This window comes from Triticum aestivum, chromosome 3B (genome assembly GCF_018294505.1).
Source record: "Triticum aestivum cultivar Chinese Spring chromosome 3B, IWGSC CS RefSeq v2.1, whole genome shotgun sequence".
In the NCBI taxonomy this organism is placed as follows: Eukaryota; Viridiplantae; Streptophyta; class Magnoliopsida; order Poales; family Poaceae; genus Triticum; species Triticum aestivum.
Window position 1 is genome coordinate 717,708,992 of NC_057801.1, and position 144,179 is coordinate 717,853,170.

Sequence of the window (144,179 nt, forward strand, 5' to 3'; positions counted from 1 at the left end):
ATGCATGACAGCATGAGCACCCGAGCCGTTCCTCGTTCATCGGTGGCAAAGGCACCGGTGGACAAAAGGGTCGCCAATATTTTGGCTACCTCGGGCAAGATCCAAACAGCCCCTCCCAACAGATTCAAATCCCTCGTTCACCGTGGAATTTTGACATGTGTTGTTTTCATGGACTAGCAAGATGCCCGTGCATTGCACGGAACATCAAGATGCATTTTTTTACAAACTCCCGCATGCATGCAAGGGATAATTAATGTCCTCCTTTGCTAGTACCACGAGGCAAACACCATTAATATTGCATCGATTAGTGTTAGTGGCCTTGTATATCTGCAAATTGTAATTTTGATAGTGGCCCCTTGTATATAAAAATGGAGGGAGAAATATGAGAGATAAGGTGAGGAGGAGTGGGGCGTGGTGCCGTGGTGGTGACTGGTGGTCAGACTGGGTGGAGGCATGGGGATGGATGGCGCATTATGTCTAGGTTTGTATCTCTCTCACACACACCCACGTAGGTGGGGGACTTGCACGAAGAGAAGAGGTGCACGCACGGCGCACGTACTCCCGTCTATTTCCCAACCACATCTGCGCGGGTACACGGTGGAGCTCATTTCTGTACGAAAAAGGCAGCCCACGTGGTAATTTGGCACGTGTGCTAGTTGTCCACTTGGTGGAGGGAGGATCGTCTACCACGGGTGAACAAACAAATTGCGACTTGACGCGTTATGTTAAATTAAAATAAGAGGCAAACCATGTGGGGCCTACCTTAGAGGCAAGGCTCTATACACTGGAGTACTTTTGATGTGTCCCATCAACTCACAGAACAAGGAGAAACTTGCTTAGTACGCCGTCTCCCCCGCCCACGGGCGCGGTGGCTCGCAGGATGAGGTGAAGCTGGAGTACTATTGTACGCCTTTACACCCGCTCCCTCGCCCACGCGCGCGGTGGCTCGCAGCACGAGGAGAAAATTTTACTACTCCCTCCGTTTACTCCTCGTCCCTACTACGTACTTTGGTTAGTACTCCCTCTATTTACTTATAAAAGGCCACTATAAAAAAATACATTTTGCATCTATACAAGGCCACAAATAGTAATCGAGACAAAAGTTACTACTCCCTCCTTTCCAGTTTTTGGCTCAATTTCAAAATCTCTCCAACCAAGGTAGACGGTGAGTGGTCGAATTAATTTCGTAGTTTGCACAGTACGCTCGTTTTTCTCAAGAAGTTATGTTTACCGAGGCATTAATTAGAACGAATGCATGAATGACCACTAAATTTCCATGAACTTGTACATGCATTGGTTAGTTTCCTCTTGACACTGCTTGCGTCGGGTGATCTAACGCACCTCGAAATCCAACATGTAATGGTACTACTACTAGTATAGTACTAGAATTGAGACTTATCAAACGGAAAAACGAATGTTTTTTAGATGAGCCCTATAAACCCTAGTGGGTACGTACTCCGTAAAAATAGATTTTTCCAAAACTAAGTCGCTCCCTTTCATGAGTTCTGTAGTATACTCCTCGGTCGACGCTCCCTTTCCTGAATTCTGTACTTCCTGTCGCCGACATGTGGGACATATAGCAACCGGGTCGACGTGTCAAGCACCAAATAACAGTGCAGAACAGCAAGGGGACACACCCCACTCGTACCGGCCCAGTGTTAATAATGAGCAAAGAGACGTCAAATCACAATGCCGCACCTTCCCAGACGGACGAAGCAACCATTATTTCACACTTCGGTTTGACATCATCTCAAACCACATACTAGTATTGCTTCTGCCTCAAGAGGGACACGCGCATCGCCTTGGTACATCATGACACGTGGGACCGCATGACAGGCCATGCTCCCCCGCCGATCGCTGGGTAAAATCACCTCATTTTTACTATACTTCCTCCAGATCGGTTTACTACATGGCATGCACGTCGTTCTAGGTTGAGAATTTAACTAGCTATATATGTGTGTGTGTGTGTGTGTGTGTGTGTGTGTGTGTGATGAGCAATATGCTAGCCTTTTAAAAAATGTATACTTTTGTACAGTAGTACTCCTCTATTGATGGATTGCTCCATGGAGCAAAAATTGAAATTTTAAAAAAAGGTGGTACATATAGAGAGCGCTCGTCGCCAAATTATGCATATAGTACTATTAAAAAAGCTAGTACGTGCTTAATTGGGGTGCTAAATTCTATTAAAGAAATACTAGTACTAGTATGTACATACTGAAGAGTTAAAGTAACGAGAAGAAACATAACATAGTTCTGCTGGGGGCTCAGCACAACACACCCCTCAAATTAAACTAAGCACACCTGAAATTAAACTATGCAACTAATCCGGTAGACACTGCATTAGAAGTTTAGAACCGCCATGAGCAACCACACTGGCACCTTACTCAGAGTCCTCGTCCACATCCTCGACTTCGTCCTTGTCCCTCTTCCTCTTGGCCGATACTTCTTTGCTTGAACCGCCAACTTGGTTGTTGCTCTTCATCCAACCCTTGTAGATATTGAAACAAAGGTAGCCATCCATTGCAGGGATGTGGTCTATATCTAGCACATTCCGCTGCCATGCATGATGATGAAACGTGTAATGAGGTTTGCTACGTCTCGAGCTTGCGTTGGTTTTCCCCGAAGAGGAGAGGATGATGCAGCACAGTAGCGTAAGTATTTCCCTCAGTTTCTGAGAACCAAGGTATCAATCCAGTAGGAGGTCACGCGCAAGTCCCTCGTACCTGCACAACACGATAGCAACTCGCAACCAACGCTTAGGGGTTGTCAATCCCTTCACGGTCACTTACGAGAGTGAGATCTGATAGAGATAATATTTTTGGTATTTTTGATAGATAGATGCAAAGTAATAAGTAAAGGCAAAGTAAAAACAAAGCAAGTAAATAAAGTGATATAGATTGATATGATGAGAATAGACCCGGGGGCCATAGGTTTCACTAGTGGCTTCTCTCAAGAGCATAAGTATTCTACGGTGGGTGAACAAATTACTGTTGAGCAATTGACAGAATTGAGCATAGTTATGAGTATATCTAGGCAATGATCATGTATATAGGCATCACGTCCAAGACAAGTAGATCGAAACGATTCTGCATCTACTACTATTACTCCACTCATCGACCGCTATCCAGCATGCATCTAGAGTATTAAGTAAAAACAGAGTAACACCTTAAGCAAGATGACATGATGTAGAGGGATAAATTCTTGCAATATGATAAAAAAACCATCTTGTTATCCTTGAGGGCAACAATACAATACGTGCCTTGCAACTCTTTCTGTCATTGAGTAAGGACACCGCAAGATTGAACCCAAAGCCATGCACTTCTCCCATTGCAAGAACTACCAATCTAGTTGGCCAAACCAAACAGATAATTCAAAGAGATTTGCAAAGATAACTCAATCATACATAAAAGAATTCAGAGAAGAATCAAATATTTTCCATAGATAATACTAGATCATAAACCCACAATTCATCGGTCTCAACAAACACACCGCAAAAAGAAGATTACATCGAATAGATCTCCACAAGAGAGGGGGAGAACATTGTATTGAGATCCAAAAAGAGAGAAGAAGCCATCTAGCTACTAGCTATGGACCCGAAGCTCTGAAGTAAACTACTCACACTTCATCGGAGGGGCCATGGTGATGATGTAGAAGCCCTCCGTGGTGGATGCCCCCTCCGGCGGAGCTCCGAAACAGGCCCCAAGATGGGATCTCCTGGACACAGAAGGTTGCGACGGTGGAATTAGGTTTTTTGGCTCCTCTGGATCATACGGGGATATGTAGGTATATATAGGAGGAAGGAGTACGTCGGTGGAGCTCCAAGGGGCCCATGAGGTAGGGGGCGCGCCCCGGAGGGAGGGGCGCGCCCTCCACCCTCGTGACCGCCTCGTGGCTTTCTTGACGGAGGGTCCAAGTCGCCTGGATCTTATCTGATGAGAAAATCACATTCCCGAAGGTTGCATTCCGTTTGGACTCCGTTCGATATTCTGTTTCTTCGAAATACTAAAAAAGGCAAAAAATAGCAATTCTGGGCTGGGCCTCCGGTTAATAGGTTAGTCCCAAAAATACTATGAAAGTGGAAAATAAAGCCCATTATAGTCCAAAACAGTAGATAAAGTAGCATGGAGCAATCAAAAATTTTAGATACGTTGGAGACGTATCAAGCATCCCCAAGCTTAATTCCTGCTCATCCTCGAGTAGGTAAATGATAAAAAAGATTTTTTGATGCGGAGTGATACTTTGGCATAATTTCAATGTAAAACTTCTTAATTATGATATGAATATTCAGATCCGAAAGATTCAAGACAAAAGTTCATATTGACACAAAAATAATAATACTTCAAGCATACTAATCAAAGTAATCATGTCTTCTCAAAATAACATGGCAAAAGAAGGTTCATCCCTACAAAATCATATAGTTAGGCTATGCTTCATTTTCGTCACACAAAGATGTTCCCAACTTCTATACCCCCGATGACAAGCCAAGCAATTGTTTCATACTTAAATAATCTCAAACGTTTTCAACCTTCACGCAATACATGAGCGTGAGCCATGGATATAGCACTATGGGTGGAATAGAATATGATGATGGGGATTGTGTGGAGAAGACAAAAAAGGAGAAGGTCTCACATCAACTAGGCGTATCAATGGACTATGGAGATGCCCATCAATAGATGTCAATGTGAGCGAGTAGGGATTGCCATGCAACGGATGCACTAGAGCTATGAATGCTCAACAAAAGAAAACTAGTGGGTGTGCATCCAACTTGCTTGCTCACGAAGACCTAGGGCATTTGAGGAAGCCCATCGTAGGAATATACAAGCCAAGTTCTATAATGAAAAATTCCCACTAGTATAAAAAGACAACTTATGAGACTCACTACATGAAAAACTAGGTGCTACTTTGAAGCACAATATATGAGACTCAGTACATGAAGAACAAGGTGCTACTTTGAAGCACAAGTGTGGAAAAAGAGATAGTAGCATTGCCCTTTTTTTTGGGCCTTTCTTTTTTTTTGGCCTTTCCTTTTTTTTGGGCCTTTCTTTTTTTTGGCCTTTTTTTTGGGCAATGATCTAATAATGATGATCATCACACTTTCATTACAACATATGAATTACAACTCGAAACTAGAACAAGATATGACTCTATATGAATGCCTCCGGCGGTGTACCGGGATGGTGCAATGAATCAAGAGTGACATGTATGAAAAATAATGCATGGTGGCTTTGCCACAAATACGATGTCAACTACAAGATCATGCAATGGCAATATGACAAAAGTAATGCATGTCACGATGATGGTGGTGGAAGTTGCATGGCAATATATCTCGGAATGGCTATGGAAATGCCATAATAGGTAGGTATGGTGGCTGTTTTGAGGAAGATATAAGGAGTTTTATGTGTGATAGAGCGTATCGTATCACGGGGTTTGGATGCACCGGCGAAGTTTGCACCAACTCTCAAGGTGAGAAAGGGCAATGCACGGTACCGAAGAGGCTAGCAAAGGCGGAAAGGTGAGAGTGCGTATAATCCATGGACTCAACATTAGTCAAAAGAACTCATATACTTATTGCAAAAATTTATAAGTCATAAAAAATTCAAATACTACGCGCATGCTCCTAGGGGGATAGATTGGTAGGAAAAGACCATCGCTCGTCCCCGACCGCCACTCATAAGGATGCACAAGCCAGGTACACTTCATGTTTCAAATTTGTTACATAACTTTAACCATACGTGCATGCTACGGGATTTGCTAACTTCAACACAAGCATTCTTTGAATTCATAATCACCCAACTAGCACGACTTTGATATTATCACCTCCATATCTCAAAACAATTATCAAGCATCAAACTTATCTTAGTGTTCAACGCACTCAAAAGAAAGTTTCACACATCTTGAATACCAAGTATATTAACATTAAGCAAATTACCATGCTATTAAAGACTCTCAAAATAATCTAAGTGAAGCATGAGAGATCAAGTTTCTTTAAAACAAATCCACCACCGTGCTCAAAAATATCTAAGTGAAGCACTAGAGCAAAAATTATCACGCTCAAAAGAATATAAGTGAATCACTATGAGCAAAACTATCAAGCTCAAAAGATATAAGTGAAGCACATAGAGTATTCTAGAAAATTTCAATTCATGAATGGCTCTCTCAAAAGGTGTGTACAGAAAGGATGATCGTGGTAGACTAACAAGCAAAGACACAAATAATACAAGACGCTCCAAGCAAAACACATATCATGTTGGTGAATAAAAATATAGCTCCAAGTAAATTACCGATGGAAGTGGACGAAAGAGGGGATGCCTTCCGGGGCATCCCCAAGCTTTGACTTTTTGGTGTCCTTGGATTATCTTGGGGGTGCCAAGGGCATACCCAAGCTTAGGCTCTTGCCACTCCTTGTTCCATAATCCATCAAAAGAATTCACCCAAAACTTGAAAACTTCACAACACAAAACTCAACAGAAATCTCGTGAGCTCCGTTAGAGAAAGAAAACAAAAGACTACTTCAAGGTACTGTAATGAACTCATTCTTTATTTATATTGGTGTTAAACCTACTGTATTCCAACTTCTCTATGGTTTATAAACTAATTTACTAGCCATAGATTCATCAAAACAAGCAAACAACACACGAAAAACAGAATCTGTCAAAAACAGAACAGTCTGTAGTAATATGTAACTAATGCAAACTTCTGGAATTCTAAAAATTCTACCAAAATAGGAAGTCCTGGACAATATGTTTATTGATCATCAGCAAAAAGAATCAACGCAAAAGCACTCTCCAGTAAAAATGGCAGCTAATCTCGTGAGCGCTAAGGTTTATGTTTTTCAGCAGAATCAAATCAACTATCATCGTAGGTTATCCTATAGGTCCTACTTGGCACAAACACTAATTAAAACATAAAACCACATCCAAACAGAAGGTAGATGGATTATTTATTCCTAAACATAATAAAAAACAAAAAACACAAAATAAAATTGGGTAGCCTCCCAACAAGCGCTATCGTTTAACGCCCCTAGCAAGGCATTGATAATTTTAATGATGCTCACAAGAAAGACAACAATTGAAGCGCAAAGAGAGCATCATGAAACAAGTGACAAACACATCTAAGTACAACATACTTCCTATGCATAGGCATATTATAAGCAAACAAATTTGCAAGGCAAACAAAAACTAGCATATGCAAGGAATGAGAAAGAGACGATAGCAATCTCAACATGATGAGAGGTAATTTAGTAACATGAAACTTTCTACAACCATATTTTCCTCTCTCATAATAATTACATGTAGGATCATAAGCAAATTCAACAAAATAGCTATCACATAACATATTCTCAACACGATCCACATGCATGCAAAGTTGACACTCTTCCAAGATAGTGGGATTAACATTAACTAAAGTCATGACCTCTCCAAACCACCTTTTATCAAAAAGTTCATAAGATTGAATATTCTCCAAATATGTGGGATCTAAAGTTGACACTCTTCCAAACCCACTTTCAATATTATTGCAAACAATATTATCAATCTCATATTCATCATGGGGATTAAATAAATTTTCAAGATCAAAAAAGAATCACCCCAATCATGATCATTGCAACAAGTAGTAGTCATAGCAAAACTAGCATCCCCAAGCTTAGGGTTTTGCATATTATTAGCATAATTTACATTAAACGAATTTATCATAAAATCATTCCAATTATGCTTTTTATTTAAAGATCTATCATGAAGCACTTCATCACAATTTTCAGATCTATGGGTTTTAGGAAAAAGCTTATAAAGATAATCTAGTGCATCCAAATCACTAGGAATTGGTTCATCATAATTGAATCTCTTAAAGATTGGCAAGCGGATCGGGATCCATAGACTTTTAGCAAGCAAAAAGAAGGCACAAGCAAACATAAGATCAAACGGAAGAAGGGCGAATAAAACGACAAGGGTGAAGTGGGGGAGAGGAAAACGAGAGGCAAATGGCAAATAATGTAATGCGAGAGATAGGGATTGTGATGGGTACTTGGTATGTTGACTTTTGCGTAAGCCTCCCCAGCAACGGCGCTAGAAATTCTTCTTGCTACGTCTCGAGCTTGTGTTGGTTTTCCCCGAAGAGGAGAGGATGATGCAGCACAGTGGCGTAAGTATTTCCCTCAGTTTTTGAGAACCAAGGTATCAATCCAGTAGGAGGTCACACGCAAGTCCCTCGTACCTGCACAATACGATAGCAACTCGCAACCAACGCTTAGGGGTTGTCAATCCCTTCACGGTCACTTACGAGAGTGAGATCTGATAGAGATAATATTTTTGGTATTTTTGATAGATAGATGCAAAGTAATAAGTAAAGGCAAAGTAAAAACAAAGCAAGTAAATAAAGTGATATAGATTGATATGATGAGAATAGACCCGGGGGCCATAGGTTTCACTAGTGGCTTCTCTCAAGAGCATAAGTATTCTACGGTGGGTGAACAAATTACTGTTGAGCAATTGACAGAATTGAGCATAGTTATGAGTATATCTAGGCAATGATCATGTATATAGGCATCACGTCCGAGACAAGTAGATCGAAATGATTCTGCATCTACTACTATTACTCCACTCATCGGCCGCTATCCAGCATGCATCTAGAGTATTAAGTAAAAACAGAGTAACACCTTAAGCAAGATGACATGATGTAGAGGGATAAATTCTTGCAATATGATAAAAAAACCATCTTGTTATCCTTGATGGCAACAATACAATACGTGCCTTGCAACTCTTTCTGTCACTGAGTAAGGACACCGCAAGATTGAACCCAAAGCCATGCACTTCTCCCATTGCAAGAACTACCAATCTAGTTGGCCAAACCAAATGGATAATTCGAAGAGACTTGCAAAGATAACTCAATCATACATAAAAGAATTCAGAGAAGAATCAAATATTTTCCGTAGATAATACTGGATCATAAACCCACAATTCATCGGTCTCAACAAACACACCGCAAAAAGAAGATTACATCGAATAGATCTCCACAAGAGAGGGGGAGAACATTGTATTGAGATCCAAAAAGAGAGAAGAAGCCATCTAGCTACTAGCTATGGACCCGAAGGTCTGAAGTAAACTACTCACACTTCATCGGAGGGGCCGTTGTGATGATGTAGAAGCCCTCCGTGGTGGATGCCCCCTCCGACGGAGCTCCGGAATAGGCCCCAAGATGGGATCTCGTGGATACAGAAGGTTGCGGCGGTGGAATTAGGTTTTTTTGGCTCCTCTGGATCATACGGGGATATGTAGGTATATATAGGAGGAAGGAGTACGTCGGTGGAGCTCCGAGGGGCCCACGAGGTAGGGGAGCGCGCCCTCCACCCTCGTGACCGCCTCGTGGCTTTCTTGACGGAGGGTCCAAGTCTCCTGGATCTTATCTGATGAGAAAATCACGTTCCCGAAGGTTTCATTCCGTTTGGACTCCGTTTGATATTCTGTTTCTTCGAAATACTGAAAAAGGCAAAAAAATAGCAATTCTGGGCTGGGCCTCCGGTTAATAGGTTAGTCCCAAAAACAATATAAAAGTGGAAAATAAAGCCCATTATAGTCCAAAACAGTAGATAAAGTAGCATGGAGCAATCAAAAATTATAGATACGTTGGAGACGTATCAAGGTTTCTCCAGTTTGCGGTTTGAAGGGGTGAACCATGGCTCCTGCCAGGGTCAGCATTGAGGGCTGACGAGAGGGCACCAGCCAATTCTTCTGGAGGTCGAAGGGGTTGCCTACAACGAGGCCTATCCGACGCAGGACTTCTTTGTCGTTCTTAAAGTCTACAGTAACGAATTTGACTGTTTTGTCCTCGAGCAAGTTCTTAAAATCCTGGCACTCAACGTCGGCATGGCATATGTGGTAGACCAAGCAAACATTATGTACGCAAACCTGGATCACGGCGGGTTTCTTCCTCTCTTCGTCCTTTAGATCCTTCTCTCGTCCCACGACTATGGTGTACTCAACATCTAGCCCAGCGACCCACTCATCATGTGAGTTTTTGAACATGCGTCTGAAGAAAGAAAGGCATCCTTTCACCATCGCGGAAGTACGGGTGTAGATGACGTTGAACTCATCGCCGGTAATGGTTCTAACCATGTACTCACTGCCGATCAGGGAGATTTGGGACGCCATGGATTTGGGAGGAGGGTTAGGATTAGTGCAACTGCCGTAATGTGAATGGACGGGACGACTAGGAGTGAACCGCCGTAGTATTAAAGGACGTGCGGGAAAGAGTAGGAGCGAACTGCCAACGTGCAAACGGCAGGGTAGTGGCTTTCCATTCTCCCATGATACGGGCTTCCGAGAGCCCTTGGATCTGAGATCGAACGGTTGCATGGCGTGATTCTAGACCTATGGGTGAATATCCTATCCTGGAGGGTTATTCTTAAAATTTTCAATAACTTAGCATGCAACCATTTGATCTCAGATCCAAGGGCTGCCAGCAGCCCATATCATGGCCGCGCTTACCACGACCGTCGCGTCGCTTGCGTGGTCGCGCCCTTGGAGATTTAACACGGTGTGTTAGGCTATCTGATGTTGGCATGTCATACATAGTCATCACTTAGTCACTCATACTACAACAAGGTTGGCTGTAAGTGTATTTTTTTACCCCTCTCTATCTCTTTCTTCGTACTCCCTCCGTCCCATAATATAAGAACGTTTTTGACACTAGCTAGTGTAGTGTCAAAAACGTTCTTATATAATGGGACACATGGAGTACTAGTATTTATTGCATTTGCCAAGGAGTAACCTCTTCCAATGAAATGGTGTTGCTAAGTTTGCTTCATTTAATTAGCTATAGACTCAAAATTGTCTTTTCACCTAGGTACACGCACTTAGCACCGTTTCTTCCTTGGGTCACCAAACCAGTCTCTCTCTTCTTGATTAACTTGCCACATCAGACTTTATGCCTATGTGGCAAGCTTAAGCACCTGTAGGAGCAAGTAAGTACAATAGTGCGCTTTGCCGCTTTACATGGAATTTTTGCATATGTGGAGGAAAGAGAGGCAAGGAAAAAGTGGAGAAGTGGGCTCTCATGCAAGAGCCAGCCTCTACTACTACATGGTGGAGCATTGGGAGAGGCACCTGTATGGAGGTGGTCAGGAATCGGGAGACTCATGCCGGTCATAGCGCCGCAGTTAAAATGATAATGTCAAGTCAAATCACGGGCCCCACCTGTCCAACAGTAACTCGCTGTCAAATCAAACAGCCCTACATTTGTAGCAGCCTACTCCCTCGTCTTCTCACGTCTCTGTCGAACTGACTAGGCGGAACCGCCCTGCCTACTGTGCAGGAAAAGCCCTGCCCTCGACTTTTAAATACAACTACTCCCTCCGTCGGATGCTTTTGGTTGAAGGTATCATATGAATGGATTGGGACCATTCAATTTTTTTGGGATTGAACCATTCAATTCATGTGTTTGGCTGAATATTTTTTTTCGAGAGTACGCCTAGGCGTACCTTAGCTTTATAGAAGGCGTGTTTGCTGAATATAAGAGATGAGCTAATTATTTAAGACGGGACCACCAGTCATGCTCGCATAGTCATGCATGCAAAGGGTGGCCATTTGATTCGACCGGTTTGGTTGGGTGGAATGGTTCAGCATCTTCAAGGCATATTCTCTTTTTTTGACTCGAACCATTCATGTGCTTTATAACCAAACATGTCTATTTTCTGAACGATCCCAACCCATTCATGACCACCATAACCAAACGCACGTCATCTTACGAAAACCAAATAATCCCACAATACTAAGGCGCGGTGCATTAACTTCTACCTTGTTTCTTGTTTCTTCACATATCAACCAATAAGAATCCAATGATATACTTTTTGTGACATAGTAACTCATATTTAGTTAGTCAAATGAATGACCTAGAACTACGTGCAGGCCCTATAAACCGAGACGCCTAAAAATAAAAAACCAAGATGGAGAGGGTAGTTCAGCATGTATCTTTTTAGATCAATATAGTCGAGATTCACCAAGGAGCAAAACCAAGTGGTAGTCTGCTCCTGTCATGTTGGCGTAGCAACTCAAGTAGGGTCAGTCCGCACACGAAATAGCAACACACTTAACAGGACCCCTTTGGTAGACATGTGGCTCATCCACCGTCTTGTTCCATGTTGACGTATAATGTGTTGCCTAATCTCTTCCATCATATCGGTCTTTTGGTTGCATTTGCTAGAGCATGCACTTCTACATTCCATGTGCGATGCACCAAATTACAGTTCGGAGCAGCGGTTGGAATTGGAGGCACCCCGGTCGTAGCGCCGCAGTAGTAGAAAATGAGCGATGAGGGGTCAAATCACAAAGCCCCAGTTTTCCGGCATTAAGCTAGACAGACGAAGCAACCATCATTTCACTCTAGCGCGCAGGAGCATAAAGATAAGAGAAAACAATGATGCGTGCGGCAGCTACCTAGGGCACCCTAGGGTAGGGGTCTCCACTACAGATCCTTTTTTTGAAAGCGCCTCCACTACAAATCGGCTTCTCCCTCATCCTCTTGAAGAAAACCAATGATGAGTGTGGCGGTAGGGTTTTTAGGAGTACTACGGCGTGCGGGGCCACGTCGTAGTAAACGAGTTCGAGTCGATGCCTTAAATATGTGCGGGCCGCTTGGTTTTACGGGAACGAGGCAGCATTTTTGGTTCGGGGAGATATAGCACGTACAAAAAATTGTGGACGTAGGTTCAACTGAAAGGCAATGATGCATGGGCCCTGCATTTTGATATACCCGGGGCCGCGTGAAATTTGCTACTCTACTCAAAACTAGTAAGGTACACATGTATTGAACGCATGAGATTTCGAAACCAAATTATGAATAAATACACACTATAGCATGTAAAGCTTTGAGTCATATATGCATGATGTAGATGTTCGTTTAGTTCTTATAGTTCATCTCCGACGTGCTTGTGTTTTGAGGTTTGTGCATTATGCTTAAGTTCAACCATGGAGTCTTCTAAATTGTACATGTGGCAGATCTGGTGGAATGTTGATGATATCCAACGGCCAATAGTGCTCGGATTTGCTCATTTCTGCACTGTCGGGTTAGCTTCATCTAGCGACCATCTTTCAAAGTTATTGGCACACTATATAGTTCTTGTGCCATAGTTGCATGTTTTGGAAAAAAGCTACTAGTGAGTTGTACTATCTATTTAGGAATAGAAGATGCATACGTGGAAGTTGTAGGGAAAGAGATGACATGGAGCATCTCAATTCCTATGAGTAGGGATTGGAAAAGAGATGTCATTTGGTTCACATCATAGCAACTTTTCTATTGAATCTAGAGATGACATGTATCTCAACTCCTATGAGGGGGGATTAGTAAAGAGATGTAATTTGGTTCATATCATAGGAACTTTTCTATTGAATATACGCTAATGTTTATTTTCCTTTGAAATTAAGGGAGTATAGGAATCCATTCATATGAACCAAGTGGCTCTAAAGCTATAGAAATGATATCATGTTTATTTCCTTTGAGATGTAGAGTATATGAATCTATTCCTATGAACCAATTGGCTCTAAAGGAAAAAAATCCTATAAAAATCATATCATATAGAGTTTCCTATGATATTCCTCGACACTAAAGGATGGTTGAAATTGATGCGGGTGATACGATGGTCTTTCTTTGTAGACTCCTCACCCATCTTTATAGTTACCTATCGAAGGACTTGGTTCTAAGAGGAAACGGGGGAAAGTAGTAATATGTGTCACTGTTTAAATAACTGTATTTCATATTTGCGCAAACAGGGATGTCTGTCTCCATATCGTTTCGGGATCTCTGTCTCCGTATCGTTTCTATCCGCGCAATCAAAAGCACACACCTCAGTTTTAGTACAACTGCGCAAAATGAGATGGCTATCCCTCATTGCCGTCGTCTAACCTCCCGTCTTCAAGGTATCCCTACATTGGTAGTAACTAAGGTAGAATGACCAACGCAATCTAAAAGAAGTTGATTCATATGTTTTACTTCCTGATTGCAGTGCAGGGACGAGTGAAAACAACTGCATCCTAGTCCGGAATGCACTTTCTACCAGTTCATCCATGGACCAAGGACTAGCTGGCACAGCTGCACGGCAGTTTTTTGGACAGGTGTGTGGACAAGAGGCATTGTGATCTGCTTATTTCTGCAAATAGCGGTGCTTAAATTTAGTGGAATGCACAAGCATTTCAGCTGGTCAGTACACTGCATGGTTCAGTTCAGCATTACAGCTGAGACCACAATTATAATTGGTTATTCTGGAATGAGAGAACCTAACCCTGGATGGTGGCAACAAGAAAAAACCAGAGTGAACTCCAAGAAATTTAAGCCTGCCGGGAGGCCCTTTGCTCAGAGAAACCTTGCTTGTTTTTTCTTGATTTGTAAACCTTCTCACAACTTTGTCTTTTGCTGTGAACTAGTATATGTTTGTTATGTTCTATGAATCATTGAGATGTATAAAATTGCTTAACTTATGCTTTTCAAGATTTTTATGAAGATGAGTTTAATTGTGAGTGTTCCACATGAGCGCTGGACTAGCGTGTGAACGTTTGGAATTTATTACATTGTGGCCTCAATTAACTGCATGAACCACTGTAACAAGATACATAGTAGTTGCTTATATGTCAGACAGCAGATTGTTGATTGTTAGCTGGTCGATAGCCTAGTGTTGAAGCAAGTTGAGCCAATGTGCCGTGTTTTGCACAACTGCTTGCAAGTGGGGTAGCACCAACAGTGTTTACAAGTACTTATGTATACGTCGGCGCACGGTTCTCGAACGAGTGCTCTATTTCATGAAAACACACACTGCTCGTATGATAAACCGTGATAACTTATGTCTTACCATGCCATATTCATGAAAAAACTAGTGAGGACGCATCTGTTTCGGCAACAATTATGATGGTTCTCACATGATTCACGGGCACACAAAAGTAGCAGCAGTTTCCATAGACGGATTCAAACAGAGCACTAGCCCCAGAGGGGTCGATAACAGGCAAGGTTCGGATAATTAGACACAATCCAAACTACTATTAAACACTAGCTGGGGCAACTATTTCATGCCTCAATCTAATTTGGGCTAGACACAAGACGGACCTTGCCATGAACATGATCGAGGATGTCCCGCAACAGCTCAATCCTGTGAACCTTCATGAAGACAACCTTGTGGCCTTGCCACTGATAAACTTGTTTGTGGAGGCATGCCACGTCATCTTCCTGCGTAAGCTTGACAAGAACAGTATGCCTCACAAACGAAGGAGTAGCTTTGAACTTCTTGTGCTTCAGTACACCCTGGACAACACGCGTGACAACAGTGAGGCTGGAATACAACTTTTCATTGGTATAACCACAAATGGCTTCCAGGATCCAACAGCCTAAGAACTCTGTTTTCCCAGTGCGTATATTCATGTCGTCCGCCTCATAGCGAGTGACATGCACAACCACACAATCCTTGTCTGCATCAGGGCTCTAATTGAAACACAAACAAATTCTGAATTACTTTTCAGTATAAGAACCACAATTTACTTAAACCACTATGTATAGCATGGCATCGAAGCTAATAAAATTTTGCATTATTAATCACCACATACTTCCTTTTCTAAAAAAAATCACCAGATACTTAGATGAAAAACCACAATCGAGATCGGCAAAGAAGGAAATCACCTTGGGCAGCTCAGCGGGGTGGTGGGGACACATCCTCGGAGGGGGAAAACTGCTCCTGCAGTGCCATGGGGGCTGTAACCTCAAACGGGGCATTGACCATCTCACTAGTGGCCGTGAGCGTATCTGGGGTCGGCTCGGTGGTTGCCTCCATCTTCTTGGAGCTCTCTGTCTCGTGGGGATCAGCCTCCCGCGTCTGCTCCAATATCGGCAGATCTTTGCCTGGTTCTCCTTGGTCCATCATGAAATTGACGAATACTAGGAGACCACTGAAAGGAAAACACAATCGCAATGACAATGAAACGAAAAAGAGAGTGAGGATCGGTTACTGATTTGCAAAAGTTCTTTTTCTTTCTCTGAACGAAAATATACCAACATCACGGATCCGCTTACCTTCCTTTCGTTGGGAGAGAAGAACAATGGCAGATGCGAGTGTTGTCTTGAAGACGGTGAGGGAGAAGGGGATTCAGCAAGGAGTGAAATGATGGTTGCTTCGTCCGTCAAACTTAGACTGTGGGGAGGTGGGGTTTTGTGATACGACGGCTCGTTACTGCCGCGCTATGACTGGGGTGACTCTCCACCTGCATACTCCCTGCTAATTTGGTGGATGGCATTTGGGCCCGCGTGCTACATGGCCCGCTGTCGGTGAACAAAAGTATAACGGCATTCAGTAGAGGGAGACGTTTCAATGACCTAGGAGGAGCCAGAAGCGGTAGAGTGTCTCCACTGTACTAGTAGTAATTGTTTTTGTGGGTAGTTGTAGAGTGTCTCCACTGTACTAGTAGTAATTGTTTCTCTGGGCCCAAGACAAAACAGCCAATCCACACTAGTAAATAGTAAAATCAATTCAAAAGGTGCTACCCACACCCAGCACACCCCCCCCCACACACACACGCACACACAAAAAACCTGGGTGCTCTTCTTCCTCCTTGCTCCCACCCACCTCACGTCAGCTCGCTCCACTCGTACCCCCAAATTCCTCACCTCACTCCTACAGAAAACCCCAGCTCCCCTTCTTCCTCACTCCTACAGAAAACCCCCAGCTCCCCTTCTTTTTCGCTCGCACTACAACTAGGCTCGTCATTTGTTACTCTGCTCAAATCTGTGAGCGCGACGCGAGGCCCTCGAGGAAAATGGAGTCGGCTGACCCCAGCACCAAGAAGATGAGGCTCCCGCCAGCGGTGATGCCTGTTGTAGATCCTGCACCCGGCAGCGCAGGGAGAAGCGACAACCCCGCCCTCACCGGATCCCAAGAACCCGTAGAATCTCGGGTGGACCGCATCAGCGATCTCCCGGATGCCGTCCTTGCGGAGATCATCTCGCTTCTCCCCACCAAGGATTGTTGCCGCACCCAAGTCCTCTCAATTCGGTGGCGCCCTCTATGGCGCGCCGTGCCCCTTAATCTCGACTGTCGTCAGCTATCTCTCTTCAATGATTTTTAAATCCCCAGAGCCATCATCTCCTCCCACCAGGGCTCCGTTCAAAGCCTCTGCATCCCGTCGTGCTACCTGAGCAAGCATACCATGCCCTGCATGGTGGACGCCTGGCTGAAATCCCCTGAATTCACAGAACTACAGCTGCTTGAGTTCTACTATTCCCCTGGAAATCACATACCACATACAGAACGCCGTGAACTTGTGCCCTCAGCATCGATGTCCATCTCGCGGTTTTCCTCCTCTCTCCACACTGCCACCTTTGCGTTGTGCTACCTTCCAGACAATCTGGTACTAAACCTTCGACTCCCATTTCTCAAGAAACTTTCACTTGTGCGGGTTCGTATATCGGAGACCTCATTGCACAGCATCATCCACTCCAGTTGCCCTGCACTGGAGTGCTTGGTGCTTGTTTTCACAGTGAGAATCGGTTGTCTCCAAATAAAGTCGCCTAACCTTGTAAGAATTGGAATTTCTTTTGACGGAAGGCAGCTCATCATCCAAGATGCCCCTTCACTTCAAAGGTTGATCCTTGATTCTAGTTATTCACCGTTGCAAATAACCGTCCTCTCTGCGCCTAAACTGGAGACCTTGGGTGTAATACATGACCTGTGTGCTCATTTCAATATGGTGTTTGGCTCCACAGTTCTTCAGGTACTTTATATTATCATCTACACTTGTAACCATATGCTGCATTTTAAATTTCTGCGCATAATTTATATATCATCTTGGAGTACACATTTTGTACTAATATTATGTTCTATGATCAATGAAGAGTTTCTCCATGGATGGCCTATCAATGGTGCTGGATTCTGTCAAGATCTTATATATCCAAATGAATAGTTTTGATCTGAACAAGATTATTGGCTTGCTACAATGCTTTCCATGTCTGTAGAAGTTGTATATTAAGGTGATAATTTCACGCACATTGGAAGCCCGCATATAGTGTACTAGAATTAACCATTCAGCTGTTGCTCTTTCGACACTCTTCTTTTAGACCTTAACTGTTTTCAATTTTCATGTCTATTTAGGCAACAGGACAGGGTAAGAAAGTTATAACCAATCGGTGGATTCGTAAGCATCGGGCTTTTCTCACTTCTCATGAGATTCGATTGAAGACAATAACGCTAGAACGATATGTAGCCAACCGTGCAAACACAAGATTTGTCACATTCTTCCCGCTGAATGTGAGGTTACTATTGTCCATCAGGCTTAAGTTTATCAGCAGCATGGTTTTGATGGATGGGTATGTCGAAGAGCAAAAAAAGGAGTTTCAGGTGGGCAAAAGAGCTTCTGAAAGTGCCGGGCTTCTATTTACAACATATTGTGGTCATAATCTAGTAAATTTTACGATCTAGGATGTTTATTCTATGGACCTGACCGATCCATTTTACTGTGACTGCCGAAAACAGTGCTGGAGTTAGATGTTGTTGCCCTTTTCAATTTGGGTTTTTTTGTAAACCTGATGAACAATCAACCCTCGTGCTTTTGTATAGTTTGTAAGCTGGAGTTAGATGTTCCTGCCCTTTTCAACTCGGTTGTGACTGTCATATTTTCTTTGAAACAAGGCAAATTGCTTGCCATTTGTTTAATTTAGAGTGAAATATTGTAACAAATCACAACCAAGGGAAATAACATCACTCACGCCGGCTGCTTGAGCTCACTGTGCATTACAGAAGCCAAGTGACTAGCCCCCACCACCCCCACCAGTCAACCCTCGTACTCCCCTCCGCCTGCGATTGGACCGGCGCATCTTCAATGGCTCCTGTTTGTTCCGTCCGAGGCCTCGCCGTCGTCCTCCGCCTTGCGGCCTTGGTTCGCTCGCGGTGCATGGTGCGCCGCCCTCTTGCATTGTCAACGTCGTCAACAACCGAGAGGAACAAGGAGATGACTGTACGTGGAGAGGATGATAGTAGGGACCCACCAGTGTCATGGAAGTACGCAAGCAAGTGCCTCTATAGTACAAGCCCAAAAATATGGTTCCTCCTAATGGTTGGACATCTGGGGCTCACGCCATCGTCAACATAGTCTATAAACGAGAGAATTACACTACGAGCGGCTGACACCAGGGACCCAGCAAGTCGCGCAGTTTTTTTAGGAACAAGCAAATTTTTTTTGAGACAATGAGGAACAAGCAGTTGTTATTTATACTAGTTTTAGCGACGGATCAAGGTAACAATGGGGCTGTGCGGGGGCTGTGGCCCGTCTAGCCAGGGTTTTATTTATGTTTACCACATCATGAGCCCAGTTGTGTCTTTTCCTTGCTGAAAATGGCTAGTCCAGTTCTATTTTTTTTAAAGAAATACCCAAACAAGGCCTACTTGCTTTATCGGCCCTGCTGGGCTGCAAATGTTTCAAGACAAGGAGAGTTTCATTCGGTTTGCCCAGAAATAGCCTGTACATTTTTAAAATACATCAAACCGGGAATTAGTTTCATTTTTTTCATTACAAGATCTTAAATTCCATTGATTTTTATGCGTGGACAATTATTTTGATTTTATATTTATATAAATTATTTTTCAAATTAGTTTGAATGTGAATCTATATTTCTGGATTAAAAATAGTTGACCGCACCGAAATATGCAAAATTTCGTATACTTTTTAACCGTGGCCACAATATGGGGTGTAATGCTAACAAAAAGAAGATGGGCTCCAAAAAAATCTTAAGAATTAGCAAATGGGTTGTACATTATTAGAAATGGGCTGTATGCTGTTTTCCACAGATTTGAGGCTGACTTGTGCGCCTACTACAGGTTGATGCGTATGCTTTCATAAAAAAAAGGTTGACGCACATGCAACGCCTTGTCAACTTAGTCAACACACGAGAGCAGTGACTGTTGGATATCCATCCAACGGCTGTCGTGCTTCTTCAATCTCTGCTCATGCTCCAGCCGCTCAAACAAGCATCGGCGGGACTGCCTGCTCCCTCCTCCCGCGGCCGGCTATGCTGCCGCGCAGGCCTCACGGCCCCACCGTACTCCCATCGCTGGCCTAGCCATCGCTCTACTCATCCACACATGCTGTTATTCTCCGGCGACGGCAGACGAACCAGTAAACCCTCGTACTCCTCCGCGTGGAAAACAACTGCCGAGTATTCCCTGGCTTCGTGTCGTTCCCTTCCTAGGCCTCGCCGTTGTCCACTGCCCTGGTGCTCTCGGCGCGACCTGGTCAACATGGTCAATGAATGACATCCATCGGAAGTGGACTGTACGTGGAGAGGCTGACAGTTGGGTCCACGGCAGCACGCAAGGAAATGCCTCCTTATTACGTGCAAAATAATGATTCCTCCACCTGACAGCTAGGACCCACAGGAAGGGCCTCTGTATTTCACGAAAAAAATGTTCCCCCGCTGACAGGTCGGACCCACCAGCTATATCTTCGCACGCAAGGAAGTGACTCCTTATTACGCCCAAAAAATGATTACCCCCTGCTAGCTGGGACCCACCATAATGTTGGGCTGACTTGTGGGCCTACTAAGTTGACGGGGACGGAGGGCTTTGTCAACTTAGTCAATACTCCAGTGACCGTATGATGTCCATCCAACGGCCATACGGCTTCTTCAACCTCTGGTCTTCTTGCTCCAGCCGCCCAAAGCAGCGCCGGTCGTGCCGCCTACTCCTGCCTCCCGTGGCCGGCTGTGCTACCGCCTGCTCCTGCCTCCCGTGGCCCGGCTCCGCGTAGTCCCCTTCCTAGGCCTCGCCATCGTTCACCGTTGTGGTGCTCTCGGCGCGGCATGGTCAATGTGGTCAACGACCGACTTCCATCGGACGAGTATTGTACGTGGAGAGGCTAACAGCTGGGTCCACGGAAGCCGCAAGGAAGTGCCTCCTTATTATGCGGAAAATAATTATTCCTCGACCTGACAGCGGGGACCCACCGGACAGGCCACCGTATTTCATGAAAAAACGTTCCCCCCGCTGTCAGCTCGGACCCACCGGAAGTGCCTCCTTATTACGCATAAAAAATGAATACTCCCCCAGCTAGCTGGGACCCACCTTGGTGGGAGGCTGTCCTGTGGGCCTACTAAGTTGACGGGAACGAAGGGCTTTGTCAACTTAGTCAATATGAACGATTCTAGCTCCAGTGACCGTACGATGTCCATCCAACGGCCGTAGTGCTTCTTCAACCTCTGGTCTAATTGCTCCAGCCGACCAAAGCAGCGTCGGTCATGCCGCATGCTCCTGCCTCCCATGGCCGGCTGTGCTGCCGCGGAGGCCTCACCGCCCCCTACTATTTCCACGACTGGTCAGGCCCTGCGGCGACAGCAGCCTCACACCACAGCCGAACCAGTGAACACTCGTACTCCTCTCCACGCGGGCTTCCACTGCCGCGTCTTCCCCGGCTCCGCGTCGTCCCCTTCCTAGGCCTCATCATCGTCCACCACCGTGGTGCTCTCCGCGCGGCGTGGTCAACTGGTCAAGGAACGACTTCCATCGGAAGAGTACTGTACGTGAAGAGGCTGACAGCTGGGTCCACGGCCACAACCCTGTTTTTTTGTGATTTGCCAATTAAGTCACTTTGTCAGGCCTGTTGGGCTGCAAATCTTTCAAGACAAGGAGAGCTTTTCATTCGGCTGGCCGAGAAAATGGCCCATCAATAATGAGAAATGGGCTGTACATTTTTAAAACACATCAAACCGGCAATTAGTTTCAAATATATTTTTTTCATTTCAAGATTTTAAATTACAGGATTTTATATTGATATACATTTATTTTTAAAATCAGTTTGAATGTGAGTCGAAATTTCGGGATTAAAAACAATTCGGACCGCACCGAAATATGCAAAATTTCGTATAAGTTTTTAACCGTGGCCACAATATGGGCTGTAATGCTAACAAAAAGAATATGGGCTCCAAAAAAACCTTAAGAATAAGAAAATTGGGCTGTAAATTGTTAAAAATAATGGCAGATGGGTTGTATGCTGTTTTCCACAGATTTGAGGCTTTCCTAAAAAAGGTTGATGCACAAGCAGTGACTGTTGGATGGCCATCCAACGGCCGTCGTGCTTCTTCAATCTCTGCTCTTCCTGCTCCAGCTGCTCAAACAAGCGCCGGCGGGACTTCCTGCTCCCTCCTCCCCGCGGCCGGCTGTGCTGCCGCGCAGGCCTCACCGCCCCACCGTACTCCCATCGCTGGCCTAGCCATCCCTCTACTCACCCACACCTGCTGTTATTCTCTGGCGACGGTAGACGAACCAGTAAACCCTCGTTCAGTCGTACTCCCCTCTACGCGGGAAACAACTGCGGAGTCTTCCTTGCCTCTGTGTCGTTCCCTTCCTAGGCTTCGCCGTCGTCCACCGCCCTGGTGCTCTCGGCGCGGCCTGGTCAACATGGTCAACGACTGACATTCATCTGAAGTGGACTGTACGTGCAGAGGCCGACAGCTGGGTCCATGGCCGCACGCAAGGAAATGCCTCCTTATTACACGCAAAATAATGATTCCTCCACCTGACATCGGGGACCTACCGAAAGGGCCTCAGTATTTCACGAAAAAAACGTTACTGCCACTGACAGCTCGGACCCACCAGCTATATCTTCGCACGCAAGGAAGTGCCTCCTTATTACGCACAAAAAAATGAATACTCCCCCTGTTAGTTGGGACCCAGTATAGTGGCAGGCTGACTTGTGGGCCTACTAAGTTGACGGGGACGGAGGGCTTTGTCAACTTAGTTAATATGCACGATTCTAGCTCCAGTGACCGTATGATGTCCATCCAACGGCCGTAGTGCTTCTTCAACCTCTGGTCTTCTTTCTCCAGCCGCCCAAACCAGCGTCGGTCATGCCTCGTGCTCCTGCCTCCCGTGGCCGGCTGCGATGCGGTGGAGGCCTCACCGCCCCCTACTACTCCCACCGCTGGCAAGGCCATCCCTCTACTCACCAACACCCCCTATTATTCTGCAGCGATGGCAGCCTCACACCATAGCGAACCAGTGAACCCTCATACTCCTCTACGCGTGGGCATCCGTTGTCGCGTCTTCCCCAGCTCCGTGTGGTCCCCTTCCTAGGCCTCACCGTCGTCCACCGCCCTGGTGCTCTCGGCGCGGCATGGTCAACATGGTCAAGGAATGGCTTCCATCGGACGTGGACTATACGTGGAGAGGCTGACAGCTGGGTCCACGGCCACAACAAGGAAGTGCCTCCTTATTACGCGCAAAATAATTATTCCTCCACCTGACAGCGGGGACCCACCGGACGTACCACCATATTTCGCGAAAAAAACGTTTCCCCCCTGACTGCTGGGACCCACAAGCTACAGCTTCGCATGCAAGGAAGTGCGTCCGGGCAAAAAAAATGATTCGCCCCCCTGACTGCTGGGACCCACCAGCTACATCTTTGCACGCAAGGAAGTTCCTGACAGTCGGGACCCACCTGGTCGAAGCGTACGTAGCATTGTCATTCTGGTCACGAACGTGTACGTACATACTGGTCGATGTAGAGGCGCGCACGTGTCGTAGATGTAGAGGCGAGCACGTGTCGTAGTAGAGGCGTGCACGTAGCATGTACACGTACGTACAGCGGCGAGGGTGCAAGAAAGAAAATACGGCCACGTACGTACATATGGGCAGGGTCTCGAACGCCTACTCGCGCATACGTACATGGCTGGGTCGGAACGGAGAAACAGCGTCGTCGTCGTCTTCATGGGGAGCCAACCGGCTGGGTCAGAACGGAATGCGTGGTCGTGTTCATCGGGAGGGCTTGGACGGAACAGGCGATGGAAACAATGCCTGGCATACCGCACAACGGAGGAAACGGCCTTGTGTTCGATCGGCCATGTTCGAAACGGGGTCCTGTTGATCGGGAGGGGCTTGGCGTACCGCAAAACGGAGGAAACGGACCTCCTACGGTCGAAACGGGGGTCCTGTTGATCGGGAGGGGTGTGGCATACCGCAAAACGGACGAAATGGACTTGTGTTGGAGCGCTATGGTCGAAACGGGGGTCCTGTTCATCGGGAGGGGTGTGGCGTACCGCAAAACGGACGATACAGATTGTGTTGGAGCGCTACGGTCGAAACGGGGGGAAGGGGTGTGGCGTACCGCAAAACAGGACTCCATGGGATACTGTTCATCTCCACCGTCGACCTCCTCCAGCCTCCACGAGCTACCGTCGACCTCCTCCAGCCTCCACGGGCTCCTGTTCATCCAGCCTCCACCGCGCGCTACTCCACCGGCTACTGTTCAACCACCCCTCCACGGGCACCCCTCCACCATCTACTGTTCATCCAGCCCTCCACACCACGGGTACCTGTTCAACCACCCCTCCACGGCCACCCCTCCACCGTCTACTGTTCATCCAGCCCTCCACACCATGGGTTCCTGTTCATCCAGAGGCAACACAATCGCTCACTGTTCATTCAACCCCCCCCCCCCCCGCAACGCTCAATATTCATCCCAGAGGCAGCATCGATCGGCTTCAGTTAGCAGCAGTAGCGAAGGAATCGCTCCATCGGGTTTAGTTAACAGCCATCGATCGATCGCTCGGGTTTAGTAACGCGTAGCCTACAGTGCAATCGCTCGGGTTCAGTTAGAGCCCAACGCCTCGCTCGGCTTCAGTTAGAGCCAACGCCTCGCACACATGCGCGTACGTATGAGAGAAACGCGCATCGCTCCGCCCCCGACCTCCCACCGTAACCGGCAACTCCCCGAAATTTTCCTCCCCCTCGCTTCTACCATGGTTTTTTCCGTCATGGACGGCCAAAAGAATGTCATGCAGCTCCGTCTCCGGCCCGCCTAGGACAAAAAGCCCATTTTTGTCATGATTTTTTGTCATAGAAGTAGGAGCCCACCACATCTATGATGATACCGGGTTTTGTCACAATTATCGTCATAGAAGTGTCATATGTATGACAGGAAAAAAATCGTTCGGCCCAAAATGTCACGGATGTGTCTTTTTTGTAGTGGATGCTAATATCTATAATATGTTGTGACTGCAGATGGAGCTGCCGCCGTGGAGACCCTTTGGGCGGAACTTGCCCGAGTCAAGGAACAAGCCAAAAGAAGTGATGCGGCCGCCCTAAAGGCGGCCGAAGAGTTAAAAGCCGAACAGGCTGCTCATCGCCAGAGCAAAGATAAAATAGCCAAGATGGTTGTTGAGCTGAAAGATGCCGCCGATCGATATGAGCTCCTTGAAAAGGAAAACCAAGAGAAAGCGGCTGACCTAAAGAAGGCCTTGGAAGCAGCCAAGGAAACTCGCTCTGAGATCAAGGCAGCAAGGGAGGAGCTTCGTCAAGCCGGAGATATCACGGCTGGAATGCCCTTTCTGTTGCGAACGAAGTTCGGAGATCCGAAGTATGCCCCTCTGGATCAATTATGGAGTGTTGCGGACGCATACTTGGATTTGGCAAAGAGTGCTACTGATGCGACTGAATATTTCAAAGATCAGAAAGATCATGAGGTGGAAAGGTTGTTCTGGTCGCAGTTTAGTGCTCCAAAGCGTCCGCTGCTGTTAAATGAACAATGGGCCGGGTGGGCCGAGCTCCATAGGTTGTCCAGGCTTGCCATGAGGTCTGTCGTGGATCATCTTTGGCCGAAGAGACCAAGGTCGGACAATTATTTTGGCCTAGTGCAACGATTCCTTCGTGTTGTGCCACATATCGACGCTGTAAAGAGGTTGGCATGCATAAAGGGTGTGCGGATGGCTCTTGCCCGTGTTAAAACATATTGGGCAGGGATGGAGGCCACCGCTATTGCAACCCGGGGTCCGGCCGGAGGCCAGGACCCGGCCGAGCACTATTTTGAAGAAGTCCTAGAAGGCGCCCATTTAACAAAGGCTCAGTGCTCGAAGAGTACTGATACGTCTCCAACGTATCTATAATTTGTTATTGTTCAATGCTATTATATTACCCTTTTTGGATGATTATGGGCTTTATTTTACACATTATTATCATTTTTGGGACTAACCTACTAACCGGAGGCCCAGCCCGTATTGCTGTTTTTTTGCCTATTTCAGTATTTCAAAGAAAAGGAATATCAAACGGAGTCCAAACGGAATGAAACCTTCGGGAGCGTGATTTTTGGAACGAACGTGATCCAGACGACTTGGAGTGCAAGTCAAGAAGCAGCCGAGGTGGCCACGAGAGGATAGGGCGCACCCCCCTGTCTCGTGGGCCCCTCGGGCGGCCACCAACGTACTTCTTCCTCCTATATAAGCCTACGTACCCCAAAAACATCCAGGGAGCACCCAAAACACAATTTCCACCGCCGTAACCTTCTGTATCCGCGAGATCCCATCTTGGAGCCTTCGCCGGTGCTCTGCCGGAGGGGGAATCGACCATGGAGGGCTTTTACATCAACAACATAGCCCTTCTGATGAGTTGTGAGTAGTTTACCACAGACCTTCAGGTCCATAGTTATTAGCTAGATGGCTTCTTCTCTCTTTTTGGATCTCAATACAATGTTCTCCCCCTCTCTTGTGGAGATCTATTCGATGTAAACTCTTTTTGCGGTGTGTTTGTCGAGATCCGATGAATTGTGGGTTTATGATCAAGTTTATCTATGAGAAATATTTGGATCTCCTCTGAATTCTTTTATGTATGATTGAGTTATCTTTGCAAGTTTCTTCGAATTATCAGTTTGGTTTGGCCTACTAGATTGATCTTTCTTGCCATGGGAGAAGTTCTTAGCTTTGGGTTCAATCTTGCGGTGTCCTTACCCAGTGACAGAAAGGGTTGCAAGGCACGTATTATATTGTTGCCATCGAGGATAAAAAGATGGGGTTTATATCGTATTGCATGAGTTTATCCCTCTACATCATGTCATCTTGCTTAATGCGTTACTCTGTTCTTTGTGAACTTAATACTCTAGATGCAGGCAGGAGTCGGTCGATGTATGGAGTAATAGTAGTAGATGCAGGCAGGAGTCGGTCTACTTGTCACGGACATGATGCCTATATACGTGCTCATTCCTAGATAATCTCATAATTATTCGCTTTTCTATCAATTGCTCGACAGTAATTTGTTCACCCACCGTAATACTTATGCTATCTTGAGAGAAGCCTCTAGTGAAACCTATGGCCCCCGGGTCTATCTTTTATCTTATTTGCTTTCAATCTACTTTTATTTGCATCTTTACTTTTTGCATCTATATTATAAAATACCAAAAATATATTTATCTTATCATACTATCTCTATTAGATCTCACTTCCGCAAGTGGCCGTGAAGGGATTGACAACCCCTTTATTGCGTTGGTTGCGAGTTCTTTGTTTGTTTGTGTAGGTGCGTGGGACTTTTGAGGAGCCTCCTACTGGATTGATACCTTGGTTCTAAAAAACTGAGGGAAATACTTACGCTACTATTGTTGCATCACCCTTTCCTCTTCAAGGAAAACCAACGCAAGCTCAAGACCTAGCAAGAAGGATTTCTGGCGCCATTGCCGGGGAGGTCTTCGCTCAAGTCAAGACATACCAAGTACCCATCACAAACTCATCTCCCTCGCATTTACATTATTTGCCATTTGCCTCTCGTTTTCCTCTCCCCCACTTCACCTTTGCCGTTTTATTTTCCCTATCTTTCCCAATCTTCTCCTCCTCTCTTTTTCGTTTGCCTTCCCGTCGCCATGGCCGAATCAAAAATAACTAAGGGTTTTCTCCCGGGTTCTAGTGCCTTGGATAACCCCTCTATCCTCTCTAAGCTCATAAATAATGATGCTATGGAAAGACCCACCGGGGTCACCAATGAGAGCTTAAATAATTTTGATGAGGATGACTCCGGAATTTTTCGCTATTTGCTTGATGAGTCTTTAAAAGATGCTTGGGATAGGTTATTAAGTATTCGGGCTAGCTATGTTCCACAATATCAAATTGAAGTTTACTTCAAAAGTTTCTATGTTGGCTTGCCCGCTTCTTTCAAACAAGTTCTAGATTCTATTTTTGAAGAAGGTTTTCTTGAAGGGGATTCTATACATACCTATGAAAAAATGAAAACCATATTTGGGCACCCTATGAATGATAAGGTTGAATCAACTACTCTCTTGTGCTTTTATCAAAATGAAATTATCAAAGAGATGAAGTCTAGCTTAGAGGCAAATTTCCGTAACGTGCTTAATCTTACTTCATCCATTAATGGCAATGTGCTTACCCTGAATAGAAGAATGAATGACATAGAAAGAAGATCCTCTTTTTCCTTTCCAAGTGCCAAAGATGGCACTACTTAGATCTATCTTCGCTTTTATGCCTAGCTAGGGGCGTTAAACGATAGCCTAGTTGGGAGGCAACCCAATTTTCTTTGTGTTTTTTGTTTTTGTTCCTGTTTAGTAATAAATTTTGTATCTACCTTCTGTTTAGATGTGTTTTTATCTTTTAATTAGTGTTTGTGCCAAGTAGAACCTATAGGATAATCTATGATGATAGTTGATTTGATTCTGCTGAGAAACAGAAACTTTGCGCTCACGATAAAAAATTCAATAAATCACAGAAACGTACTTTTGCATTGATTCTTTTTGCTGCTGATCAATAAACAAATTTTCCAGTACGTCCTATTAGGATTTTTAGAGTTCCAGAAGTTTCCGTTAGTTACAGATTGCTATAGATTGTTCTGTTTTTGACAGATTCTGTTTTTCGTGTGTTGTTTGCTTATTTTGATGCATCTATGGCTAGTATGTAAGGGTATGAACCATAGAGAACTTGGAATACAGTAGGTTTAACACCAAAATAAATAAAGAATGACTTCATTAAAGTACCTTATGTGGTGGTTTTGTTTTCTTTCACTAACGGAGCTTATAAGATTTCCTGTTGAGTTTTGTGTTGTGAAGTTTTCAAATTTTGGGTAAAGCTTTAATGGACTATGGAATAAGGAGTGGCAAGAGCCTAAGCTTGGGGATGCCCATGGCACCCCAAGATATTCAAAGATAGCCAAAAGTCTAAGCTTGGGGATGCCCCGGGAAGGCATCCCCTCTTTCGTCTTCGTTCATTGGTAACTTTACTTGGAGCTATATTTTTATTTGCCACATGATATGTGTTTTGCTTGGAGTGTCGTGTATTATTTTAGTATTTTCTTTTTAGTTTACCACAATCATCCTTGTTGTGCACACCTTTTGGGGGAAGCCCACTTGATTAGAATTTGCTAGAATACTCTATGTGCTTCACTTATATCTTTTGAGATTGATAGTTTTTGCTCTAGTGCTTCACTTATATTTTTTTAGAGCATGGTGGTAACTTAATTTTGAAGAAATTGCTAGTCTCTCATGCTTCACTTATATTATTTTGAGAGTCTTTGAACAGCATGGTATTTGCTATGGTTATAAATTTGGTCCTAGAATGATGATCATCCAAGTTGGGTATAATAAAAACTACCATATGAAGTGAATTGGATGCTATGATTAATTTGTTGCTTGATAATTGTTTTGAGATAGGTAGTAATGTTAGGGTCATGCTAGTGGATAATTATGAAACTGAGAAATACTTTTGTTGAAGTTAGCAAGTCCCGTAGCATGCACGTATGGTAAAAGTTGTTTGACCAATTTGTTGCATGAGGTGCTCTTTTGATTTTCTTCCTTATGAGTGGCAGTCGGGGACGAGCGATGGTCTTTTCCTACCAATCTATCCCTCTTGGGGCATGCGTAGTAGTACTTTGCTTCGAGGGCTAAGTAGACTTTTGCAATAAGTATATGAGTTCTTTATGACTAATGTGAGTCCATGGATATACGCACACTCATCCTTCCACTTTGCTAGCCTCTCTTATTACTACGCAACTCTCGCCGGTATTGAACCCATTATTTACCTTCCTCAAAACAGCCACCATACCTACCTATTATGGCATTTTCATAGCCATTCCGAGATATATTTCCATGCAACTTTCCACCGTTCCGTTTATTATGACACGTTTCATCATTGTCATATTGCTCTTTCCATGATCATGTAGTTGACATCGTATTTGTGGCAAGGCCACCTTCATAATTGTCATACATGTCGTTCTTGGTTCATTGCATATCCCGGTACATCGCCGGAGGCATTCATATAGAGTCATATCTTGTTATAGCTTTGAGTTGTAAATCCATAAAAGTGTGATGATCTTCATTATTAGAGCATTGTCTCGGTGAGGAAAGGATGATGAAGACTATGATTCCCCCACAAGTCGGGATGAGACTTCGGACTTTACAAAAAGAAAAAAAAGAGAAAAAGAAAAGAAAAAAGAGAAAGGCCAAAAAAAGAAAGGTCAAAGAAAAAAGAAAAAGAAAAAGAATAAAATGAGAGAAAAAGAGAGAAGGGACAATGCTACTATCTCTTTTTCCACATTTGTGCTTCAAAGTAGCACCATGATCTTCATGATAGAGAGTCTCCTATGTTGTCACTTTCGTATACTAGTGGGAATTTTTCATTATAGAACTTGGCTTGTATATTCCAATGATGGGCTTCCTCAAAATGCCCTAGGTCTTCATGAGCAAGCGAGTTGGATGCACACTCACTTAGTTCTTTTTGTTGAGCTTTCATATATTTATAGCTCTAGTGCATCCGTTGCATGGCAATCCCTACTCACTCACATTGATATCTATTGATGGGCATCTCCATAGCCCGTTGATACGCCTAGTTGATGTGAGACTATCTTCTCCCTCTTTTTGTCCTCACAACCACCATCTTTTACCACCTTAGTGCTATGTCGATGGCTTACGCTCATGTATTGCGTAAGAGTTGAAAAAGCTGAAGCGCGTTAAAAAGTATGAAACAATTGCTCGGCTCGTCATCGGGGTTGTGCATGATGGGAGTATTTTGTGTAATGAAAAGGAAGCATGGCCTAACTATATGATTTTGTAGGGATAAGCTTTCTTTGGCTATGCTATTTTGATAGGACATGATTATTTGTTAGTATGCTTTGAAGCATTATTATTTTTATGTTTTATAAGCTTTTATCTTGAATCATTTGGATCTGAACATTCATGCCACAATAAAGAAAATTACATTGAGAATTATGCTAGGTAGCATTCCACATCAAAAATTTTGTTTTTATCATTTACCTACTCGAGGACGAGTAGGAATTAAGCTTGGGGATGCTTGATACGTCTCCAACGTATCTATAATTTTTGATTGTTCCATGCTATTATATTACCCCTTTTGGATGATTATGGGATTTATTTTACACATTGTTATCATTTTTTGGACTAACCTACTAACCGGAGGCCCAACCCATATTGCTGTTTTTTTGCCTATTTCAGTATTTCGAAGAAAAGGAATATCAAACGGAGTCCAAATGGAATGAAACCTTTGGGAGCGTGATTTTTGGAACGAACGTGATCCAGAAGACTTGGAGTGCAAGTCAAGAAGCAGCCGAGGCGGCCACGAGAGGGTAGGGCGCGCCCCCCTGTCTCATGGGCCCCTCGGGCGGCCACCGACGTACTTCTTCCTCCTATATAAGCCTACGTACCCCGAAAACATCCAGGGAGCACCCGAAACACAATTTCCACCGCCGTAACCTTCTGTATCCGCGAGATCCCATCTTGGAGCCTTCGCCGGCGCTCTGCCGAAGGGGGAATCGACCACGGAGGGCTTCTACATCAACACCATAGCCCTTCCGATGAGTTGTGAGTAGTTTACCACAGACCTTTGGGTCCATTGTTATTAGCTATATGGCTTCTTCTCTCTTTTTGGATCTCAATACAATGTTCTCCCCCTCTCTTGTGGAGATCTATTCGATGTAAACTCTTTTTGCGGTGTGTTTGTCGAGATCCGATGAATTGTGGGTTTATGATCAAGTTTATCTATGAGAAATATTTGAATCTCCTCTGAATTCTTTTATGTATGATTGAGTTATCTTTGCAAGTCTCTTCAAATTATCAGTTTGGTTTGGCCTACTAGATTGATCTTTCTTGCCATGGGAGAAGTGCTTAGCTTTGGGTTCAATCTTGCGGTGTCCTTACCTAGTGATAGAAAGGGTTGAAAGGCACGTATTGTATTGTTGCCATTGAGGATAAAAAGATGGGGTTTATATCATATTGCATGAGTTTATCCCTCTACATCATGTCATCTTGCTTAATGCGTTACTCTGTTCTTTGTGAACTTAATACTCTAGATGCAGGCTGGAGTCGGTCGATGTGTGGAGTAATAGTAGTAGATGCAGGCAGGAGTCGGTCTACTTGTCACGGACGTGATGCCTATATACATGATCATGCCTAGATAATATCATAATTATTCGCTTTTCTATCAATTGCTCGACAGTAATTTGTTCACCCACCGTAATACTTATGCTATCTTGAGAGAAGCCTCTAGTGAAACCTATGGCCCCCGGGTCTATCTTTTATCTTATTTTCTTTCAATCTACTTTTATTTGCATCTTTACTTTTTGCATCTATATTATAAAATACCAAAAATATATTTATCTTATCATACTATCTCTATTAGATCTCACTTTTCCAAGTGGCCTTGAAGGGATTGACAACCCCTTTATTGCGTTGGTTGCGAGTTCTTTGTTTGTTTGTGTAGGTGTGTGGGACTTTTGAGGATCCTCCTACTGGATTGGTACCTTGGTTCTCAAAAACTGAGGGAACTACTTACGCTACTATTGTTGCATCACCCTTTCCTCTTCAAGGAAAACCAACGCAAGCTCAAGATGTAGCAAGTACCATGTTCGAGTGACATGTATCTGAATTGTAAAAACAATGCTATTTTGATTATAAAGGTTGTGTTTATACTTTTGCCCGAAAGTATTATGGTGCCTCCTGTGCGGCCGTTTATGTATGTATATAACCTGAAAGTTTGCAGTTGTCGGCTTCAGCCCCCACGCATGTAATGCGGGGGTGTTCGGAAAAGTGCATAAGCACATTTGATCCAATGTCTTGGTCCATTAAGGAGGTGATAGCGCGGCGAACAAGGCAATCAGACTATATAGCTTTAACACTTTCACGTAGCCATAGGAGTTTGACGGTGGGGCTACTATATAGCCCCCGGTACTTCTGCGTTCATCCGAATTCGGTGCACGTACATACATGACCGGGAAACCGGTCCTTCATTAATGCGGAGGAATCGCGAAGATATTCTGCTAATTCATCGAGTGGTTGACCGGTCTCGCGCTTTATCATGACAGTCAGTTTTTGGCTTTCTCTACTGAGGTGATCATCCAGATGAACCAGGGCACAATCGCAGTAGTTCTCCCGGTGCCACCTTAGCCGATAGAGCGGAACGTCAGGTAGCAAAACACGGGAGCCGGCAAACCCAACTATTGACCACCAAAGACATGATTCGGAGCTGATGCATATAAGGCCAAACTCGCGACGCCGAACACTCCCTAAGGTATTCGGACTTTACTACATATACTGGGCTGAGTAACGCCCTCGACAATGAGCCTTGAATTTCTAGGTATATGCATTAGTCTAGTGTGACGAAATGCCAATAACGCCAGCATCCCTCTCGGTTGTGTTAAGTGCCCGGAGGGTGTGGAGCAACAAGAGACATTAAAAAGGTTTACACAGGGTCTTAATCTAAAAAGAAACCTTTGAGCGGGGCCCTGCTGCACGTCTGCGCCTTTGTCTCCGTTGTGCCGTATCCTGGAAGGGTGTAGCATGATGATCATCTGTAAAAAAAGAGAAAACCCAGGTGAAAGACTTCGTGCGAAAAGTTGGTTATTCTTAATGAACCATGAAAATGCAATCTATTATTGTATTAATAGGGTCAAGCCAAACTATGGGCCTTTTTACATGCAGGCAACCCCTAGCACCATCTATGGGGGTATATCCATCGACCCAAGCTCAGGTTTATCTGGGTGCTACAACTAGTGGTGCGCCGGACTCATCTAACCGTGTCCGCGGTCTTGACGACCGATCATTTATTCTGGTTGGAGAGGTCGTTCAGTGTTCGGCTTCTAGAGCCGCCACATGTTCTTCCGCATGTAAGGAACACTCTATATTTCTGCTAACTATAATGACGTCACGTGGACCAGGCATCTTAAGTTTAAGATAAGCGTAGTGCGGTACTGCGTTGAAACGAGCGAAGGTCGTTCTTCCGAGTAGTGCGTGATAGCCACTTCGGAATGGAGCGATGTCGAAGATTAATTCTTCGCTTCGGAAGTTGTCGGGAGAACCGAATACAACCTCTAGTACTAGAGAGCCCGTGCAGCGGGCCTCTACGCCTGGTATTACTCCTTTGAAGGTAGTATTACTTTGGCTGATTCTTGACGGGTCTATTCCCATTTTGCGGACAGTGTCCTAATGTATCAGATTGAGACTACTGCCGCCGTACATAAGGACTCGGGTGAGATGGTATCCGTCAATTATTTGGTCGAGCACCAGAGCAGCCGATCCTCCATGCCGAATACTAGTCGGATGATCCCTGCGATCAAAAGTGATCGGGCAGGCCGACCAAGGGTTGAACTTGGGGGCAATGGGCTCTACAATGTATATGTCTCGGAGTGCGCGCTTGCGCCTCCTCTTTGGTATGTGAGTTGCTTAAATCATGTTCACTGTTTTGACCTCTGGTGGGAATTTTTTCTGTATCCGAGTGTTCGGCTGGCGAGGCTCATCCTCATCTTCACTTGGCGTCTCCCTCCCCTTGTGTTCGGTGTTTAGTTTGCTAGCCTGCTTGAAGACCCAGCATTATCTGTTGGTGTGATTTGCAGGTTTTTCGGGGGTGCCATGAATTTGACATAATTTGTCTAGAATCTTGTTTAGGCTGGACGGTACATCTCTGCTGCCTTTAAATGGTCTTTTCTGTTGACTGGGTCGAGAGCCCCTGAATCCGGCGTTTACCGCCATGTTGTCTGGGTTGTCTTCATTATTTCGACGCTTGTTTCTATTGCGTCACGGTTTCCCGTTGCCATCCCTGACTTCGGATGTGCCTGGGTCGCTGGTGCCGCTACGGGCCAACCAACTATCCTCGCCCGTGCAAAAGCGGGTCATAAGGCTTGTTAGGGCTGCCATTGTCCCCGGTTTTTCCTGGCCGAGGTGTCTGGCGAGCCATTCGTTCCGGACACTGTGTTTGAAAGCCGCTAAGGCTTCGGCGTCCGGGCAGTCGACGATTTGATTCTTCTTGGTGAGAAATCTGTTCCACAGCTTACGGGCTGACTCTCTGGGTTGTTGAATTATGTGACTTAAATCGTCTGCATCCGGAGGTCGGACATAGGTCCCTTGGAAATTAGCCCTAAAAGCATCCTCAAGTTCTTCCCAACTGCCAATTGAGTTTTCGGGGAGGCTTTTCAACTAGTGTCGAGATGGTCCCTTCAACTTGAGGGGCAGGTATTTGATGGCGTGGAGATCATCTCTGCGAGCCATGTGGATGTGAAGGATAAAGTCCTCAATCCAGACCCCGGGGTCTGTCGTTCCGTCGTATGCCTCTATGTTCAGGGTTTGAATCCCTCTGGAAATTCATGATCCAGCACCTCGTCGGTGAAGCACAGGGGGTGCGTGGCACCCCTGTATTTGGATGTGTCATGGCATTCTTCTGACGGTTGTAGTGTTCGGTATTGATTCCGAGCTTTTATTCGATCAGTATAGTCATTTGGACGGTCATGATCCTATGCCGGAGCACGCTTCCTAGATCCATAGATGGACCTGGTCATACCGGCTTTTTTGTCCAGGTGCTCGCGTAAATCGTGCGCTGACTTGTGTGCGGCGTCATTAGCCGCCCTGTCGCGGCCACGAGGTGGTCGGTCCGGCTGATCGGCCATTTTATTTTTCGGCTAAATGGGATCTATAGCTTCATCGTCGAATTCGGGTAGCAGCTTGCGCTTTGGGTAGCTCTTTGTGTGGTGATCGCCGCCGTATTTTTCATCAGTGTCGATCACTTTGTTCCATCTGCGGTTGAGCGTATCCTGCGCGGCCTTAAGCCTTTGCTTCTGCTTCTTCAAGCTCCTCGCGGTGGCAATAAGCCTTCTATGGAGGTTCTCTTGTTCCAAGTGCCTTTCCGGGATGATGTGTGCATCGTCGTCCCGACTGTTCTCCTCTCCGGAGACAGGTTGATGAGTTTTACCCTCGGCATCGCCGTGATCGGACAGCGGCTCCGGATTATGTTCGTCGTCCCCTGGCTCATCCTGCTCCATCACTGGGTCCACGGGGTCGTCGTTTCCTTTGGAGTCGACCAGCGTATTATTTCTTCTTGCGCTGTTATCGTTGTTTTTATTGTGGCGGGATTTAGAGCGGCGCCTACGTCGTCGCTTTGGTTGCTTCTCGAGGGGATTATCCTCCGTTGCATCCTTCCGTTCCTCGCCGTTGTTTTCTTTGGGTGTATCCACCATGTATATATCATATGATGAGGTGGCTGTCCAGCGCCCCGTGGGCGGTGGTTCCTGTTCATCTCCAGCATCGTCGTTCATACCGTCGATGTCTTCGGAGTCGAAGTCAAGCGTGTCGGTTAAGTCATCGACAGTGGCTACCAAGTGGGTGGTGAGTGGGAAACGAATTTCTTCGTCGTCCGCTTCCCACTCGAGCCGGACATAGTTCGGCCAAGAGTCTCCTGATAGGGAGAGAGATTTCAGTGAATTTAGCACATCGCCCAAGGGTGAGTGCTGAAGGATATCCGCAAAGGTAAACTCCATGATCGGTTCCTACTCAAATTCGATAGGCACAGACGCGCGTGGTTCGGAACCTATGGCCGGAGACGAGTCCGAGGGTCCGATGACACAGATCTATTTGGAGGTGAAGTCTGTGTTCGGCTCTAGCGCCGATGAGTGTGCGTCCTCCGTGGCAGGGTCCATCCACCCGCCCTAGGATGGCACGATCTGCTCCGGATTAAAAGCCGGGGCAGCCATAAGTGTGATCTCCTGAACACCGTCCGATGGCAGATCTAAGTCATGCTCATCGTCACCGTTCGGCGCACCTGCCATGGGCTCGAATCCGTCGAAGATCAAATCTCCGCGGATGTCGGCGGTGTAGTTCAGGCTTCCAAACCTGACCTAATGGCGAGGGGCGTAGCTATCGATCTGCTCTAGATGGCCAAGCGAGTTGGCCCGCAGTATGAAGCCGCCAAATACGAAGATCTGACCGAGGAGAAGAACCTCACCCCGGATCGCATCGTTGCAGATGATTGAAGGAGCCATCAAGCCTTATCGTGACGGCACAATGGAACTCTCAATGAAAGCACCAATGTCGGTGTCAAAACCGGCGGATCTCGGGTAGGGGGTCCCGAACTGTGCGTCTAAGGCTAATGGTAACAGGAGGCAGGGGACACAATGTTTACCCAGGTTTGAACCCTCTCAATGGAGGTAATACCCTACTTCCTGCTTGATTAATCTTGATGATATGAGTATTACAAGAGTTGATCTACCACGAGATCATACAGGCTAAACCCTAGAAGCTAGCCTATGATTATTATTGTTCTTGTCCTATAGACTAAACCCTCCGGTTTATATAAACACCGAAGGGGGCTAGGGTTACACAGAGACGGTTACAGAGAAAGAGATCTACATATCTGAATTGCCAAGCTTGCCTTCCACGCAAAGGAGAGTCCCACCCGGACACGGGACGAAGTCTTCAATCTTGTATCTTCATAGTCCAACAGTCCGGCCAAAGTATATAGTCCGGCTGTCCGAGGACCCCCTAATCCAGGACTCCCTCACCCGCCGCCAAGGAGCAGCGCCGCCACCACGTCCGCCGCCGGCCACCACGCCGGGTCACCGGACCACCGCCAAGCCGAGTGACACCGCCGCTGCCCCCTGCCCCGGGCCAGGAGGACGCGACGGCAGGGGAGAGGATGAAGGGGCGAGGCCGAGAGCAGAGGCGCGGGGGCTGCCCCGGCCGCCTCTCGGGGAGGCGACACGAGGGCGGAAGGAGGGGCGGGGAAGGAAGGGCGGGGGAAGGGGGCGGATTCGGGCCGCGCGCCGGCAAGGGCGATCGGATCCCGCCGGAGACGGGCAGGGGAAGGCGGCGGCGAGGGTTTCAGGGGCGGGAGCGGGTCGAGGGTAGGGTTTACTGTTACCTGTCCAGCCTCTCTTCACAATATTATCTTTATGTCAAAATACTATTCTTAAAAGCTAACCACATAAAAAGAAGTTTAATTTTAAGAGGTATTTTGATATACCATAAATTCCTAAAAGGACATTTTACTTGAGCCATCTTTAACACTAGATAAAAGGATCCGACAGAAAAACACCAGATTTATTCATCTTCCAAACTAGTCTTGGCCATGGGCAACCCTGCCCAAACGGCCCGACCCGACCCGACGCTGCTCCCGGGCTGGGCCCGGGCCTAGATTTTGAGCCTGAAGGCCGAGCCCGGGCTCATCTTTTTCATGTTTTTTGAAGGGTCGGCCCGGCCGGCCCAAAGCCCGATGGGCTTTTACTCGTTCGGGCTGGGCTTGGGCTCAGAAAACAGGCCCGATGACCGGGCCGGGCCAGGCCCGGCCCTGGGTTTTTTGCATCGGGTTTGGCTAGGCCCGGCCCGAAGCCCGGCCCGGCATGGCCAGGTATATTCTAAACGCCGTTCTCTTCATTCAAGACTACGTACTTCTACTTCTCTACACAAACTAACGAAATATGATGAGTAATTGAGTATAGCAATGAAGGAATCAGGAGTTCAGGACCCAATGTTGGAAAGGACAAGATCACAAGATCCAAGTTCTCAACTCGAACTAAAATCTGCAGCCTTGCAGGCAGGGGTATTCACGTTCCCTCGTCGATCCCGCCACTAGAACAACGCGACAGAGCCAGCGGCGAGGTGTCCCTGTGGATCCCGAGTTTGTTGCTGGAGCTGGACGGCACGCTGAATTGGTTACCTGAAGACTGCTGAACCGACGACCCCGACCCTGGGATGTAGCTGCTGCTGAAGCTCCTGACCTGCCATTCCAGGACGTAGCTAGGCCTCATGGTGCTGTCCACGTCCGTCGGTCATCTCGATGTCTTCCGTGAGCATGGCCACGACCTTGGACATCGCTGGGCGTCGCTGGGGCAGGCCCATCGTGCAAAGAAGAGCAACGTTAATGAGTCGTGCAGCCTCTTCCTCGTCGAATTCAGCGACTTTACTGTCTAACAATTCGAGTGTCCGATGGCTTTCTTGCAGATGCCAGGCCTGCAAGTTGTGATAAGGTTTGATTTCGTCAGTGTACTAAACTAAGTGAAGTAGATGGTTATCATGAGAAGCTTACACAACCAAGAAGATACTTCTCATCTTCCTCGAGACAGTCATCGAAGTTCCGGCGTACAGCGATGATCTCCAGTGCCACGACGCCAAATGCAAAAACATCGGCCTTTTCCGTCAGGTGTCCCATCATCGCGTACTCAGGTGCGAGATAGCCACTAAAACCAGAGAAAACGGTGAGCGTCTGATTGATTTTCTGTTATCAAGGTGCATGGAATGATTAAGATGGACAACAAATGTTCTTACAGCGTCCCAGCGACTCCGGTGTTGAGATGTGTCATGCTGTCCTTATAATGCCTGGACAGCCCGAAGTCGGAGATCTTAGGGTTGAGATCGGCGTCGAGCAAGACATTGCTGGCTTTGATGTCCCTGTGCACTATTCTCATGCTGGACTCTTCATGAAGATATGCTAGACCTCTTGCAATGCCTACACATATCTCAAAGCGTGTCCTCCAATCCAGGTTCAAATCTATCTTGCCTGCATTTTCACCGAAGATTTAGATACTTGGAAGGGTACTTGCTTTTCATGGCACCAAGGAAGAAAGTTGAGGTGGACAATAAAAACAAAAGGTATACCAAGGATTGCTTGGTTGAGGCTCCCTTGTTCCAGGTACTCATAGACCAAAAGTGGCGTCTTACTGTCGATGCAACAACCGTGCAACTTCACGAGGTTTCGGTGCTGTACCGTAGATATGGTTGCAATTTCTGTCATGAACTCCTTTTTCCCTTGATGAGATGTAGAAGACAGCTGCTTTACAGCTACCATTCTCCCATCAAGTAGCTTACCCTGTACACAAAAGATACAACCCATGATTTCCCCATTACAAATAGATACAACCCATGATTTCAGCATGAAAGAAGTACATTATGTTTAGGTAGATTGCGAATAGCAACGATCTACACAATGAAATGCGGAACTGCTTAATCTTGCTGGAAATGTAACCGACCTTGTAAACCAGTCCATATCCCCCTCTTCCGAGAATATTAGCAGGACTAAAACTGTCTGTAGCAGACTTTATTTCACCATAACTGAAGACGTTAGGCCTTCCAACTATACTGAACAGCTCTGCAAATGCCACACCAGGGAAAAAGATGAGGATGCACCTGTCAGTTTCTCCCCATGATTACCACATCAATTTTACTGTTTGTGTTACCTTCCATTTCCATCTCTAACTTCCTTCTTTTCTGTCTCCAAACAAAGGCCCAGGCGAGTGCTAGAAAGCCTAATACTGCAACACAGACTACAACTCCGACAACCAAACCTATTTTGCTGGTTTTGCTTTTCTGTGGACCAGGAACCCCTTCACCGTTGCTACCTACAGTAGGAGTAAGATAATAAAAAGCAGACTGTTGTAATATGAATTATTTATGTAAATTGAATAGCAACTAGCACAAGTAACAGTACCATAAGAAGATACGCTTAATGCTGAGATTGATGGCCCGTAGAACCCTTGGATAGGAATGCAACAAGTTCCCTTTCCAGCCCAAAAGAGATGAATATCAATGAAATTATTCGTTACTTCAACAATGTACTGCTTTTGAACAACAGTATAAGATCTTCCATTTGTTAATATATTCAAGAATATATTCACCTGGACGTATATATTATCATTTGTTAAAAAAAATGAGAATCACTGCAAAATATTATCATTTGTTAATATATTCAAGAATAAACCACCTGGACGTATATATTGAAAATCCTCTTTCCCAGACTTATCCATGTCTGGTCGTCTGGGAAATAGATCTCTGCAAACTGCAGTACAACGTTGTACATGCCATTCTTGAGCCCAATGCCATAGTATCTCAATGAAGAGGGTGACATTCTGGCTGTCTGAAATAGTTCAGAATCAAGAGTGTTGGTAAACCGGCGAGAAGTGTATACTATGTAACTCTCATTCATGGAATCCATAGGTCTCCCGATGTTGCTAACACCCCATCTCGTTGAGTTTGTAACGTAGTATGATGCAAGTTGAAGACTGGCATCATCAGGTTCATAAATGGAGTTGTCTGAGGCTCTGATGGGTCTCGAACCACCAGAGTCCACCGCAAAGGAGGAATCTACAAATTAGAAGAAATAAAGAAGTGATACCGAGATTCTAGTGATGCCCAGAACAGATACTGCTAAGAATTAAGAGATAAGGACTCACAAGATGGAGAACCAAAACATGGAGTATCTCGCTGAAGACAATTTAGTCCTGAAGGCAAAATACTAGGAACAAAATAGACCATTAAATCACATGGTGAATATAAGTTTTTCATAGATACGAGGGGCAACTAAATGAAGCAATGAAAAAAAAAACTGTTGTTTGAGTTATCTATCACAAAGTTGTTCCACACCAAATTCCTAAAAGAAATACCATTCAGACTGTTAGGTCACAAACTGCCATGTTCATGAAAGTTTCTGGTTTCACAGTACAAATTGAAAATAGCAGACATGTATTGATTTTGTTTTTTGCGGGAAAAGACATGTATTGATTTGTCTGCCTTCTAAATGGGAATTAGAAGAGAAAAACCTACACTTGCAAATTATTATTGTTAACCCAAGAAGGGTATCTTCCTAAGAGTATATTGTATGACAGGTCACTGCAAAGACAGATGGAAGACATGTTGATCAAAAGGAGGAAGAAAAAATAAAAGACCAAATCACATCCAACCTGCAATTGCGACTAGCAGATATACATGATGTCAGTATGAAAGAGGAAAATCAAATTAAAACGAAGGAAGTAAACAGCTCACATAGTAGTAAGTGAAGGGCTAATCATGTCTGGTAGGCTGCCAGAGAAGTTATTGCTCCCAAGAAATCTGATTCATCTGAATTTTAGTTTGGGGAAAATGAAAATACTACTTCAAACAGGACTGCTAAAAAAACTAGATTATATACAGATATCCTTACAGGAAATTGAGGCGATTAAGGTTCAGAAGGGCTGGAGAAACTTTGCCTGTGATGATGTTAAAACTCAAGTCCCTGCCTCACCCAGAATGTACAAAGAGCTTTTAGCACAAACATACTTTACTCTCAGCTATACAGTAGATTCCAAACAGTTCCCCAATAATATTAAACTCATAATTTTCATCGAACTTACAGAGAATAGAGTTTAACAAATTTCGAGAAGTCCACTGAATCAAGACTGTCAGATATCCTGGAGTTTCTGAGAACTCTGCAGGAAGAGAAAAAAAACGGTTAAGGACTATCGCACAAATGCGAAGACATAGAAAGTTGTGAAGTGCAAACTGACAAAAGGTTGTTAAGAGCAAATTATCACCGTACAGAGTACTCAGCGATGTCATGTTAACCACAAAAGCCAACAAAGACACCTCTCCCATTAAATCACCTATTCGCCTTCACAATATAAAACTTAGTAAACAACAAGCCTGATTTTTGCACTAAGTGCATAACAGGTGTCACTAATCTAAAGTAGGAAGAACCTACAAATTTTTCAAGTTGACAAGATTAGAAAAACTTGCAGGAATGGGACCGTCAAAGTAATTTCCATGGAGTCTCCTGCATTGACACACACATCTAATTAGCTGAGAAACGAATCAATTCCTTTACAAATTTGAAAGCGGGCTCCCAAAAACTGTAACTTCAGTCCTATCATGAACATCGTAAACATATGTGGATCATTCCATGGCTCAATTTCATAATTTTCATCAACAAATTCTTCATATGATATCTTACAGGTCCGTCAAATTTGATAAGCTTCCGATGTAATCAGGTATCTTCCCAGTAAACTCGTTATCTGATGCCCATCTGGATAGATAAAAGCGAAGTTAATACGCTGATTGTGACTTATTGACTTTATAACAGATCAGAAAGTATGATAAGAGAATTCACAGGGTTTTCAGGTTCTTAAGTTTGGAAAAGGTAGATGGTAGCTCTCCACTTAAACCACAACTATCGATATACCTGAAATTGAAAGAGAGAAATGGTTATGCTGAGTTTGTGAAAAATATGAGATGATTGAATATTTGTGTTGTATTGATCAGACCCTTGTGTATGGTATATATAGGAGTACAAGAGGGGTAGAGACTTGAAGTACAAGACAAGTTACATGTGGTTTAAACTAATTCTATCTCTATCTCTTTATCTCTAACTTAAACCCAATTATATTTCTAACATTCCCCCTCAGTCGCAGCGGGAGTGTAGCGGACGATTACGACTGAATTTGAAGTCTTGCTCTTTTGTCGTCTTCTCCGCTGCGCCATCATCCACTGCGTCTCTGATGGGTTGGCAGTTAGGGCGGTGACTGTGTCCCCTTCTGGTGCCTTCCTGCCTTCTCCTCTATTCCCTCCCGCAGTCACAGCGGGAGTGTCGTGAACGCAAGTGACGAGGCGGACGCTGTTGACTGGAGTTGTTGCCGATGAGTTGCTGTAGACGTAGCCATTAATGTCGAGGTAGCCGATCATGGTGATGTAGCCGTGGTCGAGGTAGTCGTGGTCGATGGTGTGGTCGTCGTGGATGATGAAGCCGCACAAAACCGGACGCGCAAAAAAATGCGCTATGACGGAGCTGCAGACGTGGACGATACACCTTGCTGATGTCAGAGGGTGCCGTCGGCGATGAGTCCACCTATTTTGCCAAGACCGGAGGAAGCCCATCGAGCACACATCGGTTTTGCCAGAACCGTGTGGCCGTGTAGGGTCGTCACTGTAGTGACGCCGTGTCGATGCAGTCGTGCCGTCGTGGATGACGCAATCGATGCCGTCGTCGTGACGCGGTCGATGCCGTCGTCGAGGTCACGTCTTGCAGAAAAGTCTGTCAGAGGACGCTAGGTGTCCATCTTATGGACGAGGCGGCAGCAACGGTGTGTTGATGAAGATGTTGGTGAAGACCACGTTGATGAAGACCTTGACGATGAAGTGTCGGCGATGGCGTCGCGGTGGCGTGTCGACGATCATGCATCACTTGAAGGCGTCCCTCCATGGCGACGAAGTGTCGACGGCCTGTCGTGCCGAAGAAGTATGTTGCTCGTAACCTGGCGTAGTCGTACAGCTTCATGTTGATTTTGTAGCTCACTCGCTGGAGGAGTCGGCCGCTCCAGGTGCGGTAGGTTGATGTAGATAGCTCCCGATGCAGTGAAGTCAGATCGCTCGATGCAGACGTAAGGTCGATGCAGTGGCGCGGGCTGCAGATCGGTCGAAGTAGAGGTGGCATACGCGGCAGGAGGAGGCACGTGCCGGAGTCCAGGTTTTGCTGCATGCGTCTCCTCGTACGAGATTGGTTTGCGTGGCCATGTGCATGATTCATGGATGGATATGTGCGCATGCAAGCTTGCTTTGCATGGGCGTACCTACGCATGGCTGGACGAACCTTTGGTGAAGCTTGATGTCGAGGGGCAAGGTGATGTGGCGTTGATGAAGATCGGATCACATGCCTGTTGGAGGAGCCGGCGTCCGCTGTTCTGGGTCGCGCTCGCACGATGGCGTCCACGCCTGTGCGCGTGGCCCAATTGGGGAAGGCACCGTGCCGCTCGTAATAGATCGATCCATGGCGTTGTTGATGTCGTAGCCGAGGGATCGATCCGCTGCTCATCGGCGGGTGTGCGCTACCTCCGGCACATGGCTCGGAGCAGCTGCACGTGGTTGCCGGCTTGAAGTTGTGCGAGAGTTGGCACCGGGCCGACGAAGCACCGATTTCTGCTGAAGATTTTCGCTGAATAATGGGCTAGATCAATAGGTTTATTTGGAGGCTAAAAGGAATTGATCGAAACTAGTTAAGGAATTGATCTATTGCTTGTGAACTCGAAAACTGGATCTAAAACTACGTGACCGATCTAATATTTGATTGATCGGGTGCCGCGCCCCCGGGAGAGATTAATCTCCCCGGGGGTGGCGAGCTGCGGAAGTGGTGGAAGGTCCTAGGATCGGCGTCGTTGGACAAACCGCTCTGATACCATGTAGAAGTGCATGCTCTAGCCAATGCAATCAAAAGACCGATCTGATGGAAGAGGCTAGGCAACACATTATACGTCAACACTCCCCCTCACATGTGGCTCTCTCAGGCCTAAACGTGGACCGAAAGTGGGCTGCAATTTAATTGTGCCAGCCGGGTCTTGAACTCAAGACCTCTTGGCTCTGATACCATGTGAAAAATATGAGATGATTGAATATTTGTGTTGTATTGATCAGACCCTTGTGTAGGGTATATATAGGAGTACAAGAGGGGTAGAGACTTGGAGTACAAGACAAGTTACATGTGGTTTAAACTAATTCTATCTCTATCTCTTTATCTCTAACTTAAACCCAATTATATTTCTAACAGAGTTCTGGTACATGGGTCTTACAAGGAAAATTAGGTCAAGCAGAACCAAGACATAATAGTTGCTCAAGTTTGGTCAGGTTTTCTACTACTGGGAGTGGACTGACGAACTTATTTGCGCTAATGCCCCTGAAACACAAGGAAATGGAGTTTCAGAAAATACAAAAATGGTGGAACAATTGGTACTTGAAAAATCAGGTGCTTGATTTATGCAGCCTACACTTTTGTTTTACTTTGTGGTAACTTCCAGAAACAAAAAGATTTTGAGCATCATCAAAATAAAATGAACCAACAGATCGACAAGCTCCACATGGCTACAATATTTTTGTGCTGGATTTGAGTTGCCACAATAAAAAGAGGTATATTATCTTACAGTGCAACGAGATTCTTGAGGTTACCCAGCTCCTTCGGTAAAACTCCAGTTAACGCATTGATTACCAAAGATCTTGTAATTTTAAGAGAAAACAGGGCAAGTTATGCACTACACGAGATACCACGTAATAGTACTACCATTTACATTTAAATGCTTCAGAGAAACACAAACCGGAATTCTTACAGATACTGCAACCGAGTGAGCTTTCCAAGAAACGCTGGCAAAGATCCAGTCAAGTAATTCTGCGCTAAATCCCTGAAAGCGCGTCAGATAATCAATGTAAAACTAATGTTTCCAAATTTGCATATGCAAAAACACTTATTGGCTAGCAGGCATCAGCATTTAATTCGTATAGGCTTTGTAAAGTAAAAGCAATTAGAACAACCACGCTACCAAGGGATATGTAACATAAATGTTACCGCATGAACTGTAAAAGTAGCAGGAACCTGTTTGAGTTAAACGGCATGTTTCTAGCTATTGGAAAAGTATATCGATTGAAAATAGCATGCAAATAAAGGAAAGGACATCTGAAAACCAAACAGATCTACTGAAAGAGGCATAACTAAGCAACAGAGGAACTGTATGTATAAAACATGAATACTCTGTTTGCACCATTCTGACCTATAGTTGTAAGACCAGAACAAATAGTCTATAAAAGTCTACTGTACAGTCTGTACTTCCTCTCTTGCCTGCTTATGGCATGCAAAAGACACTATCTAAGGCAACTGTAGCTTGTAATTACGAGCTCCATGGTGGAAATAGTTCATACAGGTTTGTCAGGTAAGTCAGATTTTGCAGTTCCGCAGGAATCTGACCAACCACATTTAGTGTATATACTTTCCTGCGTGAACAAATGGAAGAACAATAAGTAATATGGTAACATCTTGAAAGCATCGACTAGGACGACAACATGCAACTATATTCATACAAAGCACGAACTGTTATTGGATCATATCCACTTTTTACATCAAGTTTGTCAAAGCAATATATACTCCCTCCGTTCCTAAATATTTGTCTTTCTAGAGATATCAACAAGTGACTACATACGAAGCAAAATGAGTGAATCTTCACTCTAAAATATGTCTATATACATCCGTATGTAGTCACTTGTCTAAAGCTCTAGAAAGACAAATATTTAGAAACGGAGGGAGTAGATCATAAATAAATTCTAATACGCGGTTCTTGTTTTTTTAGACGCGAAAACAGTAGGATATCATCCTACTGTACAATTTTATTAGGCTATAGAATGTGGGATTGTCTTATATGGATTGCTAGAAAAATCTCGAACATTGCTTGTTGACGGTAGACACTTCAATCTAACAATGAAGTAAGCCTCCCTATAAGTGCCATTGATGGGTGGTATGAGAATCTTTTGGTCTTACTATTTTTAGACAAGGAACTGCATTTGTCTGATACAGGTCATTGGCTTACAGCAGTAGTGCACTCATTGAGGCCCGAGCTACAAAATGTCAGCTCTAACTGTACTACCACCAACTACAATTCAAGCTGAAATATAACATTTTTATAGCAAACTTGGGCTAACTTTCAACTTGCAAACTGAGGGTTTCCTGCAAGGTCCAACCAGTACCCCAGAGCGAACATGCATCTTACATCTTGGTGATGTGGCAAACTGTGCTGATGTTGTAGGAGCAGTCGCACTTTTATGGCCGGATTGAAGTTTGGGTTATTATCTATGTCTGTGTTGTCGATGGCCGCACCGCCGCAAGGCTCGCCACTGATGTTCCACGCCTCGGATGCCCGCAGGCCCCACCGCCAGAAGATGGCGTTCAGCGGGGCCACTGCGCTTGCACAATTGAAGCGTGTTTTAAGAGGAACATAATGAAATATATAGGTACTACTCCCTCCGTTTCTAAATATAAGTCTTTGTAGAGATTCCATTATAAACTACATATGAATGTATATAGATGCATTTTAAGTGTGAATTCATTCATTTTGCTCCATATGTAGTCCACCTAGTAAAATCTCTATAAAGACTTACATTTAGGAACGGAGGGAGTACTATAAAATTCATTGTACTTGTGCCCACTGCCACGCACCTTCAGACGGATCTGTCTGCGCTTGCCGCTGAGCTCGAGCAGACATGGCGATAGCAGCACAAGGCCGATCAAGCAACAAGACGGCGAGACCAGCAGCTCATGTCGTCGCCTCATCGTTCTTGCTTCCCTTTCCCTCTCTGTCGCCTGACTGGGATTGATAGTGAAGGATGCCTTGCTACTACTCTCAAAGGGGGTACATTGACCAGGCTACAGCTATCATTTTGTCAACGAAGGGAAGATACTCCTAGTTAAGCCCCGCTTGGCATTTTTGTATAATTCTCCACATAGTTACACGCGCATATTCTAGCGTGCGCAGAGAGAATACCAGCGAATGAAAACACCCGTGTGTTCATCGCTTGGTGGAAGAAACCTCCATGACAGAAAAATGGCCTTCACTTTCAGTTGGCCGAGATTTCAGAACAGAGCACCTGGGACTACAAGAAACTCAGATAAAAATCCATCAAATTGGCACACGTACCAGCAAAAATCCAATGAGAAAGGTGTCGCGTTATTCACCTCGATGACGAGGCCGTCCTCTCGGCCGCCGCTCACCCGCCATATAGCTCGTCGGTGAGGCGCATGTCGGCGGCGGTGGGCGTCACACTAAGAAGCGCAGAGCGCCGGGGAGCGCTGCTTGCGCAGCTGGGGCGACAAGGGGCGTCACCGGACAGGACGAGGAGCGCTGCCCGACGAGGAGATGTTGCGCCGCCGGTCGGAAGGCCGCCGCCATGGGCGTCCTTTTCTCGAGTAAATTGCAAAAAACCATCACAATTAAGACCCTAATTCAAAAAACCACCGCCTTTCATTTTTCTTTTAAAAAACCATCAACATTGTGTTAATAGTTTTCATAAAACACTGACAGACCGATTAGAACGTTTTAAGTGGAAATCTGATGACTGAGACCCGCTGTCAGGTGTCACTTGTCTCGGGGCGAGACGGCAGCCGTCACGCGCCGTTAGAACATTTGGCAAAAAAAATATTGCTCCTTCTTCTACCTACCGTCGTCGCCGCCGCCACAAGAGCTCAGCACGCGCACCGCCGCCGTAGAGCGCGCCCTCTACCTCGCCGAAGAACCACCGTGTCGGGGTCCTATTTCTCCTTCCCCGCGGCTCCCGCCTGTGCAGATCCGCGCTCGCACCCTCCGCGTGCATGCCATCGCTTATGCCGGCTCGGCAGACCACCTCGTCACCGGCGCGAATCCTCCAGCACCGGTCGTCAGCGCCGCCACCTCCAGCTCCCCCCGCACGCTTCCCGTCCTGCTTCTCCCGTGACGTGCTCCATGCCACGCTCGCCGCCGGCTGCGGTCCGAGCTGCGCGCCCGGACAGCAGCCTCTCCAGCCGCGCTCGCCGCCAGGGGATGGAACGAGACGCGCGCGCCGGACAGCCTGCCGCGGACCACCACCTCCAGCTCCTCCCCCCGCGCTTGCCCTCCTCCTCCCGTCTCCTACTACAGGCCATGCTCACTGCCCGCCGCGGGCCACCAAGCTGGAGCAGCAGGTCCTCCCGACCACACCGGACACTATTCTACTCGGTTGGTTGCTTGGCCACGTTGGCGCGGGAACGCTTCTCGCTCCTGGTCGCTACATGCTCAGTTCCGGAGAGGCGGAGAGCTGCAGGCCGCTCCACCAATGGCAGCATCTTGCCAAGTGCACACTGCGCACACAAGGTGTTCGAGAGAATGCGAGAGAGAGAGAGAGAGAGAGAGAAGAGTGTGTGTGCACGTTGACAAGCGGGCCCTACGCCCAGTTTAACGGCCCAGTCAAACAAGGTCAAGTTTTGTTGCCAGGTCCGCACTGACAATGGGTCCCATCTGTCAGATCCGGCAGCCGAATGGTCACGAACTGACAGTTGAGGAAGTCCGAGCTAAACTAGAAGCACTTGCGGGAAATCTAGGAGACTGGAGCAAAGCAACATTCAGCAGTGTTCGAGGTGAGATCCGAACGCTAAAAAAGGAGCTAGAGAGGTTGCGTGGCAGCCCAAACAGGTCTGGACCGAGTCATGTAGAGGTCAAGATCAATGATAGGCTGATCGAGCTATATCTAAGGGAAGAACTCATGTGGAGACAGCGGTCCAGAGTGCAATGGTTATCGGGGGGAGATCGCAATACCCACTTCTTCCACCTTCGGGCGTCCATGCGCAGGCGGAAAAATTTGATTAAGGCTCTTCAAAAACCGGACGGTTAGGTTACTGAAGATGTGACAGAGATGCAGCAGCTAGCACGGGAGTATTATAAGCTCCTGTATACCTCAGAAGGAATTCAAGGCGTGGACGAAGTTCTACAACATGTCCCAGTGAAGGTTACAGCCGCCATGAATGAGCAGCTTCTTGCACCATATGATGAGAAGGAAGTTAAAACAACGCTCTTTCAAATGTTTCCCACCAAGGCCCCTAGTCCGGATGGCTTCCCAGCGCACTTCTTTCAGCGACACTGGGATGTTTGTGGTACAGCGGTAACTAAGGCAGTTCTGGGCATTGTTCGAGGGGAGGAGAGCCCGGCTTGCTTGAATGATACTATGCTGGTCCTTATACCCAAGGTATCAAATCCTACTATGTTGTCTCAATTTCGTCCCATAGCTTTATGTAATGTGTTCTACAAAATTGCTTCGAAAGTTCTTGCAAACCGTCTTAAGGTTATCTTGCCGGAGATCATATCAGAAGAGCAGTCGGCCTTTGTTCCAGGACGGCTCATTACAGACAATATAATCTCAGCTTACGAGTGTTTGCACTTCATGAAGCGAAACAAATCCAAGGATAACATTTTTTATGCTCTCAAGCTCGACATGATGAAAGCTTATGATAGAGTGGAATGGGGGTATCTTAAAGCAATTATGGAGAAGCTAGGTTTTGTAGCACCTTAGGTTTCAGTAATCATGAATATGGTGAGCTCAGTTTCCTTCTCAGTAATGTTTATGGAAGCAAGTTAGAAGAATTTAATCCCACACGTGGAATCCGTCAGGGAGATCCCATCTCTCCATATCTTTTCTTGTTGGCAGCAGAGGGCCTTTCGTGCCTGTTAAACTCACACAATCAGTCATCCCAACTTTGCGGCATTAAGGTGGCACCGACGGCTCCGGAGGTGAACCATCTTTTGTTCGCGGATGATAGCTTGCTGTTTTTCAGGGCAAGTATTAATGGAGCCGAGAAGGTATCAAACCTGTTGGATACATATTGTATGGCCTCAGGGCAGAGAATTAACAAGGAAAAGTCATCTATATTCTTTAGTAAGAAAACCCCACAGATTGTGAAGGATGCAATCAAAGGTTATCTTCAAGTGCCTAATGAGTCCTTGAGTGACAGATACCTAGGGATGCCGACAGATGTTGGGCATTCGAAAAAAGGCACTTTCAAGTACTTGAGTGACCGTGTCTGGGATAAAGTAAAGGGATGGATGAGCAAGTGTCTGTCAACGGGAGGTAAGGAGGTTCTCATAAAATCAGTAGCTCAAGCTATCCCGGTATACTCGATGTCTTGTTTCAAACTCCCACGTGGTTTGTGTGATCACATCAAGTCAATTATACGCAAGTTTTGGTGGGGATGCAAGTAAGGGGAACGAAAACCAGCTTGGGTCTCATGGGAGGTGATGACACGGCCTAAATACCTGGGGGGTCTCGGATTTAGGGACTTGGAATTATTCAATCTTGCATTGTTGGCACGGCAAGCATGGAGGTTGCTTCAAGAGCCCTCAACGCTTAGTGCAAGAATCCTTAAGGCCTCATATTTTCCACAAGGTTTAGTTCTGGAGGCTGAACTTGGTACTCGGCCATCCCAAATATGGAGGGCTATTCTTGATGGTCGGGATATGCTCAAGCAAGGTTTAATACGCAGGATCGGTAACGGCCAAAGCACAAGTATTTGGGATGATAACTGGATCCCCAAAGAAACAACGCCAAGGCCAATAACCTCGCTCATTCCAAATCCTCCTGAGAGGGTTTCGGATCTGTTACAGCCAGCTAATGCCTCCTAGAATGTGGGACTGGTTCGCACTATATTTTTACCCATTGATGCAGAGGCGATCTTGTGGATTCCGGTATGTACTAGAAACACTGAAGATTTCTGGGCGTGGGCACCGGACAGCAAAGGCAGATTCTCAGTGAGCTCAGCGTATAAATTTATGATCAAAACAAAACTTCAGCGAGAGAGTTGGCTAGAGGGACGGAGTGGGACATCCAACGAACAAGCTGAAGGAAAATCCTGGACATCACTTTGGAACTTGACAGTGCCATCAAAAGTGAAAGTATTTATGTGGAGGCTAGCAAGGCATTCACTTCCAACCACGGATGTTCTACGACGAAACATGGCCGTCCAAGATGCATGTCCCCTGTGCGGCTGCAAGGACTCATGGAGGCATGCGCTCCTTTCATGTACCATGCCACGCTGTATTTGGGCTCTCTCAGACGATCAACTTGTGGCGCAGATGACTTCCAATGAAGAAACAAACGCCAAGCACTGGATGTTCGAGATGCATGCTACACTAAGCCATGACCTGTTCACGAGAATGGTGGTAACATTATGGTCAGTTTGTATGTTCGGCGGAAAGCAATCCATGAGGCAATATTTCAGAGCCCGGTACAAACCATCACCTTTGTGGATTCCTACTTACATGAGCTGCAACAGCTACAGAAGCCGACTGTGCGGCCTTCTGGGGTCGGCCGATCTCCTCGACCAACAGAGGAAAGATGGCTAGCGCCGTCCCAAGACTGCATGAAGATGAATGTTGATGGTGCAATCGCTCGCCACAGAAGAGGAGGAGCAATTTCGGCAATATGTAGAGACAGTCAAGGACTTTACCTTGGGTCCTCATCGATGGTGTATCCTGGTGTGACTGCCCCAGTGATGCTCGAGACATTCGCCTGCAGGGAAGCTCTATCACTAGCAGAGGATCTTAATTTGCATAAGATCACGGTGGCGTGTGACAGTCAGGGAGTGATTGACGACATCAACAAGGGGACAGGAGGACCCCATGCTGCTATAGTACATGAAATAATAGGTCGTAAAAGTGGTTTTCAGTTTTGTAATTTCATTCATGAGCGTAGAAACTATAACTTTGAGGCTCATAAGCTCGCCAAGTTCTCTTGTAACCTGCAATTAGGTAGACATGTGTGGTTGGGAACTCTCATGACCCAACAGTTGTACCTATGAATATTGTTTTGGAATAAAAAGCTTGGCGAGTTCTTCTCAAAAAAAAATCTGTCAGATCCGGCGTCAATACACATTTAGTGACCGATAGTGTTTTCTGAAAACTGTCAGCACAATATTGGCGGTTTTTTGAAAAAAAAATCGAAAGGTAGTGGTTTTTTTAATTAGAGTCTCCAATTGTGGTGGTTTTTTTTGCAATTTACTCCCTTTTCTCCGCTCTCGTCTTTTTTAGGGGTGGTCCGCCCTCGTCGTTCTTGGAGCAGAACAGGCCGACATTCTACAGACAGCCCAAAAACAGCGGCCTTTTTCTTCCCACACCAATCCGTAGCGACTTATCCGTGAGTGTAGTATCTTTATTTTTTCCAAGGTTGTAAATAAATTACACCAGGATTTCAGTAATTCTATACTAGTCCGGACCAAAATCAACCCTACCAAATTTTAATCATGACCATAATATTGCTCTTGCTGGTTACCAGTTTTTTTATATGTCTATAATCCATAGCTAACTCTACTTGATTTTCTATTTGACAACTAAAACCATAGCAAAAATGTTGGCTAGTCAAATTTTCAATGAAATTTTCTTGGGCTCAAATCAAACATATTCATACAATGCAAACATGGCCCGGGAAAATGTGGCAACATAATGTGCCATTCAAAAGAAAACACATTTGTCAGCATTGGCATCCACTGAGTACAATCTGGTATTTATCACAAGGTCTATTTTTTATACCTTTACTAATCCAGAAGTATGGATTTTGTTCTCCAACTTTAAAATCTGATTAATTGCATCATAAACTTTTAAAATCAAACATATGTGACCCCAATCGGTTTTTGAGTTGGCATGTCATGATTTTGACAGAAACTGACACGTGGGATCCACGATGTTTCCAAAATTGCCACATCGTCTACTTCTCTCTCATTCTTTCTCTTTTTTTCTATAGTAGGCATTTCATCAAGCACTTTGTGTGCTTTTTTTTGGGAGTACCTAGAACTCATCTAGATGAGATATAATTTGGTCTCATTTACTTTGAAAACAAGAACATATACAACCCACGTCAGCACACACGCATCTTATAGCATCACATCCAATGGCTATAAAGGTGAATGAGACCAAATTAGATCTCATCTAGATGAGTTCTAGCAAAACTGTTTTTTTTTGCTCATATGCTAGCCTCCTACATGCCTTGCAAGTTCTAGCATTAACCCACCCTTGTTGCTCTGAGCTAGTTCGAGAGTTGATGAGGCCCTCCGCTTCAACGGGCAAAGACAAGATTAAAAAATGCGACCATTGATGGTGTCACAATGTTTCCGCTGCTTGACTTGTGGCTAGGGGCAGATCTAGGGGGTGCCATGGCACCCCTCTAAAAGTGCAAGCTAGCTTATACTATGCATTATACACTAATTCTCGAACACCTTCATGCTATTTGAAGACTATTTGTTAGAATTATAATGATATGTAGGTCAAACTGTAATATCTGGCACCCCGGTGCTATGTCCCTTGGTCCGCCCTGCCTATGCCAGAGTGGTCAGGAGCTCCACAACCTGATCGAGTCCATGCTCTCTAACGATGATTCGATCGATGGAGTGGACGAGCACGTCGACCTTCACATGGACGGCCCTGCTACTCCAATGGTTCCTACCCGAGCAACACCACCATGACAAACTTAGGCATGTTGTGCACGACGACCACCGGAACTGCGCCACCACAACAAACTTGCGGGTGTGGGACTCAACTCATCTGGGCGCCAAGTTTCGACATGGACAGCGCAAAAACATGGGCGTGCATGATGTTTGGGTAGCCACCAGCAACGTCATGCGCATTGGAGGGCGTCGTCACGGTGGCCGCCCCACACCTTAGGTATGCTTATAAAAATAAATCAGTTTTTTAAGCACAAGTGCGTATTTACAGAAACAAGAACCGATGCTTTTTTATCTTGTGCATAAGACTCACACCTCCAAACTTTGACACGACCTTCCATAGTACCCCCTCTGCTAGTGGTTCGAATCGACAACAGAACAATGAATGAATGTGGCGGTCCCCAGACGACAAGTGTGATTAGAATTGAACTGCAAAAACGTCTTATATTTTAGCACAGAGGTAGTATTGGGCAGCTCCACCAATTATTTCACAAAACATATATTATTTACTGCTACCCTTCCAGCCTCTCTTCACAAGATTATCTTTCGTCAAAACACTATTCTTAAATAAAAACTTTAATTGTAAGAGGTATTTTGATATACCGGAAATTTCTAAAGGACATTTTACTCGAGCCATCTTTAACACTAGACACAAGGATCTGACAGATTAACAGCAGATTTATTCAGATTCCAAATGCCTTTCTCTTCATTCAACGGTAACGTTCTTCTCTACACAAACTAACGAAATATGATAATCCCTCCGTTCACTTTTGTAAGTCATTTCAGACAACTGAAAATAGGCTACTTTGCACGCTGTCTGAAATTCTTCAGCGCCTTATAAAAGTGAACAGAGGGAGTAGTATAGCAATGAAGGAATCAAGAGTTCAGGACCCAATGTTGGAAAGGACAAGATCCAGGTTCTCAACTCGAACTAAAATCTGCAGCCTTGCAGGCACGGGCATTCACGCTCCCTCGTCGATCCCGCCACTAGAACAAGGCGACAGAGCCAGCGGCGAGGTGTCCCTGTGGATCCAGGCCGGTTTCTTGCTCGAGCTGGACGGCGCACTGACCTCGCTGCCCGTGGACTGCTGAACCGACGACCCCGACCCTGAGAAGAAGCTGCTGCTCAAGCTCCTGAGCTGCCATTCAGGGACGTAGTTAGGCCTCATGGTCGTATCCACGTCGGCCATCTCGACGTCTTCCGTGAGCATGGACACGACCTTGGACATCGGTGGGCGTTGCTGAGGCAGGCCCATCGTGCAAAGAAGAGCGACATTGATGAGTCGCGCAGCCTCTTCGTCGTGGAATTTGGCAAGTTTATTGTCTAGCAGTTCAAGTGTCCGTTGGCTCTCATGCAGATGCCAGGCCTGCGAGTTGTGGTGAGGTTAATCTCCTTAGTATGCTGAGCTGTACAGAGTGAAGTAGATGGTTTATTTTGAGGTCTTGGAAAGCTTACACGTCCAAGAAGATACTTCTCATCTTCCTCTAGGCTGTCATCGAAGTTCCGGCGTCCCGTGATGATCTCCAGTGCCACGACGCCAAATGCGAAAACGTCCACCTTTTCCGTCAGGTTTCCCATCATGGCGTACTCGGGTGCGAGATAACCACTAAAACCAGAGAATACAGTGAGTGTCTGATTGATTTTCCGTATCAAGGTGCATGGATTGATTAATATGCACAACAAATGTTCTTACAGCCTATCGCAAACAAAACAAAAAATAGTTCTTACAGCGTGCCAGCAACTCAGGTGTTGAGATGCGTCATGCTGTCCTTATAATGCCTGGCCAGCCCGAAGTCGGAGATCTTAGGGTTGAGATCAGCATCGAGCAAGACATTGCTGGCTTTGATGTCCCTGTGCACTATTCGCATGCTTGACTCCTCATGGAGGTATGCTAGACCTCTTGCAATGCCTACGTATATCTCAAAGCGTGTCCTCCAATCTAGGTTCAAGTCTGTCTTGCCTGCATTTTCACCAAATGTTTAGACACTTGGAAGGATACTTACTTTTCATGGCACCGAGGAAAAATTTGAGGTGGAGAACAAAAAGGTATACCAAAGATTGCTTGATCGAGGCTCCCCTTTCCCAGGTACTCATAGACCAAAAGTGGAGTCTTACTGTCGATGCAACAACCGTGCAACTTCACAAGGTTTCGGTGCTGCACCGCAGATATGGTTGCAATTTCTGTCATGAACTCCTTTTTCCCTTGATGAGATGTAGAAGACAGCTGCTTTACAGCTATCATTCTCCCATCAAGTAGCTTACCCTGTACACAGAAGATACAACTCATGATTTCGGCATGAAACGAGTACAATATGTTTAGTAGATTGCGAATAGCAACAATCAATTGCGAATAGAAACTCATGATTTCCTTGTATCAAAAGATACAATGAAATGTAGAGCTGCTTAATCTTGTTGGTAATGTAACCAACCTTGTACACAATTCCATATCCCCCGCTTCCGAGAATGTTACTAGGACTAAAACTGTCCGTAGCAGATTTTATTTCACCGTAACTATAGATGTTAGGCCTTCCAACTATACTGAACAGCTCTGCAAAAAGAATCACGTGTCAATTTCTCCCCATAATTAGCACATCAATTTTACTGTTTGTGTTACCTTCCATTTCCACCTCTAACCTCCTCCTTTTCTATCTCCAAACAAAGACCCCGGCGAGTGCTAGAAACCCTAAAACTGCAACAGAGACTACAACTCCAACAACCAAACCTGTTCTATTGGTACTGCTGTTTTTCTGTGGACCAGGATCCCCTTCGCCGTTGCTACCTACAGTAGGAATAAGATAATAGAAAGTGGAATGCTGTAATATGAGTTATTTATGTAAATAACTGAGTAACGAGTAGCACAACAGTACCATAAGAGGATACGCTTATTGCTGAGATCAATGGCCCGTAGAACCCTTGGTTAGGAATACAACAAGTGCCCTTTCCAGCCCAAAAGAGATGAATGTCAAGAAAATTATTCGTTACTTCAACAATATACTGTCTTTCAACAACAGTGTAAGATTTTCCATTTGTTTGTTTCTTTATATCGAAATCTGTTTCTTTAAGATCCCCCTGCACGATGAAAGTAGGTAAAAGATATTAAAATCTACAGAGAAAAATGGGATATTCTAGAATCGGTTTAGTACATAAAACAAATGAGAATCATTGCAAAATATTATCATTTGCTGATATATTCAATAATAAGCCACCTGGATATATATATTAAAAATCCTCTTTCCCACGCTTTTCCATGTCTGATCACCTGGGAAAAAGATCTCTGCAAATTGAAGTACAACTTTGTACATGCCATTCTTGAGCCCAATGCCGTAGTATCTCAATGAAGATGGTGACATTCTGGCTGTCTGAAATAGTTCAGAATCAAGTGTGTTGGTAAACCGGCGAGAAGTGTCTATTATGTAACTCCCATTGGGGGAATCCACGAATTTCCCGATGTTGCTAAGACCCCATCTCGTTGAGTTTGTAACGTAGTATGATGCACCTTGAAGACTGGCATCATCAGGTTCGTAAATAGAGTTGTCTGAGCCTCTGATGGGTCTCTTACCACCAGAGTCTACCGCAAAGGAAGAATCTACAGATTAGGACAAATAAATAAGTGATACAGATTTTAGTGATGCCCAGAGCAGATACTGCTAAGAATTGAGAGATAAGGACTCACGAGATGGAGAACCAATTAAACATGGAGTATCTCGCTGAAGACAGTTTAGTCCTGAAGGCAAAATACTAGGAACAAAACAGACCGTTCACTCACATGGTTAATAAAGTGTTCTATAGATATGATGGGCAACTAAATGAAGTAATAGAAAAAAAACCTGTTGTTCGAGTTATCTATCCCAAAGTTGTTCCACACCAAATTCCTAAAAGAAATGCCATTCAGACAGTTAGGTTAGGTCACAAACTGCCATGTTCATGAAAGTTTGTGGTTTCACATTCCAGATTGAAAATGAAACATGCGTGCATTGATTTTGTCTGCCTTCTACTCCCTCCGTCCGGAAATACTTGTCCTAGAAATGGATGTCCATTTCTAGGACAAGTATTTCCGGAAGGAGGGAGAGGAACTGGAAGAGAAAACCTACACATGTAAATTATTCATGTTAACCCAAGAAGGGTATCTTCCTGAGAGCATATTGTATGACAGATCACTACAAAGACAGATAGCAGATATGTTAATCAAAAGGATGAAAAAAAAAGATCAAGACGCATCCAATCTTGCCAGACAGATTAGCGGACATACACGTTGTCAACATGAAACAGGAAAATAAAATAAAACGAAGGTAAAAAACAGCTCACATAGTAGTAAGTGAAGGGCTAATCATGTCTGGTAGGCTCCCAGAGAGGTTATTGCTCCCAAGAAATCTGATTCATCGACACTTTAGTTTGGAGAAAATGAAAATACTACTTCAAATGGGATTGCGAAAAACACTAGATTCTCTACAGATATCCTTACAGGAAATTGAGGGGATTCAGGTTCAGAAGGGTTGGAGAAACTTTGCCTGTGATGCTGTTAAAACTCAAGTCCCTGCTTCGCCCAGAATGTACAAAGAGCTTTTAACACAAACATTACTCTCAGCTACCAGTAGGTTCCAAACAGTTCCTCAGTAATGTTAAGCACATAATTTTTGTCCAAAGTTGCTTACAGATAATTGAGTCCAACAAATTTCGAGAAGTCCACTGAAGCAAGGTTGTCAGATATCCTGGAGTTCCGCAGAACTCTGTAGGAAGAGAATAAAGTGGTTTAGGATTATCCCATAAATGCGAAGAAATACAAAGTTGTGACGTTCAAACTAATAAAAAGTTGCTGAAGAGCAAACTATGTCACCGTACAGAGTATTCAATGATGTCATGTTAACCACAAAAGCCAATGAAGACACCTCTCCCGTAAAATCACCTATTCGCCTTCACCATACAGAAGTTGGTGAACAACAAGCCCGATTTTCAAACTAATTGCGCAACAGCTGTACCAAATCTAAAGTAGGAAGAACATACAAATTTGCCAAGTTGACAAGATTAGAAAAACTTGCAGGAATGGGACCGTCAAAGTTATTTCCATGGAGTCTCCTGCATTGACACATACATCTAATTAGCAGAGAAAAGAGTCAATTCCTTTACAAATTATGAAAGCAGACTCTAAAATGTGATACAATAGGGAGTAGAATGATCTGAACTTTTTTTTAGAAAAAAAACAGTAACTTCAGTCCTATCGTGAACATTGAAAACATATGCGGATCATTTCTTGGCTCAGTTTCATTATTTTCATCTAAAAATTATTCATATGATATCTTACAGGTCCGTCAAATTCAATAAGCTTCCAATGTAATCAGGTATCTTTCTGATAAACTCGTTATCTGATGCCCATCTGGATAAATAAGAACGAAGTTAATGCAGTGACTGTGCTTAATGACTTTATAACAGATTAGAAAGTATGATAAGAAAACTCACAGGACTCTCAGGCCCTTAAGTTTGGAAAAGGTAGATGGCAGCTCTCCACTTAAACCACAACTATCAATATACCTGAAATTGAAAGAGAGAAATGGTTATGCTGAGTTCTGAAACATGGGTCTTACAAGGGACATTGGGTCAAGCAGAACCAAGACATAACAGTTGCTCAAGTTTGGTCAAGTTTTCTACTACTTCGGGGAGTGGACCAACCAACTTATTTGTTCCAATGGACCTGAAACATAAGGAAATGTAGGTTCAGAAAATACAAATATGACACAATTGGTACATGAAAAATCAGGTGCTTGATTTACGGAGCCTGTACTTTTTCTTTACTTTGCGCGGTTACTTCCAAAAACAAAAAGATTGTGAGCATCATCACAAATAAAATGAACCAACAGATCAACAAGATCCACATGGCTACAATATTTTTGTGCTGGATTAGAGTTGCCACAATAACAAGAGATATATTCTCTTACAGCGAAATGAGATTCTTGAGATTTCCCAGCTCCCTCGGTACAACTCCAGTTAATGCATTGACTCCGAAAGATCTTGTAATTTTGAAAGAAAAAAAACAGGGGAAGTTATGCACTACACAAGATACCACATAATGGTACAACCATTTACATTTAAATGCTTCAGAGAAGCTCAAATCGTAATTCTTACAGATATTGCAACCGAGTCAGCTTTCCAAGAAATGCCGGTAAAGATCCAGTCAGGTAATTTTGCCCTAAATTCCTGAAAGTGAGTCAGATAATCAATGTTACTTTTTGAGTGTTTCAGATAATCAATATAAAACTAATGTTTCCAAAGTCGCATCTGTAGAAACTAGAAACTCTTACTGGCTGGCAGGCATCATAAATTAATTCGTACAGGCCTTGGAGAGTAAAAGCAACTAGACTACCACGCTACCAAATAATATGTAACATACTACATGTTATTGCATGAACTACTATGGAAGTAGTGGGAGCTTGTTTGAGTTAAACTCAATGTTTCTAGCTATTGGAGAAGTATATCGATTGAAAATAATATGTAAATAAAGGAAAGGACATCTGAAAACTAAACACATCAATAGAGGTGATCTACTGAAAGAGGCATAACTAAGCAACAAAGAAACTGTATGTGTAAAACATGAATACTTTCTCCACACCATTCTAACCTATAGTTCTAAGACCAGAACAGATAAGTCTATGGAAGTGTACTGTACTCCCTCTCTCGCCCGCTGATGGCATGCAAGAGACACTAACCAGGGGTACTATTAGCTTGTGTAACACTTTAAGTGGGTGTCCATTAGCTTTGAAGCTTGATGGTGGAAATAGTTCATACAGGTTTGCCAGGTAAGTTAGATTTTGCAGTTCCGCAGGAATCTGACCAGCCACATCTAGTGCATATACTTTCCTGCATGAATAAATGGAAGAACATAAGTAATAGGTCAACAACTTGAAAGCATCGACTAGGATGGATGTGCAACTATTCATACAAAACACCAACTGTGGTGAGTTCATAAGCATGAAGACACATTGGATAATATCCCTTTTTTTTCAACAAGTTTGCCAAAGCAATATAGATCATAGAGAAATTCTAATGTGCATTGTCTTTTGCCCTCAGTGGTGTCCATGTGCTCAGTGGTGTCCATGTGCTCAGTTTTGCCCTCAGATGCAAATTGTCCTCAGTTTTGCCCCTAGTCCGTGCACAGCAACTACGACGAGGCCAAACGGCCATATTTGAGTCCATTCCGTCCGCCGGCGTTAGTAGTTGTGGGTCCGGAGCTTACACGTGGGACCGCGTGGACGTGGGTCCGGAGCTGACATGTAGGCCCCTGCAACTAAATCCCCAAATCATTCTAGCTCACACCCATCCGCCCGGCCGGCTGTCGTGCGCCGCCGCCGCCGCCACCTGCGTCGCGGCCAGCACCTGCCCCGCCACCAGCTGCACGCCCTGCTCCGCCGCTACCTCCCTGCGCCTACGCTCCACGGCTCATTGTGACGCCCACCACCTTCCTGCGACGCCACGGGTGGGGCGCCCGCCACCTGCTCGACCCGCGGCGCGGCCTCCTTCCGTGCGCCCGGCCGGAGCGCTCAAAGGTGGGGGGCTGCTGGAGCTATTTGAACTAGGAGGAAGAACCCTAGGGCGAAATGGAGAGCAGCGACGACCCCGGAGTATTTGGCGAGGCAGGCATCGGGCCGGAGATCCGCCGCGTCCACGACTGGGTTCCCGAGGGGTAAGTCTCGCCTCTTGTTTAGATTGAGCTTAGTTGTGCATTTGAACACTCGATTCGAGTAGGTTTGCCCAATTAGTGTGCTGATTGCGTCTCTGTTTTTCGCCGGTTAGGATGGAGTTGCGGTTTGCTTTCATGGTGCACATTAGAAGGGACCGGTACATGTTCGATGCAAAGGATAAGAAGAAATACCAAGGAGGTTTTGATTATCGGTTGCCAATGGCTAGTAATTGGAGTTTCAGACAATTTGGGGAGGTGATTTGTAGCCAATATCCTTGGGGTTTGCTTGATGAAGTGGTTTACAAATACTATGATGGGGGAAAGAATTGGGTGACAGTTAGTAATGATGAAGAGCTAGCTACCATGTTTGTTAGGCATAAAGAGAAAGATAATTTCCATGTGAGGCTGCAAGTTGATGTGCTTGAGCAGGCATTTGGACCTAGGATGGCGGGTGCAACATCTCGGGGACAATCAAGTCGTCGTAATGGCATCTCTAGCCAGAACAGTTCAGTTGGTGCATGGCGACGTGATGGCTCGACAAGTGTGGGCAACAGCAGTAGGGTCCCCCTTGAAGTGGAGCCTGATGGCTACAATTCTGGGGTTGATGAAGAGAAGTTATATTCTGATGTTATTCAGAATTTACGACGGGCACCTAGGGCTGAAAACCAAGATGAGGCTCACAATGCAGTCCGTGTGGATGATGACGCGATGGGTGAGGACGAAGACCTTGCAGCTGTTCAATGGGACCCTTTGAACCCTCAAATGGAAGAAGGTACAGTTTTTGCATCCATGAATGAGTGTAGAAATGCACTTGTGACATACTGCATCAAGGTAGAACGTACTTTCAAAGTTGACAAGAGCGATCAAGTACGTTACAGAGTGCACTGTCCGACTGAGGGTTGTCCATGGAGGCTGCTTGCAGCTAAAATGCGGAATAGCACTAATGTTCAGGTCAAAGTGAATCCTTTTAAGCACACATGTCAGGAATCAACCCTTAGGAAGGATACAATCAGTAGAGCCAAGTCAAGATGGGTGGCAGAAGAAGTAAAAAAGTGGGTGAAAGAAAACCAGCAAGTGGGTCCAAAGGAATTGCAGAAGAACATCAAAGATAAGTTCAAGATAGATTTACCATACATGAGGTTGTTCAATGGTAAACAACATGCTATGGATTCTATTTATGGTAACTGGCAGGAAAGTTTTCAATTGTTCTATTCATTCAAAGGTGAAGTGGAGAGGACAAGCCCAGGTAGTATTGTAGATATTGATCACCACACCGTGGAGTACACATTCAGGGGAGTGACAAAGACCAAGGAATGTTTTAGAAGGGTTTTTGTCTGCTTTGAGGCTTGTCGCCGGGGTTTTTTGGCAGGCTGCAGGCCTTATTTGGCTATTGATGCCACTTTTCTCACAAGAAGGTTTAAAGGACAGTTAGTAGCAGCTTGTGCAGTTGATGCACATAGTTTTGTATTTCCAGTTGCCTATGGTGTGCTAGAGACAGAGTCTGAGGAGAGCTGGACTTGGTTTTTGCATAATCTCCGCCGGGCTATTGCACATCCCAATGGGTTGGTCATTCATACAGATGCCTGCAAAGGTTTAGAAGTGGCCGTGGACAATGTGTTCCCTGGAGTAGAGCATAGGGAATGCATGCGTCACCTTGCTGCAAATTTCATGAAGAAATTCAAAGGAAAGGTGTATACCGACAATTTATGGCCAGCATCTTTGACATGCAGTGTGAAGAAGCACAACTACCACTTGAGACAGTTATACATGAATCCCAAAGTGAAAGAATACTTGGAAACACACCACTCCAAGTTATGGGCTAGAAGCCAATTCAGTGAAGTGAGCAAAGTTGACTATGTGCACAATAATCTAGCAGAGTCTTTCAACTCAACGATCCGGAAACTAAAGGGTCATTATGTGGTGGATTTGCTTGACAGAATAAGGATAGAATACATGCAGAAATTTCATTATCGTGCAGGAATAGCCGAGGCAAAATTCATGGGCCACATTATCATCCCTGCCGTGATGAATGAACTGAAGCAGAAGACAACAGGCTTGGAAATGAACATGACGCTTTGCTCGGGTACCACAGCAGAGATATCATATTTGGATAAAGAGAAGAGGGAATGGAGATATCCAGTGGATTTAGAAGCTAGAACTTGCAGTTGTAGGCAATGGCAGATAACTGGGTTGCCATGCATTCATGCCTTGTTTTTCATCACTTCTCTTCCAGGTCCAGCAGGGAACATACAGCAGTATGTGCATGATTACTACTCTGTTGCAAGGTTCAAAGCCACATATGCTTATGCCTTGCCTGCTATGGAGGGAAAACAACAATGGGACATGGTGGACCCTAGATTCAAGCTTTGCGCTCCAGTTCTGAAGAGAGCAGCAGGTAGACCAAGGAAGAGTCGAATAAGACCTCGCAGCGAAGGAGCTGGACTTGGAGCGAGGAAGCGTAAGTGCACAAGATGTGGTGGGTCTGGTCATTTCTGTAAGTATTGTGATAACACAGTAGATCCAGCATTCGGAGAGAGTTTCGATGAAGGCTTCGATGAAAATGTTGGTCAGCAGCCGGTTGCCTCAACAGATGATGAAAATGTTGGTCAACAGCCGGTTGCCTCAACAGATGATGAAAATGATGGTCAATAGCCGGATGATTTTGACGATGATCCAAAATATCCTCCAAATAATGATTCAAGTGAGGCTCCAAATGGTAATCCAAGTGAGGCTCTAAATGGTGATCATGGTGATCCAAGTGAGGCTCCAAATGATGATCCAAGTGAGGCTCCAAATGGTGACCAACCTTCTGTTGTTGTGAGTTATGCTAGGTATGTAAATCTTGCAAGGGTCAAATACTACTGTACATCTATCACTTGACACGATCTCATTACCGTTTATGTTTGGACCCTTTATGTTTTGCACAGCTCTATGGTAGGTTTGAAGAAGACGCGCAAGGTACCGACAACCAAGAGAAGAAGAGAAGAAACAATGAGCACAAGGTGCACGAGGAGCAAAGTGATGACAAGAAGCTCAAGGAACAGACAGAAGCCCCAACGCTATCTATGAACAATTATGAAACATTATGAATAAGGAATGATGTTGTATTATGAAACATTTATCACTTGACATGTTGTATTTCTGTTGGATGATGTTGGACCTATGTTAGAAGTATGTTTGACATGATGTTTAAATATCTGTTGGATGATGTTTGAATGAGCACATGGTTTTTCCTTTTTTTGATTTTTTTGAATTTTATTTTGCTCATTTAAATTCTGGTCAAACCTAACTTTGACCAAGATTTAAGCAAGTCTAAAACATCAAAATGAAAAACTAAGCCTGGATACTTCTTAGTCAATCCAAAATGAAGTTGTGGTGAGGTTTTTGAAATTTTCATGAAAAATGTGCTAAAAAGAGGGGTCCAAAGGTAGGGTAAACGGCCTCATTTCTAAGCAAGGTTTTTTTCGACCTTATCTAAATCAGTCAAATAACTTTCCTACACATATATTCTATATGTACAGACTATGTGCGCTGGTTTTTCCATTTTTTGATTTTTTTTTTAAATTTGTTTTGCTCATTTGAATTCTGGTCAAACTTAACTTTGACCAAGATTTAAACAAGTGTAAAACATCAAAATGAAAAACTAAGCCTGGATCCTTCTTAGTCACTCCAAAATGAAGCTGTGGTGAGTTTTTTGAAATTTTCATGTTCATTTCCCCAAAACACTTCTCTTCACTTCATACAAGAGAGTTTGAGATACTCGAGATATCATACAATACACATGAACTTATCATTTAAATGTATGTAAAGCTTGTTTATCAACTTAAATCGTTAGTATATGACATAAGAAGACTATGTGCGCAGGTTTTTCATTTTTCTGATTTTTATTTAATTTATTATGCTCATTTGAAATCTGGTCAAACATAGCTTTGACTGCTCCAAACCCCTCCCAAACCCCGCTAACCCTAGCGCTGAATAAGGACCGTTCATCTAACCCTAGCGGTGATCAAGGGCCGTCGATCTAACCCTTCTAGAAGGAATCTGCGGGGAGGAGGGGGGCGATCCGCGAGATGCAATCTGATTGGCTGGGAGATTGTTTTCTTAACAAATATCGGGCGCGCTGGATGGACCATTGGGCCGTCTCGTTGTCTGGGCCTGAGACTGCAGTAAATAGCCCGTCTCAGCCTTTCCAGGCCTTGCATGCATGGAGGCGGCTACGTGGGTTTGCGCATGCGCGGGAGGCGGCGACGTGCATGCATGCGAGTGAGGCGAGCGAGGCGCGCTAGGCGAGCTAGGCTAGCGAGGCGAGCTAGGTGGTTCAGGGCATCGGTTCACATGCACTGCCCGGTCAAAGATGCATCGTTTTCGTGCAAAAATTTAAGTGTGCAAAACGTAACGGATACACACACGCGTCCGGATTCACACACGCACCGTTCTCATCCTTTCTCTCTTCCTCTCCCACCCACAGGCCTATAAATGGGGTGCCTCTCTTCCTCTCCCACCCACAAGCCAGATCCGATCCTCTCCAACTTCAAACACCCAAGCGACCGAGCCCTCCCCAAGCGAGACCAAGTGAAGAAGATGCAGTTCAACGGGCCGACCTTCAGCCGTCCGCCTGTGGTGCCGGAGCTGCGCTACCCACCGGGCGTGCTCGTGGAGAGGGAGCTCCGTGTGTGGGCTATTTCAAGGTGGAGGGGTTCCGTCGAACTCACCCGCGCCTTCCTCAGAGCCGGCTATGCCCACCTCCCACGGGGCTCGCCGAGGATGTTCACCCTCAACGAGGTTCGTGACCGCGGCGGCATCCTCCTACTGCTCACGATCACCTTCACCAACCCATTTGACGCGCGCGAGCTCCTCGGCCAAGTCTTTTGGTGCGGCTGCGAGGCCATCTTCTTCACCGTCTACAACATCTACACCAACTACGAGCGCATCTTCCCCGCTCCAGGCCAGATGCACTCCCTTCCCTACGACGAGGAGGAGGAGGTGTGAAGATGAAGACGGTGTTGAAGGGGCGCGCGCGGCCAAGGTGGAAGAAGGAGGTCAAGATGAAGATGTTCAAGCCCGGAGTCAAGCTCGTCATGTTTGGTTTTTTATTTTGTTGCTTTTCTATGTCGTGTCGTGTCATGTCATGTTTCATCATGTGTCCGTGAACTGTCCGTGAACTTATCTAAGTTATTGTAATGGTACGGTGTGTTCCATCTTATTATGTGTGTTAAAAAATGTCCGTGCCCAAACTTATCATTTCTTCCCTAAACAAGTCATGAAGTTCGAGAACTTGTGGTTTTCGGAGGGGGTGAGAAGCCCTCTGTTTCATTCAAACAAAAAGTCATGAACTAACATGCAAATTTATTCCCTTTAAATCCTAAACCAAGTGCCACTCTAACCCTAAACCAAGTGCCACTCTGACCAAAATCATGTGGTAGTGCAACATACATTTTCAACCTTCCAACCCTCCAAAATTTAAGTGCAAAACAAAGGAAAACCACTCTCACGCGTGTGCAACATTCACGGTCTCACTATTTTTTTTTAAAAAAATTCACAGTCTCACTATGTATACCTTCTTTCTCTACCCATGTCAAAGTCTTGCCATCTGTCCTAGCGGTTACCAGCGTAGCCCTAAACACCACAAACCCACGCGGTCCTGGGTTTGAGTCCCCAGGCGCACCAATTTTTTGTGCATTTTCCACCCTTCATTTTTTAGACATATTATGTTTTTCTCAATGTAATGCCCTTAAAAAATGTTCATTTATTTTGGCACCTGGCGTAAACCTCTACCAGAGCTGAGGCACATTTTTCATGACATTTTGGTCTTTCATTTAAATCACGGTGTATTTGAATTGGATTAATTAACAGCTCCAAAAAATTTCTAACATTAATTATTTGGCTCCGGAATAATTCAATTAGCTTCCACAAAAAGTTTCAGCATTATGATTTACTGCCTAAATTAAATCAGAATAGAAAACAGAAAAATACGCAAGAAAACCCCTGAATGGGCCTAATTGGATGCAGTTGGCCCATTAGTCTAGCCTGCACTTGGCTCTACGCTCTGAATTTGGCCCAAGAGCAACCTTTTTTTGGACAGAAAGGCAGAGCAGAGAGCTGCATTTCATTGATCAAAAGTTTCTGAATTCCTAATTTCTTCTCTTTTTTTCCAACATATTTAAATGTTGGTCACTTCTTCTCTTTTTGTTTCAACATTTAAACAACTTTAACCAACATTTAAACTAGGTGAATTTCTCAAACAATTTCAAGATTACAAATTCCTTCATAATTCATGCCTTTCCATACATTTTCAACATTACAACCAGTGCGATTACCATACCTAGAAATGCCCAAAAGTATTTGCAAATGGGTATTGGTAGTGCTTGATCTTCAAGCTTCCTAACCTTCTTCTTCAACATCCTAAGCTCAATAGCTAGCTCTCTGTCAGTGCGTGCTTCGCCATCCATCTCTTCTTCCGGAGCTCGTGGTGTGGCCACTGCCGTTCGTGGCAACATGCGCAACCATTCTTCATGCTCTTCTTGCAGTTCATTCATCAGAGTCTTGGCCAGAGCATCGACCCAAAGAAAGAAGCATGTCACCTGCATGAACACTAAACAGATCAACCCATTGCTCAAACATCCCGACGACAAAAATGGTGCAATTGCCCCGATTCTTACCCCATTCTCGCTGCACACGTAGAACGGACGATTCTGGTTCCTCGGTGTCTGAGAAACCCTTCGATCAACGCCCGCCCGGCACCGCGGACAGACGAAGACAGGCATGTCCACACGCGCCCGGCTCTGCATCCGCGAGGTGGCGCGGGAGCTTGAGGAAGACATGGAGCTCGGAGCCGAAGGGGATCTCAACGCCGCCGCGCCCTCCACTGCCAGCTTCCCACCGCCGCGCCCTCCACAGCTAGCTTCCCGCCGCCGTGCTCTCTCTCTCGCCGTGGTCACCGCCGTGCTCTCTGTCGCCGTGGTCACCACCGCTGTCGCCCGCTTATATAGCACACCCGCCAACGGCTCTCTGCTCAACGGCTCTTTGCTGGGTCCCACAAGCCACGCGTGCAACGGTCTGAATAAAATTGGCCGTTTCTGCCGCCTGGTCCCACCTGTAAGGGCCGAGTCAAAAGGTTGACCTGACGGAGACGGCAGAGTTCACGGAACGAGTCGGTGCGCACGGACTAGGGGCAAAACTGAGCACAATTCGCATCTGAGGGCAAAACTGAGCACATGGACACCACTGAGGGCAAAAGGATAATTAACCCTATATGGATTGCTAGAAAAACCTCAAACATTGCTGGTTGACGGTGGACACTTCGACATACTCCCTCCGTTCGGAATTACTTGTCATAAAAATGGATGTATGTACAACTAAAATACATCTAGATACATTCATTTCTTGGACGAGTAATTCCGAACGGAGGGAGTATATTCTAACAATGAGGTAAGCCTCCATATAAGTGCCATTGATGGGTGGTATGAGAATCTTTTGGTCTTGCTATTTTCAGATAAGGAACTACATTTGTCTGATACAAGTCGTAGCAACAACATGCCAGCCCTAACTGTACTATCACTAATTACAATTTCAAGCTGAAAAACAACATTTTTTTCATTGCAAACCTGGGCTAACTTTCAACTGGCAAATTGTGGATAATGTTTCTTGGGATCGAAAGGAGCAACTTACATCCTGGTGATGTGGCAGACGGTGCTGCCGTTGTAGGAGCAGTCACACTTAATGGCCGGATTGAAGTTTGGGTCATCATCAATGTCGGTGTCGTCGGTGGCGGCACCGCTGCAAGGCTCGCCGCTGATGTTCCACGCCGCAGACGCCCGCAGGCCCCATCGCCGGAAGATGGCGTTCAGTGCGGCCACTGCGATCATATTACATACACAAGGGAAGACACATGAAGACAATCCAAGCGCGTTAAGAGGAACAGAATAAAGTATAGGTAGTTGTACTAAAACTCCTTGTGCTTGTGCCACGCACCTTCAGAGGGATCTGTGTGTGCCTGCCGCTGAGCTCGAGCAGACAGCGCGAGGAGCAGCAGCACGAGGCCGCTCAGGCAACAAGACGGCGAAACCAGCAGCTGATGCCGTCGCCTCATCGTTCTAGCTCCCCGTTCCCCTCCCTCCCTCTCTCTCTCTCTCTCTCTCTCTCTCTCTCTCTCTCTCTCTCTCTCTCGCTCAGATTAATGGTGAATGGTACCTATACTGCTCTGGGGTGGGTCTGTTGATCAAGCCATGGCATCAGTTGGTCATCCTTGGCGGCCACAGACTTGTCAACCAGGAAAATATCCAGGCCCCACTTGCGCTTGTCAGTTCTCTGCAATCCTCCACGCGGTTACACGCGTATAACTGGTAGTTGAGCATAAGAATTCTGTATAGGTCTCCACACGGTTCCTGAAATCCTGTATAACTGATAGTTGAACATTTTCAGTTCGCAGAAATTTCAGAACACAAGTACAGAACACCTGGATGGAACTACAAGGAGCTCAGATAAAATCCATCAAATTGACACGCGGGCCAGCACAAATTCAGTGATAAGGATACGCGTTATTCACCTCAATGGCGAGGCCGTCCTCTCGGCCGCCGGTGACCCCCATAGCTCGTGGGTGAGGCGCATGTCGGCGGCAGTGGGCGTCGGCTGTCGACTATGACTCTATGAGCTACCTGCGGCGGAGCTCTACAAGGACCACATACGTATTCAGCTCCACTAGCTCGAATCTAGATCTTGGCGACCTAATCCCAGAAGGTATAGTGATACGGGAACGGGATCTTATAGGGCGGCAGAGGCGCAGGGCGCTGGCGAAAGCTGCTTGAGCAGCGGGAATGAGAAGGGGCGTCGTCGCATAGGGCGACGAGGTGTTGCGCCGCTGGTCGGAAGGCCGCCGCCATGGGCGCTCCGCTCATCTTCATCCTCGAGTGGAAGAGCCCGACATTGTCGGATTAGAGTGAGAGCTCCTCGTTTTTACTTCTTTTTTTCACGCTACACGGCCTCTTTTACTACTTAGACATAATTTTGGGTCGATCCTATTCCGCGCGGAATAGCGATCAAATGCGCACCCAGGGTCGCTGGCTGGCGTAGCTTGGACAGCCATTTTACTTTTAGGTTTCTGTGAAGGATTCTCCCACAGTTTTTCCCTTTTCTATGTTTCTTTGTGTCGATTTTCAAAGGTTTTCTCATTTTATTTTTACTTATTTACTGTTGATGAACATTTTCCAAATCCGTGAACATTTTCTGAAATTCAGGATTTTTTAAAATTATTGAATATTTTCTGAAATTCGGAACATTTTCTAAAATCAAGGAACTTTTTAAATTCCTAAACACATTTTTCAATGAATGAATATTTTTCGTGTTCATGATTTTTTAAAAATTCAGGAACTGTTTTGAAATCCAGGAACATTTTTAAAATTTGGAAATATTTTTCGAAATTCAGGAATATTAAGAAATTCATGAAGATTTTTATATACGGGACATTTATCAGTTAATAGTGACTGTTTTGAAATTTGAAGCATTGTTTGAAATCCAGAAAATAAACCAAAGTCGTAAGCATTTTTAAATTTGTGGGCCCATTTTTAATTCGTGAACATTTTTTCCAAATTCACGAATCCTTTTGTAAAGCACAAACACTTTTTAAATTCATTAAAAAAATTCAAATTCACATATATTTGCCAACTCACAAACATTTTTTGAAACCTGGGAATATTATCTAAATTCATGGACATTTCTTGAACTCGCAAACATTTTTTCAAATTCATGAACATTTTTTGAATTCATTAAAAAAACTAAATCATGACAAATTTGGGTTCATGATTTTAAGAAAATCGGAACCTTTTTGGAATTCATAGACTTCTTTTAAAGTACATAAATTTTTAGCATGTTTAGAAAAAAAACTAAACTCTAAACATGTTAGATGGGACACCTGGGAGGGATAGGTGAGTAGTCCGTGTTTTATGTGTGGGACAGGAGGTCTCGTAACTTTTCTTGGGATAGTGTCACGGGGAGGGGTAGGTGAGTAGTCTGTGTTTTATGCGCGGGACAGTTTTCGACCATCTAACTCGGGCGGTTTTTGTTCTGAAAAAAGGGGCGGGTTTTCTTTTCAGTGAAGGGGAACATAGATTGGGGGGGGGGGGGGTAGTTAGTTCTCTCAAAACTTGCGCCGAATAGGCATAGTGAGACAAAATCACTCTAGTGGGAATCAACACTTATTTACTTATAAAAAATGATTTTATTGATAATGTAATAAAATGTGAGCCAGTAGAGGCGGTTTTCCTGGGAAGGGGGGGGGGGGGGTCAGTGGCAAAAAGCTAATCATGGGAGAGGCGTACACAAAAAGGGGGTATGTGAAGGAAGGAACGGAACATGAACCTTACTTTTTTATTGTAAAAAATATATAAGAGAGAAGAAATTCTATAATTCTGTACTAGTTTTAGTTTTTATCCCTTAGTTATAGGGTTCCTCTCTCCCTCTCGCATCTGAGGTGGCTAGGGCACTAATCCCCCCAGTCCCCCCAGTCAAGCTTCACCGGTGAGCCCGTGATCCACATACCGCTCAAGCGGCCGATGCTTTAGGTTAGGGTTTTTTCTGGTAGGGGCGGCATTCCGCCGAATGGCGCGCTTCATCTTCTAGTTGGTCATTCAGGCTCTGATTGAGTTTGTCCATGAGGATAGAGTCGACGAAGCTCTAACATACATACTTACCAACTCTTTGGGTCAGCGAGGTTAGCTTTTCTCGCCGTGCGTGTGTGCTTGCGAGATTTGGTGCCAGACGCTTCAGATCAATTCAAGGATTCGATGGCGACAACTGTGGCTCTGGAACGCTAGTCCTTATGGGCATTTCACGAAGACTTCCCGGGCGTCATCGATAAGGTCAAGCCAACTGTACTGGAGGAGCGGCGATAGTAGCATATCCGCTGCTCATTCTGGCGGCAGTAGTAGTTGTTCGGTAATACAAGGTCCTTGATGTATTTTTTTTGTTATGTGTTGGGGGTGCATTGCACTTCTTACAACCCTTCCTAATAGTTCTGGGGCCTTTTAGCAAAATAAATAAATCTTATACTTGTTCGTTTGGTTTATGACCCCACTAAATTTTAATAATGACCAAAATATTGATCTTGCTTGTTGACCAATATTGTCTATGCCTATACTATGTAGCTAACTCGAGTTGATTTTCCTTTGGCAAAAAAAAGGAAATACATCACCTTAGCAAACATATTGGCTAATCAAAATATCAATGAGGTCTCCTTTGGCTCAATCGAACATATCCATACAACAGGCCCACTATGCAATCAAAAATAAAACGTGGCCGCATAATGAGTCAAACTTTGCCAAAGAAAATGCCAAACCCTATTTGGCGCTTCAAACGCAGGGTGCGGTCGACAGTGATCAAACCCACAATCTCTTCCTTCCAAGTGAAGGACACTAACCACTATGCCACTTTGACGCTTGCGAATACGTACTTTTTTTAAATTTATATGTATAGGAAATGCCCCTCTCCCCTACATTTTTCATGTTTTTTCTTTATTTTTTTGTTTCCTATTTCTTCTTTATTTTCTTAAATTCATGAATTTTTTTGAAATCAATGATTTGTTTCAAAACTGATGAAATTTTTTCAATTTAAATGAACATTTATCAAATTCGGTTAGCTTTTTTTCAAAACCAATGAACTTTTCTATTTTAGTGAACTTTTTAATAAAATTCAATGAATTTTTATTCAAATCCGATGAACTTTTGTCAAAATTAATGAACTTTTTTCCGATTTGTGAACTTTTCTTTTTGAAATCAATGAACGTTTATTTCAAATTTGCGAACTTTTTTCAAAATTGATGAACTATTTTTCAAAATCAATGACCTTTTTTCAAACTCATAAAAAAAATTCAAACTCCCTGAACAGTTTGAATTCATAGATTGCTTTTCCTTTTTTGCAAATTATTTCAGTTTTTTTCTGAAACTCACGAACTTTTCTCAATTTGGGAAAAAAATACCAGATCTATGATTTAATTTTTCTTCCAAAAGTCAATGGGCAAACTGGTGTACCATCCAAATGCATTCGAGCCCCGACTCAAAGGGAAAAAGATACGTGCGAGCGAGCGACCGCTGATTTCGCGTTTTTCTTGGCTGGCCCGCTATATCTCTCCTTTCGAGCTCCAGGATGGCTAACCTGCGCTGAGAGCGCCAATTAGGCGCACCCAAAGAAAACATAGTGTGTCAAACGAAAGAAAACACGACTGGTACTATCAGCGTGGTATCTACCGAAACAATCTCAAGACAGTCTGGTATTCAGTTCAAAGAAATAACAGTGCCGTATTTGTCAAAAGTGAAAAGTCTAATTTTGTCCCTCAACATATGGATAAGCTTACCAACCTGTGGTTGAATGGTTAGAGGGAGTGTGGTATCCCCAGCCCACCAGGGTTTAAATTCTGGTGCTCGCATTTATTTCTGGATTTATTTCAGGATTTTCGGTGATGCGCATTCAAGGGGTAGGGTGTGCGTGTGTGTCCATATAGGGTGAGTGTATGCACGTGTATGAGCACTTGTGTCTGTTCTGATGTTCCATGAAAACTAATGGATAAGTATGGAATGGCCTCGGTGAGTTGACGACGATTGGGCGTAGAGCCGGGGGGAGGGGGGGGGGGGGAACCGGCAAATTTGACAAACTTGACCTATAGACAGAATCAAATCACAGAATGAACTATCCGTGAAACTATTTCACGCGGCTGACCTTTTTGTGTGACGCCCGACACGAAGGCGTCACACTACACTGTGCAACGTCTCGCAGATAGGCGCTACACCGCCAGCGTCGCACACGTGTGATCAGAAAATTACTAAGTCGTGTGCAGCGCCTGAGAGCTAGGCGCCACACTATACAGTGTAACGCCTAGCTCCTAGGCATTGCACTAGTGCAGCGCCTAGCTCCCTGGGATTGCACTGCGCCACGGGTCAGCCGCGTGAAATAGTTTCACGGATAGTTCATTCTGTGATTTAATTTTGTCTATAGGTCAAATTTGCCCGGGGAACCAGCTAGCGAACAAGCACCCGTGCCGGGAACGAAACGCTCCAGCAGGAACCGGCTGCAACGGACTCCAACATGAGACAAGAACGTAGCTGCCTCCGTGCACCAGCTATGCGTTGTCTCTATTCACCCAACCCAGTGGCTGGTTCGTAGGCACACACACGATCGGTCACTGTTCCCCTCTACTCACAAATTGTCTGTTGGTAACAGTTGTTACTTGTACTAAAACTTTTCGGTACTAGCCAGTTGCCACTTGCCAGTCGCTCTGCATGCAACACCCTCGCGCCCAAGCTCGCGACTCGCAGTTCATGGACGGACAGGAGAGAAAAATATCTGACCCTCCAAGAAAAAAACAGAGTAATAATATCATCATGCCCATGCTGAGCACAACAACCCAGCGCACGCACACATGCGTGTATGCACCGAATCAGCCGCACGCACGCACGCCCATGAAACTTATGTGCTGCGTTGCACGTACGGAAAACTGACAAGAGATTCATGGGGATGTCTGTCGAGCCAGCTCGCACCATTTCCTTCTCTCTCTTTTTCCTTGGTTCAGAAAGTGTTCGATCCTTGCGCCAACATCGCACGGCAGGACGTGCTCCGTGCAAGCCGCCCTAAGGCAAGACTCTAGCGCACAATCCAAACGGACGTCTGTTTTGTCCGAATTTTTTCCTTTTGGATAGAACAATGGGATCGTGTCCGGGTCATTTCTCGAATGCGGTAGCCGTGCGCCCAACGCGCGGATGCATCTCGGCCGCATCTTGTCCGCATCCTTTTTAAAAAGCCAATTTTTGAATAAACCACACCCTAGTTCAGCCTGGCAGCCCTAGTTCACGGCGACAACACAGCCAGCGGCCCTACACATCCTCGTCGGCAACAGAGCCAGCCTACAACATGAATAGTTTTGTCCCGGCAAAACAACCAGTGGCCGGTAACACAGCCAGCCCTCAAAATGAATAGGTTTCTCGCTGGCACACAGCCAACGGCCCAACGGTCGGCACCCATGCCAGCCTCCAAAAGAACGGCAACAGCTGAATAGACGACCTAGTTCAGGCCATAGGCGTCGAACATCTCCTTCTGCCTGGCCTCGAACCAGCTCCTCGTCTTCTCGATCATCTTGGTCAAGTCCACGCTCATGATCGCTAGGGCCACCTTCTTTGCTTTGGCTGCGGCATTGGTGGCCTCGATGTCGAGCTGCCTCTACCTGGCCGTGACATTGGCGGCCTCAATTTCGAGCTGCCTTTGTCGGGACGCCTTCTCCATGTCGATCTTCCTCTTCTTGACCGCCTCCTTCATCTCAAGCTTCTTTCTTTGAAGCTCTAGTTATTGCTTCATTTGCTCGTCCTTGCTTTGTCGCCTTTTCTCGTCCCTCACATCCTTTTGAGATATCATGTCGTGCAACGTCTCATGCAAGGCCATGGATGACGTATCACGTATGTCGTCCACCTTGCAGTTGGTTGATAATCCCCAAGTGCAGGGAATCATCGTAGCAATTTCCAAAAGGTGGAAGTGATAAGTATGAAGTGTCGAACTCACAAGGAGCTAAAGATAAGATCAATATTCTCTCAAGTCCTATCTGCCACTGATACGACTCTGCGTACACCGAACATTTGCTTCCAACAAGAAACGAGAAATAAAACTATGTTGTGGGTATGAAGAAGATAACTTTGCATGATATCGGAGAGCTAAAATATAAAAGTAGGTGTTGTTATCATAAAGTTCGAATATATTACTTAAGTATTATAAATAGCGAGTGTGGAATAATGATGGATCGGTGTGCGGAATTGTCCTAAACTATTGTTAACAAGATCGGTAATAATTATTGCAATTTCATGAGGGAAAGGCATAAGCTAACATACTTTCTCTTCTTGGATCATATGCACTTATGATTGGAACTCTAGCAAGCATCCGCAACTACTAAAGATCATTAATGTAAAACCCAACCATAGCATTAACATATCAAGTCCCCTTTATCCCATATGCAACAACCCCCTTACTCGGGTTTATGCTTCTGTCACTCAATCAACCCACTATAAGCGAATCATGAACGTATTGCAACACCCTATAGCGGGAATCCCTCACGCTTGTGCGACACGGAGGGCACAATAGGACAACACTGAAATAAAACATACAACTCATACCAATCTAGAACATCAATCAACCCAAAGACCAGTGGCGGAGCCATCCCATAAATGCAGCCCGGGCATGACTGAACTGTGACAGCGTGAGCTGCTACCTGCCCAAAGAAATAAGTCTTCTAACCATAGATTATCAGTAGTACTTTGTAGTAATTTTTTGGACTAGCCCGGGCAGCTGCCCGGGGTCGCCGGGAGGTGGCTTCGCCACTGCCAAAGACAAAGAATATCTATTCAAAACATTATAGGATGGCAACACATCATTGGATCATAATATGTGGCATAAAGCATCATGTTCAAGTAGGGATTACAGCGCGGTGCGGGAGAGTGGACCACGTAAAAGAGATGAGGATGGTGATGTTGATGAAGACGATCACCATGACGATGATTCCCCTCCCGATGACACTCCGGCACCATCGAGAGAAAGAAGGAGAGGTTCTCCCCCTTGTGCTTCCTCCTCCATGGCCTCCCCCCTAGATGGGGAGAGGTTCTCCCTCTGGTCCTTGGCCTTCATGGCAATGATGGCCCCTCCGAGATCCTCCCCCATGGCCTCCGGTGATGATGGCCCCCTCCGGCAGGGTGCGGAGAGGGCCTAGATTGATTTCTCATGGCTACAGAGGCTAGCGGCGGCGGAACTTCTGATCTCTCTTCTGTTCTGGGGTTTTCTCGATTTATAGGAGGGGTTGGCATTGGTTTCACGTCAAGGGGCCCCACAGGGAGTCCACGAGGCAGGGGGTGAGCCCTAGGGGGGTGCCCTCCACCCTCGTGGTGGCCTCGGGACTCCCCTCCGATAGATTTTTGTTCCAGTATTTTTTATATTTTCCAAAAATATTCTCCGTTGATTTTCAGCGCATTCCGAGAACTTTTATTTCTGCACAAAAACAACACCACGGTAGTTCTGCTGAAAACAGCGTCAGTGCGGGTTAGTTCTAATCAAATCATGCCAAAATCATGTACAAAAAATTATAAATATGGCATGAATACTTCATAAATTATAGATACGTTGGAGACGTATCAGCATCCCCAAGCTTAATTCCTGCTCGTCCTCAAGTAGGTAAATGATAAAAAAAATAATTTATGAAGTGTGAATGCTAGCAAGTGCTTAAGTTTGATCAATGATAGTTTTAGTTAATTTTTGTAGCATCATTATATATCATAACAGTAGCTCAACTCACAAAACTTCTCATGATCAAGTAACAAGCTATTCACATGATAACGTATAGATCATAAACTTTCTTGAAAACTAACAAACCATGCTCCTAGTCATCAAACAATTGCAATTCATCTTATTTTCAGGAAGGGTCTATGTAAGAGCTTTGATTTAGCAAACTCCACATACTCAACTATCATTTAATCTTTCACAATTGCTAACACTCACGTGATATTTATGGTTCAAAGTTTTAATCAGAGACAGAGAAAGATAGGGCTTATAGTTTCGCCTCCCAACCTTTTACCTCAAGGGTAATGTCAACAATAATACTTTATGAAAACCTACATCCAAGTGGATATATATATATCCGGATCGCTTCAACACAAAGTGCTTGCCAAAGGAAAAAGTGTAAAAAGGAGAGGTGATGATCACCATGACTCTTGTATAAGGGTAGAAGATAAAAGTAAAAGATAGGCCCTTCCCAGAGGGAAGCAGAGGTTGTCATGCACTTTTATGGTTGGATGCACAAAATCTTAATGCAAAAACGTCACTTTATATTGCCGCTTGTGATAAACACCTTTATTATGCAGTCCGTCGCTTTTATTTCTTCCCTATCACAAGTTCGTATAAAGCTGATTTTCCTCACACTAATAGATCATACATATTTAGATAGCATTTTTTTATTGCTTGCACCGATGACAACTTACTTGAAAGATCTTACTCAATCCATAGATAGGTATGGTGGACTCTCATGACAAAACTGGTTTAGGGAATGTTTGCAAGCACAAGTAGTATCTCTACTTGGTGCAAAGAATTTGGCTAGCATGAGAGGAAAAGGCAAACTCAACATGTTGGATGATCCAAAACAATATAACGTCTATTCGGATATAGGAAAACATAACCCATTAAGTTGTCTTCCTTGTCCAACATCAACTTTTTAGCATGTCATATTTTAATGAGTGCTTACAATTACAAAAGATGTCCAAGATTGTATATTTATATGTGAAATCTCTCTTCCTTCAATATTCTTTCATGAATTGTTCAAGTGACCAATACTGCGTTTGCTAACTTCCAATAAATTTACCACCTATACTTATTATGTGTGAAGTCATTACTCCCCATGGTACAAGCATGTGAAACATATATAAATTCAGATTTATGATATTCAATGCATTCAACCATTTACTCATAGGATATACGTGAAGCACGCGAGTAAATGTCAAACTACTTCAAAAAGATGTAAGTGAAGGACAATGAGTAGTCAAGTAATTAACCAGCCATGGAAGGACTCTCTCTCATTAAAGATTTCAGATCCAATGATTTTATTCAAACAGCAAGTAAAATTGAAAATACGCTCCAAGCAAAACACATATCATGTGACGAATAAAAATGTAGCTCCGAGTAAGGTATACCGATGGTTTTGAAGACGAAAGAGGGGATGCCTTCCGGGGCATCCCCAAGCTTAGGTGCTTGAGTCTTCCTTGAATATTACCTTGGGGTGCCTTGTGTTGGGGAACGTTGCAGAAAATTAAAATTTTTCCTACACCAAGATCCATCTATGAGTTCATCTAAGCAACGAGTCAAGGGAGAGAGTTTGCATCTACATACCGCTTGTAGATCGCGTGCGGAAGCTTGCAAGGTGATGATGTAGTCGTACTCGACGTGATTCGAATCACCGATGACCAAGTGCTGAACGGACAGCACCTCCGCGTTCAACACACGTACGGGACGGGAGACGTCTCCTCCTTCTTGATCCAGCAATGGGAAGGAGAGGTTGAGGAAGACAGCTCCACCGGCAGCACGACGGCGTGGTGATGGTGGAGAGGCAGTACTCCGACAGGGCTTCGCCAAGCACACAACGGAGGAGGAGAGGTGTTGGGGAGGGGAGGGCTGCGCCTTGGAGGGTGGTCTGGCTGCCCTCCCCTCACCCCTCTATTTATAGGGGGAAGGGAGAAGGGGGCCGGCCCCCTAGAACCCATCTAGGGGGGGTGCGGCGGCCTAGGGGAGAGGGGAGAGGGTGGCTTGCCCCCCAAGCCAAGGGGGGCGCCCCCTCTAGGGTTCCCCCCTCAACCCTAGGCGCATGGGCCCAAGGGAGGGGGTGCGGCCAGCCCACCAGGGGCTGGCTCCCTGCCCCACGCAGCCCATGTGGCCCCCGGGAGGGGTGGCCCCTCCCGGTGGACCCCCGGAACCCTTCCGGTGGCCCCGGTACAATACCGGTATGACCCCGAAACTTCCCGGTGTCCGTTTGACAACTTCCCATATATAAATCTTTACCTCCGGACCCTTCCGGATCTCCTCGTGACGTCCAGGATCCCATCCGGGACTCCGAACAACATTCGGTAGTCACATACTAGTCTTCCTAATAACCCTAGCGTCACCGAACCTTAAGTGTGTAGACCCTACGGGTTCGGGAGACATGCAGACATGACCGAGACGCTCTCAGTCAATAACCAACAGCGGGATCTGGATACCCATGATGGCTCCCACATGCTCCTCGATGTTGTCATCGGATGAACCACGATGTCGAGGATTCGATCAAACCCTGTATGCAATTCCCTTTGTCAATCGGTACGTTACTTGCCCGAGACTCGATCGTCGGTATCCCAATACCTTGTTCAGTCTCGTTACCGGCAAGTCACTTTACTCGTACCGTAATGCATGATCCCGTGTCCAACACCTTGGTCACATTGAGCTCATTATGATGATGCATTACCGAGTGGGCCCAGAGATACCTCTCCGTCATACGGAGTGACAAATCCCAGTCTCGATCCGTGTCAACCCAACAGCTACTTTCGGAGATACCTGTAATGCACCTTTATAGTCACCCAGTTACGTTGTGACGTTTGATACACCCAAGGCACTCTTACGGTATCCGGGAGTTACACGATCTCATGGTCGAAGGAAGAGATACTTGACACTGGCAAAGCTCTAGCAAAACGAACTACACGATCTTTTATGCTATGCTTAGGATTGGGTCTTGTCCATCACATCATTCTCCTAATGATGTGATCCCGTTATCAACGACATCCAATGTCCATAGTCAGGAAACCATGACTATCTGTTGATCACAACGAGCTAGTCAACTAGAGGCTCACCAGGGACATATTGTGGTCTAAGTATTCACACGTGTATTACGATTTCCGGATAATACAGTTATAGCATGAATAAAAGACATTTATCATGAACATTGAAATATAATAATACTTTTATTATTGCCTCTAGGGCATATTTCCAACAGTCTCCCACTTGCACTAGAGTCACCAATCTAGTTACATTGTGATGAATCGAACACCCATAGAGTTCTGGTGTTGATCATGTTTTGCACGCGAGAGAGGTTTAGTCAGCGGATCTGCGACATTCAGATCCGTGTGCACTTTGCAAATCTCTATGTCTCCATCTTGAACATTTTCACGGATGGAGTTGAAACGACGCTTGATGTGCCTGGTCTTCTTGTGAAACCTGGGCTCCTTGGCGAGGGCAATAGCTCCAGTGTTGTCACAGAAGAGTTTGATCGGCCCCGACGCATTGGGTATGACTCCTAGGTCGGTGATGAACTCCTTCACCCAAATCGCTTCATGCGCTGCCTCCGAGGCTGCCATGTACTCCGCTTCACACGTAGATCCCGCCACGACGCTCTGCTTGCAGCTGCACCAGCTTACTGCTCCACCATTCAACATATACACGTATCCGGTTTGTGACTTAGAGTCATCCAGATCTGAGTCGAAGCTAGCGTCGACGTAACCCTTTACGACGAGCTCTTCGTCTCTTCCATAAACGAGAAACATGTCCTTCGTCCTTTTCAGGTACTTCAGGATATTCTTGACCGCTGTCCAGTGTTCCTTGCCGGGATTACTTTGGTATCTTGCTACCAAACTTACGGCAAGGTTTACATCGGGTCTGGTACACAGCATGGCATACATAATAGATCCTATGGCTGAAGCATAGGGGATGACACTCATCTCTTCTTTATCTTTTGCCGTGGTCGGTGACTGAGCCGAGCTCAATCTCACACCTTGTAACATAGGCAAGAACCCCTTCTTGGACTGATCCATTTTGAACCTCTTCAAAATCTTATCAAGGTATGTGCTTTGTGAAAGACCTATGAGGCGTCTCGATCTATCTCTATAGATCTTGATGCCTAATATATAAGCAGCTTCTCCAAGGTCCTTCATTGAAAAACACTTATTCAAGTAGGCCTTAATGCTGTCCAGAAATTCTATATTATTTCCCATCAAGAGTATGTCATCTACATATAATATGAGAAATGCTACAGAGCTCCCACTCACTTTCTTGTAAACGCAGGCTTCTCCATAAGTCTGCATAAACCCAAACGCTTTGATCATCTCATCAAAGCGAATGTTCCAACTCCGAGATGCTTGCACCAGTCCATAAATGGATCGCTGGAGCTTGCATACTTTGTTAGCGTTCCGAGGATCGACAAAACCTTCCGGCTGCATCATATACAGTTCTTCCTTAAGATGCCCGTTAAGGAATGCCGTTTTGACGTCCATTTGCCATATCTCATAATCATAGTATGCGGCAATTGCTAACATGATTCGGACGGACTTCAGCTTCGCTACGGGAGAGAAAGTCTCGTCGTAGTCAATCCCTTGAACTTGTCGATAACCCTTAGCGACAAGTCGAGCCTTATAGATTGTAACATTACCATCCGCGTCCGTCTTCTTCTTAAAGATCCATTTGTTTTCTATCGCTCGCCGATCATCGGGCAAGTCTGTCAAAGTCCATACTTTGTTTTCATACATGGATTCTATCTCGGATTTCATGGCTTCAAGCCATTTGTTGGAATCCGGGCCCGCCATCGCTTCTTCATAGTTCGAAGGTTCATTGTTGTCTAACAACATGATTTCCAGGACAGGGTTGCCGTACCACTCTGGTGCGGAACGTGTCCTTGTGGACCTACGAAGTTCAGCAGTAACTTGATCCGAAGTACCTTGATCATCATCATTGTTTTCCTCTTCAGTTGGTGTGGGCATCACAGGAACGGTTTCCTGCGCTGCGCCACTTTCCCGCTCAAGAGGTAGTACTTCATCGAGTTCTACTTTCCTCCCACTTACTTCTTTCGAGAGAAACTCTTTTTCCAGAAAGCATCCGTTCTTGGCAACAAAGATCTTGCCTTCGGATCTTAAGTAGAAGGTATACCCGACAGTTTCCTTAGGGTATCCTATGAATACGCATTTTTCCGACTTGGGTTCGAGCTTTTCAGGTTGAAGTTTCTTGACATAAGCATCGCATCCCCAAACTTTTAGAAACGACAGCTTAGGTTTCTTTCCAAACCATAATTCATACGGTGTCGTCTCAACGGATTTAGACGGTGCCCTATTTAAAGTGAATGTAGCTGTCTCTAGAGCGTATCCCCAAAATGATAGCGGTAAATCGGTAAGAGACATCATAGACCGCACCATATCCAATAGGGTGCGATTACGACGTTCGGACACACCGTTTCGCTGAGGTGTTCCAGGCGGCGTGAGCTGTGAAACGATTCCACATTTCCTTAAGTGTGTACCAAATTCGTGACTTAAGTATTCTCCTCCACGATCTGATCGTAAGAATTTTATCTTTCGGTCACGTTGATTCTCTACCTCATTCTGAAATTCCTTGAACTTTTCAAAGGTCTCAGACTTGTGTTTCATTAAGTAGACATACCCATATCTACTCAAGTCATCTGTGAGAGTGAGAACATAACGATATCCTCCGCGAGCCTCAACGCTCATTGGACCGCACACATCGGTATGTATGATTTCCAACAAGTTGGTTGCTCGCTCCATTGTTCCGGAGAACGGAGTCTTGGTCATTTTGCCCAAAAGGCATGGTTCGCACGTGTCAAACGATTCATAATCAAGAGACTCTAAAAGTCCATCGGCATGGAGCTTCTTCATGCGCTTGACACCAATGTGACCAAGGCGGCAGTGCCACAAGTATGTGGGACTATCGTTATCAACTTTAAATCTTTTGGCATCTACACTATGAACATGTGTAATATTACGCTCGAGATTCATTAAGAATAAACCATTGACCATCGGAGCATGACCATAAAACATATCTCTCATATAAATCGAACAACCATTATTCTCAGACTTAAATGAGTAGCCATCTCGTATTAAACGAGATCCAGATACAATGTTCATGCTCAAACTTGGCACTAAATAACAATTATTAAGGTTCAAAACTAATCCCGTAGGTAAATGTAGAGGCAGCGTGCCGACGGCGATCACATCGACTCTGGAACCATTCCCGACGCGCATCGTCACCTCGTCCTTCGCCAGTCTCCGTTTATTCCGCAGCTCCTGCTGTGAGTTACAAATATGAGCAACGGCACCGGTATCAAATACCCAGGAGTTACTACGAGTACTGGTAAGGTACACATCAATCACATGTATATCAAATATACCTTTGGTGTTGCCGGCCTTCTTATCCGCTAAGTATTTGGGGCAGTTCCGCTTCCAGTGACCCTTCCCCTTGCAATAAAAGCACTCAGTCTCAGGCTTGGGTCCATTCTTTGACTTCTTCCCGGTAACTGGCTTACCAGGCGCGGCAACATCTTTGCCGTCCTTCTTGAAGTTCTTCTTACCCTTGCCCTTCTTGAACTTAGTGGTCTTATTGACCATCAACACTTGATGTTCTTTCTTGATTTCAGCCTCTGCTGACTTCAGCATCGAGAACACTTCAGGAATGGTCTTTTCCATCCCCTGCATGTTGTAGTTCATCACAAAGCTCTTGTAGCTTGGTGGGAGCGACTGGAGGATTCTGTCAATGACCGCCTCATCTGGGAGGTTAATGTTCAGCTGGGTCATACGGTTGTGCAACCCAGACATCTTCAGGATGTGCTCACTGACAGAACTGTTTTCCTCCATCTTACAACTGTAGAACTTGTCGGAGACATCATATCTCTCGACCCGGGCATGAGCTTGAAAAACTAGTTTCAGCTCTTCGAACATCTCATATGCTCCGTGGTGCTCAAAACGCTTTTGGAGCCCCGGTTCTAAGCTGTAAAGCATGCCGCACTGAACGAGGGAGTAATCATCAGCACGAGACTGCCAAGCATTCATAATGTCTTGGTTCTCTGGGACGGGAGCGTCACCTAGCGGTCCTTCTAGGACATATTGTTTCCTGGCAGCTATGAGGATGATCCTCAGGTTCCGGACCCAGTCCGTATAGTTGCTGCCATCATCTTTCAGCTTGGTTTTCTCTAGGAACGCGTTGAAGTTCATGTTGACATTAGCGTTGGCCATTGATCTACAAGACATATTTGCAAAGGTTTTAGACTAAGTTCATGATAATAAAGTTCTAATCAAATTATGAACTCCCACTTAGATTAGACATCCCTCTAGTCATCTAAGTGTTACACGATCCGAGTCGACTAGCCCGTGTCCGATCATCACGTGAGACGGACTAGTCATCGTCGGTGAACATTCTCATGTTGATCGTATCTTCCATACGACTCGTGTTCGACCTTTCGGTCTCCGTGTTCCGAGGCCATGTCTGCACATGCTAGGCTCGTCAAGTTAACCCTAAGTGTTTTCGCTGTGTAAAACTGTCTTACACCCGTTGTATGTGAACGTAAGAATCCATCACACCCGATCATCACGTGGTGCTTAGAAGCGACGAACTGTAGCAACGGTGCACAGTTAGGGGAGAACACTTCTTGAAATTTTTGTAAGGGATCATCTTATTTACTACCGTCGTCCTAAGTAAACAAGATGCATAAACATAATAAACATCACATGCAATTATATAGTTGTGACATGATATGGCCAATATCATATAGCTCCATTGATCTTCATCTTCGGGGCTCCATGATCATCTTGTCACCGGCTTGACACCATGATCTCCATCATCATGATCTCCATCATCGTGTCTTCATGAAGTTGTCACGCCAACGACTACTTCTACTTCTATGACTAACGTTTAGCAATAAAGTAAAGTAGTTTACATGGCGTTATTCAATGACACGCAGGTCATACAAAAAATAAAGACAACTCCTATGGCTCCTGCCGGTTGTCATACTCATCGACATGCAAGTCGTGAATCCTATTACAAAGAACATGATCTCATACATCACAATTCATCATTCATCACAACTTCTGGCCATATCACATCACATGATCAATCGCTGCAAAAACAAGTTAGACGTCCTCTAATTGTTGTTGCATCTTTTACGTGGCTGCAATTGGGTTCTAGCAAGAACGTTTTCTTACCTACGAATCACCACAACGTGATTTTGTCAACTTCTATTTACCCTTCATAAGGGCCCTGTTCATCGATTCCGCTCCAACTAAAGTGGGAGAGACAGACACCCGCCAGCCACCTTATGCAACTAGTGCATGTCAGTCGGTGGAACCGGTCTCACGTAAGCGTACGTGTAAGGTTGGTCCGGGCCGCTTCATCCCACAATACCGTTGAGCAAGAAAAGACTAGTAGAGGCAAGTAAGATGACAAAATCCACGCCCACAACAAAATTGTGTTCTACTCGTGCAAAGAGAACTACGCATAGACCTAGCTCATGATGCCACTGTTGGGGAACGTTGCAGAAAATTAAAATTTTTCCTACGGTTTCACCAAGATCCATCTATGAGTTCATCTAAGCAACGAGTCAAGGGAGAGAGTTTGCATCTACATACCACTTGTAGATCGCGTGCGGAAGCTTGCAAGGTGATGATGTAGTCGTACTCGACGTGATTCGAATCACCGATGACCAAGTGCTGAACGGACAGCACCTCCGCGTTCAACACACGTACGGGACGGGAGACGTCTCCTCCTTCTTGATCCAGCAAGGGGGAAGGAGAGGTTGAGGAAGACAGCTCCACCGGCAGCACGACGGCGTGGTGATGGTGGAGAGGCAGTACTCCGACAGGGCTTCGCCAAGCACACAACGGAGGAGGAGAGGTGTTGGGGAGGGGAGGGCTGCGCCTTGGAGGGTGGTCGGCTGCCCTCCCCTCACCCCTCTATTTATAGGGGGAAGGGAGAAGGGGGCCGGCCCCCTAGAACCCATCTAGGGGGGGGTGCGGCGGCCTAGGGGAGAGGGGAGAGGGTGGCTTGCCCCCCAAGCCAAGGGGGGCGCCCCCTCTAGGGTTCCCCCTCAACCCTAGGCGCATGGGCCCAAGGGAGGGGGTGCGGCCAGCCCACCAGGGGCTGGCTCCCTGCCCCACGCAGCCCATGTGGCCCCCCGGGAGGGGTGGCCCCTCCCGGTGGACCCCCGGAACCCTTCCGGTGGCCCCGGTACAATACCGGTATGACCCCGAAACTTCCCGGTGTCCGTTTGACAACTTCCCATATATAAATCTTTACCTCCGGACCCTTCCGGATCTCCTCGTGACGTCCAGGATCCCATCCGGGACTCCGAACAACATTCGGTAGTCACATACTAGTCTTCCTAATAACCCTAGCGTCACCGAACCTTAAGTGTGTAGACCCTACGGGTTCGGGAGACATGCAGACATGACCGAGACGCTCTCAGTCAATAACCAACAGCGGGATCTGGATACCCATGATGGCTCCCACATGCTCCTCGATGTTGTCATCGGATGAACCACGATGTCGAGGATTCGATCAAACCCTGTATGCAATTCCCTTTGTCAATCGGTACGTTACTTGCCCGAGACTCGATCGTCGGTATCCCAATACCTTGTTCAGTCTCGTTACCGGCAAGTCACTTTACTCGTACCGTAATGCATGATCCCGTGTCCAACACCTTGGTCACATTGAGCTCATTATGATGATGCATTACCGAGTGGGCCCAGAGATACCTCTCCGTCATACGGAGTGACAAATCCCAGTCTCGATCCGTGTCAACCCAACAGCTACTTTCGGAGATACCTGTAATGCACCTTTATAGTCACCCAGTTACGTTGTGACGTTTGATACACCCAAGGCACTCTTACGGTATCCGGGAGTTACACGATCTCATGGTCGAAGGAAGAGATACTTGACACTGGCAAAGCTCTAGCAAAATGAACTACACGATCTATTATGCTATGCTTAGGATTGGGTCTTGTCCATCACATCATTCTCCTAATGATGTGATCCCGTTATCAACGACATCCAATGTCCATAGTCAGGAAACCATGACTATCTGTTGATCACAACGAGCTAGTCAACTAGAGGCTCACCAGGGACGTATTGTGGTCTAAGTATTCACACGTGTATTACGATTTCCGGATAATACAGTTATAGCATGAATAAAAGACATTTATCATGAACATTGAAATATAATAATACTTTTATTATTGCCTCTAGGGCATATTTCCAACACCTTGGGCATCCCCAAGCTTAGGGTCTTTCCACTCCTTATTCTCCTCATATCTATATCTCACCCAAAACTTGAAAACTTCAATCACACAAAACTTAACGGAACTTCGTGAGATGGGTTAGTATGATAAAGAGTAAATCACTTACGTTGGTACTATCAAAGACAAGATTCATAATTGTTCTCACACAATGCCTACTGTACCATGCCATTTCTACAATTTATATTGAGCAATATAACCCATATAAACTACAAAACAAGCGAACTATGGATTGAAAGCAGAATCTGCCAGAAACAGAACAGTCTGTAATGATCTGAACAACAACCATACTTCTTCTACTCCAAAAATCCGACCAACTTAGGAAAACCTGATCAATTTGTGTACCAATCCATAGCAAAAAGAACAAGATCAAAAGCACGTTTCTGTGAATTATCAAAACTAATTTACTGGATGCAAATGTTTCTGATTTTTAGTAGGATCAACACAACTATCACCGTAAGCCATCCCAAAGGTCTTACTTGGCACTTTATTGAAACAAAAGCTATAAAACATGATTACTACATTAGCTTAATCATGTGAACAAACAAAAATAGTAGGATAAATATTGGTTTATCTCCCAACAAGCGCTTTTCTTTAATGCCTTTTAGCTAATGACAATGACAGTGCTGCTCACATGAAAGATAAGAATGAAAACATAACGGGAGCATCATGAAGCATATGAGTAGCACATTTAAGTATAACCCACTTCCCATGCATAGGGATTTTGTGAGCAAATAAATTACTGGAAAAAGAAACAACTAGCACAGGAAGGCAAAACAAGCATAACTTTAAAACTTTAAGCACATAGAGAGGAAACTTGATATTGTTGCAATTCAAACAAACATATATTCCTCTCTCATAATAATTTTCAGTACCATCATGAACGAATTCAACAATATAACCATCACATAAAGCATTTTTTTCATGATCTACAAGCATAGAAATTTTACTACTCTCCACATGAGCAAAATTCTTCTCATTCGAAATAGTGGGAGCAAACTCAACGAAATAACTATCATGTGAGGCATAATCCAACTGAAAATTAAAATCATGATGACAAGTTTCATGGTAAACATTATTCTTTATAACATACATGTCATCACAATAATCATCATAGATAGTACCTTTGTTCTCATAATCAATTGGAACCTCTTCCGAAATAGTGGAATCATTACTAACTAAAGTCAAGACCTCTCCAAATCCACTTTCATAAATATCACACTAAGATTCAACACCCTCTAAAATAGTGGGATCATTACTTCATAAAGTTGACACTCTTCCAAACCCACTTTCGATGATAGTCTTATTCATACTCCAAAAGATATAAGTGAGGTTCATGGAGCATTCTAAAATTAATAAAGATTAACCAATATCCAAGCTCAAAATATATATATGGGAAGCACACGAAGCATTCTATAAAACCGTACTCAAAAGATTTAAGTGAAGCACAAAGAGCATTCTATAAGGTCATACTCAAAAGATATAAGTGAAGCACATGAAGCATTCTATAAATCAATGAAGGGCTATCTCATACTAGCATGGTTCTTAAAGAAAAAGAAAAACACAAAGGACACAAATCATGTGAACAAAACAAAAATCGAGGTATACCAATAATTGTCGAAGAAGAAAGATGGGATGCCAACCGGGGCATCCCCAAGCTTAGATGCTTGAGTATCCTTGAAATATTTACTTGGGGTGCCTTGGGCATCCCCAAGCTTGAACTCTTGCCTATCTTTATTCTTCTCACATCAGTAACTCCACGTTCTTCAAACACTTCATCCACACAAAACTTTAACAAAAACTTTGTGAGATCCGTTAGTATAATAAAGCAAATCACTACCTTTAGGTACTGTTGTAAACTCATTCGAATTTCATATTAGCATTATATCTACTATATTCCAACTTCACCATGGTTCATACCCCCCCGATACTACCCATAGATTCATCAAAATAAGCGAACAACACATAGAAAATAGAATCTGTCAAAAACAGGACAGTCTGTACTAATCTGGAAATTTCGTGTACTTCTGTAACTCCAAAAATTATAAAAAAAATATGACAATTAAAAAAATTATATAAAAGTACTGTGCAAAATGTTTCAGACCCGTTTGACTTTCCAGTAAAAAATGTAAATTCACGCGCTACAGCCAAAGTTTCTGTTTCTGCATTGCACATAGTAAACAAGCACTCTAATCATCCTAAAACCAAAGCTTGCCACGTTATTTCTATAATACAATGGATATATACAAAGGGATAATTATTTTCAGAGAAACTTCCATGAAAAATTCTACATTGTTTCCATGAGGATGAACACAAGTGTTCAAGGTCGACTCTCACTTCTCCAATGCATAACTTCCAATCACTTCTCTTTTTGAAAAATCTTTTTAGGCATATGAGGCAAGTGAATCTTTTTAGTATTTTCATTCTTTTTATATTTTTTTTGTATATTTCACCCACAACTAAGCAAAACAAAAAGGGAAAACAAAAACTACTTAGTGAAGAAAGCAAACAAGCATACACGAGAATATCAACCCCACGCTATTGTTCCCCGGCAACGGCGCCAGAAAAGAGCTTGATAATCCCCAAGTGCAGGGAATCATCGTAGCAATTTCCAAAGGTGGGAGTGATAAGTATGGAGTGTCGAACCCACAAGGAGCTAGAGGTAAGATCAATATTCTCTCAAGTCCAATCTGCCACTGATATTACTCTACATACACCAAACTTTTGCTTCCAACTAGAAACGAGAAATAAAACTATGTTGTGGGTATGAAGAGGATAACTTTGCATGATATCGGAGAGCTAAAATATAAAAGTAGGTATTGTTATCATAAAGTTAGAATATATTACTTAAGTATTATAAATAGCGAGTGTGGAATAATGATGGGTCGGTGTGCGGAATTGTCCTAAGCAATTGTTAACAAGATAGGTAATCATTATTGCAATTTCATATGAGGGAGAGGCATAAGCTAACGTACTTTCTCTTCTTGGATCATATGCACTTATGATTGGAACTCTAGCAAGCATCCGCAACTACTAAAGATCATTAAGGTAAAACCCAACCATAACATTAAGATATCAAGTCCCCTTTATCCCATACGCAACAACCCCCTTACTCGGCTTTATCCTTCTGTCACTCAAGCAACACACTATAAGCGAATCATGAATGTGTTGCAACACCCTATAGTGGGAATCCCTCACGCTTGCATGACACGGAGGACACAATAGGACAACACCAAAATTAAACATACAACTCATACCCATCTAGATCATCAACCAACCCAAAAACAAAGGATATCTACTCAAAACATCATAGGATGGCAACACATCACAAGATCATAATATGTGGCATAAAGCACCATGTTCAAGTAGGTATTACAGCGGGGTGCGTGAGAGTGGACCGCATAAAAGAGATGAGGATGGTGATGATGATGGTGATGTTGATGAAGACGATCACCATGGTGATGATTCCCCTCCCGATGGCACTCCGGCGCCACCGAGAGAGAGGAGGAGAGGTTCTCCCCCTTGTGCTTCCTCCTCCATGGCCTCCCCTTGGATGGGGAGAGGTTCTCCCTCTAGTCCTTGACCTTCATGGCGATGATGGCCCCTCCGAGATCCTCCCCCATGGCCTCCGAGGATGATCGCCCCCTCCGGCAGGGTGCCGGAGAGGGCCTAGATTGATTTCTCGTGGCTACAGAGGCTTGCGGCGGCAGAACTTCCGATCTCTCTTATGTTCTGGGGTTTTCTCGATTTATAGGAGGGGTTTCCATTGGTTTCACGTCAGGGGCCCCACAGGGAGTCCACGAGGCAGGGGGCGCGCCCTAGGGGGCGCCCTCCACCCTCGTGGTGGCTTCGGGACTCCCCTCCTGTAGATTTTTGTTCCAGTATTTTTTAATTTTCCAAAAATATTCTCCGTTGATTTTCATCGCATTTTGAGAACTTTTATTTCTGCACAAAAACAACAACACCACGGTAGTACTGCTGAAAATAGCGTCAGTCCGGGTTAGTTCTAATCAAATCATGCCAAAATCATGTAACAATATTATAAACATGGCATGAATACTTCATAAATTATATGCGTTGGAGACGTATCATTGGTCTTGCTCCTCATCCTCTTCAACGCCTCACCATCTCCACCTCCGGCCAACGCGACCGTCTTTTTGCATCTCTTCCTTTGAAATTCACAATATTGATCTTTGAACTCAGGGAAATTGTTGATGATCGTCCAACAATGCGTAAGAGTGAATGGCTTGTCATTCTGCCGGGCCTTGAACGCTTCCAAAGATTGAAATGCCTACACGACCAACAACAATTGAACATGCAAACATATAGAAGGCTGAAGTCTCGTGACCGTAGCAACGAATGAACTAGGATGAGGAGAGCATACCATGTCCTCAATGCCGAGACCACTCACGGGCCGTGCTTCAACGCTCTCAAGTGTGGCACAATACTTGTTGCATTCTTGTTGGATGAACAACCACCTCTTTTGAATCGAGGTGATGCCACAGTCAGTCGTAAATTGGTAGGGCGCAAACAACTTTCTTTCATGGAATGTTTTATGAACTCTTGTCCAAAAAACAAGTCCCTTTTGTTGCGCACCGGTCCTCGGATCTTGACTAATCTCCATCCAACTTTGACAAATCAACTTGTCCTCTTCTTGTGAGTATGAACCCGTACAAATGCTCTTCTTCCTCTTTTGTGTTTCTGCTCTTTGGGTGAGCTCGTCGATGAACAATGGCTCGCCCCCAATATCAATGCCTTCTTCTTCATCACCATCACTTTCACAATAGATGTCATCATCTTCATGCCACGAGTCACGATGGTCGTAGTCAGCATGGTCGTGGGCCTCTTCATCGGCAATATACTGGGCGCGGCCATCCTAACTTTGGGTCTCGTCGGGATCGTAGGCACCGCCATGCCCACCCTCAAAGATGACATTCTCCATGAGCCGGTTGTAGAAGGGGTCGTCGACCGTTGGCGTTGGTGTTGGCATTTCGTCGAACAGGACGCGGGGCGACGACATGGTGCCCGTAGACAGCGGTCGTGCTTGCTTTCTTTGCATCTCGACGGACGGCCCGCCGCCGCTGCTGGACCCCGGCGTGACGTTGAGGTCGATGACGGCCGAGGGGCGCGGGGTGGTCGGCGCGATCACGCCAACGTCCGGCGACCCCGGAAAACGGATCTGGCCATCGTGCCTTGGCGGAGAAAAACCGGGCGACAAAGGCATGGTCTGCGACGTCGACGAGGGACAATGCGGAAGCCTACCGACCGATGAGCCTGTGCTCGCCGGGCCGACGGCCGCTGCAGAGAAACCCATCGGACAACAATTCCCAAGCATGAGGAAGACGTGTGCTTTGTTGACGATGTCCTCCTTCTCGTCGACCTCGGCCTTGCGCCGCGCGGCCTCACCGCATCACGCTCGGCATCGAACTTGGCCGCGGCGTTCTTTCCCTTGACGACCGCCCTTTGGTTCCTCCTCTTCGCCGATTTCACTTCCATCTTGGCGAGCTCCGCCGGTGTGCATTCCGACCGCGGCTTCCTCAGACCCTTGGCCGCCTTCTTCTTCACCTTTCCGGGCGGGTCGACGGCCTGGCCGCCGGAATTTGGTGGGGTGTCGGCCATGGACGGGGAGGGTGGTGGGCGGGACGTGGGAGGGTTTGAGGGGAAATGGCGTGAAATGGGGCGCCGGGTGGTGCTTTGTGTCACCGACGGACGGGTCAGGGAAGGACAAGCGCGCGCGTCCCGCTCGTCTGCGTGCTGTCTGTTTCACCCTAAAAATGACGCAAACTTGAACCGGTGATGGGTCGAAAGTGGACATAAAATAGACAAAAGTCCGTTTGCGCCCGCGCGCTGGGCCATCTGATTTGTTCGTTTTGCGCCAAACGGACGCGCGCTCGACGCGCGCTAGAGTTGGCCTAACGCTGGTAGGTCACTCACGTACGTCATAATTGGCACGTGAGACAAGGATTAATTAAGAGCTGGAGACGGACCGCAACAAATTAAGAGCTGGACCGCAACAAAGGAGGGGGGACGCCTCATCCGGCTGCTAACCACTGTCACCAGTTGCTGTCACGGGCCTGCTAAGCTTATGCTAGCTCGATCCACACGAATACGAGCTATGAACAGATGCCCTTCTCCGAATTTATATACGTCCGGGCCCGGACAAGCCGGTAAACCCGTTCCACTGGGACCCGCTCGTCAGCGGCCCTCCGCTCTGGCGCCGTAACGTAGGGCGTACTACTGTAGCGAAGATGATGATTAATGGAGCAAGTGATTTGTCGAGATGGTGTGGGATTTGGTTCGTTGAGCCGTCCAAATCACGTGAACCCAAGAGAGAGAGAGAGAGAGAGGCCGTGGCGCCATGCAGTGCACCAGGAGGACGGACGGTGCGCGCGCGGTCCGTCCGGCCTGAATTCAACTCGACCACCCCAAAACTGGGTGGCGCCTTCAAGTTCCTCCAAAGGTTAGGAATTTCTGGTGGCGTATTTGTCATGATTTCATTCCGTGCCGCGCGATGCTGAAGCGAAGACATGTGGAGGAAATTGACTTCTGTGAAAGTTGTGGGCAGCCGGAAACTTCGATGCATGCAATTTTTCATTGTACTTGGGCTCGGAGTTTTTGGGACGAGATTAAAATTCTAACTGGCATTAAAATTCCCAAACTTCACCCGCAGTCGTGGACACTTGATCTTGTTGATGGAACCAAGGTTTCTCAAGCAGATGCTTGCGTTATTTGTTGTGGTGCGTGGGCAATATGGACTGAGCGAAATACAAGAAGACATGGGGAGGCTGGACGTACCATAGCGCAATCTGTCAAATGGGTTACTGATATAGTGATGGATTTGGTTATGGCAGGAAAAGAAAACTTAGTTAAGGCGCCGAAGGTGAAAGCTAAATGGTCACCACCTGAAAATGGAGTGATCAAGGTGAATGTTGATGCCTCCTTTGATGAGAATACCAATCAAGGGTCTTCCGGGCTGGTGATCCGTGATAGTTTTGGCAATCTCCTACGTGCACAGGCCCTTTGGTATGAGTTTGCAGCAAGCTCGATGGCAATGGAAGCTGAGGCGATTCGGGATGGGGTGCAAGTGACCCTGGAGAGAGGCTTCCGTAGAGTTGTCGTCGAGAGCGACGCTCAAGCAATCATAAAGCTGTGGGAGACAGAAGATTTTGATCGTGCTGAGATCGTTGGAGTTCTTCACGAGATCAAAGAACTGAGTGCACAATTTAAGAGTTTTAGGCTAATTTTCGTACGAAGAGACGCTAATGAGGCGGCCCACTTATGTGCGAAGCAGGCGACAAATGTTAGGAGGAGATGCTTATGGCTTAATTGCGTTCCAGTATTCCTAACGGATACGTTGTATCATGATTGTATGCCTGATTAGTTAGCAATAAAGCTCTTTTACTAGCAAAAAAAAAAAAAACTGGGTGGCGCCACGCCCCCACCTCGAGCGATCCATCGACAACGGGACACGGCGTAATCAACTCCGTGTCTGGTTCACGGGACTGACGGGGGCATGTTTTATGGAACGAACCAGTGCCAACAGCCTGTCCATCCGGAACTAACAAGGATCTTCGTCCTCATCTGATGAACAGCCATCGTAGTCCTGCAGTCAGTGGGGAGGGAAGATCTTCCTTATCCGATAAGGCATATCGTCTGGATACAGTTTGCAATGCATCATCGTTCCGTGTTGGTCTTTGTCCATTTTCACGTAAACTGAAAGCAAACTAGGAGTGATTTGCACGAGTTCGGGCCGCCGTCATGTACGAATCCGACACACTAGACCCACCCAAAATCCCACCTGCACCCCGTGTCCCCATCTCTTTGCTCTTCCTCTGCATCCCCTTCCTCCCTCGTCGTCGTCGCCGCCGCCTTACCACCCTAGCCGTCAGTCAAGCCCTTTCCAAAGCTGCGCGATCTCCACCGCTCCACCCGGTCCCCACGCTGCTTGCCTACGCCATTGGTCCACACCTCTTGTACGTTCGCTGCTCAGGTACCATCCGCCCATACAATAGTCCCCACGCATCTCTCCCTGCTTGCGACTCGTCGATGCTTTCAGTGCGCAAAATGTTTTTGATCGCCTCTACAATGGTGTCTGGTCTTATGATGACTACTTCATTTTGAAGAAGAATGTCGTAGGAAGGATTGAATTCTACGATTAACAGAAGTGCACGACTGCGGTGCATATGCTTGCATATGGCGCGAGCACAAATTCGTGGAATGAGTACCTCTAGATGTCTAAGACCACATGTTAAGACGTCATGGTCAGATTTGCTATTGCAGTGGTCGAGGTGTTTGGAGCGCAGTACTCGAGAGAACTAACTCTCACGGACACCAAAAGGCTCTTGGCAATGTCCGAAGCATGACGGTGGCCAGATTTGCTCGGATCTCTTGATTGCATGCATACAAGATGAAAGAACTGCCCAAAAACTCTACAAGGGAAATATCAGGGCCATGTCAAGAAGTCCACCATCATCTTGAAGCAGTTGCATGACATGACCTATGTGTTCGGGTCTCACATGACATCACTATGTTGCAGGGTTCTCCATTGTTTGCTAGGTTTACTGAAGGGCAAGCTCCTCCTTGCAATTATACTATCAATGGACATTAGAACACCATGTGATACTACCTGATTGACGGTATTTATCCTTCGTGGACGACCTTTGTCAAGACCATCTTTGAGCTAGTTGGTGAGAAAATAGCTCAATTTCAAAGACAAGAGGAGCTAGAAAGGATGTGAAGATGGCATTATGAGTTCTTCAAGCCCGTTTTACAGTTATTCATGGACCAGCTAAACAACGGGATTCAGAGACCTTATGGGAGGCAATGACATGTTCACTAGTAGAAAAAGGCCCATTTGTCACGGTTCATAAGGCTCATTTGTCCCGGTTTCCGAACCGGGACTAAAGGGTCGGTACTAAAGCCCAATACCTTTAGTCCCGGTTCGCCTACGAACTGGGACAGATGGGGCTCCATGTGGCCGCTGCGGTTCGCCCAGGCAAGAGGGCCTTTTGTCCCGGTTGGTAGCACCAACCGGGACCAAAAGGCATCCACGCGTCAACAGTTCAGGGGCTGGGGTTTTGTTTTTTTAAGGGGTTGGGGGGTTGGGAGGTTTTGGGGTTTTTGTATGGTTAATTTAGGGGTTTCATATATTGTGTTAGCTAGCTAATAGAGAGAAGTGTCCTCTCTTATCTCCATGCTTGGTCGACGCTATGTACTAAACGTATAGAGAGGACTTGACATGCTAGCTAGCTAGTAAGCAAATGAAGGAAACCATTAAGTATAGAAGATAGTCATCAACATATACAGAGAGAAGTGATCGACCTCTCCTTCTCCGAGGGATTGGTCGAACAACAAGTTTTCGTATATCTATCCGACGCTACTGGCTACATATATACAATATAAGATCTCTTGCAGCCCCCTAACATCTGAACTCAAGTTCCACATGGTATTCTCCGTCTTTATTGGTGACGTGGTCAAGAAAGAATGCAGCCAATTCCTCTTGAATTGCTCGTATGCGATCTTGTGGTAGGAGTTCATCCCGCATCTGAAACATCTAATTTGAAGAAGGGGGTCAATACATATATATAAATGAAACTCAACACATATGATGGTAATAAAATAAAATTGTGAACATTATTGCTTACGCACTTCATATTGATTTTTAGAGTATCCCCGCTCACATGTTGTGTGGCGGGTGAATTCGCAAATGTAGTATCCACAATAATTATTCCCGGGTTCCTGCCACAACCACTTTACAAGAAATAGAGGCCAATCAAGCTGATAAGCTAGCATGCTAAATGGTATTGATCAAACTAGCTAGAATCAATGGGAGATGCGCGGAACTAGCTAGTAGTACTTACTTTCGGGTGTTTAAATCGCAGCTCCCCTGGCAGTCCCGGAGCTTCTGCGGTGAACTTTTTCCAAACCCTGCCAGACAAAGAAAACAATTACTTGATATCAGGAAATGAACAAAGTTGCCGATATGGTGCGATAATGATCGATTGAACTTACTTCTCAAGCATTTTAGTCATGATCGCATACTCCTTGGGATCTTTTCGTCTCGAGTCTATGACGGTTACTAGTCCCTGCTCAAGCTTAATCTCTAGCAGAATAAAGTGGAAGCTACGCACGCATGCATAACTCATCAATTACATTACTATAACCTCGAGTAATAAGGGAAACTGACTATGCACAAGACAGTAACACTCACTTGAATTCGTAAGGAAAGAGTATTGTATCTTTGTTTTGATTTCGAAGTAACGATCGTAGCAAGTTGACCTCGTTTTGTTTGGCATCATGTTTAACATTCCATTCATCTATGAGATTTGTGTTAATGAACCCAATATCACCGATTTGTCTTTTCTTGCATTTGGCGATCTTCAATCTGCATAATATAGTGAGGATAATTATATATACATGCAATGAAAGAGCTGAGCTATATATAGAGACTTGATTACAGAAGTAGTACTTACAGACAGTAGCAAGTGATGATTACTTTGTCGAGGGCCTTTTGATTGAAAAACTGGAAGAACTCCTCATATGGAACAGACAACAGATTAATTCCAACGAGGCCGTGCTCCTCTTTAACTCTCAGCATCAAAGTATCCTTCCCAGACTTGCTACAGATGTCCATGTACCAATCATGAAATCATCGCATCATCATTGTTAGAGGAGGATGACCAAGTTTGACGAGAGGCTTCCTGTGCCGGTATTTGAATTCATCCATCTCCATTGTATCAAAAAGTGCATCATCGGGCAGGTAATCTCCAGGATTGGTACTGGGCACCATCCCTGAATGATTCGCGATGATATCGCTAGACATCTTGAGCGGGGGGCACGATTGCTTCGCTTGTTCGCCAAGCTGGGGATTTTTTCCCCACTTCTTCGTTCTGCTAACCTTTGATCACTACAAGTACTTCCCAACCGCTCCGCTTCCTTATATGTCCTTTCAATAATGCGCTCATAGTTGGTTTGCGGTGGAGGCGGTGGTGCTCGCTTCAGGGCATCCAAAGTGCGCTTCGCTTTCACCGGATCTATCTTCTCCTCCAAAGGTGGATGTTTCTTAGCTCTTTGCGTTTCAAAGAAGTCCTTCACTTGGGCTTCACAGATCTTCTTGTTTTCCTCCTTGCTCATCTCGTATGGTAACTTCTCTAGAGGCTTGAGAGAAGGACCGAATCTGTATTGCCTCCCGCCTCTGGCTGTACTGCTAGACGCCGGAGCGGCTGCGGCTGTCTTCTTTCGTTGCTTACGAGGCGGAGAAGAAGGAGACGGGGTGTTACGGTGCGCTGGAGCAGCCGGAGCAGCACCGGCGCAGGCGGAGAAGGAGGCGGAGTGCCACCATGTGCCTGAGCAGCCGGAGAAGGAGGTGAAGTGCCCTGATCACTCGCAGGAGGAGGAGGCGGAGTGCCCTGACCCGCCGGAGGAGGAGGAGGAGGAGGAGGCGGAGGCGTCCAGTTCGGAAGCTTGATGAGCTCCCTTCCACCATAAACATGGAGTCTTCAGAGCAAGACAAAAGCAGAGTCTCCCCTTCACCAGTAGGGTGGTCAAGCTCGAGCTCCTCAAATCCCTTCGTTATTTCATCGACCATCACAACAGCATAGCCTTCTGGAATCGGAAGGCAGTGAAAAGTTGGGCCAGGTACAGGAGGTGCAACAGAGCCGACAACCGCCTTGACTTTGAGGTGCTGCCGTTGCATCATAAGGTGGCAATCTTCAGCCTCCGTGATAGCATCCACGGGGTAGCTGGGAGCTGTGAAGTCAGGCTGCTGAAGGAGCTCGGTGGAAGCCACGCTGCTTCTCCACTGAGATGGCGGGGTAGCTTTTGGGATAGCTTCGTGCGGCATCTGGTTGGTCGGCAGCTCACTGGTTCTCAACTTGTTGCTCTAGCTTTAGTACTCTTACATTCAGCTTTTGCAGATCACTGAGCTCCTGTTTCCTCTTCCTTTCCTGGGTTTTGTACCCGCCTGCGTCAGGAAACCCAACCTTCCACGCAACAGAGCCTGCCGTGCCTCGTATTCGTCCTGGGTGCTCAGGATTGCCGAGGGCCTTTGTGAGCTCGTCGTTCTCTCTATCGAACGAACGTCCCTTCCTGCGCTGCGGCGATATACTTCTGAAGCTTCTTGACCGATATTTTGAGTTGCTCATCCGTCCAACAACACTTCCCTGTTTCAGGGTCCAAGGTTACCCCAATCCTGAAGAACCAAGTCCTTGAACGGTCTGGCCATTTCAATGTCTCTGGTTCGACCCCTTTATATCAAGCAGGTCCTTCTCAGCCTTGTCCCACAATGGCCGGGCTTTGAGGTAGCCACCTGACCCCGTGCGATGGTGATGCTCCTTCTTTATAGCATTTAACTTGTTTGTTGCTGACATCTTTTTATTTTTCTTCGATGTCTTGTAGGCCACAAATACGGCCCAGTGATCTCTTATCTTCTCAAATCGGTCGACGAATTCTGGAGTTTTCCCTTTGTCGATAAATGTTGATTTCAACTCATTCTTCTACCTCCTGAATAGATCTATCATCTTCTGAAGAGCATGATCCTTGACCAATGGCTCTATAACAGGCTTATCTGGATCCTCCTCTGGCGGTAGGGTGAAATTTGCCTTCAGCGCGGTCCAAAGATCAGTTCTCTGTCTATCGTTGACATAAGACACTTGAGGGTCTTTGCTCTTAGGCTGATTCCATTGGTGGATGCTGATCGGGATCATGTCCCTAACAAGAACCCTGCAATGAGCAGAAAATGCTTCCTTGATCCGGCTGGGTTCAATCGGTTGGCCATCACACGCAATTGCTGTGATCGTGAACCTTTTATCTTGGCGCAACTTTTTCTTCGGGCCTCGTCTCGTTACGGAAGTTTGGCTCAATCCAGAGGGCTAGAAAAGAAGAATGAGGAGAGTTAATATGTGTACATACCAAAACAACTAATGCATCAATTAGCTAGTCAACACAGGCTAAATTAATAATATATATACCTCGCCGGACTTTGCAACAACTCCTTCCTCCGTTTCGTCACTGGAGCCGTCATCATAGTCTACTTATTCCACCGGCATTCCGTCACCGAAGCCATCATGATCATGTCCTTCCACCTCCATTGTTCGATCACCGGAGCCCGCTTCACCCTCTCCTTCTAGACCATCGGTATCATCGTGAAATGACAAGACTACATCAGCTCCTCTGCGGATGATGTCCCCTAACAACTCTTCTTTTTCTAAGTCTCTTTGATGATCCATAGTTTCTGCAAATATTACAACATGGCAATTAATATACAAACATGAGAGATGGATATATTAGTGGCAAACATAGACGCTTCTATGATTTGGGGTGGCCTCGACAACGCTTCTAGGGTTTGGGGTGGCCTCGGCAACGCTTGTAGGGTTTGGAGAACTTCGTACTATCATGCCCCAGTTACTTCCATCATGCCCCTCGATGACCCTCGACCCTCGAACCCTTGGCGACCCTCGACCGCTAGGCGTTCCTCGACCCTCGACCCCTCGACACCCCTCGCCCCTTGAACCCTAGGCGACCCTCGATCCATTGGTGACCCTCGACCCTCTACCCTAGTTCCCGACCCTCGACCGCTCGGCGATCCTCGACACCCTTGTCCCCGATAAAAATTAAGAAGAGGAGGAAGAAGAAAAAAAGAGGAGAATAAGAAGAAAAAAGAGGAGAAGAAAATAATCTATTTTTTTCTTCTTCTCCTCTATTCCTTCTTCTTCTCCTCTTTTTTTTGTATTATTCCTATTCTTTTTTTCGACGTCCCCCCTCATGTCATTTCTGACGCCCCCCTCATGTCATGTCTGACGTCCCCCCTCATGTCGATGTTATTGGGGAGGGGGTAGACGACAACGACGCTCACCCCCTCATCACATGTCCGATGTCCCCGACCCCCTCATGTCATGTCTGACATCACCCCTCACTTTAACAAAAAAACTACCTTAAAAAAAGACTTGCTTCGCCGCGGGTGCTCGGTGCGACGTGGACTCAGTGCAAACACTTTATGAAAATGCGGTGGTGGCCGGGCCGGGCGGTTTTCTTTTCCTTCTTCATTTTTTCCTTTGTTTTTTCTTATATGTTTGGTTTCGTTTTCACTCTACATTTTCGCACATATGAAAAAAATGAAGTTTCTATACAAAGTGCACAATTTTTATGAAAAAAAAACTATGAACAAAAAAATCATACATCAATATATCCACGGATCATACATATGAACATATCGGGCGCGGCGACGGCGGCCAGACAGGGAGGAATAGGAGGAGAGGAGGGGATCGGGGCCGATGGCGCTCATAGCGAGGACGCAGGGCGCGACAACGACGTCGGTGCAGGGTGCGGGGACAGCCACGATGAGGCAGGCCGGCAACGAGGCGCATGGCGTCAGCGTGGCGCACGCAGGGCGACGGCGACGAGGAGCAGGGCGTCAGCGTCGGGGCGCAGGGCAACAATGATGAGGAGCAGGGCGTCGACGTCGGGGCGCAGGGCGACGGCGACGGTGATGAGGAGCAGGGCATCGGCGCCGGGGCACAGGATGGCGTCGGCATCGGGGAGATTAAGAAACTGCTAAAAAATTCCCAAGTGCTTTCTTATATAGCCAGCACTTTAGTCCTGGTTGGTGGCACCAACCGGCACCAATGCCCCTCTTTATATAGCCAACCCTTTAGTCCCAGTTGGTGGCACCAACCGGGACCAATGCCCCCCTTTAGACCAATGCACCAATCCCTTTTGCTATTAGAGTTTCATTAAAGTTTTGTAGTTCATTCTTTTTTCTATTAGAGTTTCATTAAAGTTTTCTAGTTCATTCTTTTAGTTTATTATTTTTGCTATTAGAGTTTCATAAAAGTTTTCCAGATCATTCTTTTTTCTATTAGTTCATTCTTTGAGCTAAATGACCCTGAAATTGAAAAGCACTTCAGATGAACTCTGAAGAGGTTGAAAATTGAAAATACACTTCAGATTTCATTTTTTTGAACATATTTGAACTCCAGACTTTTTGTGTGTTCAAAATGCACCATTAAAAGCCACATCATCAATTTTCAAGCCTTTCTGACTTCGTTTGTTATTTTTCATGCATTTACTGATTTTTTGAGCTAAATGACCCTGAAATTGAAAATCGCTACAAATGAACTCTGAAAAGGTTAAAAGTTGGCATGGTATCATCGTTTCACCAACATAGCATGTGCTAAACATTTGAGAGGGTTACGGCAAAAACTGGATGCACTTCGTGTACAAAATGGACAATCTCTTTCGAAGCATCAGGGTTTCGGACGAAAACTCATCTGTTACAAAGGGATTTCATTTTTTAACATATTTGAACTCCAGACTTTTTGGGTGTTCAAAATGCACCATTAAAATACACATCATCAATTTTCAACCCTTTCTAACTTCATTTGTTATTTTTCATGCATTTACTGATTTTTTTGAGCTAAATGACCCTGAAATTGAAAATCACTACAAATGAACTCAGAAAAGGTTGAAAGTTGGCATGGTATTATCATTTCACCAACATAGCATGTGCTAAAAAGTTGAGAGGGTTACGGCAAAAACATGGATAATCTTCATCGTTTAACATGAGAAAGTCTTCACTTTTTCTTCGCTTGTGTCCTTTGCTTATTGCGCTGTAACCATGGATAATCTTCATCATTTAACAGAGTGCTTGGGTTAGCCTTGACTTTGAAGGGAGGAATTTCATGAAACTTTTCATAATCTCCAGACATGTCTGTCTTGCCCTCCACTCCCATGATGTCTCTTTTTCTTGAAAGAACTATGTGGCGCTTTGGCTCATCGTATGATGTATTCGCTTCATTATCTTTTCTTTTTCTCGGTTTGGTAGACATGTCCATCACATAGAAAAACCGCACCACATCATTGGCTAGGACGAATGGTTCGTGTGTGTACCCAAGATTGTTCAGATCTACGGTTGTCATTCCGTACTGTTGGGGATATAACTATTAGGTATGACCCGCCCAGGAGGGGCAGGGTTATACCTATGAGTACTCTTGAAGCCCAAGACAAATCTTGAAGATGGCGGTTCAGTTAAGGCCCCAACGCCCAGAGGCGACTTAAGGCCTGTGGAGATAAACCGCCATATGTACATAACTTGTATTGTAAGGCAAGAATAGTTAGAGACCGAGCCGGACACTGTTTATGAGTCGGCCGGGACTCTATGAGCCGCTGGGCGTTGACCTCTGTATATAAAGGGACGACCCGGTGGCGGTTCAAGGCAAGTAACATCAGATCAAGAGCTAGGTCAAGCGATTTCGCTCCATGGTAATCGAGACATAAGCAATCCCACTCAAAACTGGATCGTAGGCTTTTACCTTCACCGTTAAGGGGTCGAACCAGTATAAACCCTGTGTCCTTTGTCCCGATTAACCCCTTTAAGCTTCCTAGTTGCGATGGCTCCACGACTAAGTTCTTTCACTAGGACATCTGACGTGACAATTCCACGACAGTTGGTGCCCACTGTGGGGCCAGTGCATGGTGGATTTGAGTTCTTGAAGGGCAGCTTCGAAGGGCTCAAGGGATACACTATGGGCCAGATGACCAAGAGTCGTCGCGGCAAGCTCTACATCAACGACGCAGGCTGGGGCCCCGATGCTGGCTCAGTTGAGTACGGGTACCGGGTCCCCTTCGGCGGAATCCATGTCTTCATTGGCAAGATCGGTGAGCCGGGCCCTGAGTCGGACATCTGCACCGACCTCGTCGAGACGGCTCAGCATGCGAGACATGCCCGGGCTCAACCTTCCATGAAGCGTGCCTTTGTGGGATGCATCCACGGAGGGGAACTTTCTGAAGGATCTATGTCTGCCAGTGAGATGGCCATCTACTCTGATGGTGAGTCGTCCACGGGTGAGACAGATTTGTTGTATCAATTGCAAGACGGCGGGCTTGGGAGCTATTCCGATGGCAGTAGTATTCCGGACCTCCTTGAGCCACCGAGCAGAGTTGGGATCTTAATGGCTGGCACGCAACCCGTTCAAAACTCTACGGCTACAGCAACAATAACCTCCGGGTCAGCGGCAGCTGGGGCAAGAGGCTCTGTGCGCCCGCCGGCTCAGGTGTTGATGGATCTCATGGATAAGATGATAGCTCTACTAACCGTCGTGATCAACCCGGTGGATCAAGCTCAACATGATGCGGAAGTGGCGCATTTAAAGCAGGATATAGTGCAGGCTTAGGAAGACCTGGCGGTAGAAGACGTCAGGATGACCGCAGAGCGGGTGCTACCTCTTGAGCACTGCGTTGGATTTCCCCGAAGAGGAGAAAATGATGCAGCAAAGTAGCTTAAGTATTTCCCTCAGTTTTGAGAACCAAGTATCAATCCAGTAGGAGACCACGCACAAGTCCCTCATACCTACAAAAAACGATAGCTACTCGCAACCAACACGATTAGGGGTTGTCAATCCCTTCACGGTCACTTACGAGGGTGAGATCCGATAGAGATGATAAATAATATTTTTGGTATTTTTGGTATAGAGATGCAAAGTGAAAAGTAAAAGGCAAAGTAAAAACAAAGCAAATAAAAAAGTGATGGAGATTGATATGATGAGAATAGACCCGGGGGCCATAGGTTTCACTAGTGGCTTCTCTCAAGAGCATAAGTATTCTACGGTGGGTGAACAAATTACTATTGAGCAATTGATAGAATTGAGCATAGTTATGAGTATATCTAAGTATGATCATGTATATAGGCATCACGTCCGAGACAAGTAGATCGAAACGATTCTGCATCTACTACTATTACTCCACTCATCGACCGCTATCCAGCATGCACCTAGAGTATTAAGTTAAAAACAGAGTAACGCCTTAAGCAAGATGACATGATGTAGAGGGATAAATTCATGCAATATGATAAAAAACCCATCTTGTTATCCTCGATGGAAACAATACAATACGTGCCTTGCTGCCCCTTCTGTCACTGGGAAAGGACACCGCAAGATTGAACCCAAAGCTAAACACTTCCCCATTGCAAGAACTACCAATCTAGTTGGCCAAACCAAAAGGATAATTCGAAGAGACTTGCAAAGATAACTCAATCATACATAAAATAATTCAGAGAAGATTCAAATATTATTCATAGATAAGCTGGATCATAAACCCACAATTCATCGGTCTCAACAAACACACGGCAAAAAGAAGATTACATCGAATAGATCTCCACAAGAGAGGGGGAGAACATTGTATTGAGATCCAAAAAGAGAGAAGAAGCCATCTAGCTACTAGCTATGGACCCGAAGGTCTAAAGTAAACTCCTCACACTTCATCGGAGGGGCTATGGTGTTGCTGTAGAAGCCCTCCGTGGTGGATGCCCCCTCCGGTGGAGCTCCGGAACAGGCCCCAAGATGGGATCTCGTGGATACAAAAAGTTGCGGCGGTGGAATTAGGTTTTTGGCTCCATATTTGATCTGTCGTGGGTACGTATGTATATATAGGAGGAAGGAGTACGTTGGTGGAGCAACAGGGGGGCCACGAGGCAGGGGGGCGCGCCCTAGGGGGAGGGGCGCCCCCACCCTCGTGACCGACTCTTCTGCTTCTTGGAGTAGGGTCCAAGTCTCCTGGATCACGTTCGGTGAGAAAATCACGTTCCCGAAGGTTTCATTCCGTTTGGACTCCGTTTGATATTCCGTTTCTTCAAAACACTGAAATAGGCAAAAAACAACAATTCTGGGCTGGGCCTCCGGTTAATAGGTTAGTCCCAAAAATAATATAAAAGTGGAAAATAAAGCCCAATATAGTCCAAAGCAGTAGATAAAGTAGCATGGAGATATCAAAAATTATAGATACATTGGAGACGTATCAGGCATCCCCAAGCTTAATTCCTGCTCGTCCTCGAGTAGGTAAATGATAAAAAAATTTGATGCGGAGTGATACTTTGGCATAATTTCAATGTAAATCTTCTTAATTGTGGCATGAATATTCAGATCCGAAAGATTCAAGACAAAAGTTCATATTGATATAAAAAATAATAATACTTCAAGCATACTAATCAAAGCAATCATGTCTTCTCAAAATAGCATGGCAAAAGAAAGTTCATCCCTACAAAATCATATAGTTAGGCTATGCTTCATTTTCATCACACAAAGATGTTCCCAACTTCTATACCCCCGATGACAAGCCAAGCAATTGTTTCATACTTAAATAATCTCAAACTTTTTCAACGTTCATGCAATACATGAGCGTGAGCCATGGATATAGCACTATGAGTGGAACAGAATATGATGATGGGGATTGTGTGGAGAAGACAAAAAAGGAGAAAGTCTCACATTGACAAGGATAATCAACGGGCTATGGAGATGCCCATCAATTGTTGTCAACATGAGGAGTAGGGATTGCCATGCAACGAATGCACTAGAGCTATGAATGCTCAACAAAAGAAAACTAGTGGGTGTGCATCCAACTCGCTTGCTCATGAAGACCTAGGGCATTTGAGGAAGCCCATCGTAGGAATATACAAGCCAAGTTCTATAATGAAAAATTCCCACTAGTATAAAAAGACAACTTATGAGACTCACTACATGAAGAACAAGGTGCTACTTTGAAGCACAATATATGAGACTCATTACATGAAGAACAAGGTGCTACTTTGAAGCACAATATATGAGACTACATGAAGAACAAGGTGCTACTTTGAAGCACAAGTGTGGAAAAAGAGATAGTAGCATTGCCCTTTTTATTTTCTTTTTTTTGGGCCTTTCTTTTTTTGGCCTTTCTATCTCTCTCTTTTTTATTTGGGCAATGCTCTAATAATGAAGATCATCACACTTCTATTGATTACAACATAAGGATTACAATTCGAAACTTATAACAAGATATGACTCTATATGAATGCCTTCGGCGGTGTACCGGGATGGTGCAATGAATCAAGAGTGACATGTATGAAAAATAATGCATGGTGGCTTTACCACAAATACGATGTCAACTACATGATCATGCAATGGCAATATGACAAAAGTAATGTATGTCATGATGATGATGATGGAAGTTGCATGGCAATATATCTCGGAATGGCTATGGAAATGCCATGATAGGTAAGTATGGTGGCTGTTTTGAGGAAGATATAAGGAGGTTTATGTGTGATAGAGCGTATCATATCACGGGGTTTGGATGCACCAGCGAAGTTTGCACCAACTCTCAAGGTGAGAAATGGCAATGCACGGTACCGAAGAGGCTAGCAAAGGCGGAAAGGTGAGAGTGCGTATAATCCATGGACTCAACATTAGTCAAAAGAACTCATATACTTATTGCAAAAATTTAGAAGTCATCAAAAATCAAGTACTACGCGCATGCTCCTAGGGGGATAGATTGGTAGGAAAAGACCATCTCTCGTCCCCGACCGCCACTCATAGGGATGCACAAGCCAGGTACACTTCATGTTTCAAATTTGTTACACAACTTTAACCATACGTGCATGCTATGGGACTTGCAAACTTCAGCACAAGCATTTCTCAAATTCAAAATTACTCAACTAGCACGACTTTGATATTATCACCTCCATATCTCAAAACAATTATCAAGTATCAAACTTATCTTAGTATTCAATTCACTCAAAAGAAAGTTTCACATATCTTGAACACCAAGTATATTAATATTAAGCAAATTACCATGCTAATAACGACTCTCAAAATAATCTAAGTGAAGCATGAGAGATCAAGATTTTCTTTGAAACAAATCCACCACCGTGCTCTAAAAGATCTAAGTGAAGCACTAGAGCAAAAATTATCACGCTCAAAAGATATAAGTGAAGCACTATGAGCAAAACTATCAAGCTCAAAAGATATAAGTGAAGCACATAGAGTATTCTAGCAAATTCCAATTCATGTATGGCTCTCTCAAAAGGTGTGTACAGCACGGATGATTGTGGTAAACTAACAAGCAAAGACGCAAATAATACAAGACGCTCCAAGCAAAACACATATCATGTGGTGAATAAAAATATAGCTCCAAGTAAATTACCGATGGAAGTGGACGAAAGAGGGGATGCCTTCTGGGGCATCCCCAAGCTTTGACTTTTTGGTGTCCTTGGATTCTCTTGGGGGTGCCATGGGCATCCCCAAGCTTAGGCTCTTGCCACTCCTTGTTCCATAATCCATCAAAAGAATTCACCCAAAACTTGAAAACTTCACAACACAAAACTCAATAGAAATCTTGTGAGCTCCGTTAGAGAAAGAAAACAAAATACTACTTCAAGGTACTATAATGAAATTGTTATTTATTTATATTGGTGTTAAACCTACTGTATTCCAACTTCTCTATGGATTATAAACTATTTTACTTGCCATAGATTCATCAAAATAAGCAAACAACACACGCAAAACAGAATCTGTCAAAAACAGAACAGTCTGTAGAAATCTGTAACTGACGCAAACTTCTGGAACTCTAAATTTTTTACCAAAATAGTAAGTCCTGGAAAATTTGTCTATTGAACAGCAGCAAAAAGAATCAACGCAAAATCATGTTCCTGTGACTTAAAAAAATTATATTCGCGCGCGCAAAGTTTCTGTTTTTCAGCAGAATCAAATCAACTATCATTGTAGGTTATCCTATAGGTTCTACTTGGCACAAATACTAATTAAAATATAAAACCACATCTAATCAGAGTATAGATGGATTATTTATTCCTAAACAGAAGAAAAAACAAAAAATAAAAAATAAAATTGGGTTGCCTCCCAACAAGCGCTATCGTTTAACGCCCCTAGCTAGGCATAAAAGCAAGGATAGATCTAGGTTTTGCCATCTTTGGTAGGCAATCCATAAGTGGCTCTCATGATAGATTCATATGGTAATTTTATTTTATTTCTAGGGAAGTGTTCCATGCCCTTCTTTAAGGGAAATTGGAATCTAATATTCCCTTCCTTCATATCAATAATCGCACCAATCGTTCTAAGGAAAGGTCTACCAAGATTAATGGGACATGAAGGATTGCAATCTATATCAAGAACGATAAAATCCACGGGCACATAATTCCTATTTGCAATAATAAGAACATCATTAATTCTTCCCATAGCCTTTTTAATAGTGGAATCCGCAAGATGCTAGTTTAGAGAGCAATCTTCAAAGTCACCGAAATCTAGCAAATCACACAAAGTTTTGGGGATAGTGGAGACACTAGCACCCAAATCACACAAAGCATGAAACTCATAATCTTTAATTTTAATTTTAATAGTAGGTTCCCACTCATCATAGAGTTTTCTAGGGATAGAAACTTTCATCTCAAGTTTTTCTTCATAAGATTGCATCAAGGCATCAACAATGTGTTTGGTAAAGGCCTTATTTTGACTATAAGCATGAGGAGAATCTAGCACGGATTGCAACAAGGAAATACAACCAATCAAAGAGCAATTTTCATAATTAAATTCCTTGAGATCCAAAATAGTGGGTTTAGCAACATGTAGGTTTTTTATTTCTTTCAATCCCACTTTCATCAATTTCATCATCAAGATCTAGAAACTCTGAATTCTTAGAACGCCTTCTAGGTAAAGGAAGATCATATTCAGTTTCATCAAGATTCGTATTGCAAAACAAAGATTTAATGGGGGACACATCAATATCTTTTAGATCTTCATCTTGATTTTCATAGGAATTGGAAGAACACACTTTAATAAAGGCATCTTTGGAAGCACGCATCCTAGCGGTTCTTTCTTTGCACTCATCAATGGAAATTCTCATGGCTTTGAGGGACTCATTGATATCATGCTTAGGAGGAATATATCTAAGCTTTAAAGAATCAATTTCAAGAGAAATTCTATCAATGTTCCTAGCCAAATCATCAACTTTAAGCAATTTCTCTTCAAGCAAAGCATTAAAATTCTTTTGTGAATTCATAAACTCTTTAACACTACTCTCAAATTCAGAGGGCATCTTATTAAAATTTCCATAAGAGTTGTTGTAGGAATTTCCATAATTATTAGAAGGATTACTAGGATAAGGTCTAGGATTAAAATTCCCTCTATACGCGTTGTTTCCAAAACTATTCCTACCAACAAAATTCACATCCATAGATTCATTATTATTCTCAATCAAAGTAGACAAATGCATATCATTGGGATCAAGAGAAGTATTTTTAGTAGCAAACATCTTCATAAGTTCATCCATCTTTTCACTCAAAACATTGATTTCTTCTATAGCATGCACTTTTTTACTAGAAGATCTTTCGGTGTGCCATTGAGAATAATTGGCCATAATATTATCAAGCAATTTTGTAGCATCTCCTAACATAATTTCCATAAACGTGCCTCCCGCGGCCGAATCTAAAAGATTTCTAGAAGCAAAATTCAATCCGGTATAAATTTTTTGTATGATCATCCATAAATTCAAACCATGAGTAGGGCAATTGCGAAGCATCAATTTCATTCTTTCCCAAGATTGGGCAACATGCTCATGATCAAGTTGTTTAAAATTCATAATATCGTTCCTAAGAGTGATGATCTTAGCGGGAGGAAAATACTTAGAGATAAGAGCATCTTTGCACTTGTTCCAAGAATCAATACTATTTTTAGGCAAAGACGAAAACCAAACTTTAGCACAATCTCTAAGTGAAAACGGAAATAACTTCAATTTGACAATATTGTTATCCGTATCTTTCTTGTTTTGCATATCACACAAATCAACAAAATTGTTTAGATGAGTAGCGGTATCTTCACTAGGAAGGCCGGCGAATTGATCTTTCATAACAAGATTCAGCAAAGCGGTATTGATTTCACAAGACTCATCATTATTAATAGGAGCAATCGGAGTACTAAGGAAATCATTATTACTGGTATTCGAGAAGTCACACAATTTGGTATTATCTTGCGCCATGGCAACAAGTAATCCAACACACAAGCAAACAAAAAGGCAACGGGAAAAGGCAAACGGGAAGGAGAGAAGGAGATTGGGAAAGAGAGGGTGAATAAAACAGCAAGGTGAAGTGGGGGAGAGGAAAACGAGAGGCAAATAATGTAATGCGAGAGATAGGGATTGTGATGGGTACTTGGTATGGTTGACTTTCTTGCATGAGTCTCCCCGGCAACGGCGCTAGAAATTCTTCTTGCTACCTCTTGAGCACTGCGTTGGATTTCCCCGAAGAGGAGAGGATGATGCAGCAAAGTAGCGTAAGTATTTCCCTCAGTTTTTTAGAACCAATGTATCAATCCAGTAGGATACCACGCACAAGTCCCTCGTACCTACACAAAACGATAGCTACTCGCAACCAACGTGATTAGGGGTTGTCAATCCCTTCACTGTCACTTACGAGGGTGAGATCTGATAGAGATGATAAATAATATTTTTGGTATTTTTGGTATAGAGATGCAAAGTGAAAAGTAAAAGGCAAAGTAAAACCAAAGAAAATAATAAAGTGATGGAGATTGATATGATGAGAATAGACCCGGGGACCATAGGTTTCACTAGTGGCTTCTCTCAAGAGCATAAGTATTCTACGGTGGGTGAACAAATTACTGTTAAGCAATTGATAGAATTGAGCATAGTTATGAGTATATCTAGGTATGATCATGTATATAGGAATCACGTCCGGGACAAGTAGATCGAAACGATTCTGCATCTACTACTATTACTCCACTCATCGACCGCTATCCAGCATGCACCTAGAGTATTAAGTTAAAAATAGAGTAACGCCTTAAGCAAGATGACATGATGTAGAGGGATAAATTCATGCAATATTATAAAAACCCCATCTTGTTATCCTCGATGGCAACAATACAATACCCGCCTTGCTGCCCCTTCTGTCACTGGGAAAGGACACCGCAAGATTGAACCCAAAGCTAAACACTTCTCCCATTGCAAGAACTACCAATCTAGTTGGCCAAACCAAAAGGATAATTCGAAGAGACTTGCAAAGATAACTCAATCATACATAAAAGAATTCAGAGAAGATTCAAATATTATTCATAGATAAGATCATAAACCCACAATTCATCGGTCTCAACAAACACACCGCAAAAAGAGGATTACATCGAATAGATCTCCACAAGAGAGGGGGAGAACATTGTATTGAGATCAAAAAAGAGAGAAGAAGCCATCTAGCTACTAGCTATGGACCCGAAGGTCTGAAGTAAACTACTCACACTTCATCGGAGGGGCTATGGTGTTGCTGTAGAAGCCCTCCATGGTGGATGCCCCCTCCGGTGGAGCTCCGGAACAGGCCCCAAGATGGGATCTCGTGGATACAGAAAGTTGCGGCGGTGGAATTAGGTTTTTGGCTCCGTATTTGATCTGTCGTGGGTACGTAGGTATATATAGGAGGAAGGCGTACGTCGGTGGAGCAACAGGGGGGCCACGAGGCAGGGGGGCGCGCCCTAGGGGGGCACCCTCATGACCGACTCTTCCGCTTCTTGGAGTAGGGTTCAGGTCTCCTGGATCACGTTCGGTGAGAAAATCACGTTCCCGAAGGTTTCATTCCGTTTGGACTCTGTTTGATATTCCAAACACTGAAATAGGCAAAAAATAGCCATTCTGGGCTGGGCCTCCGGTTAATAGGTTAGTCCCAAAAATAATATAGAAGTGGAAAATAAAGCCCAATATAGTCCAAAACAGTAGATAAAGTAGCATGGAGCAATAAAAAATTATAGATACGTTGGAGACATATCAGCGGGCGGCTCTGGACGCCCAGGCTCAGCAGATTCAGTCACAGGCTTTCCAGCTCACGAGGGATCAGAACACATGAAATGAGGTCATGAGGAGAAGGTACCAGAAGACTCAATCCCGTCTGCCTCCGGTTTACGGTCCTCAAAACCTCTTCAGAACACCCGGTGCAGGGCCCAGTAACCCACCGGAGATAGACCGGGTTGCAACGCTCGGGGCTGCAATGCCGGTTCAGCCACGTATGATGGAACCTCCCTGGATGAATAATGTTCCACCTCAGTATGTACCAACACCACCGGGTCATTATTCTAACCCTTTGGAGAACATGATTGCTGCGGCGACACGATTGGCGACTCTCCCGGTGGAGGGTGACTCTCCGACAGCAGTTAAAACACGGAAGGTCAGAGAACTTCTTCAGACGGCTCTGGAGCACCAGGAAGCATATTCTTATAGTCGAGACAGGATTCACTCGACCCCTCGCCCGAGCCGGAACCCGAGTTATAGCAGGCACATGGATTCAGCGGCCGTTTCAAGCAATGCCCGGAGCCGTGACTAGCCGCGCGGGCATGACCCAGCGCGTGATGGAGTTCCTAACTTGGTTGATCAGGACAGGATACGTCAAGAGGCTTAGCGAGCGGCTCAGTAGGCGGCTGAATAGGCAACTCAGCTGGCGGCTTATCAGCCCTTTCCAGTTTATCCAATGACTTCTATTGAGGCAGGCGTAACCACTAGGACCGGAGGTGTCCCCTGTCTGGTGCCGGCTCTGTGTAATGAGCGTTTGCCCAAGAATTTGAAGGGGCCTCGAAAGGTGCCCAATTACATGGCCGACTTACAGCCCGGGGCATGGATTGAAAGTTATGAGATGGCCATGGAGCTACTGGAGGTCAGTGACGCTGCAATGTCCAAGTACTTCACCATGATGTTGGATGGAACGGTCCGCACTTGGTTGAAGGGGCTGCCGCCTAATTTCATCGGTTCATGGGCAGAGTTAAAAGCCTGGTTCATTCAGAACTTCAAAGATACATGCAAGTAGCCCATGTCAATTGTGGATTTGACTAATTGCAAGCAAGAGGAGGGTGAGTCCACGACCCATTGGGTGCGCCGGGTCAAAGCCATAATACATTCGTCTGATAAGATGGATGCCAGCTCTGCAGTCTTAATGTTGGAGAAAAAATGTCGTTTTACGCCTCTGAAGATGAAGCTGGGGTGGCTCAAGCGCGATTGTAACAACATGGGCCAGCTGATGGCGGCTCTAGTCAAATACGCCGACTCTAATAGTACCAAGGATCCCGAGTCTGATGATGAGAAGACAAGGAAGGGAAAAAGAACGGCAACGCCAAGGGTCCTCAGCATAACCCGACAAATCAAGGAGGTAATAATAAACGTAAGGCTGATGGTAGCTTGGAGTTTGTGGCTAACACCAATGCGTAGGGCAACAATCAACGACGTAAGGGGAGACCACCTCCTCGGTCCAGCGGGTCAAGCCCCACGCTTGAGCAGTTGCTGAACGAGCCCTGTCCAAGGCACGGTACTCCGCAGAAACTGGCCACTCACCTATGGAAGGACTGTACGATCATGAAGGCCTTCAAAAATTCCAACATGTTCAATGGTAATCATGGACCGGGCGGCGGCTCAGGCGGCGGCGGCTTTCATGGCCCGGGCGACGGTTCAAATTCCAATTTTCAAGGCCCTCAAGGTAATCAAGGTGGTTATAATCAGCAATCTGGCCAAGGAGGTCTGCAGCAGCAATCTGGATATTAGAGTAATCTAAAGCAGCTGAATATTGGACAGTATCATGTGTTTACCACCAGTTTGTGCAAACGGGACCAGAAGCTTCATAAGAGGGTTGTGAACGCTGTTGAGCCGGCAGTTCCTCGTTATTTGAGATGGTCTGAGCAGCCTATTCTATGGAGTAGGGAAGATCACCCTCCTCGGATTGACAATCCGGATCACTTGGCCTTGGTGGTGACACCTCAGGTTCATGGATATAAATTCACTAAGGTGCTCTTGGATGGAGGCAGTAGCATCAATATCCTCTATTATGAGACTTTTCGTCGCATGGGTTTGACTGATAAAAATCTCAAGACTTCCAACACTATTTTTCATGGAGTGGTCCCTGGTAAGTCAGCGTACCCAGTGGGTAAGATTGAGCTAGAGGTAGCCTTTGGAGATGAGCATGATTCTAGGGCTGAGAAGTTAACCTTTGAGGTGGCCAAAATCAAGAGCCCGTATCACGCCTTGTTTGGACGACCGGCTTATGCCAAGTTCATGGCATGACCGTGTTATGTTTATTTGCAGCTCAAGATGCCGGGTCATAAGGGCACCATCACAGTGCATGGGAGTCGGAAGATAGCCTTGGAATGTGAGGAAGGTGATGTTGCTTACGCTGAATCTGTTTGTGCAACAGAGGAACCGAAGTTCTAACACAGAGCATGAGACGGTAATGAAGTTTAAGTCGGCCGATGATACCAAGCTTGTTGATTTTGTTCCAGGTGACTCATCTAAGCAGTTCAGTATCAGTGCCAATATGGATCCCAAGTAGGAAAGTGCGCTCATCGAGTTCATCCGTGAGAACTGGGACATCTTTGCATGGAAACCTTCTGACATGCCAGGTGTACCGAGAGAACTCGCTGAGCACACTCTCAATATTGATCCAAAATTTAATTCGGTCAAGCAGTTTCTTCAGCGATTCAATGAGGAGAGGCGTAAGGCCATTGGTGAGGAGGTGGCCCGACTCTTGGCGGCCGGGTTCATTGTTGAAGTGTTTCACCCAGAGTGGTTGGCTAACCCGGTGCTGGTGCTTAAGAAGAATGGCACCTAGCATATATGTGTGTGGACTACACGAACTTAAACAAGGCTTGTCTGGCTGATCCCTTTGCTCTCCCTCGTATAGATCAAATCATTGATGCTACGGCAGGTTGTGAGCATTTGAGCTTTTTGGATGCTTATTCTAGTTATCATCAGATCAAGATGGTAGTTAAGGACCAGGAGAAGACGACTTTTATTACTCCATTTGGAGCCTTCTGCTATGTGTCTATGCCTTTTGGGCTTAAGAGTGCCCAGGCGACTTATCAGCAATGTGTGCAGAACTGTCTTCACAATCAGATCGGGCGTAATGTTCATGCTTATGTGGACGATATTGTGGTAAAGTCCAGAGAGAAGGAGACTTTGATAGATGATTTGAAGGAAACCTTTGATAATCTCCGGGTCTACAAGATGATGCTTAACCTGGCCAAATGTGTTTTTGGTGTGCCTCTAGGCAAGCTTTTGGGTTTTCTGGTTTCTAACAGAGGCATTGAGGCTAACCCGGAGAAGATCAAGGCAATCACTTCTTTGGCTAAGCCGACGTGTATCAATGATGTTCCGCGTTTGGCGGGTCGTATTGCCACTTTAAGCCGGTTAGGTGAGAAGGCCATACCTCTGTATCAGATGATGAAGAAGGCAGATGGCTTCGTCTGGAGTGATGCTGCTAACGCGGCCTTTGAAGATTTGAAGAGACAGCTAGCTGAGCCGCCAGTCCTTGCTGCTCCCATTGATAAGGAGCCATTATTGTTATAGTGGCTGCTAACACACGTGCCATCAGTGTAGCCATTGTGGTGGAGCGTAAGGAGGCTGGCAAGGAGCATCCGGTTCAACAGCCGGTTTATTACATCAATGAGGTGCTTATTGAATCCAAGCAAAGGTATCCACATTGGCAGAAGCTCGTTTATGGGGTGTTTATGGCAAGCCGGAAGCTTAAGCAATATTTTCTGGGTCATCCCATCACTGTGGTCAGTTCTGCTCCTTTAGGAGATATCATCCAAAACAGAGAGGCCACATGACGAGTCGCCAAATGGGCCATTGAACTTGGGCCTCATGGTTTAAAGTATTTGCCGCACACTGCTATCAAGTCTCAAGCACTGGTGGACTTCATCAACGATTGCACAAAATTGCAGATGCCTAAAGAGAAGCCAAACAACACATATTGGACTATTCACTTTGATGGGTCCAGGCAATTGGAGGGCTCGGGGGCTAGAGTTGTTTTAGCTTCCCCTTGAGGTGACAAATTTTGTTATGTGCTATGGTTGATGTTTCCCTGTACTAACAATGCAGCTAAGTATGAGGCCTTTCTCCATGGTCTTCGGATGGCTAAGGAGATGAGTTTAAGCCGGGTAAGGTGCTTTGGCGACTCAGATTTGGTGGCTCAACAAGTCTCAGGCAAGTGGGATTCCAAGGATCCTCTCATGGCGGCTTATCACCGTGAAGTTGATGCCATTGCTGGACATTTCAAGGGTTACCAAGTGGAGCACATTGATCGCAAAAAGAACGAGGTGGCTGATGCTTTAAGCTGGCTGGGGTCTCAGCGTAAGCCGGTGCCGCCTAACACTTTCTTGGATATTCTGCATAACCCTTCTGTCAAGTTGCCTACAGAGGAAGACTTGGCTGTTCCTGACCCAGAATCACAATTGGTGGCGGCTCTTCATGTCATCCCAAATTGGATAGTACCATACTTGGCTTACATGACTCGGGGCGAGTTGCCTGAGGATGAAACCTTTGCCAGGCAGATAACCCGGCGGTCTAAGTCAATGACAATTGCCAATGGCGAGTTGCATCATTGCAGTGCCACTGGGACATTTTAGCATTGTGTTTCTCCTGGGGAAGGTCAAGAAATTCTCCGTGAGATTCATGAAGGAGATTGCGATCATCATGCCAGCTCAAAGTCCCTTGTGGCCAAGGCTTTCCATCATGGATTTTATTGGCTGACAGCTCACGCTGATGCGGAGGATCTGGTCAGCAAATGTGACGGTTGTCAGAAGTTCTCGAGACGTGCTCACGTGTCGGCTCAAGAGTTGAGGATGATTCCAATTACTTGGCCATTTGCAGTCTGGGGGCTTGACATGGCTGGGCCTTTCAAAAGGTCCAAAGATTAAAAGACCCACCTCTTGGTGGCGGTTGACAAGTTCACAAAGTGGGTTGAGGCAGAGCCAGTTAGTAAGTGTGACGCAACCACGGCGGTTCAATTCAGCAAGAAGGTGGTATTTCGCTTCGGCTTTCCACACAACATTATAACTGACAATTGTACTAATCTGTCTAAAGGCGCCATGGAAGAGTTTTGTCAACATGAGCATATTCGGCTTGATGTTTCATCAGTAGCTCACCCCCAATCCAATGGTCAAGTTGAAAGAGCCAATCAAGAAATCTTGAAAGGCATCAAGCCCCGGATTTTGGTTCCTTTGCAACGGATGCCGGGTTGTTGGGTTGAGGAGTTACCTTCTGTGATATGGAGCATCAATAGTACCCCCAATAGGTCTACGGGTTATACGCCTTTCTTCATGGTCTATGGAGCAGAGGCTGTTTTACCTAGTGACATCCGGCATGACTCGCCCCGTGGTAGCGGCTTACGTTGAAGCTGATAACGAACAAGCTCGTCAGGATGCACTTTACCTGTTATATGAAAAGCGTGACCTGGCAGCAGCCCGCTCGGTGATTTACCAACAGGACCTGCGCCGTTATCATAGCCGCCGGGTTAAGTCCAGAACCTTTCAGGAAGGTGACTTGGTGCTCCGGCTCATCCAGGATCAAACTGATGCACACAAGTTATCCCCACCTTGGGAAGGGCCCTTTGTGGCCAACAAGAGCTTGAACAACGGTTCATACTACCTTATCAATGTTCAAGAGCACAAAGACTCACGTAAGTCGGAGGAAGAGACCCGGCGGCCGTGGAATATCGCTCATGTTCGGCCTTACTACACTTGAGCCACCGGCTCTCATGATGTACATATTTTGACGATGTATATATTATGATAAGTAATAAAGCAGGACCTCTGTCCATTTCATCCTCAAAGATCATATGTCTTCATCATTGTCATTTCAAATGACCAATTGGGGGCTGATCGTATTCGAATCTAGCTTAACCCTCTTGGTCTGTCTCATGATTGTATTCGAATCTAGTCGTTAGGGGGCTTCCTGTTCAAACATAGGTCGTATTCGAACCAAAGAGAAGATAGCTATCGGTACCCTCTTGATTGGAACAATGTCAAGCTCACTAGGGGGCTTCTTGATCGTATTCGAATCATAGCTTAACCCCTTTTGGGTCTGACTTTGATCGTATTCGAATTAGAGTCGTTAAAAAAACTCTCAAGGTCATTAGGGGGCTTCCTGTTCAAACATAGGTCGTATTCGAACCAAAGAGAACATAGCTGTCCGTACCCTCTTGATCGGCGCAACGCCAAAGCCACTAGGGGCTACACAATCGTATTTGAATCCTAGCTTAACCCCTTTGGAATGGTTTACTGATAGTATTCGAATCAGAAGCCTCGATTTTTTTTCTTTTTATCTGGTTTAAGTTTTTTTGAAAACATTTTTTTGGATTTTGTCTTGAGACTTTCTTGTTCAGATCTAAGTTTAAGTGTGGTTTAAATTTAACCCGGCTTGGCTTTCGATGATAAGTTGCCAGCATATGATAATCATCATACATGTGGAAGTTTTGGCCTCTAAGGATTGGGTTATCACCCTTACTGTTCAGGTTACATAAACTGGCAGTGCAAACTCAAAATCATAGGTATGATATTATAGTTGTGTCTCCAAGCTATAATTCATAATAGGCTTATACGTGACTCCTTTTTTCCATATTAATGGTTATATATAAAGATACTATGACCCGCCCTGCGATAAGCCGCTAAGGGTTATTGTGATCTCTCTATGTGCAGGACAGTTCAAAGGCTTTCTTTGGCATAAGGAAACAACTGATAAGTATAATATGGGTGAATATAAGCTGGCGGCTTAACAGTGTTAAGCATCGAAACATGCACGATGGCATGGCAAAACAAAGTTATTTCTACCCTATTACATGACTCCCCGAGTACAAATGATTAAAATTGTTTTTTCAGCAGATCACAGATATGAGCCGCCCGGCGGGTTAATTCTCTTGTTGACCTGAAGCTTCCAGGTCAGGCCTCTCCGCTTCTTCGCCCTGTTCCCTGTCCTGGAAGGTTGATGATGACCAGTCAATGCCATTGAAAGCTTCAAATTCAGCTTCATCATCAATTAGTCCGGCCGGGTCAACTTCAGGGGCGAAGGTATGCTTACGGATTGGTGGAATCAGGCTCGTCACTTTATAATGTGGTGTTGAAATCCTCCGGTTCTCCGCGTCATAACCCGGCTGGTATTTGGTGAGATCCGCTTCATTAGCTATCAGGGTGGCCACGGGGCGTATCTCCTTCACACAAGTGGCGAAGTCTTCCTGTTCAAAGGGAGTGCCATCCTCCTTAAGGCTTGGATAACCAATGGCGATGTCGGCCGGCCTAACTCCAGTAATCAAGCTTTGGCCCGGCTTAAGGCAGCCACAGATCCGGCTCTTGCAGATGGTTGCCTTAGTTCGTTGAACCACTGGGGTAGCACAGAAAGCTTCCTTAGTACATCCGCCAAGAGTGTGGGAACTTCATTTGACAGGGCCACTATGGATAAGGCACGCTAGGATCTGGTGCAAAGTTGTTCCACCAGCGTGTAAACCACCTTTAGCTTTATCAGCATGTCTTGGTTAAGATTTGAACTCTTGGGGCATGCATAACAAAGTCAGGTGAGTTAATGACAATTTATATAATCATTAGAAAGATTCAAGTATTTAGCACTTGCAGGGCGACTTACCAAAGATTGCTGAGACCATCTAAGATACATGGCATTTTAAGCCGGATAATTCGACGATCGCCTCTTCAAGACCCGCCTCTGCCTTCTCAGCTCGATTGATCAAAGCAATCTTTTCATCAGCCTAGGCCTTTTTCTCCATTGCAAAGTCTTTTTTCAGTTTCTCTTGTTCAGATACACTAAATTCAAACTTGGAGTTGGCTCTTTGGGTTTTCGTCTCTTGTGCTTGCAAGCAGTCCTTGAAGTCAGATACTTCTGATTGAAGTTGACTGGTGGTGGCATGTACAAATACCGGGTCAAAATCATGATTGTTATCATACAATATTAAGTCCCAAGCCTTTTGCAAGCAACAACACTTGGCACTTGGGGGCTAATGTCTACCAAAGAATTTTACCTAAGTGGCGGTTCATGAGAGTAAGACCCAAGCACCTTGCAAGCAAGAGTACTTGACACTTGGGGGCTAATGCATATTGTTGTTAACATTTTACAAGTATTTTATTCTATACAAGCATGTGAAGGACTGACTCAAACATGCTGCTTAAACCGGCCCTTGGGGACTATGGAGTAAGCCGGATTTCTTATATGTTTTGTCCACATATATCACTAATGTTCATAAGTTTGTTTCTAAGTCTACAACATATTCATCATAAGCAATAGACTTGGGGGCTGGCATAAGCAAGGATAATTCAGTGAAGGGAAAAGTTTATACCTCAAACTTCTAGTGCATCTGCTTCACCATATCAATTTCGGCATCACAGCTATTGTGTACTTGGCTCAGTAGCTAGAAAAAACTTCTCCAATACTCATGTGAGTATAATCAGCAACATCAAACCTGACCTTGCGGCGTTCTAGGTGCTCTTCTTTGGCAGAACATTTGGCCAGCACAGTAGGTCCCCTAGCTCAATGTAGCCGGTCTTGGTGATCTCGACATCAGGCGTGGCCGTCCGAGGTTCCGGCTCTTTGCAGATCGGCTCTTTGGCTGGCTTATTCTTCTTCGCCTTCTTGCTAGGCTTTGCTTTTCCGCTGCATAAGATCAAAAGATTAGTATAAATATAAAGAATTGAAATGAATATAGGATAAGTTAATCATCATTACCCTGGAGCGGTTTTGAAAGCCGGCAAGTTGGACTGCATTGAGTCGCCGGAGGAAGGTGAAGTTTCCTGATAATTCGAGTCAGAAGAGTTGAGTGGTTGATGAGTGAGACCCGCCAAAGAATAAAAGAGATTGAAATCGGAGGTGACCTTCTTCCGGCGCTCCATTGGTGTATTCGGTAAGCCGGAGGATAGTTCCGCATCCTTGCTGGTCTGGGTCTGCCTCCGGCTCTCATGAATCTGTCGCTTCAAAAGAAATTGAGGATCTTGATAAGCTAAGGGATGTGAAAATCTTATTTTCCGGGTTACTCTTCAGATTTTCTGTCTTGGCAAAGGCTTGGAGTCGGAGGAAATGATAGTTACCTCTTCATCCTTTCCATGACTTGTTCCCGTGTCCTCCTGATGATAATCAGTGTCAATAAGGTGGTTAAAAAACGAGCCAAGAGAGTCAAGGGCTACCTCCGACTCAGAAGTATCTTCAAGTCGAAGCAAGTCAGAAGCACTGGCCTTCTTCCCCTTCTTCTTGGCGGCTTCTTTCCTGGCGGATCTCTTGGCCTTCCTGGCTTTCTTCGTAGCCTCATGATCATATTTAGCCTTCTAGAATTTATCATCAGCCTGTGAAAATCAGCAAAGGTGTGAGTACAGACAAAACATCAAAGGATGAAGGTAATTTATTCAGATTGGCGGCTTACTGCTGGAGCGGGGTTAGCTTCGTAGAAGGGGCTTAAGCCCACCTTGCTGCAATCTGCTAGGTTTTCAATCAAGAGAGACTTTGTCATGTCATCAATAACATGGTCAGGTAAATCGTCTGAGCTGTGCCGTAGAGGGTCATCCTTCTTGCCCGTATAGGTGCACATCAGACTGGGGCGGCGGCTCAATGGAATGATCCGTCAAGCGAGCCAAACCCGGACCAAGTCAATACCATTTAGCCCATTCCCCAAAAGAGCCTTGATTTTAGCCAGGGTGGCGGCGAGCGTCTTGCATTTGGTGGCTGTTATCTTATCAGGAAGTGGATGATTGGACTCAAGACATAGAGCACAAAAGTCGGGCAGAGGGTTCTCATCAGCCGGAGAAGTGTCCTGGCAATAGAACCATGTCTGGTTACAGTCTTTGGGATGACTTGGTGGATTGGCATAAGGAAAATGACGTCTCTCCAATGTTGGATTGAGACCCCGCCAAGTTCCAAGCTAGGTCCATTGGCACATTTGTTCGGGCGGTTCAAGTAGAATAACTCTTTGAAGAGTAGCAAGCTGGGTTCTTCTCCAAGATATACCTCACTGAACACTTGAAAATTGCAAATATTAGACACAGGATTGGGTCCGATGTCTTGAGGACGGAGGTCCAAGAAGTGCAGGACGTCCCTAAAGAATTTTGAGCCAGGTGGTGAAAAACCCCGGTTCATATGATCAGCGAAGACGATGACCTCCCCCTCTTTGGGCTGAGGAATTTCCTCCGTTAGATTAGGAGCATGATATGACATAACTTCCTTCTTCGGCAGATAGCCGATCTTCACAAAGTCATCAAGCGTATTGTCTGTGACGATGGATTTGACCCAATTGCATGAATTGGGTTGTTTGGGCGGCATTGTGACAGAAGCCTAAGAAAGAGTAAAATTTCCGGTTCAAGCCGGAGGGAAACATTACAGTACATATTCAAGATGGCGGCTTATAAAGGGGCCTAATGGTATATGGCTAATTATGTCTAGTTATTTAAGCCGCCATGAGTGCTATGAGCAAGTCAGATTATTTAAAACACCATGAGTGGTAAAGGTTATCAATTGAGCATTGCAATTATAAGCCGGTGATAAGAGTCACCATGGCTAGGTGGATCCAACAAAATACAGTTTTTGCCTAAGTGTTACACAAGCAAGCTTCACAGGCTGCAGCTATTATTTCAGATCAACGGCTGTTCAGGAAAAGAAAATGTTCTAGACCTAAAAAGCTAGTACATATGAGTTCATGAGTCCTAATGAGCTTTATTTACAGAAAAAAGGGATCTACTAGTATAAAAATGGACGCAAAACGACTACCGCATGAGTTCTATATTTCTTTTGGATCAAAAGAGGCTGCGGTAGAGGAACTACGAAGAAACCATGATGAACAACGAAGAACACAGAGGAGCTCGCAAACCCTAATGCGGGTCTGAGGTGCGGAAAGGCGAAGACTTGCAACTGCAGATCTACTGCAGCGGGTCGCCGCTGTTCTCTGGTTCGACTCAGGTTGATGCAGCGGCCGAGGTTGAGGAAGACGAGGTGCTCTGCAGCGGCGGCAGCGGCGGCAGCGGCGGAGCTTGAGTGGCAGTAGGGTTGCGAGAGGAAGATGATGAGGAAAGGGGAGAATAAGGAAAGACGTGGTTGTGTCTATTTATAAGGGAATACTAATAAGTGGGTGCAAAAAACGAGGAGGCCAAAAACATAGTTATCCAGCTACAAGGACACCTCGATTCTCGGGATGGTCATTAAGATAAGGATCCGTTGAGATATGTCGGACAAAACGTGCATTAATGGCAGATGACGTCATGGCGGGTTACCACAAATCCAAAGGATGACGTCACGACGGGTTACAAAAATTTTATAAGCAAAGAGCAGAAGATTTTTCTTAAGTGTTGAAGATTGACATGAACCAGTTCAAACCAATCTGGGGCCTAATGTAGGGGATATAACTATTAGGTATGACCCGCCCAGGAGGGGCCGGGTTATACCTATGAGTACTCTTGAAGCCCAAGACAAAGCTTTAAGATGGCGGTTCAGTTAAGGGCCCAAAGCCTAGAGGCGACTTAAGGCTTGTGGAGATAAACCGCCATATGTACGTAACTTGTATTGTAAGGCAAGAATAGTTAGAGACTGAGCCGGACACTGTTTATGAGCCGGCCGGGACTCTGTAAGCCGCTGGGCGTCGACCTCTGTATATAAAGGGATGGCCCGGCGGTGGTTCAAGGCATGTAACATCAGATCGAGAGCTAGGTCAAGCGATTTCGCTCCCTGGTAATCGAGACATAAGCAATCGCACTCAAAACTGGATCATGGGCTTTTACCTTCATCGTAAGGGGCCAAACCAGTATAAACCTGTGTCATTTGTTCTGATTAACCCCTTTAAGCTTCCTAGTTGCGATGGCTCCACGACTAAGTCCTTTCACTAGGACATCTGACGTGACAATTCCACGACACGTACTATGGGTCTACCTATACCTTGCATCCTGACAAATTGACCCATTTGCACTGAAACAAAGGGACCTTAAAATCATGTCCGTAGTCAAGTTCCCATATGTCCACTATGTAACCATAATACATGTCCTTTCCCTGTTGCTTGCTGCATCAAAGCGGACACCGATGTCTTGGTTGGTGCTCTTTTCATCTTGGGCGATCGTGTAAAATGTATTCCCATTTATCTCGTATCCTTTGTAAGACAATACAGTCGAAGATGGTCCCCTGGACAATGAGTATCGCTCATCACAAACAGTGTTGTCACCTCTGAGACGTGTTTCCAACCAACTACCAAAAGTCCTGATGTGTTCACATGTAATCCAGTTGTCACACTCCTCTGGGTGTTTGGAGCGCAGACTGTTCTTGTGTTCATCGACATACGGGGTCAGCAAGGTAGAGTTCTGTAGAACTGTGTAGTGTGCTTGAGACCAAGAATGCACGTCCCTACATATTATTGAGTCCCCTCTAAGTGTGCCCTTTCCAGTCAGTCTCCCCTCATACCGCGATTGAGGGAGACCAATATTCTTAAGGTCAGGAATGAAGTCAACACAAAACCCAATGACATCCTCTGTTTGATGGCCCATGGAGATGGTTCCTTCTGGCCTAGCGTGGTTACAGACATATTTCTTTAGGACTCCCATGAACCTCTCAAAGGGGAACATATTGTGTAGAAATACGGGGACCAGAATGACAATCTCGTTGACTAGATGTACTAGGATGTACGTCATGATATCGAAGAAGGATGGTGGGAACACCAGCTCGAAACTGACAAGACATTGCGCCACATCACTCCTTAGCCTTGGTATGATTTCTGGATCGATCACCTTCTGAGAGATTGCATTGAGGAATGCACATAGCTTCACAATGTCTAATCAAACGTTTTCCGGTAGAAACCCCTCAATGCAACCGGAATTAGTTGCGTCATAATCACGTGGCAGTCATGAGACTTTAGGTTCTGAAACTTTTTCTCTGGCATATTTATTATTCCCTTTATATTCTACGAGAAGTCAATTGGACCTTCATACTGAGAAGGCATTCAAAGAAGATTTCCTTCTCTTCTTTGGTAAGAGCATAGCTGGCAGGACCTTCATACTGCTTTGGAGGTGATACGTCTCCGTCGTATCTATAATTTTTTATTGTTCCATGCCAATATTATTCAACTTTCATATACTTTTGGCAACTTTTTATACTATTTTTAGGACTAACATATTGATCCAGTGCCCAGTGCCAGTTCCTGTTTGTTGCATGTTTTATGTTTCGCAAAAACCCAATATCAAACGGAGTCCAAACAGGATAAAAACGGACGGAGAATTATTTTGGAATATTTGTGATTTTTGGGAAGTAAAATCAACGCGAGACGGTGCCCGAGGGGGCCACGAGGCAGGGGGTGCACCCCAGGGAGGCAGGCGCACCCTGGACCCTCATGGTCACCCTGTAAGGCTGTTGACGCTCTTCTTTTGCTGCAAGAAAGCTAATTTTATGAGAAAATTCTCGGCGAAAGATTCACCCCAATCGGAGTTATGGATCTCTGGATATAAAAGAAACGCTGAAGGGGCAGAATCTGGGAGCGCAGAAACAGAGAGAGACAGAGAGATAGATCCAATCTCGGAGGGTCTCTCGCCCCTCCCACGCCATGGGAGCCAAGGACCAGAGGGGAAACTCTTCTCCCATCTAGGGAGAAGGTCAAGGAATAACAAGAAGATGGGGGCTCTCTCCCCCTTGCTTTCGGTGGCGCCGAAACCCCGCAGGGGGCCATCATCATCACCGTGATCTTCACCAACACCTCCATCATCTTCACCAACATCTCCATCACCTTCCCCCATCAATATTCAGCGGTGCACTCTCCCACAACCCGATGTACGCTCTACTTGAACATGGTGCTTTATGCTTCATATTATTATCCAATGATGTGTTGCCATCATATGATGTGTGAGTAGATTTTCGTTGTCCTACCGGTGATTGATGAATTGCTATGATTGGTTTGAGTTGCATGTTTTATTATTAGTACTGTCCTATGGTGCTCTCTGTGTCGTGCAAGCATGAGGGATCCCTGCTGTAGGGTTTGCAATATGTTCCTGATTTGCTTATGGTGGGTGGCATGAGTGATAGAAGCACAGACCCGAGTAAGTAGGTTGTTTGCATATGGGATAAAGGGGACTTGACGCTTTAATGCTATGGTTGGGTTTTACCTTAATAATATTTAGTAGTTGCGGATGCTTGCTATAGTTCCAATCATAAGTGCATATGATCCAAGAAGAGAAAGTATGTTAGCTTATGCCTCTCCCTCAAATAAAATTGCAATAGTGATTACCGGTCTAGTAAAGTAGTCAATTGCTTAGGGACAATTTCACAACTCTTACCACCACTTTTCCACACTCACTATATTTACTTTATTGCTTCTTCATCTAAACAGCCCCTAGTTTATTACGTGCTCTTTATTATCTTGCAAGTCTATCCAACAACACCTACAAAGTACTTCTAGTTTCATACTTGTTCTAGGTAAAGCAAACACTAAGCGTGCGTAGAGTCATATCAGTGGTAGATAGGACTTGAGAGAATATTTGTTCTACCTTTAGCTCCTCGTTGGGTTCGACACTCTTACTTATTGAAAGAGGCTACAATTATTCCCTACACTTGTGGGTTATCAAGACCTTTTTCTGGCGCCATTGCCGGGGAGTCATAGCGTGGGGTGAATATTCTCGTGTGTGCTTGTTTGTTTTATCACTAAGTAATTTTTATTTGTTGTTCTTAGTTGGTATCTATCTTTAGTTATGGGTAGGAAACACAAAATACCAAAAAGATTAGTTGTACCTACTGAACCAATCGAAGAACCACTCAAAATCTATCACACCCCTGAAGCTTTTTATTTGGATCATCTTTGATCCCTTTGTGCTCGTGCTGAAACCCCAACTAGCTTAGTTGAGGGCAAATCTTTAGATGAGCATGCTTGTCATGTGCGACATCGTATATCTGAAAAAGGGAAACTTTTAATGGATCAAATTCATCGTTTGCAATGCTATGCTTGGAATTTATGTGAAATATATGATGTTACTTGTTGTTCTGAAAACCCTAAGAAGCACCTTCCCTACCAATCGTATCTTCGTATGCTAAGGGTGTTTATAATTACTATGATGTTCAACAAATTGAAGAATTTGTTGCTTTAAGGGTGCTTATGAAATTGCTTCTTTGATTGAAAAGTATGATGCTACTCTCTACAAATTTGAAAATTTTGCCATACTTGAATATTGTTATAATAATTATGCTTCTAATGCCTATGTTAAACCATATATTGAGAAAGTCTCCGCTGTCCAAGAAGAGACTAATATTTTGCAAGAAGCTATGGAAGAATAAATTTATGAAACTATGAGCTCATTGGATGAAAAAGATGATGAGGAGAGCGAAGAACAAAAGGAGGAAGGGCGGATTAGCTACCCGTGCCCACCTTCTAATGAGAGTAACTCTTCAACTCATACATTGTTTAATTTCCCTTTGTGCTTACCAAAGGATGATTGCTATGATGATTGTTATGATCCCGTTGATTCTCTTGAAATATCCCTTTTTGATGATGCTTGCTATGCTTGTGGCCAAGATGCCAATATGAATTATGCTTATGGAGATGAACTTGCTATAGTTCCTTATGTTAAACATGAATTTGTTGCTATTGCACCCATGCATGATAGCCCTATTATCTTTTTGAGTTCTCCAAACTACACTATATCGGAGAAGGTTGTGCTTATTAAGGATTATATTGATGGGTTGCCTTTTACCATTGCACATGATAATTTTGAATGTAATATGCATGTGCTTCCTGCTCCGACTTGCAATTATTATGAGAGAGGAACTATATCTCCACCTCTCTATGTTTCCAACACAATAAAATTGTGAGAAACTGCTTATACTATGCATTGGCCTTTACTATGTGTGCATGAATTGTTCTTTTGTGACATGTCGATGCATAGGAAGAGAGTTAGACTTCGTTGTTGCATGATATATGTTACTTTGTGCTTACTACTAAATTACAAATCATTGTTAATTAAAATTGGCTTTGATATACCTTGGGATCCTGGTGGATCCATTACTTGACACTATATGCCTAGCTTAATGGCTTTAAAGAAAGTGCTGCTAGGGAGATAACCTGGAAGTTTTAGAGAGTCATTTAATTCTGTTGAGTGCTTTCATATAGTTTAAAAACAAAAAAAAAGAGGGGAACCGAAAACTTTTCAAAAAGGAAAGTGAAAGTGAGAAAGACAAGCATTGTTGAAGTGGGAGCTAGCCTTGAACTTTGTTCATGCTCACGGAAACTTTGTGAATCTTGATTACAAAAAATTTTCATCAAAAATAATTATCCCCTTGTACAATTCCATTGTATTATAAAAATAATGCGCTAAGGTTTGCCTTTAGGATGTTTACAATGTTTGTTGGTTTGTACGGTGTAGGACAAAAACTTTGGCTGTGGTGCGCGATTTTAATTTTTTACTGTAACGTCAAATGGTTCTTATTCTTTTTGCACTGTATTTCTGTACAAATTGTTTATTTTTCCTAATTTTGGTAGAATTTTTGGGGTACCAGAAGTATGGTGAATGTTCAGATTGCTACAGACTGTTCTGTTTTTGACAGATTCTGTTTTTGATGCATAGTTTGCTTGTTTTGATGAATCTATCAATTTCTATCAGTGGATTAAGCCATGGAAAAGCTATATTACAGTATAAACAATGCAAAAACAAAATATGAATTGGTTTGCAATATTACTTAGATTAGTGATTTGCTTTATTATACTAACGGATCTTACCGAGTTTTCTGTTGAAGTTTTGTGTGGATGAAGTGTTTGATCGAGGAGGTCTCGATATGAGGAAAAGGAAGAGAGGCATCCCTAGTAAATATTCAAGGAGACTCAAGCGTCTAAACTTGGGGATGCCCTGGAAGGCATTCCCTCTTTCTTCAACAAGTATCGGCATGTTTTCGGATTCGTTTCGTTCATGCGATATGTGCAAGTCTTGGAGCGTCTTTTGCATTTAGTTTTCACTTTTATTTTATGCACCATGCTGGTATGAGATAGTCCTTCGTTGATTTATAGAATGCTCATTGCACTTCACTTAAATCTTTTGAGTATGGCTTTATAGAATGCTTCATGTGCTTCACTTATATCATTTGAAGTTTGGATTGCCTGTTTCTCTTCACATAGAAAACCATCATTTGTAGAATGCTCTTTTGCTTCACTTATATTTGTTAGAGCGTGGGCATATCTTTTGTAGAAAGAATTAAACTCTCTTGCTGCACTTATATCAATTTAGAGAGATGACAGGAATTGGTCATTCACATGGTTAGTCATAAAATCCTACATAAACTTGTAGATCGATGAATATGATATGTTTGATTCCTTGCAATAGTTTTGCAATATAAAGATGGTGATATTAGAGTCATGCTAGTGGGTAGTTGTGGATTGTAGAAACACTTGTGTTGAGGTTTGCAAGTCCCGTAGCATGCACGTATGGTAACCGTTGTGTGAAAAATTTGAAGCATGGGGTGTTTCTTTGATTGTCTTCCTTATTAGTGGCGGTCGGGGACGAGCGATGGTCTTTTCCTACCAATCTGTCCCCCTAGGGGCATGCGTAGTAGTACTTTGCTTCGAGGGCTAATAAACTTTTGCAATAAGTATATGAGTTCTTTATGACTAATGTGAGTCCATGGATTATACGCACTTTTACCTTTCCATCATTGCTAGCCTCTTCGGTACCGTGCATTGCCCTTTCTCACCTTGAGAGTTGGTGCAAACTTCGCCGGTGCATCCAAACCCCGTGATACGATACGCTCTATCACACATAAGCCTCCTTATATGTTCCTCAAAACAGCCACCATACCTACCCATCATGGCATTTCCATAGCCATTCCGAGATATATTGCCATGCAACTTCCATCATCATCATATACATGACTTGAGCATTCACTGTCATATTGCCTTGCATGATCATAAGATAGCTAGCATGATGTTTTCATGGCTTGTCCGTTTTTGATATCTTTGCTATGCTAGATCATTGCACATCCCGGTACACCGCCGGAGGCATTCATATAGAGTCATATCTTTTTTCTAGTATCGACTTGTAATATTGGGTTGTAAGTAAATAAAAGTGTGATGATCATCATTATAGAGCATTACCCCATAAAAATATATATAAGAAAGAGAGGCGAAAGAAGCCTAAATAAAAAAAGGGGGCCAAAGAAGCCCGCAAAAGAATAATAAAAAATAAAAAAATAAAAAAGGGGCAATGCTACTATCCTTTTACCACACTTGTGCTTCAAAGTAGCACCATGTTCTTCATATAGAGAGTCTCCTATGTTGTCACTTTCATATACTAGTGGGAATTTTTCATTATAGAACTTGGCTTATATGTTCCAACGATGGGCTTCCTCAAAATGCCCTAGGTCTTCATGAGCAAGCAAGTTGGATGCACACCCACTTAGTTTCTTTTGTTGAGCTTTCATACACTTATAGCTCTTAGTGCATCCATTTCATGGCAATCCCTACTCCTTGCATTGACATCAATTGATGGGCATCTCCATAGCCCGTTGATTAGCCGCGTCGATGTGAAACTTTCTCCCTTTTTGTCTTCTCCACATAAACCTCCACCATCATATTCTATTCCACCTATAGTGCTATATCCATGGCTTGCGCTCATGTATTGCGTGAGGGTTGAAAAGGCTGAAGCGCGTTAAAAAGTATGAACCAATTGCTCGGCTTGTCATCGGGGTTGTGCATGATGGGGGCATTTTGTGTGACGAAAATGAAGCATGGCCAAACTATATGATTTTGTAGGGATGAGCTTGCTTTGGCCATGTTGTTTTGAAAAGACATGATTGCTTTATTAGTATGCTCGAAGTATTATTATTCTTTTGTCAAAAGATAGACTATTGCTTTGAATCGCTCGTGTCTTAATATTCATGCCATGATTAGACATATGATCAAGATTATGCTAGGTAGCATTCCACATCAAAAATTATCTTTTTTATCATTTACCTACTCGAGGACGAGCAGGAATTAAGCTTGGGGATGCTGATACGTCTTCGTCGTATCTATAATTTTTTATTGTTCCATGCTAATATTATTCAACTTTCATATACTTTTGGCAACTTTTTATACTCTTTTTGGGACTAACATATTGATCCAGTGCCCAGTGCCAGTTCCTGTTTGTTGCATGTTTTATGTTTCGCAGAAACCCAATATCAAACTGAGTCCAAACGGGATAAAAATGGACGGAGAATTATTTTGGAATATTTGTGATTTTTGGGAAGTAAAATCAACGCGAGACAGTGCCCGAGGGGGCCACAAGGCAGGGGGATGCGCCCCAGGGAGGCAGGCACACCCTGGACCCTCATGGGCACCCCGTAAGGCGGTTGACGCTCTTCTTTTGCCGCAAGAAAGGTAATTTTATGAGAAAAATCTGGGCGAAAGATTCACCCCAATCGGAGTTATGGATCTCCAGATGTAAAAGAAACGATGAAGGGGCAGAATCTGGGAGCGCAGAAACAGAGAGAGACACAGAAGATAGATCCAATCTCAAAGGGGCTCTCGCCCCTCCCATGCCATGCGAGCCAACACTACAAAAAAAGAAACACCCATGACATTTTGGGCTGAATGAAATTTTTTTCTGTCATACATATGACACTTCTATGACGATAATTGTGATAAAACCCGGTATCATCATAGATGTGGTGGGCTCCTACTTCTATGACAAAAAATCATGACAGAAAATGGGCTTTTCGTCCTGGGCGGGCCAGAGATGCAACTGCATGACATTCTTTGGGCCTTCCATGACGGAAAAAACAGTGGTAGAAGCGAGGGGGAGGAAAATTTCGGGGAGTTGCCGGTTACGGTGGTAGGTCGGGGGCCGAGCGATGCGCGTTTCTCTTGTACACGTGCGAGGCGTTGGCTCTAACTGAACCCGAGCGAGGCGTTGGGCTCTAACTGAACCCGAGCGATTGCACTGCAGGCTACGCATTACTGAACCCGAGCGATCGATCGATGGCTGTTAACTGAACCCGATGGAGCGATTCCTTCGCTACTGCTGCTAACTGAAGCCGATCGATTGGATGAACAGTGAGCGTTGCAGGGGGGGTTGGATGAACAGTGAGCGGTGGCGTTGCCTCTGGATGAACAGGACCCCGTGGTATGGAGGGATGGATGAACAATAGACGGTGGAGGGGTGGCCGTGGTGGGGTGGTTGAACAGGACCCCGTGGTGTGGAGGGCTGGATGAACAGTAGACGGTGGAGGGGTGCCCGTGGAGGGGTGGTTTAACAGTAGTCGGTAGAGTAGCGCATGGTGGAGGTTGGATGAACTGGAGCCCGTGGAGGCTGGAGGAGGTCGACGGTAGCCCGTGGAGGCTGGAGGAGGTCGACGGTGGAGATGAACGGTATCCAGTGGAGTCCCGTTTTGCGGTACGCCACACCCCTCCCGATGAACAAGACCCCCGTTTCAACTGTAGCGCTCCAAGACAAGTCTGTTTCGTCCGTTTTGCGGTACGCCACACCCCTCCTGATCAACAGGACCCCCGTTTCGATCATAGGAGGTCTGTTTCTTCCGTTTTGCGGTACGCCACACCCCTCCCGATCAACAGGACCCCCGTTTCGACCGTAGGAGGTCTGTTTCCTCTGTTTTGCGGTACGCCACACCCCTCCCGATCAACAGGACCCCGTTCCAAACGTAGGAGGTCCGTTTCCTCTGTTGTGTGGTACGCCAGGCCTCGTTTCCATCGCCTGTTCCGTCCAAGCCGGTTGGCTCCCACGCGTTCCGTTGCCTCCCGATGAACACGACGCATTCCATTGCCTCCCCATGAACACGATGCATTCTGTTGCCTCCCCATGAACATGACAACGACGCTGTTTCTCCGTTCTGACCCAGCCATGTACACAAGCCCTGGCCATACGTATGCGCGAGTAGGCGTTCGAGACCCTGCCTGTATGTACGTGCGTGGCCGTATTTTCTTTCTTGCACCCTCGCCGCTGTATGTACGTATACATGCTACGTGCATGCCTCTACTACGACACGTGCACGCCTCTACAACAACCAGTATGTACGTACACGTTCGCGACCAGAATGACAACGCTACGTACGCTTTGACCAGGTGGGTCCCGACTGTCAGGCACTTCCTTGCCTGCAAAGATGTAGCTGGTGGGTCCCAGCTGTCAGGGGGGCAAATCATTTTTTTGCCCGGATGCACTTCCTTGCGTGCAAAGATGTAGCTGGTGGTCCCAGCAGTCAGGGGGGCGAATCGTCTTTTTTTGCCCGGACGCACTTCCTTGCGTGCAAAGGTGTCGCTGGTGGGTCAGTGGCCCATCCGGTGGGTCCCAGTTGTCAGGTGGAGGAATCATTATTTTCCGCGTAATAAGGAGGCACTTCCTTGCTGCGGCCGTGGACCCAGCTGTCAGCCTCTCCACGTACAGTCCACTTCCGATGGAAGTCGTTCCTTGACCACGTTGACCACGCAGCGCCGGGAGCACCAGGGCGGTGGACGACGGCGAGGCCTAGGAAGGGGACGACGGGGAGCTGGGGAAGACGCGGCAGTGGAAGCCCGCACGGAGAGGAGTACGAGGGTTCACTGGTTCGGCTACGGTGTGAGGCTACCATCGCCGCAGGGCCTGGCCAGCGGTGGGAATAGTAGGGGGCAGTGAGGCCTCCACGGCAGCATAGCCGGCCACGGGAGGCAGGAGCATGCGGCACGACCGGCGCTACTTTGGGCGGCTGGAGCAAGAAGACCAGAGGTTGAAGAAGCACTACGGCCGTTGGATGGACATCGTACGGTCACTAGAGCTAGAATCGTTCATATTGACTAAAGTTGACAAACGACCCCATCCCAGTCAACTTAGTAGGCCCACAAGTCAGCCTCCCACCATGGTGGGTCCCAGCTAGCAAGGGGAGTATTCATTTTTTTGTGCGTAATAAGGAGGCACTTCCGATGGGTCCGAGCTGACAGCGCGGGGAACATTTTTTCACGAAATACGCTGGCCCGTCCGGTGGGTCCCAGCAGTCAGGGGGGAAACATTTTTTTCGCGAAATAAGGTGGCCCGTCCGGTGGGTCCCTGCTGTCAGGTGGAGGAATAATTATTTTGCGCGTAATAAGGAGGCACTTCCTTGCGGCCGCCTGGAGCCAGCTGTCAGCCTCTCCATGTACAGTACTCTTCCGATGGAAGTCGGTCGTTGACCACGTTGACCATTCCGCGCCGAGAGCACTAGGGCGGTGGTCTGGATGACGGTGAGGCCTAGGAAGGGGACGACATGGAGCCGGGGAAGACGCAGCAGTGGTAGCCCGTGCGGAGAGGAGTACGAGGGTTCACTGGTTTGGCTGCGACGTGAGGCTGCCGTCGCCGCAGAATAATAGGGGGTGTGGGTGAGTAGAGGGATACCCTGGGCCAGCGGTGGGAGTAGTAGGGGGCGGTGAGGCCTCCGCGGCATCACAGCCGGCCACGAGAGGCAGGAGCACGCGGCACGACCGGCGCTGCTTTGGGCGGCTGGAGCAAGAAGACCAGAGGTTGAAGAAGCACTATGGCCGTTGGATGGACATCATACGCTCACTGGAGCTAGAATCGTTCATATTGACTAAGTTGACAAAGCCCTCCATCCCCGTCAACTTAGTTGGCCCACAAGTCATCCTCCCACTATGGTGGGTCCCATCTAGCAGGGTGGGTATTCATTTTTTTGTGCGTAATAAGGAGGCACTTCCTTGCGTGCGAAGATATAGCTGGTGGGTCCGACATGTCAGTGGGGGGAACATTTTTTTCGCGAAATACAGAGGCCCTTTCGGTGGGTCCCAGCTGTCAGGTGGAGGAATCATTATTTTGCGCGTACAGTCCATGGCCGATGGATGTCGTTCGTTGACCATGTTGACTAGGCCGCGCCGAGTGCACCATGCCGGTGGACGACGGCGAGGCCTAGGAAGGGAACGACACAGAACGGGGGAAGACTCGGCAATGGTTGCCCACGCGGTGGGGAGTACGAGGGCTTACTGGTCCGGCCGCCATCGCTGGAAAATAACAGGAGGTGTGGGTGAGTAGAGGAATGGCTTGGCCAGCAATGAAGTAGGGTGGGGCGGTGCGGCCTGTGCGACAGCACAGCCGGCCACGTGAGGCGGGAGCAGGCAGTCCCACCGGAGCTGGTTTGGGCGGCTGGAGCTAGAAGATCAGATATTGAAGAAGCAGCACGACTGTTGGATTAACATCCAACGGTCACTGCTACTAGAATCGTTTGTGGACTAAGTTGACAAAGCCAAAGTACACGTCAACCTAGTAGACCCACAAGTCAGCCTCCAAATCTGTCCCAAAAACAGCATACAGCCCGAAATTTCTAGCCGGATTTAAATTAATTTCAAATCTATTATACCTTAATTTAAATTCAATGAAATTTTACCCGCACAAAAACAATGAAATTTAAAATATCAAAATCCGAAAAAACAGTATTTGGGAACTAATTGCGTGTTTGCTGTATTTTTTCATTTTATAGCCCATTTATTATTACTTATAGCCCATTTCTTATTACTTATAGCCCATTTTCTAGGCAAAATGCATCCCTCCTCGTCTTGAAAGATTTCCGGCCCAGCAGGGCATAGAAAAGCAAGTAGGCCTATGTTGGTTATTCTGCAAAAAACAAAATAGCTGGCTAGCCATTTTTCAGAAAGGAAAAAAACAAACTGGGCTGGTCATGTGCTAAACATATGAAATAAAAGCCTGGGCTAGACGAGCCACGGATCCCGCACAACCCAGTTGATACCCTTCTCCATCTCGAAAAAACAAAATTACTGCGTGCGCTGCTGGGTCCCTACTGTCATCCTCACCATGTACAGTCATCTCCTTATTCCTCTCGGTTGTTGACCATGTTGACAACACCTGAGGGCGGTGCCGTGGCGAGTGAACCAAGGCGGAGGACGATGGTGAGGCCTCGGATGGGAACGAACAGGAGCCGGGGAAGATCACAGCCAGCCGTGGGAGGCGGGAGCAGGCGGTCCCGCCGGCGCTGGTTTGGCTTTGGCGGCTCGAGGAAGAAGAGACTGAAGAAACGCGACAGACGTTGAATGTCAATCGAACGGTCAAGGTTGGCACAATCGTTTTTTGACTAAGCGGACACCAAGTAGCATACTTTTTTATATATAGGAAGAAAACTGCGAGGAAAATGTGTTTGTCTGCCGTCCTCCTCACGGGGAACGTTCGCCACATAAGTGACTAGCACCCTTGGTTTTCAATCGAGAGGTCTTGGGTTCGAGTCCGAGGAACTCTCAATTTTGTCCTCCTTCCTTCCTCGCAAAAAAAGGGAAAGAATCAAAGACTTGGGAAGGCGTACAGAACAAGCTAGTGTACCAATAAAGAGACGTTGCCGAGTTTTAGAAAAAAGAAGGACGTGCTCCTGTAGCCAGTTCGAATCCAAACCTAGACTATGACTATATATGGTGCTATGCTACTCTGCAAGTAATGAAACTGACATATCCAACGTTCGCTTCTCCTCTTCTCTACTTACTCTGCCTAGCATCAGAAGCTTTGGCCGCAGCAACCATGTCCGCTGGCTGCTCGTCCACCTGCTCTTCAGCAGGCAACAACCAGATATGCGCCAAGTCACCACCCGTACCATCGCCTGTGGGTCTCATCACACCCACGCCGGCACGCGCGCCGCAGCCGATTGCTCATCGCAACCCGCTGTCGTTGGTATGGTGCCACTGCTGCAAATCACGTAGAGTCATCCGTCGCGTCTCAACCACAATCTGCAACCCTGTACGAGTCTTCTACAAATGCCCGAATCATGGGGTAATAATATGTTTAAGTGTTGTTCTGCTGCTTTCAGTTGCTGATTTTTTTAATAGTTTGGTTGATGATCTTCCAATTTGATTCGTGTAGAAAAGGGAAGATTCGTGTGATTTGTATTTCTGGGAAGTTGCTGATGTGGGGGAATGCAACTACGCTGATTATTTGGTTAGCCGAGGAATCCCAATACCAGCAGGTTGGGGTGTTGGACAAGTAACTGAAGGAACAACAGAAGAGGAAGATGCAGAGCAGAAGGTTAAAGATGCAGTTCCTCTGATCATGGCCAAGCAACAGCTGCTGAACGGCCTTGACAACAATGAGGAGATGAAAGAGCTTGTGAAGATAATGGGAAAATTGATGTGCTTTGTAGGATGATTGTCTCTTTATTTGCAGTGTATGTAGCACTCGTGATGTATTCAATGGCTACGACATGAGCACTTTGCTGAAACTAGTAATGAATGAAACCTGTGTAGCAGGCTAGGTGTAGTGTTGTGAACATCTAATGATTTCTATTAACAGAAATCAGGGGGTATCCCCTTTTGCTCATATAAATAAATAAATAGCAGAGGCCCTGTCGGGTCAGCTTTGTTCTCATTCGAAGACGTCGAGAAAATTGCAGTCCAACATCAAACTATGTCATCAAATTCAAGTTTCACAACCAAATATGAGTACAACTAAACAACAATGTCATCATGTTTTAGTTGTCATACAATCACCAAACACAAATCAGCATACATAACAAGTGATGTTCTCACAACAAAATACTAAACACCATGTTCATCAGGTTTCAGTTGTCATAGCAAACACAATTTCACATAGTAGATAAAAAACGTCTTCTGGCAGGCAAATACGACAAAAGCAATGTAATCATCATCCGCAGCAGCAGTGTCAACATCTTCGCCATGTGTATCAGTCTGAATCGTAATTCCCCACGGTGTCATCTTCTTCTTCGTCCTCAACGTCCTCGAACGTTGGCTTCTTCTTGATCAACTCTTGTATGTCCACAACACGACAAGCAATCTTTTCGCCGGCGTCATTAACGTGATGGTTCTCAAAGATATTAGGTACATCTGTGTTATCTTGTACATCAGGAGTAGTGTAAGCATCGTCTTGTTGTGCAACTTCATTAAACGAATTCCTCTGCTCAAACCTTTGCAATACTCTCGAGTCATCGCTACGTGCAAATGTGTCTTCCAAGAAAAATATTTGTGTTGCTTGATTTGCCAAAATAAAAGGCTCATTGGTCTGGTATGCCGCCTTGACATTGATGGATTTGAAATAATCATCAGCTCTGGGTTTTGCGATCCTGGAAAACAGGTTATACCAACGACAGCACAACAGAACCACACACCGATGATCCTCGAAACTAGAGATATACTGCAACTGAACAATGTCTGTTATGTTAGCATACATTTCAGTTGTCTCTTTGTCATACGTATCTGTGCTCATGATGGCACTGTTTTGTGTCTTCCTGCCTTCGTCTCGTGCAAGGGTGTTGTAGCGCACATCTCCAACAACGCAAGATTCATAATGTCTTACCCGAGTATTAGGACCCATTGCTAGTGAGTAAAGGGCATCATCAACTGCCTGCCCATCCTCCCGCATCTTCTTAACCTATGGTTAGAAAATAGACAAGCTGATCATCTTATGTACTCAATATATTAAAAAAACTGACAGTGCACTTCAAAAGCTTACATGGTTCTTGAACCATTTCGCAAATCCTACCATAACCAGTTTGTCAATGTTTCTTGGTTTTTGCGGCAGTAACTCCTCTTTGTAGATGCTACACAACATAGTGATCACGTCAAACATCTAAATATATAAGAATGTGCTGCAAGTTTAGTAGATTATGATCTATAAGCTGCAGTACTACACTTACTTGATATAAGGTAGTATCTCAGGACAGTTATTCAACACATACCAAACCATTTTGTCCAAATCTTTTGGTTTGTCCTCTTGTCGACTCTTCCCTATAACTCGAACAGAATAATCGAAAACATTGATCCCGGGATTGTCTTCACCCACCTCTTTGCTAAGCTGATCAGCTGTTTCAATATATTTTGAGCAGAATGTCAACGCTTCTGTAGCAATGTAGACCTCTACAATGGAACCCTCGGGTCTAGCTCTGTTCCTAAGATAGCCCTTGAAAGTGCCTAGCCGCCTGTCAATAGGGTACATCCAGCCATACTGTACTGGACCTCTAAGTAGTGCCTCATTAGGTAGATGAACAGCCAAATGCACCATCACATCAAAGAAGGCTGGAGGATATATCTTCTCAAGGTCGCGTAGGATAGTTGGTATCTTGTCTCTAAGACGCTCCAAAGCATCTATCCTGATATTTCTACTGCAGAGTTCCTGAAGAATTGTCCCAACTCTACAACTGCTCTGTATAAGTCAGGGCGGCCCAATCCTCTAAGGATAACAGGTAAAACCCTTTGAAGTAGGACATGCCAGTCATGAGTTTTCAACCCTTGTACCTTGTTTCCATCTGCACTGACTCTCCTTTCAGGGTTGGAAGCAAATCCATGTGGGAATCTCACACGTGACAGGACCTCGCAGAATTCTTTTCTTTTTACCTTGTCCAAGACGTACACAGCTGGTGCCATATCCTGTGGTTTACCTTCATCTTGCACCTGCAAATCCTTTCTGATACCTAGGTGTGTCAAATCAATCCTAGATTTTAAGGTATCTTTCGTCTTGCCTTCAATGTTAAGAAGTGTGCCGATAATGCTGTCACATATATTTTTCTTGATGTGCATCACATCAAGATTATGTCGCAGATCCAAATCTTTCCAATACTCCAAGTCCCACAAAGTGGACCTTCGGGTAAACAATAATCTCTCTTCTACCATGCCACGCTTCCTTTTCCCACTACCATTACCAGGATGGTTTCCTGGTGTAATATGCATGACCTTCTCTAATTCCACTTGCAACTCATAGGCGGTGAGCCTCTTTGGCGCATCACGGTTTTCATGCTTTGCATTGACCACATGTCTTCAGTATTTTCTAGGATGCGGCTTGTCCTTGGCAAGGAAGCGGCGGTGTCCAATGTAACAGATCTTGCTAAGTATTGCGTATGATAGCGGATTCCTGTCACAGCGAACACATGCACTGTAACCATGTGTCATTCGCCCTGACATAGTGCCCAAAGCCGGATAATAATGGATGCACCAAATTACAACAACACGCAGAAAGAAACCAGCTGGTGGTCTGCTATATAGGTCTCGAGTGAGAACACCCTTCCATAGCTGTTGAAGTTCCCCCACAAGAGGCTCCATGAACAAATCAAAATCCTTTCCAGGACTTTTTGGACCTGGGATGAGCAAGGCCATCATGTAGTTTGATTCTTTGGTGCAGACATTTGGAGGCATGTTGTAAGGGATAACAAGCACTAGCCACATGCTATATGTGGCGCTCTGGTGGCTAAATGGGTTAAATCCATCTGAAGCTAAGCTAAGTCTAATGTTTCCTGGGTAAGTAGCAAACTCTTTGTGTTTATCATTGAAGTTTTTCCACTCACTACCATGAGATGGATGGCTCATTACATTCTGATCTCTGTACTCCTGGTTCCTAGAATGCCACAGTACATCCTCTCTTGTTTCAGCATCATGAAAGAACCTCTGCAATCTTGGTGTAATTGGAAAATGTCTCAGAACATTATGAGGAACCCTCTTCACAGCATCACCATCTTTCCATCTTGATGATTTGCATTTCGGGCATTCACTTAAGTTGGCATAATCCTTCCGGAATAGAACACAATTATTCTTACAAACATGGATCATATCATATCCAATTCCAACTGCATGAAGGAAATTCTTCATTTTACTGTAGGTATGTGGCAGCTCAGACGCGTCTGGGAAAGATTTGCGGAAAGCAGCCAACATCGCATCGAATGATTTGTTGGTTATCCGCTCAGATGTCTTCACCTGAAGAAAGGTGACCATAGCTGAGAATACTGACAGCTTATTTCCTGGGGTGACAGCAACGTTGCATTGTTCCAACATGCGGGCCCATCGTTTTTCTTCTGCAGGTGAAAGTTCAGGGAATGCACGAGCATTTCGTAGCATTGTTTTAATGTTGGTCAAACTCACTTGCTCCGCCACCACCACCTCCTCCTCCTCTTCCACCTGAGCATCAGGCAGATCAAGATGGTGGTCTGCTGCTTCCACGTAGTCAATAACATTGACGTTCACAGCTTCACCATGATGAACCCACCTAGTATATGTGACCGACATCCCATACAAGTGTAGATGATTTTGCACAGTTGACTGGGGTCTTGTAACTGAATTCATACAACTGCTACACGGGCAGAGCACATCTGATTTCGGACCACCGTACTCAGCTCTGATAAAGTTCATGAAGTTTTCAACCCCCTCGACATATGCAGCGGAGAATCTTCGAGCAGAAGTTATCCAAGTCCCGTCCATCTGTTAGACATACAAATTAGTTCTTCTACTAGATATTACAAGAAAAACATATATGCTTTTTTATGAAGTCCAGAAAAAAAACCTAGGTCGAGGTCTAAAGCTATGGCAAGATATTTGGGCGAGCAGATCTAAGTAACGAAATATATGTAAAGCTAATTCAGCTAACAGATTTGAGTGCTAAATTATGGCAGGCTATTTCAGCAGTCAATGAGGCCGAGCACACAACCATCCAACTATCGAAGGCCATCGCAGCAACAAAGATCGAGTATAAAATGGTGTAGAGCTATTTCACCTAACAAATTGGCTACTAGACCATGGTAATCTACGTCACAATAAATATATGGCAGGATATTTTAGCAATTAATCGGCCTTGGCATGCCATCTCAGCAAACTACTTCGGCAAGGAAGCTTGAGTGCAGAACAGGGCAAGGAAGCTACTTAAGCAGAGCATATTGACAGTAAACTACTTCGGCAAACAGTGAGATTAACAGCGTCTATCAGCTAACATTCAACGCTACACCGACATGAACGAGGCCTCAGTCTAGAATGCGCGTACCGTGGGAGAAGCTGACCGCCGTGCGTCTCCACACGAACGTTGCCAGCGGTGGTGGCGCTGACCGCCGTACGCCTCCACAAGAACGTAGCCAGAGGTGGCGTCGCGGCTAGAGGACGGCAGTCTACGAGAGCATACTGTGGGAGCGAGAGGAT

The 144,179-nt window shown here is 45.1% G+C and overlaps 2 pseudogenes; both read right to left on the reverse strand.

Annotated features, from left to right (window-relative positions):
- Positions 1-38,584: 38,584 nt before the first annotated feature.
- Positions 38,585-47,862, reverse strand: LOC123067747 (probable LRR receptor-like serine/threonine-protein kinase At1g56140; annotated as a pseudogene).
- A 7,538-nt stretch (positions 47,863-55,400) lies between these two features.
- LOC123071972 (probable LRR receptor-like serine/threonine-protein kinase At1g56130) lies at positions 55,401-71,135 on the reverse strand (annotated as a pseudogene).
- Between the last annotated feature and the right edge of the window lie 73,044 nt (positions 71,136-144,179).